Source organism: Pezoporus wallicus, unplaced genomic scaffold (assembly GCF_028554395.1).
Source record: "Pezoporus wallicus isolate ANWC-B61680 ecotype Strahan unplaced genomic scaffold, APGP_CSIRO_Pwel_v1 scaffold_2584, whole genome shotgun sequence".
In the NCBI taxonomy this organism is placed as follows: domain Eukaryota; kingdom Metazoa; phylum Chordata; class Aves; order Psittaciformes; family Psittacidae; genus Pezoporus; species Pezoporus wallicus.
Genome location: NW_026642851.1, coordinates 5,901,684 through 6,023,579, shown reverse-complemented (window position 1 = coordinate 6,023,579; position 121,896 = coordinate 5,901,684). Strand labels below are relative to the sequence as shown.

Sequence of the window (121,896 nt, the reverse complement as noted above, 5' to 3'; positions counted from 1 at the left end):
CCCCACACTGCAGCTGCCCTGCTGTTGACTTAGAGAATAGTGCATAGGGCGATCCGGTGACCCGTGATGTGTGTGAGGCCATCTGGTAACACGACCTTTGGCCTTGATCTCTAGACAGGAGCCGCAGTTAACCCAATTAAATTTGTACTTCAGAAAGATTTGTTTCACCAACAGAAAAAGCACGTTTCACTTAAAATGTTTCTGTACGCTTTTTGATATGTTAAATACTTGCTTCTGCAGAAGACAAAAGAGCACTATGAATGGAAGAGAAATGTGTAAGATTATTCTTTTTTTTTTTTTTAATCTAACAATAACTAATGCTTGGTGCATCTTTAGATGCCACAAATACTCCATACCTGTATCAATAACTTTATTTACAAATAGGTAAAATGCATAAAGTTCTTTAGAACAAACAGCAGAGAATTTGTGCACATGCAGACTGTTGAATGAAGCTGCTGGTACAAGGTTCAATTGATCTAGCCCAACCGACTCTTGCCAAAAATAGTCAAAGTCTAAAATTAGAGTAAATTATCAAACCCATTCTTTAAAAAAACAGAAACAAAGTAACCCACTGCAGTCCTCTAACATTTTGTATGAGGAACCACAACAGAAATACCACTGCAGAAGTATTAAAGTGGAGGTCCTCAGAGGACAGAGCTGATGCTAAGCCATGTTTCTGCCTTGGAAGGTAAGAAGTCATTTAAAACACTTGCTTTACAATGAATGCACAGCAGAAGCAAACAGGAACAACAGATAACTTAAGAATAATTATTCCATGAAACTTCTACATGTTTTTTGCAGTGTACAATTCAAAAGACAAAGCCTGTGTTTAATAATATTTATGGCTTCATCTCACAATATTGCTGTGAATATCTTTGCTTTTATGTCTGTGCACACTGCTGTCTATTTTATAAATCATGTCTTAGTAGTTGTGAATACTGCATGTCTGTACTATAATACTGGCATATATACAAAAAAACCTTCCCCTGCCAATGACAAAGCACAGATAACGAATGTGCATGTTTTCACTTCCTAGAGCCTGCATGTTTTTTACTTACATGTAAATAGTCTTCTACATGTTACTATACATATTTATTCTTATACGGAGGTATATTTTTGAGACAGTTATATATGAGTAATAAGGCTAGGACTGAAGAACAAGCTCTAAAAGGTCTGAAACAGTATTTTTTTCAATTGCCCTTCCCAGGGGCAGGACTATTCTTTATAAACAATAAATGAGAAGTAATACCACAACAAGACCATTGGGGTTATAGTTACTTGAAGCAAAGGAGAGAGAAGATATACACCTAAAATACTAGAAATCATAGTGCTGGTCAAATTAAAATGTTAGCTAATTTTAGTTGAATTTACAAAAGCAGTTTTGACTGAAAAACAGTTTTCACTCAACTCATAAAACAAAGAAGGAGCCGTCTTAGTTTCCCACAGTAACTCAAGGTAAGTGTCCTAGGCATCAGAATTAACATATTTAGTGTAACTATTTTTTGTCAGCTACCAAACTAAAACCACAGAATTCTTCTGCAGTCCTGATTAAAATGAAATCTAACAAAAACTCACAGCATTGACTACTGATAATAACAGCAGCAGCAACAATGCAGGATTACTAACAAATAAATGTTTATTTATTAGCTGATAATAAAAATAAAGGCTAAATTTTGCTTTTACAAGGCAAGGTCAATAAAACAAATACTATGTGACAGTTATCACACATAGCAACTGTAATGCTGTACACAACTGGTTCTGCAGATGCACACTGCTGTAGTATTGTTGTGATGGTACGCTAACCCCCCATTAATACTAACTATTATGACAGCTTTTCTTGGAGAGGAAAAAAGGAGGTATAAATAGAATAATAATGCAAAGCCTCATTTCCTTGGTTAGAAGAGCCACCTAGGACAGCCAGAGCAAGGGCAGCATCAGAGCTGCTCATCCCCTTGCTGTTCCCCAGCACAATGACTGAAGGCACATCCAGTTCTCGCTGCCTGGGTGGAGCAGGTTGAGGGGAACCCACACAGAGAGCAACTTATCTCTCCTCTTACCACCCCAAAGCAGCTACAGCTCTGCCACACCATCCTGGCCACGCATCCACCTCAGAGCCACCCATGTCAGCCTGCTGTCCCAAGGACAGAAGGCACATGCCCCCCTCTGGCAAAGAATTCAGGCATTTGCTCTACAGACATTTAAACAAAGTGACAAACTTAAGAACAAATCTGACAGATATCAGAGATGTTTTATAGCTGTTTCATAAGCAAAAAATCAGTAGCTGGAAGTACAGCGAAGTCTAAATTGGAAAAGCCTGTACTATGTATGAGCTGAAACACTGTACACGAGGGGAGAGCTTCACTGGGCAGTCCCCAAGCACAGGCTGACCAGCCTCTCTAGCTGGAGGTATAGAAGGTGCTAAGGATTATCCGGAGTCAAAGGGGTTGTGAGACAACTGGATGTACTGGGAAGAGCTGGAACACGGTAAGAGGGGAGATGGGGCTACTGCCATGGCACAGGCACTCTGCAGGAAATTACTCTTCAAGAGTATGACTGCTGATGGAGCAACCTGAAAGTTAAGCTTTCAAGACAGAGGAATAACGTGAACCTCAGACAGCATGGCATGTGTACTTCTTATCCATCCTCCTTCTCATATAATTGATATTTAGTGCTTCATGAGGAGCTGAGAAGCTTTAACAGGAAGGCTTGATAGCAACTCCTCTTTGCCAAATCCAGTGTGGATCTGACTAAGGTATTGATTAGTGCGTTGACTCAGATGAAGGGTTTGATAAAGCAGGAACCAAATTAGATCACACAGAATGTGGGAGTGATACATGAACTATTTACATATAATGAAATTAGGTACATGATAACAAACAAACAAAACCAAACAAAAACCCAAACAAACAAATCCTGACTAAAGGCTGTAATGGCAACACATTTATTAAGTGGGGAGTAGTTAAATACTTCTATGGTAGGGTTAGACTGTTGACACTTACAATGTAATAGGGTATTGTTTTTTATTACTGCATAAATGGGGCAGTCGGAAGCCAGGTGAGCTTCTCATTAGCCAAGAAGACACTGTTTCATGAGTATCTTGTCACAGTTAACGTGTGCTTTATCTGTTTGTTGGAATAAGCAAGTTAGGATCATATTTTATAGACAATAGATCTATAAAATAGAGCCTAAGCCTTTGCTACTAAATGAAGCCCGCAATCATTCATTCTTTGTGAAACAAGAACAGTACACATGCTAGCACCTAGGTCTCTAAGACAACTGACTACTGGCAATTAGGGCATTTTCTTAGACAGGAAAAGGGTTCGAATTAATGTTCCTGCAGACAAAGAGAAACTGTATGTCACTGTCTTGTACATCGGAGTGACCATGTGTTCTGCTGAGCAATCTAGATAAAAGGAAGTTCTTCCATCTGTGTTCTGGCAGCTTGTAACTTGAGGAAAGGACTCAAGGTAGTAAACACCACTTATCGATAAATGTGCTTCAATTCTGCAACTCAGAATTAAATCCCTACATTCCTTAAAAAGGAAAAGCTAAAGCTGCACCTCCAGCAGTATTTCTCATTTCCTGGTTTAGGTACCTTTACATTCATCATTGTGGTTTCTATGGTTATTATTCTCTTTAAGCTTGTAACACCATGCAGTGTTTAGGGAGCGCATATGCAAAAGTCAAGACTGAGGTTCTCAATGTGTAGTACGGCATTAGGCAATTTTATAGATTGCAATTAATTTCTCTGAGCTTGCATAGCTGTCAAATGACAGTAAATAGGAATTTCTTAACTTCCGTCAAAGAACTCACATGCCCTAATACATCATGGGCAGTAAGGCTGTAACTCCAGCATCATGGTGATAAGGTCAGTTAAAAGTACTGAACCTGAGCCCAGCCTTGTGAACAGTTTTGCGACTAAGCTGACTAGAAAATCCGTACCTGAAGAAATGGAAAACATTGATTCGATGAACTCAGATTTTGGGGGGATAATGTCTTTTGCCTTAGGGCAGCCTTTGCCAAACTTCAGTGCCCTCAAACCTTACTTGGTCATTCTGAGCTTTCCAGCTCTATGGCTTGGCAGCTTCTCCATTCTCCTGTTGCTGACCCGCTGGGCCATGAAGCTGCCCAGCCACCGTACGCACAGACCTGCTGGTTTCCAGACCTTGGCACGGGGAGCCGCTGCTGCTGCAGGTGCTTTGTGGGAGCTCCCCGAATGCGCATTTCTCCTCTGTGCAAAATGGTGCTTTGACCACAACCCACCTTCTTGGGTTAACACTTGCACAGCGCTTTTCACGTGCTACAGAAATGGAATTGGGTGTTAAAGCTGCATTTTGAAAAGCCAGGTGTGTAAGCATTCCAGGCTAGTAACGGGAAAGGACAGATCACCCTCACGCATGGCGCTAACCCGTTACCTAACCCCCAGACGCACACGCGCCCCTAGTGAGCACGGTGAGGAACTGCCGCCACCAGAGCGGCAGCATGAAGAGAGCACAGCTCCCTCTCCTAAGGTGCCGTACACAGCAGCTCCTCACACAGGCCCGCGCTGCCCTCCGAGGCAAGACTCCCTCAAACCTGGCAATGGCACTCAGCCCGCACAGCAGCAGCGCGGAACTCCCGAACACGACGAGGACTGCGGCCCCGGAAAGCAGGATCCGCCGAGCCGAGCCGAGCCGAGCCGAGCCGAGCCACCTACGGGGCGTGCTTATTGGCCTGCGAACCTTCCTCCAACCCCTCCAGCCAATTGTCAGCTGTCCTGCGCCGAGGAAGGCGCCCTGATTGGCCCGACGCCTTCTTAGCCGTGGGTGGAACCTCTTGGGCGGGCAGGGGCCCTGAGGAGGCGTGGGGAGTGCCTGCGCTTCCCGGGGCAGGGCCGCAGCACGCCTGCGCGGGGCTGGCGGTGGGATGAGGCTTGGTGAGGCGGGGCGGGCGTGTGCAGCTGCCGGGAACCGCCCTCGGGGCCGCTGACTGTCGTCCCGCCGCGTCCGGCTGCCAACCGGGGCAGCACCGCGCAGTGAGTTCCCATGGCCGCAGCGGCGGGCCCGTGCCTCCGCCCAGGGCCGGGAGTGTGGCCGGTATCCCGGTCAGGGGTCCGCTGGGCTGGGCTGGGGCGGGCGCGGCGGCACGGCACGGGACGGGACAGGGCGGGTGGAGTCGGGACGGGACGGGATCCCTGGGGCGGCTCAGAGCACATGAGCGGGCGGGCTCCCTGCTCTCGGCCCCCTCGGGACAGGACCCGTCCCCGCAGTGTCCCGGCGGCGCCCCGGCCGCCTCTTGCCTCACGGTGTCCGCTTTTGCCCTGCCCAGACCATGTCTAAGTCGCTGAAGAAGATCGTGGAGGAGAGCAGGGAGAAGAACCAGCCCGAGGTGGACATGTGCGACCGCGGCATCTCCAACATGCTGGATGTTCCCGGCCTCTGTAGGTACCGGAGGCGGCGGGCGGGGAGAGCGCGGAAACTTCCTTATTTGTCCCGGGACGATCCGGGGCGCGGGGGGGGTAGGGGGGTGAGGGTGGTGGTAGGACCTCCCCGCTGCCGGCGGCTGCCCTGGCCCCGCGGCGGCGGTGGGGCTGCCCAAGCCTTCTTTGAGTGTTCCGCGGTGTATGGGAGCTCTGGGCATCGGGGGCTCAGGGAGAGGTTCGTTCGCAGGGGGAAGCGCCCTGCTACCAGCGCCCCACAGCACCGTAACGAGTCGTGAGCGTGGTCACGATCAAACACTAAGCCGCTGCACCGGAGAGACCGGCGTGGGGAGCTGGGACCCCTACCCGTCTCTCCATCACCTGGAGCCTGCAGAGTGCCTCGTTTCTCAGTGCTCTCATTCTGGCACTTGAGTGGTGGGAGACTTTGCTTCCTGCCCGTCCTTGCCCCTCCCTGCTACTGAAGCAAAAACTACCAAGGAGCATCTGCACTCCACTTTTTCAAAGGGATAGGTCATACCAGCCTGGAGCTACACGTGGCTGGTCTCTGGGGGAGAATAAGGTAGTACTGTACTACAGATACAGTAGTAGCATCTCTGGGTATTACATGATTGCATGTGCTTCCAGAATTGTGACAGCGTGTTTCATGGTGTGTTTCATTTACTATAAATCAACTACAGCAGTTGCAACATACCAGTAGTTCCGTGCTGTCATGGTTCTGGAGAGCACTTACATGAAGTGCAGGGCAGGTAACTTCTTATTTTTGCTTTGGCTAGGAGTGTGTATAATGTTATGGTACAGCTGATACAGAGTGAATTAAAGCTGTGACTGGCTAGTGTGCAACAGGCGGAAATTTTCCTCTGTGATACAATGAGAAGAAAACAGAATGCAAACTAACCAACTTGAAACTGTACCCATATCCTGGCTTAGCTGTTTACTAAGCATCAGTCACATCAGGAAAAGATGAAGACTTAAGTACAGTTGTGCAGAACCTAGGTTCTGTATGCTTCAGAATTGCGTGTGGGCTTTCAGAAAGATTACATTGGAAAGCTTGTATATATGTATATAACTCATGTTAAACAGAAAGCTTCACTCTATTTTGATTGGATGAACAGTTGTTTGAGACAGAGTAGTCTTACAGACCTGCTTTCAGAACTATGCTTACCCCTTTCAGATAAACTAATGCATTCAGAGTATGGTGCAGCACCAGAGCAGTGTTGCTTTTAAGTAGACTAAAGCACATAATTAATTACCCAGCTTTAATCTTTCAGGTGGGGGAAGAAAGGTAGCAGTAAAGCACACTAGTAGCACTGAAGTAAGAAAAGCTGTTCTTGTGCGAAGACTGTTTTGGGTGAGTTGTGCAGACAGGGTCAGGGACCACAGTGTGCAACATTGTGGTCCACGGGCAGTCATAGAATAGTTTGAGTTTGAAAGGACCTTAAGATCACCCAGTTCCAACCCCCTGCTATGGGCAGGGACACCTCCCACTAGATCAGGTTGCTCAAGGCCCTGTCCCTGATGCCAGATGACTAATGGAGCATCTGAAGCTTGTTTTGCAGGGGGCTCCCTGCATGAGGTGTAGACTTGCGATACCCCAGTTAGGCTGCAGCAGAGAAGTCTGTATGCAGATACTCTTGGTGCACATTGTGTGACGTGATATAGCATGGGGATGTGTGGTCTTCTCCAATTTGAGATGGAAATTAGGGGAGGGGGCAGTGATGACTGCTTTTTGTTCAATTGTGATGTTGCTTTTTCAGTTACTATGCGCTCTGGCAGAGAAAGCTTTATAAGTTGGGGTTTTGGTGTTTGGTTTTGGTTATTTTTTTGTTTGGTTTTGGTTGGTTGGTTTTGTTTTGTTGTTTTGTATTTTTTTTTAATTGTCAAAGTATTTGCCACTTCCCATCTGGAGAAGGAATTACTTCCTCCAAATGCACATTAAAAAAAGTAATGACTTGATATTACCTGTGAATTTTACGGAATGGTTTGAGAAGATGTTAAACTTGACGGCTTTCTAACCGTGTCATCTGGCTCCTAGTGGATGATCTTTTCTGGTATAGATGGGGTGGTTTGGCTCTCTGGCTCTCAGAACTGGCAGGGAAGCTAAATGAGTGAGCTGGTGTGTTGGGTATCTTTCCAATTCAATGTGGTGTTAAAGCTTGCTTTTTCAGAAACTTTGTGGTTTTATTCAATGAAATAAAGGTCTTTGTTAAAAACAGCCATCATGATTCATACCCAATGGCTGTTCTTTTACAGCATCTTGTTATTAATGAAGGCCACTAGTAGATGTTTGGAGATAAGGATAACTTTATGACTGGAGGGAACATTTAGGTGGCATTTTCACTGGTTTTGGCCATTTGAGGTTTAAGGACTTAGTAGGTTGGAGGATACTCCTAAATTACTGTGTTCAATAGCCCCTGACAGGGATTTTATCTTATGTAATTATTTAATGGTTGTGAATGTCCCTCCCACAATAGTCAGTAACTCTTTAAAGTAGACTGCTCCCTGTAGTCTTCATTATCCTTCAAGAAAAGGACCAAGCCTTGTTCCACTGCATATGTGAGTACTTGCTGCAGAGTGGCTAGTGGACTCCTATGTAAGCTTTATTAATTTAATTTACATGACACAAGGATTTAGCAGCAGCACAATGTGTAGCATCTTGCTCAGTGTGCCAATCCTCTTCTTTTATGTGCAGACCTATTCTTGTCATGTGTGCTTAAAAGCAAACAAACTCAGAAAACAACCATAAGTGATCAGAGAAAACTGGTGTTACATGGGGGCAGAGAGGAGAAAAGAGAATGGGGAATATATGCCCTGACTTGGATAGGATTTTTTTCTGGCTTCTTTCCAGTCTAGTGAATGACTTGATACAATGCAGGGCAGCCACTCGTAGTTCTTTTGTCTTGACTTCTACCTTCTGGAGCAGGTGTGGGAGAGAAAAAAACAGACTAAACTTGCCTCTGTCAAGTACCAATGTCTTTTTCCAAATCAGGGTGGAATGGATGGAGATGAACACTTGGTATCTGAAACCGTCTTAACTTAGACTTACAAGCTTTGCAGCCTCTACATCTGTTCCCACTTTTGTGTTTAATAAAGGCAGAGTGGAGTTGTCAGCTTGTTTATAATGTGATGCTCAGGTATACAAAGAAAAGCCCACTAGTCCCTGAAATGCTGCTTGCTCAGGAGTTCATTAATGCCATTAGAAGTTGAGTTCTATTTTTGGAATATTCCTCGAATCCAGGCACTTCCGCATTTTCTCCTAATGTCTTAAAGGACAAACTAAAACTGTGCTACAGGCCTTCAGAGCATCAGAATTTTTGAGGCTTTCATAAATGTAATATGAGAAAGCTCTTCTAAAAGATGTTCTGTAGAGGAAAGATTTGAGACTATGAGTATTCCTTGATCTGGGTGTTCCATGCTTTAGTTTGTCATACTAATGTAAAGACCATGCAAAACAGTTTTAAACTTTAAAGGCTTTTCTCCCTCTTCTGGCATGCAATAAGATGAATGCACCAATTATGAGCACATCTGTACTATAGCTGTCATCCATACATGAAAAGTTTTAAAAATGCCTTGCCCTGTGGAAATGGTCTAATGGTTTGGGTTCTGTTTTTTTTTTTTCTTTAAGTATAATTGCATATTGTGAAATAAATAGATCTATTTGTTTACAAAGAACACAACACAGGCAGGTAATGTTAGCATAAACAGACATCCTGTAGGATGAACAATTGGGTTCAGCAACTAGGGCGTGATGCATCTTTTCCCTTACCCTGATGGCTAGGGCAATTATGGGTAGGACTTTAAACAGCCATCAACAGTGAGGGAATTGTTTTTGGAGCAGGGACCAGTCTCTGATCTCTCATTTATGTATCTTTAAGTGATCGATATAGGAAAGCTATGAGTTAAGGAATTATTTTGCCCAGATAACTTGAGACATCTGGTCCTCTGTAGTCTTACAGTCAGTAAAGGAATATTGGATGAAATGCTGTTTACTCTCTAAGTGTTAATATGCTCTTGTTATCATTCCATCTGCAAGCTATTCATATTTTACATAAAGTACATGGTGTGTGGTAGAAATTAACATGCCTAGAATTACTTATCAGAAAGTTAGTGTTTATGTAATTGCCTGCTCCTAAAATAACCAAAGCACAGAAGATGGAGGGGTACAATACTTGTAAGTCATTTTGTACAATACTGTTAATGCTCATCCTGCATTAACTTCCTCCAATGGGACAGACAATGGCTTATCTTGGTTCAACAAGATCTTCCTGTTTGGGGGTTGGTTTGTTTCCCCCTTTTTCTTTTTAAAAAATGTAGTTTTGTCGTCTAAATATTTTATGTAAAGTAAACTTACGTAAGTATATAAAAGGCTTGATACTAAGGCCAAAAGGGAACAGCTTTAATATTCTTCCATTGACCCAGTCTGTTTTGAAGCAATGGTGAGACTGAGACCATAATGAGAACTTCTTATTACTATGCAAATCAATTTCTCTGGTAGATGTTAGTATCCTGACCCTCAAACTTCTGTGTGGGTATCTGGTGCATTCTTGAAATCAAAATAACTTGCTGCCTGTGGACTCATTACTGTAATGTTAACAAGGCATCTGATCTGAGGGCTGCAGTCCTGAAAGAGCTGGTGTTTAACATCTAGGTGCTCCTCCAAGTGTCACCATAGACAGATTACAGTAATTCCCCCATAGGAACTGTGGTGCCGTTTGAATCCTAGGGGGCTGGCACTTGGGGTGAATACTGGATTACAGTTCACTCCATCACCTGTGGAGTGATGCTCAGCAAGTCCTGCCAGTTAGGCTTACCTGAGCTGCACGTCTGAAGCAAAATGGCTCCACCAGGACCCCTTCAGCCTTCTAGATGATACTTGGGGATGTTAATTAGTTGCTGAAGACAAATGTCTTTATCAGAAGTACTGATAGTTGAGTTGTCATGAAAAGCTGACTTTGTGTATAGGATAAGGAAAACCACAGCCAGCTGTTCCCGCTGCACAGTACTCCTCACAGGATTAGGTGAGTGCCAGTGTGATGAAAAAAATGGCATTTCCAGACTTGTTTCACACAAGGCCAGTTTCATGTAAGTGAGCAAATTCCCCTCCTTGTATGAGTGACCAAATGCTGCTTTATAACCAGGCTCCCTTTCTTAAATGCTTGCAAATCTGTCTCCAGACTGGTAGTAGCTTTGCACCTTTCAATATTGAAGATCTTTTTATCTAGATATGACTAAAGTGCTACTGGAAGAGCACAGATGCCTAAACCTTTGCTCTTTTCAAACTAACTGTGGAACGTTGCCTTTTTTATTCCTTTGGGAGATGTGAGCCTGCTTTGCAGGCCAAAGATGCAGTGGGGCTCTTTGTCACACATCGAGATTAACTGGGATAGTTTCAGACAAGGTGTCTAAGTTTCAGTCGCATTTGGGTAGTCGAGTCCAGATTGAAATGTCTTTGGTCTAGGAATCTTGGCCTTGAAATTTTTCATGTTGGGACTTTATTCTATTCTGCATAGACATGTGAGATGAAACCAGATTGAGAATAGACTTGTTGAAGAAGACAATGTGACAAATACGGAGAGGGAGTATTGAGAATAATGCTTGTAAGCTTGTGTTGTTAAAGGCCAGCAGTACACATGGCTTGATGGTTTAGTCCACAGGCTTACCTTTAAATATGCACAGAACATTTTATGATACTCAAATTCAGCAGGATGTTGATGTTCAGAAGACCTGAGTCTGCAGCCCCAAAGCTTAATTGCCCTTGAAAACGCATCCTCGCTTCTTGTGTATAGAAATGATAAAATCATGTCAGGAAAGGTTCATCATTTGTGTACACATGGATTAGAGCAAGGTCCGCCTTCAGTTCTCTATTAATAAAACATTTCTTACTCTTTCATTTTTTAGTTCAATTTGTAAGTGATCCAGAGCAAGTACTTGCATGTGTGCTGCTGTCTCACACTTAGTGCATTTCAGAGACTATACTTCTGTGGTGCAAATATGTTGGATACAAGTGGTGTCTCCTGATAAGCTGGCTTCTTGCAGGAGTTATAAATATGATTTATCATGGTTTTTATTTTAAATACTGGATTACATTCTGAGCACAGAAACAGACTAAAAGCAGCTTTTAGTATTTTCTGTGTGAGTTGTCATTCTGATTTGTGTGCTTTAAATGGATGTTTTGCTTTGTGGGGCACAATCAGGATTACCTCTTTACTGCTGCCTTAAAGAGCTTTATTTTGGTAGCCTTGGACATGTCTAGTCTTAGTCTTAACAAGTGATCCTTCATAGAAGTCAGATCCTGATCATAGAACAGGTGGCAGAAAAGAATTGATAAATGGCATTGTATTGGTGGATGTATGAGCTGAATTTGAGCCTTTCCTCATATAGTTTCTCAAGTTGGTCTAGCTGATTTATTAAAAGGCATATAATGGGGATTGCTGGCTTTAAAGTAATGAAGTTCATTATGGACTCCAGCAAGGAAAAGATTATCTGAATTTTGGATTCTGTGCTGAAGCTGGCAAAGCTCTGTGCAAAACTGAAAGCCCACAGAAGTGGGGTAACAGCCTTTGTCTTTGTTCTGCTGTAGTAAACCAGAGGAAGCATTGGCTTCAAAGGAAAAAAGAAATAGTGCAAAAGTTGTTAGAACTCGCTCTGTGCCTGGCTGCCCAATTTGACATTCCAGTCCCTGCACCTGCAGGGTGGTCGGTGCAGACCCTTGCCAGGAAGCATCTTCTGTAATTTTTTTTTTTGTAGGAATTGCATTCCTATGTTTAGCTCTATGTATAAGTAATCAATAGTATTAAATGGTTGCTTATGGTTCAGATGCTGATGTGCCTTTTGTGTTTTAGAGAGCTTTATGGTTTTAGAGCTCTTTGGGGAGAATGCTGTTCTTGCCTGCCTTTTAATGCTGATTTTTCCACAGTACTCTTACAGACTTTCTTTGGTCTTCTTTCTCTGTCCTTCTGTTTTGCTTTGAGAGGTGGCAGTGTAGGCAATACTTGTAGTGCTCATATTTTAAGAGAATGTAGGGTGGGTGCACTGTTTCGTCCTTCCTCCTTCCTGCCTGTCCTTCCTCCTTCCTGCCTGTCCTTCCTCCTTCCTGCCTGTCCTTCCTCCTTCCTGCCTGTCCTTCCTCCTTCCTGCCTGTCCTTCCTCCACAACCTGTGATTGCACTAGGAACTGCGGTGACTGCTTTCATTCTGCCAACAGGTTATATTTGCCTGTTTTAAGTCCTGAGCTTTCAAAGGTTAGCCGGCACATGATGCTGTATCAGTAAGTAAAAGCTTTTCAAGTTTTTTCCTCCAAATCGCAATTTAGTAAGTATTGGCTGGCATGGCCATCTTTCACATGTACTCACCAGGATATCTTCATTCCCTAAGGTAGCAAGATGCGCGTGGGCTGTCTCTGGGCTAATATTAGTGATGTCTGTTGCTTGAGGAAAGCTCTGAGGGATGAGAGACATGGCACTACAGCTGTCCTTCAGGCAGGAAATGTTCCCAGCTGCCTACGAGGGGCATAAAGGTATGTTCTAGAGCTGCTTTGGAGAGGCTACAATGGAAGCAAGGAAAAGGCATGGTGGAGGAAAACCTCTACATTTTTTCTAGTTCCAGTAAAATACAACAAACTTTTTACAAGTAGGGGGGATATGTTTGAGAATTCCTTCAAGGTGTGAGTTTCTCCTCTTGACTATTTAGCATGTTTTTCTGATCAGATACTGTTGTCAGCTGTGGGCTATCTATCTCCTAGGGAAAACAATGCTGGTGTGAAGGGCAGAAATAGGCAGGAAGAAATGTCAAGGATAAATGTAGGAGGAGTGCTGGTCTCTAGTTGTCTTGTGCCCCACGCATATTTGTTTAATAAAGTGGAATCTGAGGGGCTTTGATCAATCAGATCATTCAGTTAATTTTGAGTAAATATTGCATGCTGTCGTTTGATCATTCACCACACAACAACGCTAGTCTGCTACCATGCTTCATGGGTGTGAGGTTGTAAATGCAGCTATTGATACTTGGCACTTAAATCTGGCAGTGACTTGATAATGAATTTGGAATGTGTGAAAATGTAATTGCTGGTGTGTCATGTGTTCTGTTGGAATAAATGTTAAGAGTACCTATCAGTTTTAACTTGGGAAGTGTTGAAAGGGTGGGAATGAAAAAGGTGTTTGTGTGCCCAGAATTGGAGACACCAGTACTTATTACTCAAGTTGTGCTAGGTCACAGCATCACGGAATGTTTTGGGTTGGAAGGAACCTTGAAGGTCTTAAAGATCACCTAGTTCCAACCCCTCACCATGGGCAGGGATACCTTCCACTAGACCAGGTTGTTCAAGGCCCTGTACAGCCTGGCCTAAACATGAAGTAAAGGAGCAGAGGAGTGGCTGGACAAGTCCGTAAGTCTTGAGCTTGTCTTTTTTTATTGTGATAGTGCTTGTGAAACTGGAGTTACTGGAGTGGAGATAATAACTTTCCCCCTTTTTTTTTCTTTTTTTTTTTTTTCAGCTGAAACAGGTGCAAGCTTTCAGTTGCATTGTCCATAAACTAACTTCTTTCTCTCTTCATTTGCAGTTACATTGTCTCACATCACACAGCTGGTTCTGAGTCACAACAAGCTTACAAGTAAGTATACTCCTGGTTTTGGACTTCATTACAGTCAGTTGAGCAACAATGAAAATGGGGTATTGCTAGTCTGATTTATTTTAATACATCACAGTGTCACTGTTAAAGTGCTTCTTGATGAAGCACTTTATTAAAATCAAAGAGTTTGAGCTTGTGACTTAGCAGCAATGTTCAGCATGTCTTTCCAACTTCAGTAAAGCTCTGCCACATACTGGAAGATCTGTAATCCTCAGTTTTGTTGCCAGTTCAGCCCAAAATCTTTAACTGTATCAGAAATTATGCAGTTTGCATTTTAGTAGATGTGTGGTTAATTTGACTGAAGCAGGTGAAAATAAACTACAACTCGACTACATTAGATCTATAACCAAGCATGCGAGCAAGACCAACTGAATGCGAGCTTCAGATGTGAAAGTCAAGCAGTCTGCTTCTGTCAAAACAAAATCTTCTGAGTGTAAGTTGTCTTGCTTGTGCTGTGCACACCACCTACAGTTATTACCTTGGATCCTGCTTCTCATAGTAAAGAAGCCCTTAAGTGTGGCGCTGATGAATAACATGTCATGAGAACACAAATCTTTACAAATCGATATGAGTTTAAAAAACTCAACAAACCCCCAAACAAACCAACCAATAAAACCCAACCTACTGAACTCTACTTGCCACACAAGCAGTAAAGATAGTATGTGTAATTTAAAACATATGTATTAATGTGAAAATCTTGCTTAAGGTTCTGAGCATTTGCATAGGATTAAGCATGAGGGGGGGGAAAAGAATATTTTTAGATTTTAGCACATAAACACTTCTCTGGATGCAGTTTATTGGGTACTAATGTGTAGCTTAAATGGTTTGTAGTAGCAGTAGTAAGTGAATAAAAATATGCTTATTATGTGAGTGGCTGTGAGAAGTATGAATTAGTTATCCTAGGCCCTGCTTCTGATTATATAGTGTCCTATAGGCTGGCATCTTGCTATTCTGTTTTTATCCCTGTTGAAGTTTTTTCAAATAAATCTCTATCTATTTATAAATTTGACTAGCAATTTCCAGGCATCTAATGTGTACATGATGACTGAGCAAATCCAGGCAGGGAAATCTGTAAACATTGCTATCAAACACACAGCTCTACCCCTGGTTTAGAAGATAGTGAAGTTATAAATAGCTTGAAGCTGAGAGAATGTTTTGGGAGAGCATTATGTTAAACTTGCTTTGGGCATATTGCTGCCTGACATCTGTTGTCAGCCCCTGGTGGAGTTAGGCTATGGGGCCACCCAGCTGGTGGCTTTTGTGTTCCCCTAGGTCACTGCAGGGAGGGACCTTTCTCTGAACTTGAGCTGCTTCAGAGCTAGGCAGTTAGTTGTATGCAGCCACTTTAGCTTTCTGTGCAGCTTCTGAAGGGTTGCAGCTTGTTCTGCACACCTCCATCTAATGCCTGTCATCAGACAACTCATCCACAGATGGGTACCTGGTGCTGCAAGGCAGAACTTTGGTGCTGGTCATTTGCTCTGATATGTTCTGTCTGAATGGCTGCTTAGTTGGCACAAGGATGAAACAAGTTGTAAGCAATACTCTTGGTAAACTTGACTGTTTTTTCTCTTGGATCTGTAAAAATTCTACTACTTTTGAAAACTAACAGACTTACAAGGACTTAATCATCTTTTCTGCATGACACCTTACGAGTCTTATACATAGCTAAGAGTTCAGCTGAACACGTGACTGGCTGGGCAAATAGCAGGCATCTACCTTGCTTTGAGGAAGAGAAGAGAGGCTGAAACTCCCTCAAGACTTGAACTGTGGTGAATTTAGCTGTCTGAGAACTGAGCCTGGGGAGGGTGACATGCTTTAGCAGGAGCACCAGAATTAAAAGCTAAGTAACTAACCTGTGTCCTAGCTAAATAGCTAGTGTTCTAGCTATGAGTCTTAGCTGTAGACCTGACTGGGGAGGGGTAAAGATATGATCGTAAGAAGTGTCCCGGAAGAATGTGTTCAGGTTGTCTTTATTCAAGAAAAATCTAGAGTACACTCTTTGTTTAAAGCAGTTTCAGTTTTCAGAATACCAGTTTAAGGATTGCCATTACTGTAAGTTGGGTTACATTAAATCTTAACTTTTAATTCCTGCTTTCTTTTAAAGTAGTCCTTAGATCAGCAGGCTGCAAGTGTATCTGTTCTCTTAGCCACAGGATTCTGTCAGCCCTTCTAATTGCTATGTTTGGGTTTCTTTTATGGGAAGGTAAAACCCCTGCTTCTCCTGAGAAGTAACTCACCAAGTCTGAATCTTACTATTCTTTCACAAATTGATGTAGACATTTCAATAGACAACACACATTTTTAAAAGGCTAAATTTCAAGTTCATATTCTCGTATTTGACACTGTTGACCTAATCTTTTAAGCTATGTAATTAGTTGTCTTAGCAGATTGTTCTTAAAATGGCTAGGAAGCTGGTGGCAGTGACACTTGACATGCTACACTAAGGTCATATTAGCATCTTCTGCTAGTTTTCTGCCATTTAAATGAGTGTTCTGCTTGCTTTTTTCCCCCTGCTGTTTAGAGTAAATATGTCTATCTGAAAGAATAAATACATGTAACACTGGATATGCATATTTTCATGTAACTATAGTTCATTTTTTTGCCAGCAAACTCTAGTAAAAGTAAGTAAAGTTACATGAGTGAGTATAAGGACCACACTATTAACTCCATCATACTTTGAATATTTTTGTGGCACAGCTGTTGTTAACATTTTTAGTATGCTATTCATACTGCTGGTGCTTGTGCATTTACATGTTTAAATCATTCCTTATCAGAAATGCTCAATTCTGCATTGATTTTTCTGGTGAACTGGATGGATTTTTTTTCAGCTCTCTGGTGCTCTGCTAATGGAGGCGTCTTAAACTGGCTGCTTCTGCACTAAGTAACTTCTGAAACAGCTTGGTTTGTCTTCAGCTGCTCAGTGAGAATTTTTGCTGCAAAATCAGAAGCTAAACTCTAGGTGAAGCTAAATAGCTGTAATATGCAGTTTTCTGAGCCACTTGCTGTGATTCCATGTTGGGGTCTCTTGTGACAATACATTTGAAGTAGAGGGAGGAAGTGTGTATTTGGGTTTTTTCTTAATGTTGATACATGGGCCATTGTCCCCATATGTTGTACTGGGAGCTTTTTGTTCCACCATTTAGTGTCTTAAAGTGTTTTTATGCAATATACAGGTGAGAAGCAAACATAAGACAGTCATGCTTATGCTACTGGCCTGCATAGATTGTCTGGTCCTAACCTAGGTGTCTTTTGGACCTGTTGTCTAACATCAAAATAAATGAAGTCATGACAAATGTTCCTCAAATTTGTGGAAATTTCATGTCCTAGTATAGTCGTTACTAATGTCCTTACTGGGTATGCTGATGACATTTGATAATTAAAATCCATATTTGATAATTAAAATCATGAATAGGAAGTGTGCTTGAAGAGCATTCAGAAACTCAGGTTAGCTGTAATTCAGCCTGGGAGTGCACAGAAGGGAAGGTGTGACTGGAAGGCAGGCTGGGATGTCGAAAGTTACTTCAGCATTGACAGCAGGTACAAGTGCTGGTCATCAGAATGCGGACAACTTGATGTGGTTTATTTTCACTTATTTTGGGGGATAAGCGGTCAGTTTTTGATGACTTGTAACTTCTGTAACAGTTATTTGACTTACTTGCCTGAGATGATTAGTTGGTGTTGTAATGATCTGGGGATCCTATTTGGAGATTCTAGCTTTTGTGTCATTACCTGGTCATACCTGGAGTGTTTCTGTTGCCGGGGAAATACCGGTATTGTGTGCTTTGTCCATTAGAGGTCACTGTTTAAATATCTTTCGCAATTTCTTCCCTGAGAAGATGCCTATGCTCCTGGTAGCGAGCAATTCAGCCTGCCTGGGAGGAGCAGCATCGTTTTTGCGGTTCTCCTCCGTCTCCTTAACCTCAGGTGATCCTGTGGTCGCCAGCTTCACAATATTCTTGCCCTGCCTTGAAATGATCTCAAAAGTTGTCTGCTGTTCATAGCTCAGTGCTGATGATTTTTCTATCATTCTGCTCTCATGCTTGGATTCCTTGCCCAATATTAGCAAATGTCTGAATGATGAGAGATGAGGAACAATTTTATTTTTTTTTCTTAAGCCTCCTCTGTATTACCTGATCTTGTGTTCACTGTCTTCCTCTCCTTTGAGCTTCTGTCCTATACCGTCCTCTGCTCTCTTCATGGCTGCTTCCTTAATTCTCAAGTGTAAGCCTTTACTTCTTTAGTCCTTTCCTTTTTGTGAGATAAACCCTTAGGTTTCTTGCTGCTGCTTCCCATTTCCGTGCCTGATTTAGTTTGAGTTCACTTTCTTACCCTGTCAGAATAACTGTTTCTCATCGATCATGTTCTTTGACAGCCATGTTGTCACCCTTTATTATTCTTGTGCATTTGCCTTTTTCCAGTGGAGCAGTTCAAAAGTTTTCTCCCCTTTTCCTGCTCACACAGCTTACTGCTTCTTTGCTCTACCATTTCCTTCGAAATTGTCTTGCTCTCCATGTGACCAACACAGAAGCTTATCCCTTCATTGCTGTTAACCCTCCCGATTGTGTCCTTGATCTTACTTAACAGTAAATGCTGCTAAAATCCCTTGGTGTCATTTTTATATGAGGGCATGTCCCTTTTAAGACGCCTTTCTGTCTGCATAGTGTGTACCTAGATGTGTTGGAGGTAGTCCAAAGACAGGTAGCCACACTGCATGTGTCCTGAATTGCTTCCCAGTCTATCTGCTTTGTCTTCTTCAGACCGCTGAAATGTGTTATGGTAGCTCCCACTGGTATTGTCTGACACTTTGCATTTTGCCTGGTTATTTATATAGCAAACTTGCTGACTTCTGGAGGGAACTAGATGCCTGTGTACTTTTTACTCTTTATTGCTTCTTTTAGTCTCCTCTGCTTTGCTTCTGCCTCTGCTTCCTTCTGGTAGGTCATTCCATGCTGTTGTACTGACATGACAGACCCCAAAATGGTACAAGTAAACTACCAACGTGGTGAGGCTAGGGTTATGTCGTGCCTGACAATGGCCTCTCAACTGACCTTGGGAGTGGGGCTTTGAATTAACTGTAAGCCTTTCAATTTTGTTACATGTTCTGATTTGGTTTTAATTCCTATTTCTGCTGCAGGGATCTCTAAAGGGAAATATCTTTATGAATGCAGTGCACAGGGCAGTGTGAGAAGGAGGGGGGAGAGATCCTTATACATACACCTTAGTAAATCTGTGACATCCAAGCTCTGCACAGATGTTTAAATACCGTGTTAGCCTTTTTCTTCTCTCCTTAAAAAAAAAAACAACAGAAAAACCCCACAACAAAAACCCCAGACCTTTGATTCTTAGAAAATACAGATAATAGAGCATTTTAACATTAAGCAATATGAATTTTGGCTTTAAGAAGCTTTAGGAGAATGAAGCAGAATAATTTATTGAGGTTTGTGCTGTAGTGGCATAAGGAGTGCATGCTGGAACTACCCTAATTTATGCATAAATTAAATTGTTGAAGTTTGCTGTATGGCAGCAAAGTCAGTTTTGTATCATAAGTAAATATATGTACTAAATGCAGCACTAGGCACAAATCACTCTAATACAGTTCTTCAGAAGCTGTTTTAGAATCATAGGATCATAGAATAGTTGTGGTTGGAAATGACCGTAAGATCTTATTAAACCTTTTTTGTAAGTCTCAATGTTTTCTCACATGTTTTAGTGAAAATTTCTTGTGTCTTCATTTATCTCCCAGTGACTTAAAATAGCTGTAATATTTTTGTGGAAGACTGATACAAATGGTATTTCCCCATCTATATGTATAGGTTATAATGTAAAATTGTTGGAAAACCTCTTTCCAGCTATAGACTATTTTGAAGTGACATTTTCAAAGCTAGTGAATGTTGCACAAGTGAACCTGTGTCATTAAAAAGCTTTAATTTTGTATCATGTTAATGAATTTACTGTCTAACAAGCAGAGTAGATTTATTTATTTTTTTGTTGCCAGTATTGAAGGATGGAGGTGAGAAGGTAGATTTGGTCTAGATTTATGAGAAAATGGACTTAGTTCTGTATGCTTAATTTTGTACTCTATTTTCTATGCATTCTTTTGTTCTTCTATAATCATCAGGTGTGTTGGTTTGAAGTGGATGAGGACACAGCATTTCCCTTCCAACCACTCGCCATCTGGCCACTTAACTCTTTCCATTGGTGCCCTGTGTCAAAAACACTGTAGTATGAAATAACTCTTAGGGTGAAAAGTTTCATGATCTTTATCTAAGGATGGGAAACTTGTGGTAATGTGGTTTCTCTTGTCTAGAAGGAATATATTGCTGTAGCTGGAAATGAAATGAATGAAGCCTGGAATCAGCTAATGTAGAAGCACAGGGAGGACTCTGTACTGTGCTATACTTGGTATAGGAAGCCCAAACTAGGAGGGCATTTAATTCATTTGCAGCTTTGAGGGCTGGAACAAGAACCCTGTGGGTGAGAATGAGTGTTTTTTTTTTTTTTACTGCAGCCTCTTCCTGTGTGTGTGTTTAGAGGACAGGCTGGTGTCTCTGATAAACAGTGTCGGCATGGCAGTCTGTGATGCTGAATTGGGGGGAGAGTCAGTTGATCCAAGTCACAGTGAAAAACTAGTCCTAAGGGAGTTCTTAAAAACGCTTCAGTGGTATAAAAAGTGTAAACTACTAATACTGTTCAAGAAAATGAACTGAAGTTATGGACTATTTGTTAGATACACTGAAAGCAGGATTTTGTAAACAAGCACTGCTAAGCGCATGAGTAGATTGATATTCTTAAGAGTCTGAAGTGACCTTGACTTGTGAGAGGTAACCTGTAGTACCTGTTCAAGACCTGGTGTTCAGGGCTTCTTTGGTAGTTCCTCTTGTAGACTGAAGAAAACATGTTAAATAGGCTGAAGTAAAGAGAATATTGAGGGAGGAGAAGGTGAACATGCTGAACTTCAGCTGATTTAACTCAGCTGGTTTGATTTAACTAAAACTGGCTATTGTGCAGTAGTGTGAAACTCTGAAAAGATGCTTAAACAACTTAAACACCTGCAGGAGACTCACTGAGATTTAGTGAGACCATTTGCAATTGCAGTTGGTGGAAGCCCAATATAATGCTATCAGCTGAAGTTTTTCAGTCCTGCAGAAGTTACTTTTCTTAACCATTCCCTGCTGCTGAAAGATCAGCAGATACACATGATCTGACCCGTAACAAGGGAACATAGTCTGTGTTCTTCAGCCTTTTGCATGGCATACCACATGGGTTTGTTGTTTTTTTTTTCTTCCTAATGTAAAAGTAAAGTAGCAAAACATGTTGGCTGAACTGTGCGCTTCTAAAAACAATTACTGAAGCTGCTGTGCTCTGCTAAGGTACTTACATGTCAGACTAATTCCAAAATCTTGTCTAATACTCTGTTTTCTTCAAAATTATTTGTAGAAATGAAGAGGCATATTTACAGCCACATTGTTATACCCATCTTCACTTGAACAGCATGGTTCCTTTCTGCTGTAAAAAGGCTAACAAACGTCAGATTTTTGTGAGCTGTTTTGGTGTGGTTTCAGTTCTTTGCTGTTAGGTGATTTATTTTCAATTTAGTAAACCCACCTTAATCTCAGTCCCTGGTTTCTGGTGTTTCTTTCCAAACTCTGAAGTGCATTTTAAGCTTTCTTCTCAGAGAAGAGATTTGTCCTTTGTCTTCACTAGATGTCACTTGATTCCCAGTCTCTTCGTAGCCTTTCTTGTGCTCACTAGCACTTCTTATACTGTGGCTTCTAAATTAAAACTGATGACAAATTGCCTTGTAGCACAGTAGCACATCAGTGAGCTATAATGTAATTTAAACATGTTCATAAGAACATTTTCATAACTGCAGTTCTTCTGTGGATAATTGCAAAAAAAAAAAGAAAAGAACTCTGCTGGTTTCTGGAAAGAGCTGAAGATTAAGGCGCAAGTTTGGTTTTAATGTTTTCAGTATGAGGAGGGTGATGGAAGAAGATGGAGTGTTTTCCATCTTCGGAAGAAGGTGGAGGGAGGGCAAAAGGGTAAACTTGAACTACATAATGTGCAAATTAAGTACTGTATGCTTCATTTGGGACCAGGATTTTCTCCAGTTCACTGCCAAGTATGATATCAGCATGCCATAAATATTTAAAATGAAAACTGTTGTGTTCTCCCTCTGCTAATTCCTCTTTCATTTTGATGAAGCTGATTGCTTCTCTCTTGGTATAACAGAACCCTTGTCAAATTAATCTACACATTACTCCAGCTCTATAAGTACAGTTATATTGGCTGCTCAGAATGCATTATATATTTAGTATTCTAAATTCTTCCTCCCCCATGAAATGTGAGTAACATTTCATGTCTTTGTGACCTTTACTCTAAGGGATCCTTACTCATGAAAAGTTCCTGTTGACGCTAACTGGATTAGCAAGTCTGCAAAACTGGGTTTATTATATCATATAGCCCACAGGTTTTACTTTAGGTTTAAGGAGTAGGTTTTTGCTCTTGGCGAGAAAACCTCACCTGGGATCTGCAATGGACTGGTACCGCTCTCGAAAGTCATTATGGAGTCCTTTTTACTCTGTATGACTCTTGACCAGCTTTTAAGTGGAACAGTTTAATTAAAAACTGCTGTAATCTTACAAATCTGTTCTCTGGCAAGTTGTGCTATTTTAATAGTTCTTCTGGATAAACGATTAGAATCTGTTAGGGTTTGGAGTACTACTGAATATCACATTACTGGTACCGCAAAATAACTTCACTGACTGAAGAAGCATGAAAAAACAAAGATTCTACAGCTTAAAATTTCTAAAGATGTGAATGCCAAAGAAATGAATCATATTTTAGATAATTAAAATTCTTATTTCACTAGATGTCTTGATTCAAAACCATTGAATTCAATGGGAGGTTTTCTGTAGTCTTTGAATCATACTGAGGAGATGGTAAGCTTACTCATGCACAATTTTATGAACAGGCAGGTATTACAGACAGCATTTTGAAACAGCAGTGAGACAATGTTTATTTTTAATGTTCAGTGTTAAGGTATAAACGAACTGAAAAGTTTAACACTGTTTACATAGCAGGTATTCCTCTCATGGAGATATTTTTAGTGGATTATTTCACTTGTCCAAGTTTATTGACTTTTGTCAGATTTTTCATCTGAACTTCCTTGTCTAAAATGTTCTATATATTTTAGTTTTAATTTGCAAAGGAAATTTTGGTATGGGCCTCTTAAGTGTCTTCAGAAATGTTTGATTTAATATTAGTCCCTACTAAATACAAAAACAGACTAGATTTTATCTTTTATCTGAAAAGCAAATGGAGACTTAATCTTGCAAACACCTAAGTGTGTTTACTTTTAAAGTTGTGAGAATTTCTGTTGGTTTTCTAGTGCTTCACAGGAGCTTTAGAAGAAATAATCCTGAAGATCATTTGCAGAAATAGAGACTTTCTGAACCCTGTGCATTTTTAGCTGTATGAAGGGCCCTGCCACAACAAGAGGAATCCTTTTGAAACCTAGGCAAATGACTAAAGAGTGTCAGAGTGGAAGCAGAGGGGAAAAACTATGCACTTCTTTTTCTCTTCTGTTTTCTGTGTTCTTCCTCCTTTGTCAGAGGTTGAGTGTACAAAAGAAGCTGGATCTAGATGTCAGTGGAATGAGAACCGTTTGCCTTCCTGCTTTATGAAAAAGGGTTACATCTGGGACACTCAATTCAAAGCTGTTTTAACTGATTTAAATGTTCTTAGCATGTTGCTTTGCATGATGGCTGCCTTGGATAAAAGGTCAGTCTAACCCAGTATCTGTTCTCCAACAGAGGGCAACATCAGACCTCTAGTAAAGACCTCTGATCTAGTATTGGCTTCTGGTTCTTGAAGGTCCAGGCTAAGGTCCAGTCCAGGATACTGGTGTTATATAGGCACTTAATAGTAGCATTTAATCCTTCTTCTGTATGTTTTGGAAATCATATCAGAACTTTTGAACAGCTGTTGCTTTTGTAGGAATAAAATGTACCTTAAGTAAAAGGCTGCTCTGATGAGAATGTTTTAGTACCTAAAGAGTTGCCACTAACTTCATGGCTTTTTTTTTTTTTTTTAATGCTTTGAAGTATAGCAAGTTGCCAATACTCATTTTCAGCAGCATGCACAAAGTCCTTTTATTCCTTGGTGTGCAGCCTGTAGATCTTCTCTTTCCTTCTCAACCAAGCTCTTGACAGCTATAGACTTCACCTCGATTTCATAGTCAATCACTGTATGCAGTTTCCAGTATTGAACAAGGGAAAGGAAGCCTTTCCTGGTCTTGTGAAGTGAGGCTGAACATGAATGGGGCTTCATGATGTGACTGAAGCTTCACAGGAGAATGCAAAGCCATTGGGCTGCCAAATTTTACTAGCATTTGCTGAGGGGGAGTTTCGTTGTTAATGACACTGGGCAGCAGATGGTCTTAGAAGAGTTGTTAAGACACTGTGGATCGTACTGTAAATATGTGGGTGAATAGAACTGGGATGCTGACAGTTCACTCTCTCAGCTCATCATAAGAAGGTGACTCGAGTGGAATTCAGTAGTGCCAGAACTTAGATTTCTTGGTATTTGGCAGTCTGCTGTATAGCTGGAAAGAATTTTGCAACATAACAGTGGAATAGTAGTCAGGATGCGCTTAGCTGTGTAAAGTTCAGAACAGAGAACGTTATATGCCTGGTTAATCTTGTTTGACCACTACCCATCTTTAGACCTGAAGGTACTGAGCCTGTGCAGCTCAGCTACAAGACCACTACAGAAGTTAATTTCAGTCTTCTGTTTTTCTTTTGAATCCAAGAGAGAATTCTTTGTATTACAGATGAATCTGAATTGTTGAACCAGAAGATAAGCTGTTACAGGAGAAAGTCCTCACCCTGTCCACACCTTAAAACCTGCTCTTCTGCTTTTCCCTTCTCACAACGTATCTCCAGCCCTTCCATCCAAACCAAAACCCACAATTATGGATGGGGGCTTTTTATTTTGATTTAGCAGGGTGAGACTCAAAGTATTTCATCCAAATTCCTTGCTAAATTTTTAGCCTTTTTTCTCATTTCATCTAAAACCCATGCAGCTTTTAGTATGGCTTGAAGAACATAATGATAATTGTTATGTACGAATTAAGCATCTTAAGTGTGACAGCTATATCAGAAACTTAGTGGACAGTGTTCAAGGACACAGCCCCTGTTGTTCACTGAGGACACTTACAACTGCCCTGACAAAAGAAAACAAAATTAAAAACCTCTACTGAATTAGCCAGTGGAAGTTTAGTTTTTGCCTGTGTCTGCAAGTGGGATGAACAGATAGAACTTCAGATTTTTCAACTGTGTAGTAACCCACTGAAACCAGGATTCTCTTTGATGCTGTGATCTTTAGTGCAAATGTAATCTTCTTGAGTGTTCATCTTCTTCCTTGAAATGATTCTTCTTTTCTCCACAGCCTCCTAGCTTAAGTCAAAGTGAGATAAAAGGTTAAGAATTCATTTATTCTTAAAGTAGGAAACAAGCTTGTTGGACAGGTATTTGAAAGGGCACATCCGCTAAATCGGTGTCATTAATTCAAGGTAGCTCAGTAACTGGATCCAGCTTTTTGCTTTGTCTCTGTCAGGCTGCTTGCAGGGGACTTGTCCCTATCTTGTGGTCTGTTCACAGATGCAGAACAGCTCTGCTGTTACGCTGTGATACAAGAGTTAGTTAGGTAACTAAATCCACTGTGAATAGGACTGACTAAATTTAAGGTGCCCATTAACTAACGCTGATTCAGCCAAAATACACAGAAGGTATTGTTGGCTTTCCTTGCATGAGGGTAGCACTAACAAACTGTCTCTGTGGTCTGACAGTTTCTGTAGTCCAGCCTCACAGCAAGATGAAAAAACTGCAGAGGCTTCTTGTCTTTATAGTGATAGTGTTGTTCTTGCTGTAAGATGTACTTTTTTTAGTTGGCTTTGAGTAATTTCAACACCTTGGATAACAGCTTCTTAATTTAACAACTTGCAATGGTGCTCAACTGAAAATATGGAATTGACACACAGACAGCCAAACTGACTGTAGGTTTGGTAAGTCTGGCCTCCTGGATTTCAGGCTCTTGTTCAGAGTTCCCACAACAGAGCTCTACATTACTTTTAGCATAACTTGTGCTGTTAAGTTACACTGTTTGGGTTTTTTTTTCTAGGAGGGCTTTATCTTTTACACTGTCAAAAAAGCCAAAGCCTTCATACCAGATTTTTATTAGTTGTATCAACAGTGTAACTTCAGGAGAATTGTATTTGGTGTCCGTCTGTACTGTTTAGGCTTTGACTAAACTAAACCCTCTATTTGTTAGTACTTCTGATTCCCAGTCTTGCATAAACATAGTATCTGACTGAGAACAGAGACATGGTTTGCCAGTCCATTGCATCTCATCAAATTATAAAGTCTGATTTCTGAAAACATTTTAATAAGGGCAGTTACTGTTCTAGTGAAATATTGAAGCTGGAAACAGCTGAATTATGTCAATTAAAATCCTCAGTTAACTTCTGTTAGGGAATAATTTAAAACAACAATACTAGTAGTGCATTACCTGTTATTTTCTGAAGGCACATGATTCTTGCTATCGTTGAGTGACAGATACACATGGACCAGTTGGAAAATGCCACAAAGGGAGGGCTTTTAAATGTTCAGATTTGCCTTAATGACTTTATAAAAAAAAAAGCTGCTAAAAAAATCTCCTGCAATGAATATGACCCTTAATAGTAATATTTATGTAGTGTAATTGGAGTGTTTGTTAGGGATTCCGTTACTGTGCACAGTGTAATTAGACTTATAATCTAGTAAATGTGACATACTATAATGTTCTGCTTTGTAAACATTGACTCCATTTTAAGACTGAGATTGTCTCATGCCAAGAAATAAAAGAAAATCATGGCCTCATAAAATCTTCTCATTATTTAGATGTGCACTCTATGGGTTCCCAGTGCAGTCAAAGTTGAAACTGAGCCAGAGTGAACATTGAACACAGGTGCAAGCTTCAGTGCAAGTGATTTGCCAGCCTCCTTTTATGTAAACCTCATCTGTCTTCTTAAATCTCACAAAGTTTTAAGGGGGAGAAGATGCAGGTCTGCATAGTTTTTTAACCTTATTTGCACAGGCATATTCATATTGCCTTCTGCCTTACTTTTCATGTTTCTAAATAATAACCAGATTTTGATTTGTTGGAAATCAAAAGTAGCCACGTATGTGCATTGATCAGTTATTTACTCATGGGCGGTAACTGAAAATGGGCTTGGAAAATAATTCATCTTTTAGTGCTAAACTTAATTTTGCTGTATTATGTAAATGGACAAGAACTCAGATACTGGATGGCTTAAGCAGTAAGTAGAATGAGGTGTTGCTAAAATCTTTTATTTCACGTTTGCTGTTTAAGACCTTTAATAAAACTGTTGTCTTGGTGTAATTACATAATTTGTTTTTTTTTCAGCTTAATGAAATGATCCAAAACTCTTAGGCTCTGCTCTTTTGAGACCTGTGTGTACTATATGAACTTGGAGGATAGCCTGCTTCTCTTTATTAGTCTATGACAGTATTTATGAGTTGTCCTTGCCTCTCACTGAAATGGTCTGTGTTAGTCAAAATATCTTACAGTACTGGCAGTAATTTTCTGAAGAGCACAAAGTGACTGCTCTCAGCAATGAGAATGGATTCCAGATAGGAGGCTTTTTTGATACAAACTTTGCTTTTATTGCAGTAGCTGTTAGATGCAGTTTCTAATGTCAGCCACTGTACATACAGAGAAAAGGATAGGCGCTAGTGGTGTCTAAAGTCTGTTGAGGTAGCTTGTCTCATTGTGAAATCTTTCCCACAGCTGTGCCAGCAAACATTGCGGACCTGAGAAACATAGAAGTGCTCAACTTTTTCAACAACCAGATTGAGGAGCTGCCTACACAGATTAGCAGCCTTCAGAAGCTTAAACACCTTAATCTTGGGTGAGTATCGTAATGCAAAAATTTGCTGCGGTAGAGAGGTACTGTTAAATGTTGTCACCACTGAACTTGGAACTTCTTACTTTTTGCTATTGAAAGTTCTTGTTGGAAGTGTTTGTGAGGATAACTTGGCAATTACGGCTTCAGAGTGTTTATCTAGTGTCCTGGATAATTGGATGCTTATGTGATCAAGCACTGAAATGGTTACCAGTGTACCAGAGTTTAGGGCTACAACAGCTCACATTCATCTACTACTGAAGTAAAACTTAACAATTATTGAATTTTACTTCACTAGCAACTCTCTTTTAATTCTGTTGTGGCTGCTTCAGTGGAGCTGGTGATACTTTATAATTGCAGAAGGTTTTCTTGAATTAAGAAAATAAATGTGAAGCACAGAACCTTCTTTATTAACTGGGCATATTATAGTGCAACTACTTGAGAAAGCACTGGTAGAAGTAAGCTCTAGCTGTACAGCCTTATCATAGAAAAAATGTTTGTATTTTATAAATCCAAGCTTCTGAACACCTTAAACTGAGGATTTTTTACTACTTTAAATATCACAGGATTTTGGCTAAGCTCTCTCTATCCTGCTTTAGATACTTCTGTAAAGTGCTGATAATTGAATTGCATCTTGAACTGTTGAATGCCAATAAGTGTTTTCATGATGATCTGTTGTCTTTGGTCTTTATTTGGTTACTTTAGATCTCTAGCATGTCTCAGTATCTGCTTGAACCTGGAATTGCTTTTCGGAGCAAATACTATTTTATGATAGGGATACTATGTATCTTAGGGGTTGAATCCACTTTTTTGGAATTGCATGTAGATATGTTGCAGTATATGGAGGAAAGAAGTTGGGCTCTTTCCCTGGATTAAAGCAGTGACAAGCATTAGTGTAGTTCAAATACTGGTCTTCATTAATGGAAAAAAAGACAACATAAAAGTCCACTTGGTTAAGATCAGCAGACACTTATGTCTGGAACCACAGCTGCTACCTTCATGTAGCCCAGGATCTTGTAGCGCAAATGCTCTTCTTTTTTAATACTCTCCTTGCCCATAATCTTCAAGGTACAGGATTAACAGCCCAGCTTTAGCTCTGCAAAATAGGTTCCGATTCAGAGGTCGATGAAGTCAGTGAAGAAGAAACTGTTTCTGCCCCAGTAGTTTGCCAGGGGCAGCCCAGAAAACCTCTTGTTATCTGCAGTGCGTTGGACACACAGGGCATCAAAACAGCCCTCTGGGGCAGAGGAAAAGCTTGAATAAATGCTTAGATTATTCTGGGGAGGAGTTTGGTGCAGAAAGGTCAAATGGTGGGGTAGAAAGTGGGAAGGTGTACTGCTGCACTGAAAGATTAAAAGAAAAGTTAAAAATTTGGAAGGCAGATGTGGCCTGGTTGCTGTGGTACAAGCTCAGTGTTTGAACTTCTGCAGAGCTACATAGCATTGGGCAAGGCCTTTCAGCTGATTCTTTTTCCATGCCAAAGAATAGATACCATGCCACCTGTTGTCAACAGAGAGAATACTCTTTCTCCCTCTTTCTTGCTTACAGAATGGAAGGCTGTCAGGACCACTTACTCTTCTTGCTAGTGAAAGAGGAGCTGCTTTCTTTAGTCCTGTTTGATATAAAAACAGGACAATAAACAGTGACAAGTCTGCAGTAGTAGTAATGGAGAATGCCTTTCTGTATTTTAATAGCTACTACTACAGCAGTAATACTAGGTGAATATCCCTGGTGGGACGTCTTATACAGGATAAGGAGGAAGAAGTTTTCATCTAGAGTTTAGCTACAGAGGGTTGATCTCTACAGGATCTTGTTTTAGTAGGGCTGGCTTATGCAAAAGTGGGAGAGGAAAGGTGAGGTTAGTATGTGAGAGCTGCAAAATAAATGTTATTTTGATACAAACTGCTCACATGTAGTTGTCATACTTAGTCTGGAGCTGCAGCTGCTCTTGTGTTTAATTCAGTGTCTGAAGAACTTTTATAAAAGATGGGCTTATTTTTTTGTCCTACAGGTGTATTTCATACTATCACATAGTATAGCAAGTGTTGGCCAGGTCTACTTGGAGGGTGGTGGAGCTGTTGACAAGGGGGAGAGCTCCTTTAGTAGAAGCAAACTGATTGCAAATGCTCCATCCCTGGTCGTGTTCAAGGCCAGGTTGGACACAGTCTTGGGTGGTATGGTTTAGTGTGAGGTGTCCCTGTCCATGACAGGGGTGTTGGAACTGGATGATCTTAAGATCCTTTCCAGCCCTAACTATTCTATGATTCTATTCTATGAAGTGTTTGACAGACATTACATGGAGGGAGGGAAGTCTTTAGAAATCGGAGTTCTTTATTATTTTTGGGTACCTAACCTTGTCAATACTTTGTTTTCAGTGTTTAGTGTTGTATCATGCTTCATACGTTCACATTATATCTTCTCTTGACTCCAGTTTTGGCTATTGCAGTTTATCACTTCTACATCAGAAGGAGAGTCAAATTCAGAGTATGTTTAGAGATACATGAATGGCCATGACTGTTTCCAGTCATCACACAAGAATAAAAATCCAGTTCTTCAGAATACCTCCCAGTACATGCTCTTCCTGAAGATGCTAGTCTTCTGTTCCACTTTCAAACCCAGGTGACAACTGAAGCAAGATCCATACATGAAAGCTATATGTTTGGTGTACATGCAACAGGGATGGTATGAATAATAAGCTGCTAGTTCTTTTCTGTTTGTGTAAGCAGCCAGTGCTCTAGCTCATACACAAACAGTAAAGAGATTATATTCTATGAATATAGTCTCCAGCTCCTTGCCTTTCTTTGTCATGGCAGTAGCTCCAGTGATTATCTGGATCACCTTGTTTGAGTCCTTTGAAATCAGAGGGAAGTTAATGTTTTCTGTAGCTTGTCTGCTTCAGGTTATCAGAGAAACCTTTTCCGTCTGCTGGCTTTCCTTGTGTTCTTCCAGCTGCTGTTGTAAACTCACTAAGACTGGCTGAAAGAGCTCTATTTAGACTAAGCCTCATCAGTCAGAGGACTGACATTTCATGCTCCATATGCATCAGTAATTATCTAGTGATACAGATTTGCCATTCTTAGGAAGGGGTTTGAGTAGCAATTAGTAGTGAACATGAATACTGTGCGGTTGAGGTATTCCTCTGTATTTGGTACTGTGGTGAAAAACTGTGTGGTAGAATGGCGGATGGTCAAGACTATGTGCAAAAAGGTTATTTGTAGTTCAGCCCGAAGATAAGTCATCTACCAAGGACCAACTTGCTCTGTGGCAAGCTGTTTAAGCTGATCATAGTGTTGTGACACCTCTCTCCCTTGTGTTTTGTGTTTGAGGTGTGACTGTTGACTGACCTAACGGACAGGATCCCTTGTGAGTGGTTCAGTTTTGGGCATATTTATGGGAAAAGGTGATTAAAAAAATAATCTGCATTGTGAAAGTCTTGCTCAGTGTCCTCTAGCATCAAGCCTTTTCAAAATAAAAGTGAAGTTTGGTGTAGATTATATTTTTCAGAAATAAAGCTCTTGTTGCTTGTATTATTCCTGCTAGGTAAAGTTAATACTGATGTCGTGTTCCGTTTTCTTTTCCCTCTTTACCTACAGCATGAACAGATTAAACACCTTGCCCAGGGGATTTGGCTCTTTACCAGCTCTGGAGGTTCTTGACTTGACTTACAACAATTTAAATGAAAACTCTCTACCAGGAAACTTCTTCTATCTGAGTGAGAAACTTTTCTAAAAACTCTACAAATCTTCATGATATGATGCTTTGCTTTCTGCAGTTGAAATTTATTTGATGGAGACCAAACTCCAACAGAATTATTGTGATATTTATGTTTTTCTTTGAGTATCTCTTGAATATCTCTACATAGCTCAGCAATACTTATCTCTGATATGCAGTTACCTGACACTATTGGACATAAGAAAACTAGGTTAGTAATGGTAAATTAGTTTTCTTCTGAGTAATATTTCCTTGAGTCCAGAACTCGGTTAAAACTTCGTGGAAGCTTGCATGCCTCAGGGCAAAGTAAACTGTTTTGCAAGGCAACTGTTATGCGTTGACTCTGGAAACAACAGTGTTCCTGATGGTTCATTACTGAAATAGTTTTAGCAGCATGTGGAAGTTGAAGTGTCCAGTATGTTAAAAAATATGCTAAGGTTGCAAAGCTTGTCGCAGGAATGGTAGAGCTAAGCTGACCTTTGCACATGTTAAAAATACTCGGAGTTAAAATAAAGGTATTGCAATACATATGTGCAAAAGGGCTGCATTGTGGTTGCCTAAGCAACTTGAATTCTGGCACTTTCTGGGTTTCAGCTATTCTGCTACCTTACTGGTCTTTTCAGTGTGCTCGGCTGAAGTTGCTTCAGCATTTAGCAGCAAAAGTGACGGGCGAGGAGAGAGGAAGGAGTGCCGCTGCCTGAGCGATTTTGTGATTGTAACCTGTCAGATGGAAATTTTTAGTCAGCGTTATTAAAAATGGTCACATTTAACGAAGGGAAAAGAGGAGGAGGAGTAAACTGCGTAAGGCAAGTGGGACCTCCTCTGGTGGGGAGGAGAGGTTTTGCTGACCTGAGCACCTTCCTTCCCGCTGCGCCCAACAGTTCTTTGTGAGTCTCCATTTTAATTTTTGTTTTCCAAACTGTCATGTATGCTCGTTCTATAATAGCAAGCTACAAGGTTGTGCTGGGTCATCTCTTTTTCTCTGAATTTCGTAGAGACTAAGCATGGAGGTTACAAATTTTACAGCTTGAATCTTCTGTATTGCTCTCGTTTAAGCTCTTCCTAGCATTAGACTGTGCTTTTTATAGAGCTTGACATAGTTGTTTGTCAAAAAAACCTCAGATGACTGTTTTTAAATGTTTGTTTATGATGCCAATTGATTTAATAAATAAGAATCAGAGGCAGTAAAAAGTAATGACTGTATTCTGACAGCTAGGCATCAAGACTGTATGCCAGAACCTGCCAGAGTCTACTATTGTAGAAATTGTTAATTGTGCCATTCCTTTCAAATATAGATATTTTCCTGAACTCGCCAACAATACAATAAGCCAGTAAATCTGAGTTTGACCTGGTTGTTATTATTGTGAGCCCTGAGTATGTTAAAGGCTTTTCACCAAGTCAGGGTTATTAATCAAACCTGACTCTTTTTTATTGATTAGACCTCAAACGGTTGGGTTATATGCCACCCTGTTTATATATTGCTATTTAATTTGCAGCCACCCTGCGTGCACTCTATCTAAGTGACAACGATTTTGAAATCCTGCCGCCAGATATTGGGAAGCTCACAAAGTTGCAGATAGTAAGTAATTTATCTAAATTCTTGGAAAATCGATGCACTTTTGCAACACTTATAGGAATAGAATCCAGTCAGTTTAAGAAGTAGTAGGGTATGTTTGCAGGAATAGACCATTACACCTGGAACTATTTCTTGTTTACCAGTAGACACTTGTAAAAAATTGGAAGAATTGAGTGTCTAGGAGAAAGGGAGAGGCAGAGGGAGTGCAGTTCTGGTTTAGACTGCTTTATGGTAACTGATAATTGTTCTGACTGTTTTATATTCACTCTTAGCTGAGTCTTAGAGACAATGACCTGATATCGCTGCCCAAAGAAATTGGTGAGCTCACTCAGCTTAAGGAACTTCATATCCAGGGAAATCGCCTTACTGTGCTGCCCCCAGAACTAGGTAAGATTATGGATGATCATTTATTTACTTGAATAATAATAATGATAATGATACGGTGTGTTTCCTCTGAAATGAAACCAGTTGTTAAAGTCCAGGAGATGCTTATACTTAAGTTGTCATTGCTGCTAATACGAGGTTTCCCCTGAGGAACACTCACTTTTTTGCTGCTATTGGATATACAGAAGGATCCAGATGATGATGTATGCTTGGTTTTACAGTTTTTTACATGTTACATTTTCCTTGTCTATTAGTACACCTCATTGCCAGTTTGTACATAGCATCTTACTTTATATAACATATAATAAATATTGGGTTTGCAAAGCTATTCTTGTTTCTGGCTGGGTTTTGAGAACACTTTTTGGATTAGTCAAAATTAGATTAAGCAAAAATGACAGCAACATAAGTGGCTTTTTTTTGTGTCTGATCCTGTAAAAATGGAAGCTTGATCAGTAAAATACAGCTAAATGAGAGGAATTTTTCATTTTTCTGTTTCAGTAGCCTGCCTTTCTTAGTGAGGTGACAGCTCTTTCACTTAAAGCAGTGGAACTAGTTGATATATTTTGTGACACTGATCATTTAAATGTGATTACAAATGGCTTCTTTCCAACCTATGGACTTTTTCTTTGAAAGGTATCAATATGCTGAATTTACATTGCAGTATTCCACTTTATGTGAGGGGTGTTAACTTCAATAGAGGTTTTCCCTGTTTGTCCCAAGCCAGAATTTGGTCTTAAATCTCTTATGAAAATCTTTAAAAAATATTTTTATTCAGAATACTGTAGTTACATCAGTTACTTGTTGTTGAAACCCCTGTTACACAGGGTTGATTCCTTATTTCATGTTATTGTAGACTGTTACATAGGGAAGCTTCTTTGTTTCTACTATTACCTTCCAAGTAATAGTTCCCCAAAACTCAGAAAGATAACGACTGAAGTTAGGATCATAAAGCAAAACGATTTATTGTCATAAGAACTCGCTTCGACCCATTAGAGACTGTGTCAGCTGGGTGCATAAATGTGGCAGTCTGGAGTATGTGCTATTTTGTTTGTGTGCGAAGGAAAGTGCTTTTTCTGTGAGGTGGGGGAAGATGTTTGTTTTGATTCTTGTTTGCCCAACATGGGCTTTTTTTTGTCTTTATCAATCTACTGGACTATATGATGCTGAGTATTCTGCCTCACCCCCAGTAGATGATAGTTGCTCTTGTTTTCTTAATTCAGATGTTTATTCCCTGACACAAGTATACTTTCCTTAGCTTCTTATCGAAGTTGTATTTATTTATAAAGTCTCTTTCAACAGCAATAATATTCAGAAGCATGTAGTATATGTAAATTTGCTTTTTTGTACCTTCCTAAGTTATGGCTTTGTCTTTTTCTGGATAGTGGAAGTTCAGTGCTGCACTGAGTCGAACCACTCTCTGTGGCTAATTAAATGTTCTAAACATGCTGCTGCCTTAGAAGCATAACAGCAAATTCACTTTAAATGGTTTTACCATCATTGTCCAAAACAAATATAAATGTTTGAAACAAAATTCATGATGTTTATTTTGCACTGACCTTCAAAACTTGGGATGGCCAAGGGAAGCATTTCTTCTTTTAGTTAACATTTGTTTGCATTATAGAACAATATAAAAACCTTATAGAAAAAGGACTTGTAATTTTTTCCTCACCTGATCAGGATGAGCTGTATTGGCACAGCTTAAATACATGTCAGCTTTGTTCTTTATGACTCAAATGCTATTCTTTAAATGATACTTTAATGTATTAATTCACTGGGTTTTCATTTTATAGTCTTCCTCTTTCATTCATGATCAGTTGGCGTTATTTCTGTTGCTCTCTATGCCACGTGTAGTGCTAGAACTATCTCAGACAGTTAAAAACCTAGATTTGGTGGTGTATTTCCAGAAAACATTGCACTGAAGTCTGTAATCTATGCAATTTGCAAGCATATTTACTGTGCAAAGCAATGCTCTTGCTTGTTTATTAAACATCTAGGCAAACACTTAGGGAATGGATTTTAGTGAACAAAGCACAAGGCTGGGCTTTGGAGGGCTTGTTTGAGATCAGGTAGAAGCAGGCCACAGGCAAGCATGAAGCTCCTGAATGATTAGAAAAATGTACTTGCATCTCTGTAGTCTTGTTTCCCCTTCTGCAAACTAAGGCAATTTAGAGAAGCGCGCCTTTGCGGACAGTTTTAAGTCTGCCGGTGTAAAGGCTGTACGTGAATGTTGCACCCTAATACATGGACTGCTAATAGTTGCCATCTGAGAGAAAACCAATTTTATCTGTTGTCTGAGTTCTCCCTCCTAAATTTTTAAAATTGATTTATAATGTAAGAAGAGCTATGCAAATACTTTGTGCTGTGCATGCTGGATAAATAGCTTTTCAATGGGCAGCTCTTATTTGCATTAATTGGAGATACTGCAGTTCCAGTCAAAGTAAACAGTCTTTCCTCTCTCATTATCGCTTTCATAATTAAAGGCAGTGAGGGCTTTTGATTGGTACTGGTGGACAGCAATGAGTCATTAGAAGTTCATTTACCATGGATATGGGCACAATATAAAACACCAGAATAAAACAGTGTATTTGACTGAGGAGAAGGCGTTGGGGGAGAGTACATGAAGCTGGTTTTTAAAGGTAACGGAAATAAGTGCTGAAGAAAATATGGAGAGTCAGGTATGAGAAGAGAACACAGACAGGCTTTGGGATCCTAGTTTTGGAGTGGAGAAAGATGCCAGTAAATGAAACACTTCATCTGCTCTTAATTTCAATCAGTGAGATTTTTTGGGGGCTAATACCAGTAAGAGGGCTGGGGGGAAACCAGTATTCTCCTCCTCTTTGTTTATCAGAGAATACCTGTTGCTAATTTAAGAGAAATATTGCTTAGAAGGAAATGCAGGGACTAGGAGAGTACACTGGTGTTCTGGGTGAGGGTGCTTGTCTGTAAATACAGTACGTGTGAGTGATGAACACAGGAAGTGACCAGGAGTAGGTGGGTGGAATTTGCAGCTTGTTTTTATCATTTGTCTCTCAAAGCCCGTTCATGAGGAATGGTGGTGGGCAGTCATATATAAACTTTAAAGAGGCGCTGGCATTTTTTTCCTAGCATTTAAAAGGTTATGTGCCGCATTGCGAGACAAATAAATCATGATTCACTGCAACAACAGAGTTGCAGTCAGTTATATAAATTGCCAGGGAAGCACTAAATCTGTCACTTTGTGTATTCTGACCGTTTAACAATTGGAATAGTGCTTGGAAGGAAAGCTGAGTAGAAACATGAACCACATAAAATGGCAGATGCAATTAGTAAGATCAGTTACAGCATTTTAAGTTCATTGTATGGTCATCTGGATGTACCCATATGTGCCACGTAGAAGTTTTTCTTATCATAGTCAGGAATACTCAGAATATTCACAAAGTTGTAGCTAAATGTAAATAGCCACCCAGAAAATATAACTAGCGGGTTTGCTGTGAAAACAAATGGCGTGATTTTAAAAACCCAGATTCTAATGTTGACTGTGTTCTTTATCCTGCTGCCAACACACATGTGTGCACTCATACAGGGAGTTCACTCATATTTATGCTTATGGGAAGAACAGTAATTTCTAAGGATGCATTTTTAATTACCATCCTCTTTTTCCAAAACCAAATGTTGGCAACAGTAGCTTTTAAGCTAACTCTTCAATCCTCTTCTAGTTTATCAAATAATTTTCTCAGGTAAAGGGAGAAACTGTCAAAACTGTGAAGTTAGGTACTTACTTGAAAAGTGGAAAATTCAAGCTTTTTAAAAAAGGGGAAAAAAACCTTGATGGTGTAATAGTCATGTTCCTCCTCAAGGAGGGTGAAACATTTAATAAATTAAATCTGTATGGCAGAATGGCTAAGTAACTCTTTCATCATTTTTTAGTTTTGAACAGCTAAATTATCTTCTGTGGACAAAAGACGGGCTTTAAATGTGTGGTTCAAGAAATCATGCCAAGGTCTCCTTATTTCCTTCACAAGAAGGCCTTTTAAAGTTTAGGCTTTTGAAATTACTCTAGAATTTGTGAATGAATATTATATTACTTAAAGTAGTTGCTGCAGTTGTTTGTTCAAATTAATATTAATCGAAATCGGAGTTTACTTAGGTAATTATAACAGGCATGAGCAAACATCGGAATCACTTATTTCACAAAAGATATTTCTTTTCTAAATATACTTGACATAAGTGCCAAACTTCTCTTATTTCAGTAAACTGTCACTACACTCTACCTGTGTCACACCACCATGCTGCTCACCTAGAAATACAGGTCTGCTGTGCTTGTTGTAAGCCTGAGCATCCTGGGGCTCTTGAGACACCAGCTCTGAGCTGGAACAACTAATTGGTACCTTGCAATTTAAAAGAAAAAAAATGCCTGTTTCTACATTTGGAACTAAGGCAAAGGTGGTGTAAGAAAGAGCTTTGTAAAACTTCGCAGTGGATAAACAAAGTAACTTGTTTTCTAGGACTGCTGATGTAGCAGTTATTACTTAAGGAATAATAGAAAAATCTGTGTAACAAGGTAGGTCACAAGCAGATTATTTATAGAAGAAAACTGTCTCTGAACATTTGTGAGTATTCTAACTGTGGTTTTCATTTCAGGCTTATTCTAAGTTAAAAAACAAACACAAAAATACCACAACCAAAACCGAACACTTTTTATGTAGTTGGAGACCAGGCTGCTTCCCAAGTACTTGATGGGAGTTCAGGTGGTATGGGAAGAGATGACAACTCTGCAGTTTCATTATACACAGAAAGATGTTTTCTGTAGCCCATCACTTAGATATACACTACAGGAATTCATTTTCTTACACTGCTGCATTTCTTGCCAAAGATTCTTCCCAAGATTCAGATTTGATCTTAACATTAGTTTTTAAAATATGCAAGTCCTACTGTTGCTTCTCAGATGACTACTCTGTGTGTGTAGGCTCTCCTAATGTTGACTGTACTTACCCTGATTATAAGTACCATCAGCATAATAATGATGTCTCTGTCAGCAAATATTTCATCTGTTCTGTTGGAGCTGTGGTAGGTAAGGGAACCATAATTGGAGCCAATCTGAGCAAATGTTATATTTGTTGTTAAATTTGGTTCATTTTACATGTTTCATAGGACTCAAAAGTGGTTTTGGTTTTCTGAATACTTGGCAGCCTGTGTTTGGATGGAAGCTTCAAAGGTGTGGGGCAAAAGCAGTACAGTGCATCCTTGTTGAACTCTCATTTTTAAATTAACTAGATTTTGGACCCTTCAAAGACGTAATGCTCTGAGTTCCCATGTAATTGAGAATCCCAGGGGAGTTTCTGAGGTTGGAAAAAAATGTGCCATATATTTCAAAATAAATTGGGATGCTGATCTTCTAAGCCTGTAATATTTCCTGTGCCATTAAAATGTCTTTAATGTTAAACTATCTTGACATCATGTTAATTCCCTTTGTTCTAAAACCTGTCTGCTGCATGGTGTGTTTCTTTGGTTTCTTCACTGGGTGTACTTAGCAGTGACTGTCAGTTTAGCCCCTCGTGTTCCACGTCAGCGGCAGACATTTTTTACACAGAGCAGTGAGGGAAATAGTATTTCCAGCGCAACGTGTCACCTTTCAGAGAATGAAATCAGTGAAACTTACCACACTTACTTGTAGGTCTTCTAGTAAATGGTCTCACTCTTACATTAGGAATGTGGGAGAAATTAATTTGAGTTTTAATTTGAAATATTTTTAGAAAAATATAGGAAACATTTTGAAGTAATTTCTTGGATTTTTGTCAAAATGCTGTTTCTTCTGCCATTCCTGTTAGCTGCCCACATGACGGCATCAGCCGGGCTGGTTGCCTTGGTACCTGAAGGCTGTGTGGTGGAGTTTGGCTGTTGAAATGGTGCAATTTGTCATGTGGAAGTATGGGCCATTCGCAGAATGTTGTTTGCCTTATGTGCTGCACTGAATATAAGTTCCTGTTTTGAGGCTTTCATTTGTGAATGTTAGCATTACTTACTCTTTCTACTAGTTGTCCTGCTAAGATCAAGTTTGTTGAGTGGTTTGACGATAGAAATTGCTGGGGCTCTCCCCTTGTTCCCAGAGAGTCACCTGAATATGGAAATGTGAGCTTGCCCAGCCAGGTTAGGTCTATATTCTGCCTATACTTAAAATCTGAAATGTGGTTTAAGGGAGTTCAGCATTTCATCCATTCTGTTCTCTTTCCCAGGCTTCATCTTTTGTCTTGACACGTTCCTGAGTGGAAGTCTCCTCGTGCCAGACTCTTCCTTGCACTTTGGTATAATGATTCTGGCTGACCTTTGCTATGTTGCTGGAATTCCATATAGATATCCCAGGTCTAAGTTCACTTTGTTTTAAACTCTCTTCTATGAAAGGTTGAGTTGGAACAGTGCTGGAGAGTAAAATCCTATTCCCACAGAATTGTAGTAGTGGTAGCTGAGATAATACCAGTTCGCTCTGTATCACTTCACCTTTATGTTAAGGGTAAATAATTCAAGATTTAGTTGGTCTGTTTTTACTTTCGTATTTTCAGCAGCTGTGGTCCTTTTGCTAAGAGTTAAAGCAAGTAGAGTAGCTATTCTGGGATTGCACCAGCATCTTTATTTGACCTGTGGAAGGGAAGTGAGAGGGGACTTAGCTGCTGATCCTCACTAAGTCCATGAGAAGAAAGCACAGGTCACTTTTCTCCCTTATTGATGGGCAGAAGAAGCATCAATGCTTGAGAACTAAGCTCAGTTCAGCATGGAAATAAAAAATTCATTTTAACATTGCTGGACCATTTGAACAAGACACCATTGGCAGCGCCCGTATCTCCTGATGTTTTTCAGACTTATTTCACTTGAAATATCTTTGTGAAACTCCTCAGTTACTGAACTGAAAAGAGATTTACTGTTAGATGTATTCAAGTGATCATTCAAGCTGGGGTCTAATCTCTGACTTCATTATTGGAAATTCTCATTTACATCTAAGAAGTTGTTAGAATTATATGTGTTATTACAATATCTGCACTCCTGTCCCAGAAAATAATTGTAAAACTGATAGTGAGCCTAGGTGTCAGTGTTTGGCTTTCAGATTGCTTGTTCAGCCTTCCCCTTACCGTGGGACTTCCTGTCTAACCTTGCAGGTGAGGCTGCAGACGTTCCTGTCTGCATGGTCAGGAAGGCAGTCAGGGGAAGACTTGCAACCTGCTTCTTGTCTGATGGATGCTCTGGAGTATCTGTTTGTTTTATTTGTATGTACTGAAATTGACTTGTTATCTGAGACTTGAACCTTTTCCTGTTTCATAAAACTACCACAAAAGGTCTTTTGGTGTTCTCTGAAGTGCTGATGGCTCCATGTGATGCTGTTAAGAACTCTAGTACAAGAATGTAGAGGTGAGAGAGCAGAAGTGTTGCTGGGATTGATCTTTTGGAGGTGCTTCAGTCTAGGTTTGGGTTTACTACTTATTTTCTTTTAGTGCATAGAAACTCATCAATAAGCAAATGTATATTTTTGACATATGAAATGGAGCAGTAGATTTGTTTATCATACTGAATATTTTTGTGAATATTTCTTCTGGTTCCAAAAAGATTGAGTCACACTTCATTTATGTACAAGCAGTCTTTGCACTCTGTTGTCTTACTGCTAATTACTGTTTAGATCTGCTCTTCTGTTACTAATACTTCAAAAGTAATAGCGGTCTTCAAAGCAAGATGATCTTGTTTACAGGAGTGATACAAGTTACTAATACACAGCTTACAGGTGCTTAAGATGGTTGTAAAAATGATTTGATTTTGGTAACGCTTTGTGGTATAGTATGTATTTTCCATTTTTATCATTGATTTTAAGACATCATTCAAAATTACTTGCTTTGGCATCATTTTTATGACATAATAGTCATGATATTTCTTCTACTCCCATGCTTAAACCAGTCTCTGTATCGAGACAAAGCACATACCACAGAAGTAATAAAAATAATAAGCCCTGTAGTGTAAAACAAATCTAAAACAAGCCAGGACAGACGTAGTTTTACATATAACCTAAGTTTAAATTTAGTGTAGTGGATTGGACCCTTACTTAGCATTTAATAAAACAGGATTCAAAGGTATTTATATCTAAATAAAGAAATAGAACAAATTTCATTCCTCCTGTCCTTATGTATGACAGAGAGTAAGAACTTTGTGTTGTAAAGGCGAAGAACATTTAAATTGCAGTCTTAAGAAGAATTGCTAAAAGGGATGTGTTACAGCTGGAGGACTGTCCTTCAGACAGTGCAGTGGAGTATAGGCTGGAAGTCAGACTACCAATGAGACCCAGATGTGAAACTCAGCCATATACAGGCTAAAAATTATTTCCATTGATTTTAATGAAGCTGCACTAGGGATGAATTTAAACCATTACAAAGAATCGTTGATCTGGCATTTTACCGCTAGGATCATGTTTCTTATGCTGAATGCCAATGTTCAGTTCTCAAATGTCAGAGTTGTTTAATTACTTTATTTCACCTTCTAATTTTTGAAAGTATTTAAAGTGTTGCCAAAGGGCATTCAAGTGGAAAGGGCAAGTCAGGTTTATGTTCGTTCTGGTTTCTTTTGTTTGTATTGAAGTAATGCTTATGTACACTATTCATACCTTACTATACCTTAAGTATACATACATTGGGTAAATATTACATGTTCCATATATCATGCATCACAGGAGGATGAAGGGCTTATAGCTAGCTGTAAGAGGTACTTACCTCTTGTAAGAGGTGAGTATCAAATGGACAGAAGCCTGGGAAGTCTGAAGAGACACCCATGGTCAAAATGATAGGTAGCATTATCACTGGCTCTGACACTTTGTGCAAGCACGACTGCAGGAGGCAGCATTTTATTCACTTTTATGAGCTCCTTTTTGACCTTTACAGGCAGTTGAGCAAAATATGAATGTTCACACAAACCACTTTTTATTTTAACAGCACTGAAAGAAAATAACAAGAAACATAAACTATCATGCTTTAGCTCAAATGCAGGGAAGATTTACTGACAGAGGTGCAGTGAATCTCTAGCTGCCTTTTCCCTTTAACATCATGCAGGATGTGTGGACTGTCACACCAGGTGTCCCTTCTGTCCACCCATGGCTGTTCAAGCTCTGAATTTAAGGAGGAACAATTTGTTTTTAAGATGGGTTAAACACAGAAGGTCAGTCACACTGATCTGTCAGACTTAATGGTACAGGATCACCTTTAGAGACAATGGCTGCTGAGACAGGAACAAAAATGCCAAGACCAGGTATTTCTAGGACCACACAGCTGGCTCCGTTTAGGCTTTTGGTCATTCTATGCAGGCTGTCCACAGCAATCTGCTGTTACACCTTTATCTCTGCTCTTTTCCGGACTCTTCTCTTTTACGTGTCTGCTCACTGGTTGCAGCATATGTCCATTTTGCATTCTTCCTCCTTGAAAATCTGCTCAAGATAGAAAGCTTAAAAAAAACATACTCTTCAAGCTTAGAAATTAGAAGATTATTTAAGCATGTTAAACCTGGGTTCTGGGCTATGTAGTTCTTATTATTTATTTGTTTATTTATAAGAATAATTTTAGAAGCACCCAAAAATAATCTGAAAAACATTTCTGTGATCTAGGAAAGGGGCTGTGCTGATTAGTCTTAAATACAGCCTTCTCCTCCCCTCTTACCAGAGGCTTCCGATAGTTAATGCGTAAGAGGTAATCTCTTTCAGTTTGGCAAAATAGCAGGATCCTTAAATCTGTTATGAAGATATACAATTTTAGTCCACTAGTTATGCCAAATTTTAGAGATTATAAATTTTTTTTAATAGGCTGATGTGTATGGAAAGAATGAATCGGCAATGACCAATGCAATCTCCAACCCTAATATATTTTGTGATTGAATCTTCAGTACTGGATTTTTACTAGAGGCAATTTTATATTTTGCTTACTAAAAATATCCAAGGGATTTGATGTGATCTGTGTAGCAGAACAGTATATAAATTTCCTAAAGCCCTGAGGATAGTGTTCTGCTGATGTTGCTGTTAGACAATATGCATGAAGGCGCATCTGCCATGGCTTTTTCCCTGGCCCGTGGCTCCAGTGCTGCAGGGATGGAATAACAGAATGTCTTAGCGCAGTGCTGCCATAAAAAACATCTTAGGCCAGGAGGCAGTTGGAGGTGAGGAGGGACACATCTGTAAGGTGTCTGGATGTATAGCACTCCTGCGGTGAGCCTAGTACCAGCCATTGCTTCAGGCATGTTTGAGTATCTCTTCCATGCTGCTGGCATTGTCTTGGTGCACTGGGATAGAAGTGCTCATGCAGGGATCTGTGTTTGGTTACCCCAGCACATACTGTTTCTGAGATGTTACCAGGACTTGGGACTTCTGAATGTCCTACAGCCAGCCCCAATTCCCTCTGTAATTAGGTTAATTTTACTCTAAGGGCCTCTGCCTGCCTCTTCTCTCTAAAGGTAAAAAGTAATATCTGTACCTGTCTGCAGTATCCTTTGGGGAAAACCAGGAGATGAAGGGAAATGAAGTGATTACTTTAGCATAGGCACCTATGGTTCATTTTGCTTGAGAAGTCCTCTTTTTGCTGTACGATTTCTTTGGCAGTAATAGAATAGTATTTATTACAATTAATGATGTTTTAATGGGCCATGTGGAATGGAAGTGGGCACACCATGCTGTGGCAATGGAAACACAGCAGTGTTCCCTGGGTGGTACATTCTGGACACAGCTCAGGATGAGAGGATTCATCTGAGACCCTGACTATTGAGATTTTGGGAATTGTGACTTATTCCTGTAAACAGTATTAAATTTGACCCATGATGCGGCCCTGCTTGCCTCCGCAAATTTAACTGTTGTTGTTAGTTGTACACAGATTGATCAGTTTACCTTGACGCAGTATTTGCAGAGCTGTAATTACAAGTGAGTGCTTACAGCGTCAGTAGCTGTGGAAAGCAATGTATGTGGGGTTTTTGCAGGTAATAAAATGGAAAATCCAATTTGCAATTGCAAAGCAAGCCCCTGAGTGATACATGGTCTTCATAGCAGCACTGGTCAGGGGGTTATGGCTAATCACAGTGCCGGCTTGCTTCCCTGGTGGCCTGTGCCTGAAAACTGAATAGCGAGCAGTGTGAGCCTGCGCCTTGAGCCAGCGTAGATTTAGACACACCAGTTTCTAGCTTATTAGGTCCTCTTTGTCATAGTACTTAATCCTCCTTCCTGATCCTTGTTAGAACAGGGCTGCCAAGTCCCTTAATAAAGGAGATGGGTGCAAGGCTCCTAACGAGGCGCACTGAAGCATGAGGCAGCGAGGGCAATTGCTGTCTGACTGACAGAGGGGTGAAGTGCTCCCTGCCTGTTGTTATTTCAAAAGAACAGGCCCCAGACAGCTGACAGACGAGTGTGCTGAGGTAATGGTAACTTGTTGATAGGCCGATATGAGATGCATGACAACTTCTCACACGGTATAATGGTCTGTCTGTACACTAATTGTGTTAACCCTTTTTATGGAGAGCAGCACATCAAGAATTAGCTGTAATGTGGAACATGCAACTGAAATGGCCAGCAAGCACACAGCTTGCAGTAGCTCCCATAGCATGCGTGTTCATGCAGCTTACACAAGTGCCTTTAGTTTTTAAAAGCTAGCACAGCAGGTTGATTTCAGATTTCTCTGACAGCTTGACTCGGTCAGTCTTCAAAACCTTGCAATTTTGTCTTTTGTTTCCCATAGCTAAAGATTTATTTTTTGTTTCTTTAGAATGCTGGGGGGGGGGGGGGGAGGGTAGGCCTCTCTTCATCATAAAATTCACAAAAATAAATGTAAAATGTAGCACAGATTTCTTATTTTGATTGAAAGAGCTCAAGAAATTATGTCAATGGCTGGATGGTCCTGGAATTCAGCCTGTCATATCCATAGTCATGAGGAGTTTCAGCAGAGCATGTACAGTATTGTTTATGGGTGGTAAACATTTACAAAACGAACAAAAAAATCCCCAAGAAAACCCCTGATAGGTATCTTACCTATTCAGCTGGCAGGAGGACTTAAAACCAGCATGTTGCAAGAATGACACTTTTTGTTTGTTTTTCACAATATAGAGAACTATAACCACAGATGAGTGATGGGATCTCAGTGCAAACAACATGCTGGCTACTGGGAAGGCAAAAGGCATATTGGGCTTTGCTTGTTGACACGGTGCTTGGAACAGTGATCAACAAATGCTTTGAATGCTAAGCTTTGGCAGAGCAAGCTCCTGTCCCATTGTCATTCTCCTTTCACTCTTGCAAGTTGTGTGGAGGGCCCAAAACCTATGCACTGTTAAGCCCTGCTTAAAACTAATTTAACGGATAAATACTCTATGTACTGGGCTGAGTTCAATCCTGTTGAGCAATATGTGGTAGCACTGAAATTAGTAGGGCAGAATTGCATCCGTCATGGTGGGAAATGTTATGTCATCCTCTTCCTCTCCACCAAGACTGAAATATTTGCTTTTATTAAATATTTGCTTTTATTATGGTTGTACTCTGAAGCAAATGAAAAGTTTTCTATTCAAAGTAGGATATTTCTTTTAAATTTTCCATATTTCACACTTTCTTCATATGCTGTTTTGTTTAATCCCTTTCAGGTAATTTGGATTTGACTGGTCAAAAGCAAGTCTTCAAAGCAGAGAACAATCCTTGGGTTACCCCTATTGCTGACCAGTTCCAGCTGGGCGTATCTCATGTTTTTGAATACATACGTTCAGAAACATATAAATAGTAAGTATTCACTTATATACTGTGTCCGTGTTGTTGGGTTTTTTCCTGTAGTGTGTTTGACAAAGTGTTACCAGCTGTACCCTTCTTTCATAATTTGTGCAGTAGCTTGGTATTCAGGGTAAATATGCAAACCTGTCCATTTATATTAGGGAATTTTGCTGACAAGAATGTAAATAAAGATATAGACATGTTTGGAAAGCACAGAGACTATTTGATGTTGTCCTGCATTTGTTGTTCATTTCCAAGAGCTGTTAAGCAACATAAGAGATGTAAAAGAGCAATCATGATAAGCCTTTGACAAGTACTAATTTTAAGTTGAAATAGATATTTGTAAATGTTTCTGGATGCAGGTTGTTATGGATGTGTCCAGAATTCAAACCTCGTTCAGTCTGGGTGGGTTTACAGAAGTCTACAACCCCAGTAATTCGAAATAGGTACCAGTGTTTTCTTCAGCAATGTAACTGGAAAAAAATACCTCTCACAGTTGGACTTCTTTATTTTAATTCAAAATTCTATGTACAAGTGCTAAGCATTTATTTAGGAAATTATGTCTTTAATCATTGACTGACTGAACTGAAATATTTCTTTTTAGTAAAAATTTCCATGTTACCAGTCCACAATAAAACTTCAGATAGGAAGTTGCTTTTATGTATCTGGCAATAACCTTGATGCTGTCTTCCTAGAAGCAGTGCATGAAATTAAAAGATCCAGCAACGGCTTTTGTAGACTGTTCTTCATTTACAGAATTTGAGTGAAAAGGATCACAGATGGGAGGGTGGTTACAAGAATTATGTGTCTCAGAAGTGTCCTGATATTTTGCTGTAATATGTGTTCTCAAGATAGATTTATTCATAGATTTAAGTAGGTTGCAACACCCTTCTTCCAGTAGTACTAAGTACTACAGACATGGCGTAGGAAACCAGCTATCTCCTTAGACCATCCCTTCTCCACAGTTCATTCTGTAGCTGTGTCCAGGTCTCTTGATAGTTTGTAATATTTTTTGTCATCAATTTTGTTTGTTTGCTGAGCAGTGTAGTTTAGGAACCTTCATGCACTTCTCACCACTCTGGGCAGCCACCATGAGGACAGCCAAGTTTCAAGGATTGAAGTGCAGTTTTGTGAATTTGGCTCATGCTCAGTTTGGTTGAGTAGGGGCTGTTGTTATGTATCTGTAAGGGGGGGGGAATTATAACTATGAATATATTAAACTCCTCTGGCAACTTTCCTTGTGCAATCAAAATTGACATTAAAGATTCTGTAATTCATCACTTGCTCCACTATTGTTCTTTGGTTTAAATTAGCCATATTATGTTTGCTGTCTTGTTCTTTGCTGAGGTGTAACAGTGTTTTGTTGGCTAATGGGCTGATTTTCATTTTGTCCACAGTAAATATTTGAAGCCTTTGTAGTTAACAGTGTAAGCAAAATCAGACTGTAGACATTAATAGGGGAAAAAACAAAACTGAAGAATCTTTCCATAGCTCATTCATGGCCTCTACTTCAATTTTACAAGCTCATTCAGTTAAAATGGCATTATTTTCAAAGATCAGTGATGAAAACCAAATGCATGCAGATGTTAATAATTAGATGATAGGGTTTTTTTGTTTTGAGGTTTTTGTTTTTTTCCCTGATTTTCAGGATATAAATATTTTATATTTAAACAATAAATTTAAAATATTTGTATAATTCTGTTAGGATCCCAGTAGCAACTTCTTTTTGATTCTTGACTGTACTTGTTTCACATACTATAAATAAGAGTGTGGATTTCCTGCTGAAAAAAGACTGTCCTTTTTATTTCCAGTTTTCTTTAAATATGTGATCTGAGAATTACTTGGATGCCACCTGCTATATGCATTTTCCTGTTTGCATTTGATTTTAGGTGTTAAAACTCATAAGCAGTGGCATAATCTAAGTAACAGGTCTAGTAGCATTATTGTGCACAAAAGCTGTGAATACAGAAGAAATGAAAATTCCTTTTTGTGATGAAATCTTGATTTTATTTTTTTTTTTTTATTTCCCTGCTAACAGCTATAGACCTGCAACTTTCTTTTGCTTTCAGAGCCTACATCCAGGTAGTGTGTCTTTTTTCTCATTGGGCAAGTGACAAGGTTGAGATGTGAATGTAGTAATTTCATCTGTAGATATCTAACTAAAATTGATCTCTTGAGTTTTTTTGATCCATTCACACAAAAGAAAAATTTAAAAATTAATTTTTAACATTTGGTAGACCCACAGAGCTTAACTTCTACTCTGAGACAAAGCACTACAGTTAAATAGATGATTGGATAAATTGCTGATTAGATAACTTCACTTGCAACACTGAGAAGAGAGAACAGCTTGCATACGGTAGCAGCTGACAATCAGATCAGTAAGTTAACTTTCAGGTACTGGAAGATATGGACTTTTCATAAACCAGGAGCTGTGCATCTATATAGTAGATGGATTTTGAGCTCCAAAGATAGTAATTGTTTCCTTGTGCCCATTGCATTTGCTGGAATTACTGATTTTACTTTGTTTACGTGTCTAGTGTTGTCTGTACTAGCTAAGAGAGAGGGTATGCTCATACAATCACACATGCCAAGTTTCAGGGGCTTAGCAAGTTACATTTCACAAAATGGTTTATGCTAATACATTTTAATTTGTGTTTGCAATGACTAGAACATCATATTTACTCAGTTGCTGTTATCTTAGCCAGAAAGTGGTAACTCAGTAAGTCTTGGCAGTGTGCTCACTTGCAGTCATGTTACTAAACCTTCATGGTTCTACTGATGGCTGGCACAAGCTGTAACTATATGCAGCAGTCAATGTCAGAGATTTCCATTTGGATTCTGTGAGGTTGCCCTTGTGAAGCAACTACCAAACAGATCACAAACCTCTTCTTTCCTCTGTGAAATGTACTGGCTGTTTCAGTCATATATAGTGAAAAATTAGACTCCATTTTTAGCTTTGTCTTGGGATATTCATGCTCTAGTGATTAATTGACAAGTAGGGATGACACCTATAAGGGATGATTATATCTAAAGATAAAATGTCATTTGTCTCACATACTTCTACATTTTTACACTCCTCTTTTACTCATGCACCAAGAATATAACTGGAATTGCACTTTACTTAGAAGCGTGTTAGCCAACAGGAGCCTCAGATCAGCTCTTCTTACTTTGTAGTTTCTTTCATTTCCTTTAATTTCCTTACCTTTCATGAGAAATGATGCCAGGTGATTTTTTTCAACCCTCATTTTTCAAGGAAGACTTGTGCTGACAAAAAGATGGGCCATATATTGTGGCATAAAATGTGTGTGGAGGGGCTCTTAATTCTTAACAGGAAATTCAGCAGCTCTTGGCACTTTGCTGCTTTTGTTGGCTAAAATACACCCACTGCACATATCATCCTGTGACTGCATCATTTGGAAATAGGTCAGTTTGCCAAGTATATAACGATTCTTAATCTCTGACTGCTGTGCTAACTTTCTGAAAGTTAAGTTAGTAAGCTGAGTATTGGCTTTGATTCTATATATACTCAGGAGCTGCCATTAAACTCCCCGTGTGGTGTCACGATGGTGTTGAAAAGCAGTTGAAGAACTTACTCAAACAGTAAAGGGTAATGACAACATCATCTTCTCAAAGGGCTTGACTAAATGTTTTATATTTTATTCATGCCTTTAGTTAACTTTCAAGTGACCTTTATGTTGTAAACATATTCTCAAAAGATCTCTTCTAAGGTACTGATGAAGAGATGAGGTATTGTACGTTTTAGTGTTTACAGTGTACTTAGACAAGTGCAAACAGAATGTATGTTTGAAAGAAAATAGTGAGTAAGCTCCTATGAAGAAAGGAAATACTGTGATGCTCCTCAGGATCAGTGTAAGGTAATTAGGGATTTATTAAGATGAGATAAAGCTGAGAGGTGCAGTTGGTACCACCGAGTGGGTTTGGTTACTGGCATTTACAGTACAGTTAATCCAGAAAGTCTCTCTTTGGGTACATTTCTGGCATCAATCGCATGTTCCTGATCAATCTGCATGTAAAACTTGCCCTTTGCCTGGTGGTTCTTGTAACAAGAAAGTGTAGTGATTTTGCTTTTATCACAGCAGAGTCTTGCAGTCATCAACTGATAGTGTAATCTCAAATAAAACAAAATAATTTGCTGGGTCCTGAGTCCTTAAAATAGCATCTGGATTTCTAGCCTGTTTAAGCTGCTGTTAACGCTGCAATCACCTTTTAACACTTTATTTAATGATTGTTGTCTCCCTGCTTGACCTCCTTATTCCAGTGAGGCAGAATTATGATAGAACAGTCACTGTTTTTTAGGTTTTTAGAAAGCAGTTTTTCCCCATGAGGCAGTCAGTTTGGAGTCAAGAGTCTCAACAAGGTATTTTGTGAAAGGTAGTAAGTTGCACTTTTCACCTTTCCATCAGGAAAGGTGGTAGAAGAGCAAGCCATTTTAAAGACTGACACATTAACTCTTAGCAGAGGAAATGGTTTGACAAATGCTGTGCTGAGCATATATCGCTTGGCAGCATTGGAACATAGGTTTGCCCGGGCAGACTATTCTGTGCTAAGCATTGTAATTGAAAACCTCATTTTATCAGCAGTGACAGTCTGGAAAAATTAACTCTTGATTCAGTCCTCCATTTAAAGACAATCTTCCCGCCTTTCTTCTTGAAAATGAATTGTTGTACTGGACCCCCAAGATTACGTAGCAGCTGTTTCCAGGGCAGCAGATGCAGGTCATGAAGTAAGAGATTCTTCTTCTGGGTTCTATTAAGAAAGTGTCTTTCAGCATTTATTTTTAACAGCTAGAGGAGACTGGCAAGATATGTGGTCTAATGCACTAAAGTACAAACAGTATCCTTAAATAACTCCTGTTCTTATTCTACAGTTGTTAAACCTGTTTAATTTCAGCTGCATGAGTAGTGCTGTCCAGGTTGTGAAGATGATGATCAGTAAAACCACCTATCCCAGAGTGGAAAAAGAGGTCAAAGAGGGGAAAAAAATAAAAATCCATGTGTTGGTGGTTGGGAAGCATGCTGGGGAAGTGGGAATTACCAGCAGCTGAGATGGAGGCATCAGCAGATTGAGCCAATAGGAGAAAAGATTGTCCTGGAATGGTGTTACTTGTGCAGCACTGTCTTGGACCTGCAAGAACTTATTTACGTTAGCACAAAGAGCAGGAATACTTAGGTGACATTTGGTGTGATGACACAAACCTAGCAGCACAGAGGAGAATCAGCATGCCCCACAGGAAGAATTAACAGGTGAAAAGGAAGCCTTGAGTGTATTAGTTAGAGGTATTCTGTGAGCCACCAGTGGGATATGCTGGAGTGAGGGGAAGAGAAAGAGAAGCACAGTCTCCAGAGCTGGGTTAAGAGAGTGGAAATTTTCCAGTCCAGAAAAGGAAATATTACACAGTTCTGGTTGTGATGTTCACAAAAGATGAATTCAGGCAGGAACAGGCAAAGTGAGGTAGGATAATAGGATGATAAAAGGAATGAAGAGCAAAGAGGAAATTTAAAAGGTATTTGGTTTGTTCAAAGCAAAGGCTGACAACCAAGATCACTGGTCATTGCAAGGGAAATAGGGAGATTCCATTTAAGGCATTAAAAACAGGAGGACATAAGAACAAATATAAGCAAGTTGGTCAGGTATACATTTGAAGGAAGTTCTCTAATTATTAAGGGAGCAAAGTTATAGCCTTCTGATAGAAATAGCCTTCTGACAGAAAAAACGAAGGCCAAGAACTTGTTTGTTTCAAAGTGAGTGCTGATCAGTTTGAGCAGGAGGATATGACGTGACTACTTGTGGCAGAGAGCGGCATGTCTGTGATGCAGGCAGACCTTTGTACTCATCTTTGTATTCATCTTTGTATTTGTCTCTCATGACTTTTGAATGCAAAATTCAGATGACACTGCCCATATATATTAAGGTAACTGCACAGTGCAACTGACATTAAGCTAAGAGAGGCAAAGCTCTGTTGTTGGTTAATATAAATAAGGCAAAATATCATTTTGACTGTTCCTGTATTTGATAACTTGTTCAAATAAATATGTAAGGCAGTTCTGTGCAGTAGCTGAAAATGACTATTTTTTAATAACCCAGTAGTTACTTGTTATTATATATTTGTTAGGAAAAAATTATTCAGGGTTATAAAAATCTTCCTTTCTCTGCTTAGATACATAGAGAAAATGCTTCTTTTTGACTGTCTCCAAGTAAAATTAAGTAACTCCTTGTATTATCCAGTAATTATCTCATCTTGTAACAATACCAAAAAGAACAGAATTGAGTATGGTATGATCTCAGAAGTAATTTCTAATGGTGAGTATTCTGGATCCGGGAGGGAAATAAAGACCATAGAGAGGAACACATGCAAATTGCTTTAAACGTCTAATGTAGATCTGATTCAAAGGTGTGCGGTTGGATGCCTCAGCTGTTTGTATGATGCACAGAGGTCAGTGAAGGTTTAAAAGACTTGGATAGTGTGAGTCTGCCCTGCCTCTCTAGAAAAATGGGCCATAATAAATGCTATTTTCCTTTTTTCATTTATCTTTTCTTTTGTCACTAGTCTTATTTGGTAGTTCATGGAATAGAAGGCTTCATGCATTAATTTTCTGTTAGGCTCAGCTCTACAAATACTTACAATTCTAGAACAGGTTATTATCATTGTTCCTAGAGAGATTGCTCTTGTGCATGTGCGCATACTATGAACCTGTAGTAGGTGGTACTTTTACCTTCTCATTTTCACAGTGTGGTTGTCCTGGGCCCTCTACAAGACATAAGGCTTTGTATCCAACAGCCCATTGCTGGTGCTCACTTCTATATTTCAGTGACATTTTAGCCATTTTATGGCTAACTTTACCATTTGGCCCCTGATGCAGAGGCACTGTCTGTGCCAGCTGTGACCTCATGTACTTCAGCTTGCTTTCAAAGACTGGGTAAAGATAGTGAAAAAGAGATGACCTCAGTGATCTACCTTAGGTGAGAGTCTTTGAGATGTTGCATCTCCTGTGAAAATGAACTCACAGCAAATTAACCTTCGCTCAAAGGATGGCGGGAAGCAAGATCCATCATAGCTAAGAATAAGTCTTAACAATCCTGGTTCACTCATTTGGTCACATACCAGTAAAAAGTTTTAATTAACCAATAAAAATCTTTTGCCAACCTGATGTGGGGAAATATAAAAATGTCATTTACGTTTTTTTCTGTTTTATCAAAGGCATAGTACTGTGTATTTTATATGAAAATACCGATTTGTATTCCAACCAAATGTTGTATTTATTGGCTGTATTTTAAAAATTGATAAATATATTAGTGCATTATTTCCAACAGAGAAAATAGATGACTCAGAGTCCTGACATCTTTAGACAACATTTACATGCAAATCTGTAACTCTTCCTTAAAAAAGAGCAAACTGGAACCCATGTTGAAAAATAAACAGGAAAAACAGTATCTCTGTATATTTGTGTTCATATATTACTAAGATGGATATGTAATAAAAACAAAGCTATCGCTGATGTATCTGACAGATATAGATACTGCACATATAAATACTGGTCCAACTACTGATATTACTGTTCCCTCTGATGTGAACTTTCATATAAAGTTTAGAATGTTATGCAGTAATCCATTTACCATATCAAGGATGATAACCCAGGGCTTAAGTCACTGGGGCAGATGTCTAGGGCTGTGTTAGAAGTGAATTGGAATGAAGTGAACAAAGTGCAGAAGCTGAGGATTTGATGAAACCAAGGCAGGAAAGCAGTAACAGTAGGATACAGGATTTGAGTAGGGAAGCAAGGCAAAGTTGCATCTAACTATAGGGCAAGGCAAGACCAGTAGTTGAGTTAAAAATCTGTGGTAATTATGGTAAAAATCCCAAATGAGAAACAGATAGGGATGTGTCAAAGAAAACGGTAAGAAAGGGAATCAAGGACAGGTTAGGGTTCAGGCAAGTAAATTGTGAGATTTACAGCTGTGGGCAAGCATCACCCTCAGCAGGAAAATGGTAGGTGAGATTGACTAAAGTATGTGTAGTAGGAAAGAGGGGTGTCTTTTTAGGCTATCTGTGAGCCCTTTTCTGAACTATGATGGTCAGATTATTACTAATGATGAAGGGAGGAAAGTCAAGTTCTGTGTTTGGCACAGGCAGGATGATCTTTTAGGGAAGATAAGTTATTTCTCAGTTCATTAAGTAGGAGCCTGACCAACATTTTGTTGTGAGAAATGGTTTTAAACCTCCAGGCCTGTGAATGTGCACTCAGAAGGTTTAGGAGACTTGACTTACGGAGTCTGGACTCAGCATAGTTCAGTCTTTCAGTTGTGGCGTAGGGAAATGCCAGAAAGGGACAGAAGTGTTAGTATCCTTCTCACATCAGGGAAGGCAAATAGAGCAAACTGGGTGATTATGACCTAATTTACTCTGACATCAGTTTTGGGTTAAATAGTGAAAAGAAGACATGGGATTCTACTAGTGAAGATCTAAAGAATGTGACTGTAGTATGGATATAATTCATACAATTAAGACATGGGTATGATTTTGGGAACTGTTTCCTGAAGAAACATTATAAATTTGGTTGGTCAAAGCAGTTCTTTAATTACGTAGAATTTTGTGAACCATTCAGCTTGTAGAGCTGTACAATGTTCTCATTGGAAAATTAGCACTGTATAATTGCCATAAAACACTCAAGAATTAACAACTGTCTCATAGGTCTTGGGAGGTAGTTGCTAACAAGGACATTTCTGGTGAGGCCCACAGAGGTCTGACCTGGCACTGTTCAACATTCTCCTCAAGTATTTGGAAACAAATATGCAGTTATTTCTGATTAAAAATTATATTGGAGCTGGAAGTTGGTGAAAGACCACAGTGAAAATAGGGGCAGTCCTGGATCACTTAATGAACTGAGCCTGTGCTTGTTGTATTTTAGAACAGCTCAAAGAAGAGTTATATATCTGTGAATAAGGTGTGCAGGTTATACCACACATTGTGGTTATGACTACAGGAGGAAATAAAAAGGAGTGAATACTGCTTTCCAGAAAACAGTTGGCTCTGAAAAATGTTTTAAGAGATGTAATATAACTGAAGTGCGCTGTCAGTTCACAGTTCAATGCTATATCTGAAAGGCCTAAAAGAAGCCTTGGGTTGATGAGTACAGGAATAGTATCTTACTACGTTCAGCATCAGCTGATGCTGATACTGAATTCAGTTCTGGTATTAGTAGTCTTAAAGGGATGTTAAAAATGTGTTTAGCTACAGACACCTCAAAATTATTTAAGAGTGTACGTCAAGCAGATTAAGAAAAAGAAAGCAAGGTACAGCCTTGTAAAAGGATGCTTATTAGGGTGAGCTGCCAGGGAAAGCAGCAGATTCATTTTTCTGTCATTGCCCTCTGATTGCTTCAGGGTGCTTCCTGGGAAAATTTGTTTTAGAGCAACATCTTGGTATGAAAGCTATTGTATGAACCGTGATGCCTTTTCATATGTTATGCATAGTGTGCAAAGATGATGAACTGTTGCCTGATTTTTAGACTCTACCAGAACTGCCACTGTTTTAAGGCTTCATATCCAATAGTGTGCTTTTCTGCTGTAGCTCCTGTGAGCAGGTTGCGTCCAGCTCCTCATCTCCAATGGATTCAAGGGGTTTACTCAACATTTCTGAGTAGTGCTGCTAACGAAAGGCAGTATGTCCAATAAGAAACTTGACTGATGTTCTCTGAGGGTGCTTCACCTAATTTTCTTTTTTCTGTTGTTTTTTGGCAAGGATATTGCAGGGAATAAAATTTGGACTTTACAGTAGGTAACAAAAAGGATAGAACATTTTAAAGAAAATCCTTGAGACTGCAACAGGGAGAAGAATAAATAGAGCAGGCAACACTACTAATTGAGAGCTAATGTGGAAAACATGTAGCAACATGGGTTTTCTGGTAAACTTGTGTAGCTAACAGTAAGTAGCAGTAAGCCTGTTAACCCTTTGTATTCATCAAAATCCAGTTGATTTGCTTTCTTGTTTTCTTCAGTTTGATTCTTTACAACAAAACAAGAGTTACTGTGCACGTTTGCTGGGTTTATTTTGGGGATAAATTAAAAATTGGGACTTTTATAATCAAGCAGAGCTGTCTGCAATTTCTAACTCTATGCAGTCATATCTGTTTTATTACATACTGGCTTTTACTGAACTCCAGTTTCTTATTTCAGTCCTGCATTATTTGAGGGGTTTTTTTTGTGAGTGCTAGCAATTTCTTTACTCTCCTTGTGAAGGCTATCAGTTAGAGAAGTGTCCCTAATTTTATAATTGTCTTTATCAACTGTTCATCCAGTGGAAGGCTGAGGTAGGACTGATTCTGGTATAATTTGCTGGAGCCATTTGTATTGCAAGCTCTGATAAACTTTTTAACAGTCATGATTTTGATTCAGGAGGCATTATTGCCATCTGGTTTATATGTGTTTTTTTACAGCCCCTTATACCTGAAGTAGTCTTGAAAACAGTTATGATCAGATTTCGTTTTAAGTTCTTGCTATTAAAATTAACTTTTTCTTGAAAAGTATAACCTGAAAATCAGAAGCATCTACTGTATGTGACACAGGATTTCTCAGTTGTGCATTTCAGTGCTTTCTTCCATCCAGACTCTCAGTCTTGCATTTCAACATTTTATCCAAACAATAATTGTCTTTCTGTTAAAGCTGGGGATAGTCAGATTTAGGTCCTGTTTAGGCAAGTCCTTTTGACTGCAGCTTTGCAGTGGCTTTTTTCTATTCTGTGCCCAACTACATTAATAATTTGAAAATCTGGTGTACTGAAAATTAGTATCATATAACCCAGGAAAAAAATATCCTGTAGTGTTTCTCCTTTATTACACTTAGTTGGGAAACCGGGGAGAGAAATTACAGTCTAAAGTGAAGTATTCAGTAAGCAAAATGACTTGGGATACTGATCATTTCAATTGTTCCAGCTTCAGCAAATCAGTAATAATAAATGCAAGAATATTAGGCTTTTTCATAATTTTGCCAGATGTTTTAAGAAGCTGGCTCCAGTGCTAGATGCAAACAGCAGCATTTATTTCACTGAATGGGGAACAGTGATTCCCTGAATCCTTTCTGTTGTCTGTAAAGCCCACTTATAAATTTATAATCAGATAGGTTTTCAATCCTACAATCATATATCTTGCAACAAACTGTTGTCACATTATGGTAAATATATGCAGAAGTAAATGGAGCAAATCCTAAGCGCAGTGCTGTAAGTATTGTTCCTCTTGACAGGAAAAGGATAAATTTGATCACTGTTCATATATACCCAGATCCCTACCACTCTCTACTCTCCTGCTCCAGTGTCTAGTTTTGTGGGACTTTCTGCATGTTAAATGTTTTGGGGAGTTATCCAAGGGATGAAAGTTGGGACCACAGATTCTAGGACTCTTTAAAGATGCATTGCAAGAACCTGATACATGCAAAAGCCCCAGAAAAAAATGGGATTTAGGGACCTTTTTAAAAGAATGGGATTTAGGCACCAGTATATATTTGGTGGTTTTGACTCCTAAAATACAAGTGAGTTTTACTTACAAAAGCTGCAACTCTGAGAAGATGGGGTTTAGACACCTTTCAACTGGATGTAATTTCCAAGCTAAACTTTGAATGTTTTGATTATTGTTTGATATTCTGCCTCCCTTTCATTTCTTGGCTGTCCCAAATTTAGATTTACTCTTAATGTTGACTTTTAAAAAAGGGAAAGGTATGCAAGGACTGACAGTGATGATCCTGAATATAAGTTATATCAAGCAAATTGATGCAAGATAAAATTACCAAATCAACCTTTTTTATTTTATATTTTATGGAATATCTAATGTATGTTTGGCAGTAATTTACTCTTGCACATGAATTTCTGACAGTTTCGATTCTTTGGGCTTATTAATCAATGTAGTCAGCACCAGAGCAATTTTTATGAGACTCACTAGTCATCAAAAATTTATTATCAAATAAATCAAAGAAACAACTAGCATCTTAATAGGGTGAACAAAGTGACATGTAAGAGATCATTCAAGACTACATATTTTTGACACTTGTGTATTGCATTTACTGCTAGGGTCAGAGGTTTTGTTTGCACTTTCATTAACATACTCATCACTGTGACACTATTGCTTCCTTTTGTGCTAGACTTTTCTTCCTTCAATTTTTTATGTGTATGTATATTTCATGTTAGAACTATTCTGGTAAAGCATGAAACTTCTATGTAAAATATGGAATAGAGCTTTAATTAAAATCTGAAACTTTTATAGTGAGAGGCAGTAGATCATGGGCACTTCAGGAGCAGGGTGGGATGGAAGCAGCACTGGCATGCCCCAAATACGCTTCAGTCTCTGATCCCATTGCGTAAGGAGCTCTGATACTCCTAGTTAAACCTCTAGTGTCTTATTTGATAGTCTTTCTCCTTTCTGAAAAGATACATGCTTCTAGTTTGGTATTTTAAGAAAAAATATCTGGTCACACTTCTTGGGGCTGTTATAACAAGTAAAAGGAAGCTGAATACTTCCCAATCTAGCTATTTGCAGGTACATCTGCCACGTAGCAACAGAGGTTGGGGAGCTGATACAGCTGGAATCTAATTGTTTGGTTTGGCTTTTTTAGTCTGAATTACCTTCTTGAAGTCAATGCCTGGCAGCTAGCACTAGTCCAGAAGACAGCAGTGCGCAGCCGTAGAAGAGGTAGCCCACTGGGGTAAGCTTAAGTTGGAAGGGATGGTTACATGAACCCCTCAGCTGTGCACCTAGAGGCATGACAGGGAGACCCTGAGTCCTTACATGCATTTTTTTCACTTCATGCACCAAATTAAGCAAACCTCCTGTGCAGAGAACATAAGTGCTTTAAGAACTTGAAAATAAAACCTCCCCAACGTCAGTGAACTAATGGGAAACCTGGATTTGTCAATGTGCAGAAAATAGGGGGAGGGAGAAACTCCTGAGAGACTGTATTTCACATGAACCTGGTGATGCTAAAAATCTGCAAGTCTCATTAGTGGAGTTCTTGTAGCTAGGTTTCTTATGTTTTGCCTAATAAAAAAAAAAATTATTGAAGGGAGATTGAATTTATTCTGTGTTAATCACCGGAAGGGATGTTTCTGGATGGCTACCAAGCAATGCCAAACTGTGAACAAAAGAAACTGTACTGTTCCCTCTTCTACCCAATGCATGCTTTTACAGAAGAAACTTATTTAACTTAACCATGGGTTGTTTTTTTTTCTGTTTGTAGACCTAAGTATGACTGAAAATACAGCTGTCTGTGGGATGAGCGGCTTACAGAAACACTGTTGTCTTGTAGCTCTTAAAGTTTATCTCCCTGGTCTGATTCCAGTTCAAGTGAGTTATGGCTGAATGTGGTTGCTGTGGGCTGCTCACTTAGCGGTGTATGTAAGGTATAAGGGAATGAGATAAAGATCTCATAGATACATAGATATAGCTCTTACAGATCATATTTTAAAGTTGTGGTGGTTTCAAAACTAATTATAACATCCAGTTACCTGGATGTTGTTATAAGTTACTAGGTTAACATCTGTCTGCAGCTGTGCATTTCCTCTAACTCTTTACCGGCCTATCTGCAGTTTCATCTGTGTGAATCTTACTTCAGGAGTAGATTTTAATCTTTTTAATTTTGAGACAAATCTATGATGAGACAAAGCTGGTGTGTTTCTCATTAACCTATCAAAATAACCATCTCTACCTTTTGTATGGCTGTTGCTCAGCAGCATTTGCATTCAGAACAGAAAGGACTAATATTCTCTGGTCTTTATTTTAAGGCAGACTGGAGTTTGGACCACTCTGGGTTTAGGACAGCTTTCTGGTGGACTATGTAAAACCACATAGACTGTGGATTAAAGGCTGTGATTTAGACAATGGCTCAGGAGGCTTGCTTGAAATATGTGTGTATTTCAGAGTACTCCCAGAGCAAGCTTGGAAGAATCCAGTGGATGATAACAAAGTGGGAATTTGAGATCCAAGCCTTTCTATAAATTGGAGAGGTATCAGGAAACTGACAAGGCATAAGTTAGAATCCTAGTCGCAGATTCCATGTATACTTTAGTGACTTCTTCTCAAGGATCTCAAAGCAACCTAACTTTGGTTTAGGGCCATAGGCTTTTAAAGGTCATACCAGGCTACTGAATTCATATACAGCAAAGAAGAATGTATATCCATTTTACCATGGAGAATCTGCAGTTCAGGTGGCTGGTAGGAAATCAACCAGTCAACAGCAAGCTGGCATTAGAGCGCATTGTTTGCTCCATTCACTGGGAACTCTGTTCACTTCATTCCTATTGTAAAACCTGCATGGACAGACCTTCATTTTCCATAACTTGATGAAGGTTCTCAAGTGCCATAGATAGGAGAAACGCATAACAATTACCCTTTCATCAATACACAGAGTTCAAGTGGGGTTGGTTGCTGCTCTTGAGGTCCGAGATCCCACAGCTCCTTCTATAGCACCTACCACTGATGAAAAGGGTCGAGATCTGCTCTAATGAGTAGTACAGAGAACGTGAGGGACAGATGACTCTTTTTTACGAGGTGCCCTGTATTTCTGTTAGAAGATGGAAAGGATGAATTTTGTTCAGTGTATTTGGGTACTTACTGTACGTGGCCTCATGCATCTGAAGTGGTCTCTGGTGTGACACGATATAACTAAAAGAGATGATTCAAAAAACAGTTTTACATGGGTACATCCGATCATGCTATATTGTTCACAGATTTCTCCACCATCAAGACATTTTTATTTTTCTTTATCTTTTTTTTTCTTTAATTAGTAATATTGACTCCTTTTTCTTTGTTTGTTGATTGACTTTAATTTGCAATTTTACTCTGGGAATTGAAACAAAATAGTTTCTTTTTGAAGTTGGGTGAAATTTTGGGAAATTCAGTCGGGCATTTCACAATTTAGATTTTGATTAATTTGTTTACTCTTTGCTTCAGTTTTGAGAGTATTCTGTAGACACATGCCAAAAAAAAAATATTTTAATCTATTCTGGAAAAGTTGGTTTGTCCTGCTTTCCTCTAAAGTACGGTCCTATTTATATGATGAAATGCTACCAACTAGATAGCCCTAGAGATTCAGCAGTGCTTATGATGAAAAGCTGGCTGATAGCTGTTTATCAGTTCCAAGTGATTCACTGCATAGATTTGTAGCTTTGGAGATGTCAAGTACATGTCTGAGTGTTGCAATAATCTGCACATCCCATGTTGTTTTATGGAGGAGACTGCAGGTAAAGGTTCTTATGGACCAACTTGAAATCAACAGATGCATCGTATTAGACTAGTGAGAGTAACCTGAACGCTCACAAATATTTGACAGTTCAGTTTGCAAAGGTAAACACCTTCCTTTCTTATACTGGTGTTGTTTGCATTCCCACTGGATTATGGCAGCAGTGATGCTTGCTCCTTTTTCTGAAGATTTACTTTTATAAGTATTGAATTGCTTGATTATTGTTGTTTTCACTAGTATTTGCCTATGGGCATACAAATGCCTGGTATTCTGTGGTGTTACGAATGGTAGTTAAAACTTAATATTCCATCTGCTTGGCAACTTGTGTGTCCACTAACCTAGATAATTATTCATAAACTTAGTTTCATGCTTTATTATGCTTAATGTTTAGTTTTAATCATCTGAAACTTGGTTTACTAGAGCCACATTTGCCTACATTTACAAAGTAAGTACTGTGAGTTGCTTTCATTACTTCCTCACTGAAAAAAGTATTAACATTTATGTATAAGAAAATGAGACCCTCGTAAGAAGGGTGAAGGTTAGTCATTCTCTTCCCCTGTAAGGGATTGATTTGTGATATTAGATAATACTAGGACATACTTCACACAAGATCTTCCTTTCCACAGAAAAATTTCACAGGCAGTGAAGTTGGGAATCGGAAAGGCTGCTTTCACTACAGTATTCTTACTTTGGCAGGGCAATATATGCGTGAGCACTAACGAGTATACTGGAGAGGTGAGGAGCCTGGATTAAGATAAGCTAAAACACCTCCTGTGTTCCTGCTGGGAGAGAGGTGAATTTCTAACAAGTTGTGAGTTTATATGCTTGTGGTGTATGTGTCTGTGCACACACATCTATCCATAGATATTCTCTCACGTTCCTGTATATATTTAGTTTACTGCTGAAATCATGTATTGTTCAGTAGATGCAGCTATTAACTCAGTTCCATTTTATTATTTTCTGGGAAGAAGGATGGATTTGGAAAACAATGGACATTGCAGTGTAGAATTCTGTTAGCACGAAATAAAAATACAAATGGTGTTAAAAATAAATGTGTAAAAATAATGTTCAGAATACTGAAATGATCAAAATGAATCATGGGAGGAACTGATGCAAAATGCAGGTGTTGCAGAATCCAAATTATTATATTCATGGGGATCATAATTATTTAATTCTAGATATATACGCACTGTAGTGTATATAGCCTAAAATGTATTGCAGGTTTACAACTCACTAGCCGTTTTATGTGGCAGAATGTAGTCTTTGCATATTTATTAAAATTATTCGTAACTCGTGCTGCCTACATGAACTGCTCTATTCTTCTGTCTTGCTTCAGTACGTTATGTGAACCATTTTCTCATGACACAGTAATGGAAATTTGTCTAAATTCTAGAGTGATCTATGGGGCATTTTCCAAAACTCCCATCAGCGTCTCTTAAAAACATGTATTTGCAGTTTACATTTAACAATGCTTTCAAAGGGTTTAGTAGCAATAAATATTTTCTATATAGAATTGTGTGCTGCTTTTGTTAAAAAAAAAAAAAGGTTATGTTTAGGTGAGAAAGGGATCTACATTGAAAAAAGTTAGAATAGGCATTTAATTACATTTTCTGTGCTTATCCATTCTCCAGCTTCTTTTACAGATATCATAGAATGGCGAAACATGTTCACAATGTGGTTTTATACCCTTTCCCACAGATATCCCAGCAAAGTTATAAAAATCAATTATATACCTACTGAGTATGTGGTGTCTCACCTTTGTTCCCCTGGACTGGTCATGGAAACAAGACTTTTTCCAAGGGTGGCTGTGTGACAGGGGAAAGCAGGATGGGAAGGTTTTCAGGCTTTGTGCCACTCTGATATGCAGTTAGGGTGACTATAAAATAGTCACAGTTGCCTTATCTGGTGGCAGTTGTACACACAATTGGCTAATTTGTGTATACAGGTACGGCATCATTAATTCCAATGGAATTCAAACACAAGTCTGCCTGTACCAATATCCAGAAATAAGCTGAGATTGTACATCTTGTATATCTTATTTTGTCAACCATATTTGGGGGTTTTTTAGGTAATTTGGAAGAGCACAAGAAGAAAAAAGTTTAGTTTTCAGAAAGAAAAATTTAACTTAAAACATTTCCACATTAGGAGTGTAGAACAGTTATAAATTGTTTGGAGCTTGTTGTATAGAATCATAGAATGATTTGTGTTGGAAGGGACCTTAAAGATCACCCAGTTCCAACCCCCCTGCCATAGGCAGGGGCCCTTCCTACTAGACCAGCTTGCTCAAAGCTCTGTCCAACCTGGCCTTGAACACTGCCAGGATGGGACATAAAAAGAAAATGTAAAAAAAGTGTAAAGCTGAAGGAGCGTGATACTGTAGCTGGAATGTTTTGCTGTATGGTGGATGCCCTGGAAAGGGACTGCCATTTGCATGGTGGTGCAGCATCTGTAGTGAAATTCTGCACAAACTGTCAGATGGACACTTTCTATTTGATTAAATATGTCTTGGTGGAGAATAAAGGAAGAGTCCTTTTTTATGTATTATTATTTCATGTCTTGCTGGAATATACCCAGATTCCCATTTATAATTAAACGGAAAACAGTTAAAGAAAAACGTGTTAGCTCAAAAACTAACCATGACAAATTGCTTTGTGAGCACCACTGCCATGACCATGCTTTGTCCACAGAATGCCTGAGGTACAGCAGTTGCTTTACATTCAGACAGAAGACACAGTCTCAGCTGCGGGCTCCCTGCTCCCAGAGAAGGGCAGCATGAATCTGTTTATCAGAGGATTTTGCAAAGCATCAAAATTGTTTGTACTCCAAGGGGTGCAGGATATCCTCTTGCAAGATGAAGGTCTTCCACATAGGCATAGTGCTGCAAATAAAATGGGAAAAAATGAGAAATAAGGAAAGCTAGAAGAAAAAAAAATGCAAGTACGTATGTTTACCATATCTCTCTGGGGAGGTTTCTGTCTGGATTTGCTGGCCAAGTGGAAGTATCCATAAGGAGAAATCTGGGGTGGTTGTTTTTTTGTTTGTTTTTTTTTTTACCAGCCTATTTATCTACTTTCTGTCTGAGCTCACCCTTACAGAAACTAAATACAATACCTTTCTGTTGTGATATTTGTTGACTTAATTCCTGTGCTCAAATGTTTGGGACTGTTGTACTGAGGTTTTGGGGGCTGCCTTCTATTTTAACTTTTCAGCAGAATAACATGTGAGAAGTCTTCTTTCTCTGCAGAAAGTGAGACACTGCGGTTCAAGCCAGTAGGCTTACAGTGGAAGCGTGTTACTCAACTTCATTATGTCTTGGGCAGAACAAAAACTCTCACAAATGACTCCTGTGCCTCTTCCCAACCTAAGGGTGTTGTGTTGTAATGGTCTGTACATGTGGCTGTGCTTCTCTGAAGCAATGGGATAAGAGAAATCAATTCCCAGGTGGTGGTTGCTAGTAATTTTTGCTATAGCAGGTGAACAAGATAAATACCTGAAGTGACTGGATTCCAAAACCTTATACAGCCAGATAGCTGCCAGTGTCAAACTATGTACTGGTTTGAGGGGTGACCCAGACAGGCAACAGAGCAGTGCATGACAAAGTACCTCAAACCCTCTGTGACATTGTATTTTGCACTACAGTTAGCAAAACGGTTTTCCCTGTACGCAAGCGTAGGTTTTACACCTCTAGTTGGGCAGCAGCTTAAGTGAAACACACGGTTGTCTGAACAGCCTCACCTTTGTGTTCTGCCAGCACACGCCATGTAGATAAAAGATGCTTGATGGGCTTTTGGGGAGTTTTGTTATTGGAAGTAGTTTCTCTCTGGATATACAGCACAAAAAAAAAGAGGCAGACTGTCTGGAAGCTACTGAGAGACCAGGACAGGCTTGTACTTACAGGCTAAAAGTGAGCCAGTGGCATTAATTTCCTTGCTAAGTCTTGGCAAGCAGTGACACTTCCTACTACCTGTGGGTTTCAGACTCAAGGTTTACTGTCAGCACAATTGTTTTGGGGGTGAAAGATGGGCCACTTGGAAAGCTTAACCTTTCTTTTCTCCTTCAGAGAGGAGATAACCCTTTTTCCTCTCAGACCAACACATCAGTTCTACCAGGGGAGGCTGAAAGTTTTTCAGACTTTTTCCAACCAACATAATAGACAATTTGAGCCAAAAACTACCCTTGGTCAGCCCTTTTTTAACAGCAGCCAATGAGATACTGTCATCGGTTTTATTCTACCCTTTGCTTTCCTGTGAACCTGCTCCATTGAAGGAAAATGCTTAGTGCTATTGCTGTTAGAATTTCAGAAAGTTTTCAAGTCGGTAAAAAAATGCTAGCTCAAACTTTGGGCCTTGGTCCTGAAGTCTGCTTTAGTGTAATTGTTAATTATGGCATTACAGAGCAGTAAACAGCTGCTTGTGCCTGCTGGGGTTTTTTTTTGCTTTTGGTTTGTTGGGTGTTGTGGATTTTTTTCCACCTAATGATGCCAACAAAGGTGACCTGGTGTTTTTCCCTTAATTAAAATGGGCCTTTGTGAATTAGTGTGTGAAAATCACGGGATACAGCACTAATTGGAGTTTAGGCAACTGCTTCCCTAACCTTTCACAGTGAAACTTCTAAATGAAATGTTTCAGTTTTCATTTAGTAGCTTGAGAGTTTTTCATAGCTAGATACAGAATGACGTTTCTTGACCTTTTTGGACAAATACATTGGCTTTTTTTTCTGAATAAAACCTTTTTACTGCATCATTCATGGCTAGTCTTACCTGTGGTTTGACTGCTTGAGCTCCCAGTTCTACAATGTTCTACAGTGGATGTCTTAAGGATATAAGGAAAGATTTTCTGTGTCAGACCCAGTGAGTGCAGCAGCCTTACCCCAAGAGGCTGCAGGAGATACTGTTCAGGGAGAAGACACAGGACTGGCTGCTATCTGCAGTCCCTTCCCTTTGTTCTCTCCCAGCATCCAGTGCTGTGGTATTGGGGGCGATGGAGAGTACACCCCTGACTCTTCCTTTTATCACCTAGTTTTGGGCCTGTTGTCAGCAGATTTATCTCAATGTTTTTGAAGCTCCTGAGACTGTATGCCAGCACCTGCTGTGCCAACAAGTTCTGGAAGTTCACTAACTGCTAGGTCTTCTTTTCTGTTTGAACTGATCTTGCTTGATCGAGGGCCGAATGTGGAAATGGGACTTATTTTACTTAGAATCAAATTTTTCTGCTAAGACATAGATGGGGATAGTGCCAAAGAACCACCACTGTGGCTGGACCAACCATACCCTTTCAGATGAGATATTGTCATGCAGAAACGAACTGAGCACCACTGATACAAGCCGCTGTGTACCAAGTAATACACTGCACCTTATTCCTACAGGTGCTATACAGCAGTTTCAGGAGCATTGGTCTGGTGAGGTGGTTTGTGAGTTGGCAGGAGAGTCTTCAGGAAAAGGAATGATGAAATACTGGGAATGAGTTTAGGATCTTGTAGCATGAAGGCAGGTGCACAGTATACGGGACTGCAAGGGTGGTGCAGCACTAGGGAGCTGTATTGGGAACATAAGAAGGGTAATAATGCCACTGCAGTACTACAGTCAGGCAAGTCGGGATAACGCTAGTGCACTAAAGAATTTACTTCAAGAAGATGAATACTTACTTCACTGAAAAAATCCAGAGTAAGGTCACTGATAATGTTTACAGTTTCTTATGCCTTTAGGCTATGATTATATTCTGGAATTTCACAAGCCAGATGTTTGTCAAGGGTATATAGAAATAGCAGAGGATTTTGACAGTGTTAGTGGGGTTTAAGTATAAAATTCTAGGTGTTCTAATTGCACTAAATGCTGAAGGTTGCCATTTTGGAGGAAAGCACTCCTGCATAGATTTTGGACACCAATTATCAATCTATGCTGCAGTGGACTAGATCAAAATCGATATTTCTGCCTGGAATTCACACAGCCTCTTTGAGAGACGAGATTAATATGGTTACTGTTCGACTCTATGTTCTCAAATCAGTTAAGTATGTGCACTTGTCATTCATATTTTGTTTTTAGCTTGTTATTCTGACAGAAGAGTCTCTGAGGAATGAAGGGAGAGCCAGTTTGAAGACTAAAGTGATGTAACATTTACATATTTTCTCACTGTTGGGGAAGCTGGCTGTTAGACTTTGAACATTATTTATTCATTTGATGCTGCTATTTGTTACAGACCTCTGCAATATGTTACTGACAGTAACTAAACCATCCGTCTTGGTTTAGGGTTTCTACTGATTGCTAATTTTGTTGACTAAGCGGTGGAAGAAGTTCAAAATGTGTTATATGTAATAGGACAAGTTTCTATTAGGGGTTTTTCCCTAATACCATGCTCCCATACTGAGTTTCACAAGAGGGTTTTCTGATGCTGGCACATGTGCTGAATAAAGCCATCATGTTGTAGGCCTTGCAAATCATGCAGATCATTTCAGTTGGTGCTGGTGTATTCTAAAAATCATGCAAATGAGCTTTCCAATGTGGCTGTTTTCCAGTGATTGGAAATATAACTGTTGTATTCAGAGGGGATGAACCGACTAACTCTGAACACAATTACTGGCAACATTGATTTTTCCATTAGTTGGCTAAACCCTTTGGAACTTGAAATCTCTAAGGACAGCATCTGAAATGTGTTACTGCTTTTGTTGCTGTTATGATTGTTAAATTTTGGATGCTACCAAAATGTCCTGGGTGATACTCAAATGCAACACATGATCTCCTGATCTTGAGAACTAAGGAGTCAGAAAGACGGAACAATGTCAAAGGGAATAAACATTTCCCAAGTGCCTTATAATTTCATGGTATTTTTGATAACTGTTTAGATGATGTGCAATATAAATTAGACCTCACTGAAAATATTGAGTTATGAGGGGTAATTCCTTGCCATGTGTCATGGTTTAAAACCCAGTCAGCCACGCAGTCTCACTTGCTCACTCCCCCTCCCCCCCTTCTTCCCTCTCCCCCCACTCCTGGAGGGATGGGGAGGAGAATTGAAAGAATGCAACTCCCACAGGTTGAGGTAAGAACAGTCCAGTAACTAAGGTATAACACAAATCACTACTGCTACCACCAATAATAATAATAATAAGGGAAATAACAATGGGAGAGAATACAATACCTACCAACCGAGCCTGACCGAGCAGTGAGTGCCCTTCTGGGTAAGTCCTAGTTACATCCCGGGCATGACGTGCTGTGGTATGGAATACCTCCCCAGCCAGCCTGGGTCAGGTGTCCTGCCCCTGCTTCCTCCTGGCTTCCCCTCCTCCCTGGCAGAGCATGAGACTCACAAAGTCCATGGTCATTTGAGCAGTAACTAAAAACATTGGTGTTATCAGCACTGTTCCCAGGCTGAAAGTCAAAACCACAGTGCCACACCAGCTACTAAGAAGGAGAAAAAAATGACTGCTATTGCTGAACCCAGGACACCATGGCATAGCAGGAGAGATCTGTCCATACATGGGCTGGCGGCAGAACATTGGGATTTTACTATGTGGGAAATGGGGAAATGGGCAATAAAGCTAGTATCATTGATAGGGCAGAGGAAATGTGATTGATAGGGGAAAAAATATGGTCCTTTTGTATCAGTTGAAACAACTAAACCAGAACCAAGTAATGAGAAACAGAAAATTGAACACAATGCACTGAAGAAGGATAAATTTTTTGGTAACTTCTGCTATGGACTGGAAAGGAGTGATATATGCACAGGGAAATTATGTCCTTTACTGTTCAGGCAGTGGGGAATAGCCACATTTTGAGTGTTGTGAAGGAAACTACATCAGGATTCACATCTCAGTTGCTCCAAAATTTGTTTGATTTCTAATGGAATAATTTTCAAGGCTTTGCAACAGAACAGAATGACCATGAATGCTTGAAAAGATTTTTTTGAGTATTCATCCTTTGTCATGGAAGAATGTGAACAGAAAACTGTCAAACTTATTAATAAACAAAAATAAGTATTTAAAATAAGAAAGTGTGCCACAACATGCTTGCCATCTTAGGAGGTTGTTTTCTGCTCAAGTGTGGCTTTCAAAAGATTTTTCCTTTGGGGAATTTTGGAAACAGCAACAAAGCCTGAAAAATTGTCCTCTGTAGGTCAGATTTAAAAATTTCAGTGTAAAAAGATGAAATAAATAGAATTTAAGTGTTTCATCAGGCTTTTTTTTTTTTTTTTTGAGCTGAGAAGATGTTTAAGAGAAAGTAAAAAATAAAACTGATGCATCAAAGATACAAGTCTAAATTTGCTGTTCTTCATTAAGTATTTCCTTTTATTCATCCTGTGGTATACAGGTGGTGTATGGCCAATTATTGAAACATGTTACAACTCACCTTGGTCAGAACTCACACCTTGTGTGTCTGAATTGGTTTCCCCATTGAAATCAACAAGTGATTTGGAATTTTGTTTGAAATACCTATTGTTTTAGTCTTCAGAGCAATTACTGTGCATATTATAACTAACGGAAAAATATATTCCTGCAAGCTTGATGTACTAGATTTTCACATTGCAGTGAAAGAAGAAATTATGCAAAACAGAGGTTTTCAAGCACAGGGAGGGCTTTTTTTAGTTAGAATTGAATATGTGAGGAAAAAAATTGCTTGATGAAGAAGCTTTTAGGGAAAGAAAAAAAAAGGAAACGTCTTAAAAAGTTAAGTGTACCATCAGACTTGTTGGACTGTGCACAGTAGCCAGGTTAGGGTCACAGAACACTGCAATCATAGAATAGTTACACAACATGTTTATTTATGATCTCAACTTGGGTAAGATGATTTAGTCTTCCATAGTTCACTTCTGACACTCAGTAAATCACCCTTTCTTGTGCCAGTACTCTTTGCTAGGGGAGGGCAAACCCCCTCAGCTCCATCACACAGGGGATGCAGCCTATCCACAAACCTGCTGTAGGTCTTTTGTGAGATGAGGTCCAACACATTCTGGCTGCTTCAGCCTTTGTGCAAGTGTGGAGGTCAGGCAGATCATGTGCACTGGGAAGTACAGTAATGCCAGAACATCCCAAATACAAAGTGTTACAGGTCTTCTCAACATAGTTGAGTTCTGCCAGTCTCTGCCATGAAGTGGCATGTAAGCTTTGTTTCCTTATCCTTCATGCTCTGCCTTATAATATTATTAATTTACAGAATATACAACCAGCAATTCAGTATTTAATACCAGGAATGTTTTATGTATCTGTCTGTCTGTCTCTAAGCAGAAAGACTGCCATGGTCCCAGGGATCCTTATCATCTCAGATAACTATGTCGCTGTTGCACTAAAGGGCTTAATCTGATTCAGAGACCTGTGTGCTGAAATAGTATTTGATATGGTTATTGAGAGATAAATATAAACTTTTTGAATGTTGAAAAACATTAGTAGAAATCGCTACCCAACATTTTTGGTGGGGGAAGAGAGGGGCGTAAGGAAGGAGAAATAACTGATTTAGGGACCGAAGTTAAGTGAGAGACACCATGTCCTCAGGCCTAAGCACCACCTCAGTAAAGATGAGCAGTGGTATTTCACAGCAAAGCCCAGCAGTTCAAAGAGGTGTGTTTAAATATGCCATTTACTTTATTATTTTTGGGTTTTTTTGGTCTTTTTGCTTACTTAGACGTATGTTACCTGGATGTTCATTACCTGGGTGTTTGTGCATAAGCCAAATTTAAAATGGCTGTTTCAAGATCCATGAACTTGATGATGTTGGATGCACACAATGAAAGCAAGTGTTTACATCACTGTTACTTGTAGAATTATTTAAAGAACTAAGTGTTTTGTTTCCACTTTTCCTCTATTTACACCTCTTAGTTTTTTTGGTCTATGAGCAGAAAAAGCAAACTGTCACTATTTTGCTGTAAATTGAAGCTTTTAATAACTATGTCTGTTCTACAGCATTTGTCAGCTTTGAATATTCTGTCAGTAGAAAATAAAAATAGCAGGAAATCTCAGCAACAGTGACACTGAGAATTTATCTGCTTATGCTCAAAAAGGTGTAAAATACAGGCTTCAAGAATAAGCAGTTGTAGTTTTTCTTTCAGAAAAAAATAATCTGCATTTGCTGTGGCTAACAGTAAACTCTATAGATCACTGCCAAAAGAAATGACATGTAATGTAGTAATCTGCACAAAATACTCTTAAACCCATTAAGCAGTAAGAGAAGGCCAAATATGTATTATTTGTCAGACTTCAGCATTAGGTGCATTATTGGACACATAGATGAAGTTGTAGAAATGCTCTGAAGAGTGCTGCTCAGTAACAGGCATGTTTTACCATCTTGTAAAACTCAACTGTCATGTCAGGGTGTTTACAAGTAAAAAATAAAAAGACATTTCAGATGTAAATCATTCAAATAGCATTATTTTATTTAACCTGGAAAAATGCTTGGTAAAATGACGATATATAAAAATAATGAAATTTAAAGTTTATGTCTGTAGGCAAACTGGAATTTTGTTACTCTTATTTTTCAGTATTGCTGAGGGTGGTACACTTTTGGTAATTATCTTGTCACTGGGTTTTAATTTCAGGTTTTCTTTATTGCTCTGTATTATTTCTCCTTAAGTAAAAAAAAAGAGGGGGGCTTTATGAACTTTTCTTTAATGTTTTTATTTGTTAGTGAAGCATGACCAGAGTAACGGTACAAACTCTGAAGTACAACTGGTTTAAATTGTGGTAGATCTTTTGTTACAGAACACGAATATTTTGGGACAACCTTGGCAGGATTTCTGGTTGTTCGTAGCTGAAGTGTTTCACTTGCAATGGGACTAGTTCAGTTCTACAATCAGAAGTGTGTTCTATGCAGTCTAAAACACTGTTTCCCACCTAATGCCATTTCTCTTTCAGATTCACTTTTCTCTCATTTCATTTGTACAACTTCTAACAAGGTAGTGTTATGGTTTTAGTCTTAGGAAATATCTTGGCAATTACCCATGTCTCCTTCTGTTCAGTAGGGGATGGCTAATTTTTAATTGCGTTCCTTTTTCCTGACAGCCAGAAAGCTAGTAGATATCATTTTCCTTTCCAATAAACCATCTCATTCACAATCCTCCTTTGGAATTGTGAGGCTCATTTTGCCAAAAGATGAAACTGATTAGAAAGAGAAAAGCACTTTCTATTTTAGGAGAGGGTCTACAAAAATTTTATCTGGTCAGAAAGAAGTGTTACAAGATTGAATTCCTGTCCTCTGTAGATGTAATTTTTGTGTGACAGAGCCTTCAGTCTGCTGTCAGTGTCTTTCAAGAATAATATGGGAATGTAAAGAAGGGGGGGGAACTTACCTAGAGAAGGGTAAAATTACTCTTAGGATAAATACTTTTTGTGTGCTTATTTCACAGCAAAGGCTTGAGTCTGTTCCTGAAGTAAAGGTCAGCACAACCTAGAAGGGCCTAGCAGGGAAATTGTGACACAAAAGGATTTGTTTAATTTAGGAAAAAAGAAAAAAAAACGTAATTCTCTCTCATTTTTCCGTTGGATTTTGTTGGGCAGAAATTGTATTTTAGCTAGGGATCATGATAAAAATGGTTTTGTCTTAGAAGTCATTGGGCTAACTGAAGCCTGTAAACCAAATTCTCTAATTCAAAACTTTCAAAATACTTATTAAGTTAAGATTATGCATACTGTATCTAAAAGTGATTCATGTAGTATGCATCTCTAAAACTAGAACAAAATCTCTTCAGCCTGGAGTAACATAGAAAAGAATAGTGGAAAAATGAGTCCATTGTGTAACAAAACAAAATTTAGCATATCTGTAGATTTATAGCAGAAATAGTTGGAGGGTTGCAGATTCAGAGCTTGTAGGCTTTCAGTGTCTTTACCTAGTTAGGAAGGCAGCGCATTTAAATTAATTAAATTAATAGATAATTAATATTGGAAAACTGTATGTTCAGTGGAGAAATATAAGATAAGAAATACAAATGTGCAGAAATAGATTTGAACTCTCCACCTTGGAAAGGAAATAATCAACCAGGATGTATTACAGAGCTGCAAAACAGTAACTGGCATGATCCAGATGAATAAGGAACTTTACTCAGTATTTCTCATAATTTAGGAATTATGAGAAATAATCTGGGACATATGTAGAACAAACAGAGGGAAGGAATGAGGTGGTTTGGTTTTTGTGACGTCATTTGGTAGCAGGGACAGATAGTATAAACTTGTTCCAGAAGCAGTTAGACAGACTCATGGAAGAAAGTCCTGACAAATAAGATACATGAGGTGTGACCCCAGTTCAGGAATTTTCTGGAACTGCTGGAAGAGGATCTACCACTGGAATAAATGGTTATGCTGGGTCGAAAAAGGTTCATCCAGTCCTGTAGTTGGTAACACGCAATGCAGGTACAAAGGTACATGTATGAAGAAATTTTGTATGTGACGTTGTGTTCTCTTGCTTCTAGGGTCATTAAGAAATACATATATTAAGGGTGAACTCTTAGTGTGCAGCTAGTCAAACACTTGGCTCGTGAAGAATCTCCTTTGCTGCTTAAATTAAGGCAAGAGCACTCCCCTGCCTATCCCCTTCACCGTTATCCCCACAGAAAAGAAATTGTGGTGCAAAGACCAGGCGGGAACAGGCACATTGATTTGAATAATGCTGGGATGTCACATGTGTCTGCAGAGCAATTAATAGACAGCTTCTGTACTGACACAGAAATTTGCTGCATATGTAGGAACATTTGTCTGTAACACCCCCTGATCCAGATACTGCATCTGGCTACGCTATTACCCCTCAGGTACAATATTTGCCTTTGGGAAGGAGCTGCATTTCAGTCTCTTGGTCATTCCTTGCATGTAGTCAGAGTACCCGTGTTCTGGGTAAATGCATAATAATCGCATTATTGGAGATGGATCCACCTAAAGCTATGTGGGCAGAAAACCTTTTATTTGGTGGTATAGAGATGATGTGAGTTAGAAGGGGGCTGTGTAGAAGTCATTTGCGGGTGACAGGAGGGTGACACGTACATCGAAGAGTAGATGCACTGAGACTTGGGATTGAGAATACCCCTTTGTATGGATTTTTTTTTTCCCTCTCACCCATGCACCTACATGTTATGTCAGCCATCTGTTTGACATACTCTGCTGAAAAATATGTTGCAGAGGGCCACATATTTCAAGTGGCATTTAGCTGACGAGGAGCTAGCAGTTGTGCTGAGAGGTCCCAGAGAAGGAGCTTCTCCAGCACTAGCTGTTCCCTCTGCAGAGCATACTGCTGGTAAAAGGAGGTGCAGTGTTTTCTGTTACCTGTTGGGTTCTACTGGTTTGGAATGGATACATGCAGTCTGACTTGCCACTTGTGCAAGGTTGCTGACCCATGATCTGCAGAGAGAGTCTCTCTAACCACTGCATTGCCTGTGAGGCTACGATTAATTCAGGACCAGTTCAGCTTTCAAGGCTGGAAGCTATTTTTAAGATCTCAGCTGCTACAAGTGTTCTACCCTGCCCTTTCTTCAGTGCTGAGGCTTCAGATCAAGGGTCACACCACCTTCCAGCATACCATCTGCTCCCTGGGACCTGCCAAAATGCACCCTCGTGTCCTGATACAAAGGTGCTTTATCCCTACAGTAAAAGTCACCTGCCAGTTACTTCATGGCTGGAGGATGATGCGGGCAGCTCCTGCAGGAGCAGCTCATGACCTGGAAATTCATGGCCTGGCATACTGGTGGTGACTTGTCCATCAAATCGTGCAGTTGCTGGAACTGCAGTCTGCACCTTAAGGGGTCTTTGTCCCTCTTGCTTTTACATATGTTCAGCATGCATATGTTTTTAGGCAAGTTTTGAAATACCTAGAACTTAAATGTTTTTCTTGTACCCATAAAATCTCTCATCTCCATTTTGACAGAGTTATAGAAGCTTCAAAGCAACCATATAACGGTTTGAGATAGTTTTAACAACACCTAGTTTCTTGGATTTGTAACTCCAACAGCAGTATTTTTAAAAGTCAGATAAAGTGTTTTTATCTATCGGTTATATTTTTTGATGCTTTGGGAGACATGTTTAGTTTTTATGTTGGAAGCTGCCAGGCTATTTTAGAACCCGCTGAAAAACGTTGTCTGAGAAGGGGAGTAATCATATAGCAAGGCTTTGGGAAATCACAGGTATTCAAGCAGAGTTTCTAGTAAATATATTAGATCTGTTGAAAGCTTTAAAGACAGCACTTTTAAGGAGGGTGTGTTCTTGCAAAAATAACATTTGTCATTATGTCTTTCCTCCCAGGTAAGCACTCTTAATTCAGCACACTGCAAGCAGGGTTTGATGTGAGACAAACGCCTCACTGGTGCTTCTCCTCTCAGAGAGCTCTCCCCTGTGCTTGGAATTAATAGTCTAGCTGATTGCTCTGATGTTCTTAAGAAAGCTTTTTTGCCATTTTCTGTCCCCGTGCCTTGCACACTTCAAACTTTGAGTGCATATTTCTTCCTTTCAGTCCAATTGTACTGTGGGGGTGATGCTGGTTTAAATGGCTTTCCTGTGTGAATTGGTTCAGTAGCTCTGGTGGATCGGTTCAGTGACAAATGCCTTTCAAAGTTGTCCCTCAGACCGTCAGAATAGTCCTCTGGTGTGACAGGTAATTCTAGTGCCTTTAAAACAGGAACTCTCAATAAAATGAGTTATATTCTTTTACTCACACATGAGTGATGGTTATCATTTTTAACTTTCTTGACAGCCTGCATGTAAAAGAATGTGAGTGTGTGTGTGTGTGTGTGTGTGTGTGTGTGTGTGTGTGTGTGTGTGTGTGTAAAAGAATGTGTGTATGTGTGTAATTTAACGAATGGGTCTTTTGTCCTTTTCACCTCACTACTGTCGCAATCCTAAAAGCAAAAAGGAAAAAGAAAAAACTCACTTCTTAGAAAAATTTTGATTAATGCATTGCTTCAGAATTCTAGCATCAAGAAATGGAAGAAATGTATTTTGGGTAACTGGATTTTTCTGGAAGACCTGCTTTTAAAAGATGACACGTTAAAAGTGGCTTTATATCTTTGCCTGGGTTAAGTGATATAGCAAATGCTTTTGATATAATATTTGTGTTTCATCTGAAGGCTGTAAATATTTTTTCAGATCTGCCTCTGATATCCCTGTGTCTAGCAGAAATTCTCCCTCTAACTGAAGCATATCCATCATTCTTTAGGGAATCCATCATTGCACATCCAAATTCAATAAGAGATGATATCTCATTATCCTTCCAGTGAGTCACTGTGTTTATGGATTTAAGTGTTATTGTCCATATGTATCATCTTCAATTCAGCGTGTTCGGTACTGTGGGACTTACTCCCTGTACTCTGCAGACCATAGGTTGCTGTTGTGTGGTGCTGGGCCTTCCCAAGGCCTAGTTTCATCTGAGAGTGGTATCAACAGATAGCAGTTGAGTTCTGTCAGTGCAGAGTTTATATACTCAGCTTTGTTGAAATGGGAGGCTTTGATTTAGCTTATAATATCTAAGGAGTCTAATCTGATTTGATAGTTGGGTTTTCACATAGTGTCTTTTTCACAGCCATCACAGAGGATTGCATGTATATATTTACCCTTGTTTGGTTATTGAGTGTTATGTGAACTTTCAATAAGTATTTACCAATTCTACATAGATATTTCAGTTCTTTTAAGAATTAAAAAGCATAAGGTATGTTCAAATTGAAACTTCAAGGAATCTTAATTGTGATGGAGTATGTGACACTCGATGAAGATTTCACTTACAGAAATATACTTTTTAAAAGATGATGCTTCACATAGCTTGGCATGTCCTTCAGGCATGCCTGTTTTAACTGACTATGAATGGTTTGTTGAAAGTTGTTTTCTTTTCTGCTTGTAATTACACTGAGATACCCTGTGACCTTGTTACAATCTTCCTAAAAAAAGAAATCAAAACAGAAAGAACCAGGTGTACTTTTTTAATGATGAGAAATACAGTAAAGCTTTCACAGGGTTAGAGGTTAGTAACAGCATCTTTTCTTATTCATGCATTTTCATAAACAATTATAGAAAAGAACTGAGGAGATAGGCTTGCAAATAAAGCAGGAGACTCACGATCTGTGCTTCTGTGGCAGTAGTAGTTGCTGGTAATGCAGGAAGGGGAAGAAGTTAATTACAGGATCATAACAGTCTACAGATGTTTAAAAGATGAATACACTAGGCAGAGTATTTGTCATTATTTTTATTTTTTTTTAGCTTGTATTATAGGTGGGATATGGAGAGAGTTTGAGCTTGAATGCTACAGAAGACTTCCTTGTAGCAAGATACAAGTGAATTAACTCTTTAGATCATACTTTCCCCTGAAGTACTTTAAAGACATTGTAGCAATATTTAATAAGGGGGAAATCTCATTGCTCAGAGCATGGGCTGGGTTCTGTTTCTAGCTGCTCTGGTGCTTGAAGCACTTTTCTTGGGGCCATCCAATTACAGCAGTCTGTTAACCTCTTTGGAGGAGAAAACTGAAGCCCATGTCCAAGGAGATGAATGAGATGGACCTGAGGGCAGACAGCTCACAGAATAGGCTTTTGATTAAAATATTACCTCGTTCTTAAGTACTGATTGGGGAATTTCAGGGAAACAGATGAGAGAGATCCTGATATATAAAAATTCTTGCATTTCCTGCTGGAGAAGTGATTGTGCAAGCTGGAAGTGGCCTAAATAACCATTTTTAGAAAATCGCCTTTGCAGAAGAACGTTAATTTCACTATAGTTTTGAGGGGTAGTTGCTTGTTTCTTGAACAGGTGTTCCAGTTGTTCATTACATGCTGATAGCAGCCAAGCAAAGGAGAAAAGTAATTCGCAAGGAAGATCCTTATTTTCAAGCAGCAAAGTCATGATCCAGATAATTTAGAAGCCATGTTTTAGCCTCTAGAGTTCCTTCCCATAATGTTGTAGACTTGCCAAATTAGAAGAGGTGAGAACTTAAGAAATTATGAAAAGCATCAGACAAATGTCCCAAGTCAATTCTAGGAGAACACACACGCAGACAGAGGAGGGGAAACATGCTTCTTTGGAGTTACTAGGGTGTTCTCAGGAGTGGGCTGGCCGAGCAGTGGAGATGTGGTTTTTTAAAGCCCCCACAATTCAGTAAGCAGATGCAATGCAGAGGAGAACATCTCTTCACATTCTCCAGCACTCACAGGCCACTTTAATAGATGTTTTGGCACTCCAGCATACTATTTCATACTAGATAAGGTCTCAAAGGGACCCTTCCAGTGGCAAATCCTTTGACCCAGTGTGGCTTTCTGTATCCCACTTTTTTCCAGCTTACTGTTGGTGTATTCTTGTATTCTGGGAATGCATGGCTAATTAAAAAGCTGCCTAGCTGCATCACTGTGTGTCAGTGAGAGATTTAATAATCAGGGTCAGGTGTATCGTCTGAAGTCAGAGCTCGTTTGATCACAGTGTCTTACAAGACAAAGTTGCTAATTCTTTTTGAATAGAGACTTGGTAAAACTGAGTTCTCTGTTCATTTTATTTTATTATCCAAGCCTCCTCATGCTTTCCTTTCCTTAAAGCTGGAATGTCTTTTAAACTTTGCAAAACAGGCTTATTCTGTTCTGGTGGGATTTCTTCAGCTTCCATCAAGTTAAAAATTAGTAGTTCCCAGAGAAGAGTGAGAGCAATGGCGAAGAGTTGTTATCTACGTGTTATTTCCCTTGCAGATCCCCAGTGGTGGTCCTGGCCATTCAGCAGGTGCTCTTTGCTGGGCTGCTTGGCGTGACTTGTCTGCTGTGTCACTCTATTGTCTGTCTGGCTTGACAGGTTTCGTTGTATCACCATCCTAGCTTCATGCTTCTGGGTAAAATTTCTTGCAGACGTAGTGGTTCCTTCATCTGCCTGGCTGTTTTCCAATAGGCGTGAGGCTGTGGTGTTCGTTGTCAAGATTTTGATAGGGTTTCTCAGGTTTGGCACTCCCCAAACTATGCAGTACTCATCAGTGTTTCAGCCTTCCTAAGAGGCAGTGTATGTTGGTACCTTATTGAGTTTAAGAGTATTCTTGTCTGTCAAAGTTGCCACTGTCAGAACAGAAAGTGTTCCCTCACAAGGAAGTAAAAGGAATATAGAAATCATTATTAATACTTACACCTGTAAAGTATCCATGGCTTTTTTTTTTTTTCTTTCCTCAGCACTTTTCCACAGTGGAAAGGAGGGACCTTGAGGGTTTCTTCTAATTTTGTCAATTTTTGTTCTTGTCTGTCCATCTGAGTCTTGTAGCCCGTTAAATTTAAACCTCCTTGCAGTTGGTTTTAATTGAATCTGCTGGTGTCTTTGTACACTATACGTGTTTCCAATGTGTTTCAGTGATTCTGTGTGTAACATTTCTGAATCATCTGTGGACTCGTTTGTTTATAACTGTTTATTTATTTATTTGGCCAGTCCACCCATCAAATTCTTGAGTATTGTCTTGACAGTTGATGTCAAAGGCTAGATCTTTTATCTTGGAATGAAAGAAAAGAGTATAATGTAAAAATGTAAATTCATTGTGTCTTCTTAATATATAAATGCTGCATATAATTTTTATATATATATACGTTAATATATGTTATGTTATATAGAGATATTGTCCACTGATGTAAGATGTCAAAGCTCCATCATGCTGTTCCAGCTTACACCCAGCCACAATGAGCCCCCTGGCATGTAAACACAGCACACTTCAAACATTGTTTTTGTCTGTTTTTCAGAGGAAAGTCTGATCCTCAGTGTGCCAGAACGTGTTCGAGCTGGCTTTAACAAGTATGAAAAACAGTAGAGATACAACAACATAAGGTTCAGCAATCTTGTGCAGCTGAAACACGTAGCTTTGCTTCTTCAGTGCTTGCTGTTGTCTGTGCTATCTTGGCTGGGAATTGCTTATTCCCTTTCAGTACAGACTTGCGACTAAGGAAGGACTCATACCTTTCTTGCTCTGACATTGACCTCAGCAGAATTACTCCTTTTCTGTGTGTGAGCAAATGAGAGGAGAATTGAGCCTGTAATCCTGAGAAGAAGAATTGCTTAAATTTGATCTCATGAATAAGTACTGAGTCCTAATTTCATGCTATTTCTGGTGTTCAAATGGAGACAGAAATGTATTAGGGATTAAATAACAGTTTTGAAGCAGGATTGAAAATGCAGCATTTGCAGTTGCTTCGTTATGACCTAAACTGTGTAAGTGACCCTGGTGAGGAGACCAAACTGACTTTGTTCATTTCCTCCTGATGTTGACTGCTCTTGCCATCCAGCACTCTGGTTTTTTGCTTTCTTTTAAAACAAATCAATAGGGTAAATTATTATGAAGGGATTAGGTGCACTGAATGGCAACGTATATTCCTGTTCAGTTACTGTAAAGCTGCCTTGTTTTACAACTAAACTGATGCATTTTAGGTGAAACTAGCATTTGTGCCCTAGAGCTTGTTTAGGCAGTAAGTCTATATTAAGCAGCCATCTCTTCAAGATTCTGGGGTTCAGCTCCCAGAGCTGGAACAATGTTAGCATGGATTGATCAGGTATTAATGTCTTTCCTTTTAGAGAAAACAGGTTTGAAAGAGGCCGTGTCATTTTGGTGAAGCCGCGTTTTGGACTCAGGTGCATGCAGTGTTGTGGTTGGCATTTAAAGATGTTTTCACCTTCGTAATTCTGAGCTGCTAAAATGAAGATTGTAGAGAAACAGTTTCCAAAGTAGGATAGACTTTCCACTGTCCAAAATATAATACTTTCAAAATAAGAAATAATACCTTATTTCTATGGCCTGCATCTGTGTTTAAGGTAGCGATGAATAATTACCTCCTGAACTCCCTTTGGACTAACAGTAATTACTCTTGAGTATAGCAGGAGGATTAAACTTAACGGCTTAAAATAGAAGAGAAAAAGACCATATATATTGTTATTGGAATTTAGTGTCACAAGGTTAGATTGTAACAGTGAAGTGTTGAAAAACAAGAAAAAGAAATATCAAAACCCTTCTCTTCTGGCCCCTACACTCAAACACCTTCTTGTCTCAAATGAGGCAGTTGCTGTATGGGCTCTGTAAGAAATGGCTGAGTAACCAACAGTAATAGCTGAGCTGTCATTTCTTAGGTGTTTTCTTAGTTGCTGTTTGTTAACAGGTCTTCATCATCAAGCTTCATGTAGCTGCAGTTATGTTTAGGAGAGAGTAAAAAACAGCATGTTTTTATGGTAATGAGATGTCATGTGATTCCTTTACATTTGCAGTTTGTCAAAGGATGTTCAGGATGATACCTTAACTGCCTCCCACTGTCTCCTGTTTGTTAGGGGCAAAGACCAGATGGGATGAGACTCTTGCCAACAATTGCAGCCCAGTTGCAGCAAAGGACTTGCAACAAAACTAGATCATTCAGTCAGAATCCTCAACAACTGTGGGCAACACAAGGAAAAGCTGTGCTGCAGTGTGGTCTGTGAAGGGTCAGGGATGCATCCTTCCACGTCACTGAATCAGGGAACTTTGCAAACAGCTCCATGTCTCTCATTCCAGTAGTTCCTGGTAAAGCTGACTGGTTTGGATGCCATTTTGCAAAGTTACATTCCTTCCTGACCAGTGCTCTAGTAAGCGGGCCCTGAGGAAAGTTGTGCATTGATCTGACAGGGACGTTGAAAGATCATTACTGCTGAGCAAGCCAAGGTATTGTAAACCTGTCACGTTAATGCAGCAGTGTCTGGAACAAGCTGTATTCATACACTCTGGTAGAAAGGGAAAAGGCTTCCTCTTTCAGCTGTGAGGCAAGGGGTCCAGTCAACCTGTCCTCATGTTCTTCTTTTTCTGCAGTGTAAGAACTGCTACACTGCTGTCTGGATGATATTTATTTGAGTGCCATTTTTACTTTCAAGCTGCAGTAACCAGGAAGAGATCAACAAGCCATAGACCATAAAGCAGAGACCAGGGGGGAGATGTGAAGGTTTAAAAGTGATCTGCTTGGAAAAGGTCAGCAGTGTCAGGCTGAGGATGCCTGGCCCACAGGAGCCATTTCTGCCTTTCATAATGAGGACAAGTGAACAGGGCTCTGGCTGCTCCCCTCGCCAGTCACTGCAAAAGCAGCTTAATGCTGGGGACTTGTCCCTTGTAATAGGAGCACAGCTGTCATTTAGAAAGATGTGTAGATGGTCTCAGATGAGAGTGTTAGGCACATGGCTCTACTCACAGAGTAATTTAGCCAGTAAAAGACCCACCCACTTGTTTACTAACCTGTTCTCAGCGTAGGGAAGAACGTGATAGTTTTTTTTTAGTTCAGTTTTTATGAAAAACAGAACAAATGAAACAGCAGGTGTGAAGAACTGCAATTTTAAAGTCTCACGCCAAGTCATTCAGCCTTCATTCCTGCCAGAATTTCTCTAAAAACAAAGGGGGTGATTTGTCTGAGGTGGGACTTGATCAGTTTCAGGTAAGAGTAGGTGATAAACAGAAATATGTTTCATAAGAGTTAACTATTAAAATGTGTTTGTAGCTTAAAAAAAGGTAATGAAGTTAGTGGTAACCCCCTCAGAGCATATTTTGACATGTTATTTTTGCTAATATACATGTGGCATGATGTGGATTTTTTTAAAACCATAAATCTGTGTGTGTTTCTGAAAACCCGTATCAGGAAGATGGGAAGCAGTGGGAGGGTGAGTGGATCCTGTGGCAATAGGAATGGTGGAAATGGATGCGCAGTGATGGATGAAAGCTTTTTTATTTGCTAGTTGACTGCAGCTAGTATTAAGCGCTTGATCCCTTGTCCTTTATACTAGTTAGTGGAACAATGCCATTGGCAGATTGCTGAGGAAAAATGGCATCTCAGTACCTGGGGACACTTCTCTGGGAAAAGTATTATTCAGCTTAACACCCCCTTCACCCCCCACCCCCCGTTTTCAGGTGCAGAATTATCAATGAGGCTTAGAGGATTTAACCCTAAAATCCCAAGAACAAACTCTAACCCTCTTCAGTGCAAGGGACTGGAGTTTTACCGTTAGCTTCAATTGAGTTGAAATGGTAACACTCTTTGCTTCCCCCACTCCATCGCATACCAGGTAGTCTTGACCATCTTGTTTGGCCATTCATCTGTTTTCCCATGCTCATCTATGGACAAAAGAATTGTATGTACAATGTTATACATAAATCCTGATTGGGGCTACCTGTTTCTGGATTTATTAAGTTTAGCCCATCATGGATAGCACAGCTGAGCCATTGATAACACCAAATGACTATTACTCAGCTGAGAAAATTTTGTAGTAGGTCACTTTTGCTGCCATCACAGTAAAAACCTGTGAAACCTGGGAATTTCGTTCAACACGGGAAATAATTAGAAGCTTCAAGACAGTCAGCAGGTCTCAGATTCCTTAGCGATTTTGGGACCAGCAAGAGGATAAGAGTGTGGATGTATTAACTGATGGTGTCCTACTGGAGCCTTTCTTGCCTAACCTGGTGGTATAAAAGTTAGCAGCATTTTGTTAGATCTAGTCCCCTCAGCTGAAAAAAAAAAGAACGGTTTGTAGCCCTGGTCGATGTAAGATCAGCTGTTTATGTGAAAGTACAGGGGCTTGGTGTTAAACTCTGCCAAAAATATATTGGATTGTTTATATACAGGTAAATATTAAAAAAATAGAACTTGTGAGAATCTACTTTTTACATATTGTTGCAATGAAATGTGAACCACTTGCTCCCAGATCATAAACTGGACATCTGCATGAATTGCAGGGCTCCTGTAAATATTTCTCAACACGGAAAGGTAGATGCTATTGGAAAAACCAGAACAAATTCTTAAGTTGCCAATATTGTCACGAAGTCTCCCTGCAGAATGAAGTTGTTTGACAAAGTGTTTCCCTGGTGATTTGGCTGCAGATGAAAATGTCTTCAGCAATAAAATTCCGTGCTCGGGTCCCAGCTCTCAGTGCTCATCAATCAGCAAATGACATATCAAGGATCTTTTTTGCTGGATTAGTTAATATGGTGGGGAAAATATGCAAGACATTTGATACTCCTTTGAGTTTCTATACATAGCAGGTATTTTCCCCTCTTAAATACACGTTATTTTTTAAAATATATATCTATTGTTCCCTACAGCTTCTGACAGTAATCAATAGAGCTGCAGTAGAGCTAATGTAAAACTGGTTTTTATGTACACAGATTTTCTTGCCTGAGATAATGCCTCCTCAGAAAATCACTGTCAATCATATGAAAGGGAGAGCTGGGCGAAGGAGAGATGTACTTTTGGTGACAGCATTTCTACCCTCAGTGTGCTGGCCTTTGTGGCTTAATATATTAATGTTTTGCCAACAAATGGCATTTTGTGGATTTTTGTATCGTAAATGCAGTTTTGCTGGGGATAATCATGTTCCATATCTTCTGATCCTTTCATAAGCTATTGTTAATGGCTTTAGAAAGTTCAATTACATGGCTGCAAAGGAATAAATCACCTTATGGTTTAATTACCTCTAATATAACAGCAGCAAATATCTTCTGGGACGCTGCCTTCTGTGTTACTAAATGACTGTCAATGATGAAGCTTCTTTCTTTAAAGGATGCTCTATTAAGAAGATCATTTCACAGTGGTTTATGCTGCATCTGTTGTTGCCACTACTAAATTTTATAAACGAATTTAAAATATGACAGATGTCAGTAATAATTTTTATTTCATGCCTACTGTTTAAGGGGAAAATTGAACTTATTGCAATTCCCATGAAGATTTGTATGAAAAGTTTCATTAAATTCTTTCTAAATACTTTTAAAATATTTTTTGAATGATGATATGGGATCCAGTGAAATACCTTAAAACACACCGTAGCAGATCCCCTCTTTGTAGTGCGTGTCCATCAGCTAAGGAGAATCCTAAGAAGAGCCATTCGTTTTCCTACTTAAGTGTCTCAAAACAGCCACTCCTGTTCAGATCCAACCACCTGAGAAGCAAGAAGGGAATACATATGGAAAGATAAGTATCCTATATAATAAAAAAAAAAAAGTGATAAAATGATGAGAAATAAGGAAAGGAAGGAAGAAAGCATAAAAGTGGTACAGGAGGAAAACCAGGAAGAAGGCAAAAGCTGATGAGCTGGGAAGGGAAGAGAAATGGGAAAAGCTGAGTTTCTCAACCAGGAAAATAAATGAGGAGATCTGGCTGATTAGGGAAAGAGAAGATATAGGAGGAAGTGGAGCAATAGCAAAATAATGGAGAATTTAGTAAAAGCAGAAATCAAGGACACCAAATAAAGGATAGGATGAAAAAGGATATTTGCTGTCTTTTCCTCCCAGTACCAGTCAGTAGATGAAAGAGAGAAATGATGAAAAAATGTCAAAGGCACAGCCAGCTTGTATTTTCTTGCTTGTCCTCTTCTGAGGACTTGGATTTCCTTTGTGTGATTTGGTCCACCATGTTTGCTTTGGGTAGACCATACTTCCTGTGATACCACTGTATTGCTAAACTCTGTGACTACTTTGAATTATTTGAATGGTACTATTTGGGGATCATAGCTGAAACTAACAAGCTTTAAAATTACTCTGAGCAGTTTTGGATCATCTCTTGTCCTTGTGCTTCTAGAAGAGTGCAAGTCTCAGTATATCACCTCCCCTCTTTTAATCCAGTAACTAGCAAACACTTTGACTTGATAGCTCAAACATGTAAGGGATGTGCAGCCTTCAGTGTGTTAAGTATGGCAGTGTGTAATCTCAAGCATATCCCTGTCCATAAGGTGGTGGGGTGCCTCCAGAAGAGGTAGAGGATGTAGACACTGACCTAGATGCATGAGTGTGTGCAAGGATGCTGCACCCTTGGCCGTGCTGTGGCCCACCCTTTCATTTGACGGCTAGCAAAGGTTAGCCAGCATGGGAGGAGAAAAGGGCAAGGCTTTTTGAGTGGTAAAGCCCCTGGTATATTTTTGTTTTCCAGAAGAGAGTAACTCAAGGAGCATGCCCTGCACTTTTCTTTTGGCAATTTCCTTACAGCTTGGTTCATGCACTGTTAACACTTTACAGGCTAATGGGTAGGTCGTTAACTAATGGTTGTTTTCAGCCTCTAACTTGCAGGATATAACAATAAGGATACATTCTATTTCAAAGAGTGATTTTTTTTAAAGGTAAAAAGTATTTTTTCTGAATTCAGGAGGTGGGAGTTAGGCAGTACTTAATGTATTGAATGCAGTGAGAGAAAATTTGAGCATAAGGTACAGAGACATGTAGGTTGGGTTTGGATGAACACATTTGTGTGTGGAAAATTATATACTGCCTCAACAAAAATGACTTTTTCTTTCTGAAAGAAAATGCTGTTTTCTCCCATGTATTGAGCAGAGGTACAGATCTCCCATTGTAGCATGTGTAGTCTTTATCCCCATGCACGTAAACAGCAGTAGTATTAAACTAATTTTTGCAAAAATGATAGAAGGCTCCTCCAAAATTGTGTCTTTCTTCCTTCAAACTGTTTTTATTCTACGTGCTGATTATTTATCCTGAAGCTGTGAACCCCTGGCCTGTTCTTCATTGTTCTGGCAGAATTAAAAAGCACACCACAAGTGTATTCCCTTCCGATAATTTCCAAATAAACTAACAAATCTTCAGGGAGGCTGTGAGAATATCGGGTCTAAAGTTGCCAGTACTGAAATAGTATTTCCAAAATATAGGAAAAAATCAGTAAGAACAGAATCAACTTGAATTAAATCTTCTTGTTTCTCCCAGGCCAGGATTAAATTCAATACAGAATGGGTGTAATAACATACGGTCACAGCCCAATTAAAAAAAAAACAACAAACAGCAAGTAAGGAAGATGCGTCCTGGAAAAATCTGGATCAAAGTAGAGCCTTGCTTATTTGTCTTAGCCTCACTGTTTCTATTTTGGCTATCTACAGCTGATCTTCAGTGCCTCTGCTTAGCAGGGAAAAGCTGCTCACAAGAACCAGAATTTTCAAGAGAAGGTCCTCAGTCTGCCTCCAGTCCACTTAAAGATACCCACACAGTGTGCTCCTGTTTTGACTTTGATTTTGGCTTTTACCTAATCCTGAGCGGGACCATGTTTGGGGCAGCCATGGGTTCATGCCACGGGGCGGTGGAACTGTGCCAGAGATGGGGGGACATTGGCAAGGAGTAAAACCTGGGGTTTAGAAACATTGCACAGGCAGAAGAGGCGATTCTTAAAACAGCTCAGATGAATGAGCGCAGAGCAAGCCCCGAGTCAGCTGGTGCTGTTTGCTGGATGATGGGCGTTGCCATAGTGACTGAGAAAGGGGGAACAGAGGAGTTTGAAGAGAATATGAGCTGGGGCTTCAGTAATGCAAGCTTAGCGTGTGACGTCTGCCAAAGACCCACCAGGGAGATGGGTAGTTATGTAGTATGACTGCATGAGAGCACCCAGGTCACCTGGCATCAAGTCATGTCTCAGATGTATAGGGAGGTGTGGTAGAAATACTCATTGTGTGTTCACATATGCAGGTTATCTGTTGACACACTTCCTAACAGGGTAATTGCTTCTTCTTCATCTTCTGTTTCTGCAAATAGTGGGTTTAATTCTAACAGTGGCTGCTATAGGAATGATTGCCAGGTCCCAGGTGTCTTGAGAGCATCACCCTTTCCTCCCAGATGCTACGTGGGCTCTTCCACCCAGGATGCATATTTCTCTTGCTAAATCAAAAAGCTATGAAGAGTAGCCATGGGCTGACCTTTTCCTTGTGCTTCAGCAGTAGTTTTGTGCTCTCTGTGGGTTTCTTTCTTGATTTGTGGAGACACCTGTGGTTGGTGCATGTTAGGGGAATAGACTCGGAACGTGGGTTACCTGCATGAGTCTCTTCACTAGGGTACTGCATCTGCGCTGTTAGGACATAACATGTATCTTCAAGCCAGATGCTGAGCAATACTTGCAGGCAGCTCACTGGACCTAGTGCTTGTCCCTTGAGACTGGGGATCGACCTGCACTTTTCATGGAGCTGCAGATTTTCTCACAAAAGCATGAGACCAGCTTTTGAAGCCAGGTGACTTCTCTCTTAAAGCAGATAGCTTGAGCTGTGTTGTGCCTATACTTGACAGTAATTTGCTGTCCAGGATTTGCACTAAAAAACTCGTTTTTGCTTAAGAAATACTGTCTTCTTCTAAATACATTAAGCCTGTCAAGTGGGTACAGTACTAAAGATGTCGAATGAATGAATCATGTTCAGGAAGGAGAGTCAGGACAGAGTATGTCTCTACAATGTGGAATCAGGATCTAGACTAGGCTAAGAACTGCTCAAGGTCAAGATATATGACTGCTCTGATACAAAGTAAATAGCATTTTTAAAATTAATATCCATGGCATTGGCTATGTTAATACTTCCTTTTTTTAACATTTATTTTTTCATTAACAGAGGTAATGTGACTGAAAGATGGATGTGAAGTGACAAGCACCATATATGTTTAAACAGGGCAGGTCTGCTGCAGTCTCTGCTCATGGTGAACGTGCTTGGTCTTGGATTAATGGTACTGAAAAACATAGACTAAGAAGTTCTTACACATCGTTTGGGGGATAGGCTTTTGCATCATTCAAGAGTCCCCCATGTTCTTCTGTTCTGTACCGTAAGGGCTTCCTGATTTCACATGGTCTGCATGCTCATTCCTTCATTCCCTCTATGTTCCTTTTCTTTACTAAAGTGAGAGTTGCCTGTGTGTTTCTTACAATATACAAGTGTTGTACTCTTTCCCATGCCATGGCCAGTGATTTTCCATACCTGAAGCTTTGTGTGTTTCTTCATCTCTCTTTGGTCCTCATAGCTCTTCCTTCCTCTCTTCTGTCCTTTCCCTAGCTTGGTCTTCCTTCCTCTCCCTGGGACAATTTGTTCTGGATGTCAGCATTTCTAAACTGTACTGGGATCAAGTTCTGCAAGGATGTGGAGGAAGGGGGGGATCATTAACACTGACTCTTTGATCACCAGGTCACAGATCTAGATGGGTAAAACAGCTGCATCTGCTAACTAACTGCAAGATGTCACAAGCCCTGTGCATATGAGTACCTTTTCCATTGCATTTTCTTGTTCCCATAAAAATCTAATGCATCTTTGGCAAGAAACTGGGGCTGACCATTATTCTCCCATTGTGCTTGTTCCTCACAGCTCTTTACATCAACTTTTCATGGGGCTGGGGAATTTGGGTGACAGTGGAGTTTCCTTCACAGCACGTATGCATGTACCTCTGTGTAGTTACACCTTTTGATTCATACAGTCTGATTTGTGTGGAGTTTTTAGTTACAAAAATGGATTAATCTAGTTTCTTTTCTTTACCTATTTCCTCTGGCTAGGGTTTCTCATGCCTTCATCACATGAAATCTGGTAACCAGAAAGCTGTTTAGCCATGTTAACTTGCTGACATGAGGGAAAGCGTGCACCCCGAAAATAACCATTTTCTAACTACAGTGCTAGAAAGTGGTCTGAGCAAACCATACCATGAGCACTAGAAGAAGTGAAGTTAATGTACTTTTGGCTTTGGTTGTTGGTGCTTAGTTATGTTTATTTTGAATTGGCAGTGTTTTGGATTTGGTTTTCAGTTGTTTGGTTGGGTTTTTTTTTTATGAAGGGGTATATTTGTTTTTTCTTAGACAGGAAACTAATAAAATAGAAAAGGAGGAGTTTTAGAAATAGAAATAATAGACTGAACAGAAATATGAGTGGTTCTGGAATTTGTTTCTTTTAATTTTCAGTGTGAAGTATATCACAAAGACTTAGTTGGGAAATAGATGTAAAGCATTAGAAAAACAGTTAATTGAATGTAGTAGTATTCAACTTTTGAACTGGACATTTTTCATTAATGCGAAAATGTGTTATATATAGTTTGGTTTGAAGTTCAATCTTGATCCAGTTTACTTGGCTGTGATAAAAACTGCAGTCTGCTGAAGCCCCAGAGAAATTCATAGAGAGCAGTTGTTCACCATAGTATCATTTCTCAAAGATAAATTATGCAGCAGTAAAGACAAGTTCATAAACTTTATTGTATTGCTTTAGTAGCAGTGCTTTAGGTACTACCGGGAAGGCAAATTTAACACGAAGGCCTTCCCCAAGGTTTATTAAACTGTCTTAGAAGTTGCCAGTGTAATTTGTTTTTTTCCCTTTCTAGGATATTTTTCTAAGCCCAGTAGTGGGAGGGGGGAAGAAAAGGATGGCCTTTTTTTCTTGATCTTTGGTTAATCTTTCAAGCTTCCTACTTACACTAACATGTAAAAGAATCATACTATAAGAAAAAATTTATACTCTTTTTATACTTGATTGACTCAAACACATGTAGCTTTTTATAGGCTTGCCATTTTTCTTCAATAGCATGCATCTTTGTCATAGTTTAAAAACTATCTAGAAATAGTACAGTTACAGTTCTTAAAATTATGTGCAGCTATGAGCAATATGTACTATCCACATTTTCCATATGTTGAGACAATGTTCTAGTTTCATGTGTATAGTAAAAAATGATATCAGTGATAAGTAGTCAGTCGGGTGGAACTGTATTTTAATTGAATACTTAAAAAATCAGAATCAAAGTATTTACATTTGCTTTCAACAGAATTTTAGTACAAAATGTTCTTCTTACGTTACGTGGTAACCCTGAAATATTAGATCTTTGTGGTTTTTGCAAACTGCTGTGATGCAATATTGGCATCAGAGGATTTATGGCTGTTTGCCTTTAATTGATTCATTTGTTCTTACGAATTTCAGATCTTTAAGCAGCTATCACTTTCATTATTTATCTCTGGGTTTTATTTTAGGAAGAATGTAGGAATGTTGAGCTGTTGCTATTCTAGCCAATGTTTCAGTCTCTTCAGAGATTTGGTTCAAACTGCAACTTACAAGACTGAAAGACTTAAAGAAAGATAAGAGGCAGAGTTTATGTCTTCACTACCCATGAAGGTCTATTTTTTACCGCATAATAGATGTTCTCTTGTAAAATCCAATGCACTGATCTATTTATTTTTTTCCATAATATCTCTGGGTGAGTTGAGTCCTAGGAAACTGCATAACTACATCATGGTAAATACAGCTTTGTCACTGTGAAGGTGTTAAAGAGAGGGAGCAAACAAAAGCTACTTCTCTTGCAGTAAAATTCTCATCTTGACAGTAAAGCATAGTCAGGCAGAGAGCTGATACCTAGCCTTTGAGCCATATTTTAGCTCCCACTGCCTTTAGCTAGGACCCAACAGGTGAGTATCAAGAATTCAAGCATGATCTCAAGAATGCAAGCACAGTTGTTCCCAGTGGGACCAGATGTTTCCCCTGTACTGAAGCAGCCATGTGGATCGCAAACCTCTTGAATCCCCATTCTCAGCCCTGTTTTCTAGAGCATGTGCTAATCAAATGGGTAAGCTGTCTGGAAACACTGATAGAAAGCAACTTGTCCACAGTGCAGTTGTTCACCTGGGGATGCATCTATTCTGTATCTGAACACATGCTCTGAAAATACCTGTTGGCCAGCTTAGAGCACTGAGCAGTGAGCTGATGGTACCTGAGTGCTTCAGTGAAAATACAGCACCATCTCACCAGTGGGTGCCAGAAAATAATGTTACCCAAGACTGAAGGAAGCAAGCCATCTTCCCTGTAGGCCCTCACTTGGGCATCAAGCAGCTTTCTGACTTTGGAGACTCAAGTGTTTAATCTGTGTGAGCCCCTCTCTACTGATTCTGCTTATTTTGTTTGTCAGTAAACAGGAGAAAACAGCCAAAACCACAATATCACATTCTCCAGGGCCTGAGTATCTGCATACAACTGTTGTGTCTAGGCAAAGTTGGTATTTATAAGGGCTCTGGGGTGGTGAAATGAGGCATCCCATGTGAGAGAGGAGATGGTTTAGACCTTAAAGAGGGATTGATTTGTGGTTATTATTGCTGCCTTTGATCTGCCAACAGGGATCTGAAACTAATCCACCAGAGCAGCACAAGTCTGATATATAGTGCCAGATGGAGATGCCAGAATAGGTTACTCCTGCTGTCTTTGATGCTCCCTTATCATGAAGTGATAAAATAGGTAGTACAAAGCAAAGCAAGCAAGGGTTAGGAGCCTGTGCACCGCAGGAATACTGCTGGCTGTGCAAAGTGACTGCCAGTTGTTACAGCCACTGCAGGATCAATTCGCCATTCACAGCATCATCCTAACCCAATAAGAAGCTGAGGGACCCAGCCACACAGAGCAGTTTGTTGGTGTACAGAATTGAACATTGCTGGGTACTTCCATGCTAAATTGAGGGAGCAGAAAATGCAGACTCCCTGGATTTCAGAAGTAATCCTGTAAGCACAAATGGCCATAGAAGTGAAAAACAGTGCTTTGTATAAGGACTTTTATTCACTGTGAGTGCATACCCCATCTATAAAGTGTATAAAAAATGGGTCTCAATAAGTTTGTGCTGTAAGCAGTGAATATGGTCCAGCTGCTGGTGGGATTTTTCCATTTCTGGTTTCATTTTGCTCTAGAAATTAGAGCAATTTGAGCTTAGTACAGCTATTAGTGCTCTATAGATCTCATGATTGTTTGAGTCAGCAAGTTCATTGCACAAGAAAAGCTTTATTTAGATGTTGGATCAATTGACAGTGAGTTGTCAATAAATGTAACTCCTAGACACTGTGCAATTGACAGGCTAATGAAGTGCCTTCTGAGTGACAGAGAGCTGTTGACATCTTTTGCCACTTTGCTTTTCCCACTACTGCATTTCTGATAGATGTGTTTCATGCCACAAGCCTGGGCAATACTAGGGCAGTTTTATAAGGAGGGGGCTGCCTGTTTGCTACCTTGTGTGCATAGCCTAGGATTTGGCAAAAACATTAGTAGCCTGTGTGTTGAGGAACCACAAAGTAAGGAGGGTAGTCCAAGGACCATGTTTTCCCTCCCTGCCGTGTTTTCCAGCATATTTCTAGGAAGATGCAAAGCAGACTTCCTGCAGTTTTTTGTCCAACACTGCAACTTAGGGTTTGGCTCCTTGTTGCACTGTTTCTGCCTTCATTGCACGTAGACTGATTCAGTGCATGTGGTTTCAACTCCATTTTCCTTTTCCTCTTGCGAAGAAGCAGGTGGAACCACTGGTTTATTTTGCATCAGTCTTTTGCAAATGTCTAATGATGGGGTAAACTCGTTCTTGTCCTTTTATGAATAAGTTTGGTACTCGTTCCTCTAACTCATGAGCATACGTAAGCACCAGTGATTTAGAATTATTTAGGATGAGTGCTGCCTACCTACGGCAAAAAGATGTTCAGCAAAACCAGATCATATCAGTATGCATAATCCCACCTTCCTTGTAAGAGAAACTATTTTGGTTAATGCGTGCATTAAGAAGTTTACAGAGTGACTCACTGGCCCTAGCTATTACTAGCACTTGATTAGAAGGCATAATTTTCACTCCAGTGTTCATAGCCAGCCTAGATGTTCTTCATATGTTGTTGCATAGTTTGGGGCTTGTGAGCTATACTGCAAGTGCAGTTTGCATGTTTGCTTGCATAGATAACAAGGGCCATGTGTAGATGATTTAAATAACAAAGAACATGCTGTTTGATTGACATCATAGAGCCATGTTTATTTTGGCAGTTTCCAAGATATGCCTCAGTTGTTAACACTAACTACAACACAAATTTCTATGGAACTTCTGCTGTCTTAAGTAGCAATCTTTGTACTTCTCAGGTCACTCTGTTCAGGAGAGAGCTAAAGAATTACAGGTGATTTCTAAGAAGACCATGATGAGAACTATCTCACAGGGTAGCCCATGCTGCATGGTGTGCACTACTGGATTTTCAGTTGTCAGGAACGGATTGTATGGCATTAAAGGCCAAACCTTGCACCCACTGAAATCAGAAGAAAAACTTGTACTGATTTTGTTGAAATCAAAATCAGGCTGTGACCCTATGTTTTCATTTCATCTTGATGGGCATCAGGGGAGAACAAAGCCTCTCAAAAGGCTTTATGTTCTTCACACTGTGGGCCTTGAAAGACACGAAAAGCAGCTTGGGAGAAGTCATGTGGATTGGATGACACCGAAACTTACTGATGTCAGCGTAACTGCTGTTTTCCATAGGGTGGTCAGCTTCTTGCTTTGCAAGAGGGAAGGAAGCTAGTGTAAAGCTCTGCAATGGAGCAGGGACAAGGATTCACATAGCAAGTGAGGCTTCTTGTCTCACCCAGCTCATCCAGCACTGGAATACAAATCTATGAAAAACACTGCTGTCAGGAAAGCATGAATGTATGTATATATATATCAGTTTGTTTCTAGTAGACAAAAGGAAGTCCAACCATTCTCTCAAGAATGGAAAAATATTACATGATTTTCCTGTTGTCTCAGAACCGCCTCCAACTTGAGGCAAGTTTGTTTTTCAGAACAAAGAAGAGGACAAGCTAGAAGAGAAATGGTAAATATTCAGAAATGTTAGTGTCTTGTGTTAACTTAGGAGCTGGTTCAGTTCGCTGATGGCTCAGTTTCAGCGTGGTGTGAGTAATGAAGAGCTGACTAGTGAGCCTAATTTGGTGTAATTCCCTCAGTACTCTTGAAGCATAACAAACCCAGAAAGACTGTAATGAAAAATAATAGAAAGGTAGCTAGGGGTTTAACTTATGATCTCTGCTCATTACAGTAAGCGACATTTTCATTGCAGTGTTACCATAAAGATTATTGGCTGCCATACAACATGGGTCCCTCCTGAAAAGAGTCTGGAACAGCTTTGCTGGCACAGTAAAAGCCATGGGAAACCACAACAGATTTGCTTAAAACCCAGTAATTGTTTGCCAAATATTAATAGTGCAATGCTTTGTTCAAAACTGGCTGGAAAATGGGGTGAAAGTCTGTATCATTTTATTACATGGTATCTGTGTGACCATCTTTGGTCTTCCACAGTAGATGTCATCCAGAGAGACCTTGGCAGGCTCAAGAGGTGTGTCTGTGCAAACCTCATGAAGTTTATTCAGTAAGACCACGTGCCAGGTCCTTCACCCAGCCAGGGCAGTCCCAGGCACAAGCACAGGCTGCACAGAGAATGGATTAACAGCAGAGAAGAAGCAGGAGAAGAACTTGGGAGTGTTGTTTGATGAGAAGCTTGACATGGCCAGACAATGTGAGTTTACAGCCCAGAAAGCCAACCGTGTTCTGGGCTGCATCAGAAGGAGTGTGTCCAGCAGGTTGAGGGAGGTGATTTTTCACCTCTACTCTGCTCTCATGAGACCCCACCTGCAGTACTGCGTTCAGCTCTGGCACCCCCAACACAAGAAGGATGTGGATTTCTTGGAGTGAGGCCATAGAAAGGCCACAATGATCTGAGGGCTGAAGCACCTCTCCTGTGAAGACAGTTGGGCTTGTTCAGCCTGGAGAAGAGAAGGCTCCAGGGAGACCTTAGAGCAGCTCCCAGTGCCTAAAGGGGCTACAAAAAAATCTGGAGAGACTTTTTACAAGGGCTTTTTACAGGGATGAGGCAGACACAACTTCTCTGGGCAATCTGTGCCAGTGTCTCACCACCTTCACACTAAAGAACTTTTTTTCTAATATCTAATCTAAATCTCCCCTCTTTCAGTAAGTCCTGTGCCTCCTTTACACAGTGGTTCCCAGATCTTGCACTGCCTTTCTTGCGTTGATTCATGCAGGTGGGTTGTGCAGTGGGACCAGGGATTTAGTCCTTTGCCTTTGAGGGTCTCAGGAGTGAGGATTTAGGAGGACTAGGTTGAGTGCCTCCCTGTGTCACTGTATCCCCTGTCAGTGTTGGGTCTTTTTGTCTATTTAGAGGAGCTGTTAGGCAGCTGGCCCTGCAGCCAGTAGGGATGACAGAGGCAGACACCCTGGGAGAGGCATGTGAGCCAGCCCAACAGAGCAGGGCAGCTATATAAACCCTGTGCCTGGAGAGCTGTGGTCCCCTGAATGTTCTTCCTCCTACTGCCAGTGAAATCGGTCACCTCAGTGTGCAGCACAGCAGCCTCAGATTAACTCAGAGATTTCAGTTTTGCTTAAACAGAAAGAGAGAAAAAAAGAAGAAAAAAAAGAAAAGATTCTCTGTGTATCAGTATTTCCCCAGAGCCTCTTCTATACATTTTACTGGTACACTTTGTCTAGTTACTGGAAAAGAAATGCGTACCTGCCAGACGCAGAATAACTTAAAAGTTCCTTGGCTTGCACTTTGCTATTTTTACCCTGTGTTTTCAGTTTTTTAGTGATAATTAGGTGCACAGCAAAATGCATGTAGTAAATCAGTAACAAAGATTATGTAAGGGGATTTATCTGAGCAGCAAGCCCCTTAGTATAGTATTCAAAAGGGAAAATGAGCACTGTTTTACTTAATCCCAAAGGACTCGATGTAGACAACATCATTAAAGTAACATAAGAATGAAGAGGACTGTGTTTGGCTGATGCCAGGAAGGTGTGTGTGCTGCATTGCCAATTATGTTTTCTGCACCACGTTCCCTGACTGTCCAGGGTTAGTTTGAGAGCTAGGAAGTGGCCCTGAATATGGTCCCAGCAACATGGCTTGGTGAAATGGAGCAAACTGTTGATTTACCTACTGCATGCTCACAGAATTACGAATACGTAAAGATGAAGTTTGTGGTGATACAGATGACTTCAGTAAACAGAATATGCTTCTTTCTCACTTAAATATTCCTTCTCCTTCTTGCTGGTACATTTTTCTTTGAAGCCACCTGTGCTGGCTTCTGCCAAAGAAGCTGAGTCTGCTCATACAGATTCTGTGGCTCTATTACTTCTGATTCATTAGGTGGAGGATGTCATGTCTTCTGGTGAATACCTCAGCCCTCGGGGTTACAGCTGGTGCCTGTATCTGGACTAAAATGTTTTATTTCTGCTCATATGTAAGTGGGAAAGCACTGTTTGGTCTGTGAAAAGAAAACAAGGGGAAAAATATCCCACTTCAGTCTGTGGGAATTGTTAGTTGTGAGGACTTCAGCTTCTGGCCTGTGGAGTTTCTCCATGCCTGGGGTGGGTGCACAGACTGGTCTGCACATGCAGGCTGAACCACTCACCAGTCCATTTTAAATGGAACATGAGAAGGCAGATCAGCCCTCCTGGATGTGCTTGAAGATGCAAATCCCATGTGAGAAATTCTTCATAACTGAGATAGTCTGATAGGACCATCCAGGTGCAGGAACAATTCATCCCCTCCCTGGTCCTCTCAGGCTGCAGTCTCGTTATACTGGGCTAGGTGGGAGTTCTTGTCAGTGTAATAGATTCTGTAGATGAAATCTTGATTTGTGTTTGTTTTTAAAGAAGCCCTTATGACAGTCCCATGGGGGTCCCCCTTGTGTGTCTCTCTGGCTTTGTAGCACAGCTGAGATTTTCAGTGCTGGGCTCCCTGGGTATTGGGTAGGTCTGACTTTCAGAAAGCAGATGTTGGTATTCCGTGCACTTTCAAAATCCTCTCTGTCAAAAGCCACATTTCTTGTAAGGTTTTCAAGTGAGGTGTGTGAAGTCATTAGCCAGTTTTGCAGATCTTGGCCTATACATTTTCCTCTAAAAAAGACTTTGTTTTTTGCTAGGTTTCTATGAGCTTCCAGCTGTGCTGCCCTAACAAGCTTCACATTTAAAGTACTTGCTTCAAAAGGTTGCTAGCCTCAGAGAATATGAGGAGAAGGCTTTTTTTTATTACTGTATATTAATTAAAGGAATGCCTAACACCTACTTGAATTCCTGTCTGGAAAAAAAAAAAAAAAAAAAAAGAAATGAGTTCTCCTTAACTTGTAAGATGGTGAGTTCCAAGAAGCAGGGATTAAATTAACCACTTTTAAGAGTGGATGTGTCTGGCAGGATTAAAATTATCCAGCAATTGTTGTAAATCAGTTACCTCAGCTCAGATCTTCCCACACAGACATGTCTCCCCCAGGGTGTCTCCTTGTACATCCTATTGGATGGTATTTCTTTTTTACAACTGCTGTGTTTGGGCGGTTGAGTCGTGATGGCAGGACTGATGATGCTATTGTGAGGAGCATCACAAGGAGCTCCTGAGCTTAGGCCAGAGGTCCATCTGGTCAGGGTCCATCTCTGACAGTTACCTGTAGGGAAAGAGGATAGGAAGAATGGCCCGTAGAGGTTGAGTCTTTCTCTTCTTCAGGTGGCACAGCAGATGTAAAGGGAGGGATCTGGTGGAAGGGAACCCTGTGGCGAATTGAATGGTGAAGTGGCCATTGGGAAGCATACAGGCTGGGTGGGCTATTTTGGAGGATGCATGTTCTACAGAGTCGCTGAGACAGTGAGCTCCAGGACAGTTTTGGCAGAAAACTTTCTTTTGCTTACTGGCATTTGGAGTGTTTTTAGGCAGGAATTTGCAGTATGTCAGCATTGGACTGTATGACTCAGCAGTCTGTAATGTAAGGTAGCTAACAGCTTGTGCAAAGTGGGAACAGAAAGGGAGTGGTTGCTTTAGGTGGACTTCATCTAGCATTTTAAAACATCTAAACATGAGTGTCTGCATGTCAGCCATCTGCCCACTGTCTACTGTAGTTGGTGAAAATCTGTAAGAGAGTATAGCCATTAACCATCTCACAGCAGATTGTATTGCTTGTACTGGGTCACTCAAAAAGCTGTCTGCACTGCTATCTTCTTTGCTATCTCTTTGCCTCTCGACACTGGTAATAGTAGTACGGAAAGGTGGCTTCTTTACAAGGATGACTGTGTCTAACTCAGATCCTGTTCTCCCAACAGAAAAATGTTGTGCGAAGCTACCTACTTAGGAAATCTCTGTGAACTGGTGAAGTATTTTGAAGCAACCCTTGGTGGTTTGGGTACAGTAAATCAGTGAGCATTCTGAATTTTAACTGAATGTCTTCTGGTGGACTTGTCTCTCCTAGGAAATCCTGTTGAACACTTCATTATCAGGAAGGATTTCCTCAGTTTTAATATCTGCTGACAAAGGGAGGCAACGGTTTCTGAGCCGGTTTTAGGGAATGATCTCTTTAAAGATTAGTTTTGCTTTATTCTGTGTAATCCTTTAGATTCTGGGAAACCTATTAGCTCATTATCTGGTCACTGTTTACCACTACAGTATATTCTATAACACCATAGTATTTGACTTTTAAGAAACTTTTAAGCCAATCTCCACTGACTGCAACATGGGCTTGGATACCTAGCTCTCCAGCTGTAGCGAATCCTCTCCTTCTCATCTAATTCAGGCTCCAAAAAATGAAATTAGCTACAAAAAAAAGAGTTAAGCCAAGATGGGAAGAGGTGATCAGTTCCCCTGTGGTGTGCCTCTGGAGGTGAAAGCACTTGAGGCGGATTAGGGATTTCTGGTAATGCAGAAAGTCTCTTTGAAAGGTGAAGTGCAGGACTTAGTGGTTTAGGGAGGGTGATGGCAGGACAAACACTTCAGGAACTTTGGGTTATGAAGATTATCGGGGCAGGTGGAGGGAACAGAAAAACACGGTTTGTGACACTTCGAATTGTCTTGGGGGTGGGCTCTGGGATGTGGAGATCTGGGGCAGTCTGAAGTATTAGGCATACCAGAGTGTGAGTGGGCAATAGAGGAAGACAAACTGTTGCAGACCTAAAAATACTGGAGCCGTTTCACAACGCATGAAGAGCTGCAGGTTTAGTAGCCCAGAAGCTCTTGCAGCGAGGCAGGCACGCAGCACCACCAGCGCCTGCCCCCTTCAACCAGCCAGCATTGCCTCCAGTTCAGAGCATGAGGGGTGAGCTGCTGCATGAACAGGGGACAGGTCAAAGCTGAGTTTCCTGAAGAAATTTGCAGAGAGCTTCAGATGATAAACGTCTCTGACACTGCTGCCATCTGCTCTCAGCGCACTTGCAAACAAGGGGCAAAAAATTAGCTGAATAGAATGAGTCACTCGTGTCTGTTCTTCTTTATTAAGATCCTAAAACTGCAGCTTGCCATCCGAGTGTGCAAAGAAATCACATACTCATCTCACTTAATCTAAATCATTTTACTTGTGCCACAGAGATTTAAAAAAAAAAAAAAATTGGTAAATACCAAGATGATATGATACTTGCAAAGTAATTTGAACGACCACTATTTTCTTTCACTGGTATATTACTGATAAATTCAGTCCTACTCTCTGTCCCCTTCCTGGGACATGATGTGGTTTGAAGAGGTGACATGTTAGAGCTCCCTCAGGAAGAAAGGCCAGTCTCAGTCACTCAGAGGGGATACCAGAGCTGCAGTAATCTATGCAAAAACTACCAGGGCAAAAGCATCTTGCAGTAAGTGCTTGAGAATTGTGACTGATCCAGGCTAGCCAGCACATGTCAGTCTTGCAGGCACTTCTTTCAGTTTTGCCTCTGTAGTGGTACCACCACAGATTCAGCCTTTCCCCTCTCCTGCTTCAGCAGCTGGTACTGGGAGACAGTCCTGTTGAGATCAGTGTAAATGCCCACATCTGAAACCTGTGTCTGAGCATTAAATACGCACCTGAACCTGAGCTCAAGCTTTTGGAAAAGCAGCAGCACTGGAATGTTTCACCTTTGTTTCTTGGATTACAGTACATACTTGGAGGTAGCGTCTCTCCAGGATCATATTTAACTGTGCGTCCTTTTCATGCTGCATATGCACCCTGTAGGGCTATTACAGATGTAAAGTGAGAGCAGTGTCTTTTTTGTGGCTCATTCTTGAAATCCTCTTTCAAAATGCTTAATCTCAAGAAAATCAATGTGTTCATCAAATGCTTCAGTTCACTAGCTCACACAAGCTCACTCTTTTCATCTCTGGGACATGTAGCCTTCAGCTAGCAAGCGTTTTGTTGTACGAGAGAAAGATTGTAAGAGAGAAAAATTGGAGGCAATTGTGCTGAGGGTGGTTTTTGAAAGTGGCGCTTTTGAACTTTATTAATTCTAACTACAGCTCTCTTTTTGAATTCAAGATTCTGGTAGGAAGACTGTATGCTTTCAAGTTACAAGGTTCCATGCCTGATCTTATGCTGTAAATTGCAACATTTAGCAATTTGTAGTTTAATTTAGAAGGATCACCTACTTTCCTAAATGCTTAAGTAATGTGGCAGGCTGTGGTTATTGATTCTCTCTGAATTTATTACAAGAAAGCTGTATTCACTCTTTCCTCTTGGGAATGCCCCTTCTGAACTGCATGCTTGCAAGTGACAGCTTAGACCCCTGATACATAACCAAAGACCTTGCCTAATATCCTTGCAACTGCTTGGGGAATTTTTATTAAGTAAAAGCATCATTAAAGTAGACAGAATGATGAAGTTTAATGAGCATCTTTCTCACTTGATGTTGTTAGTTTTGCTGCAGCAGCCATAGTGCTCTCATTTGTTACTTCCAGTGGGGCAGATAGCGAATACAGGGAGATTTTGTCTGCATTTATATTTGCATACAAAGAAACATTTATGTTCATGAGAGATACTTGCTTTGAAAAATACATACAAGGAAAGAAGGCAGCTGGTAATCTCTATGAGAGGGCTTTCTGCATTTTCAGTGCTGCATTTAATCTCCCCTTTCACTTTAACATGATGAGAAGGCTGCATGCAATACTGTAGCTGTTAAGCCTACAGAGGTTCAGCAGTTTGTGAGCTGTGGCTATAATAACTAGCTTCTGACTGTTGCTGCAAAATGCATATGTCTCAAATATTTATTTGCACTGCAGATTTTTATTCTTCAGCTGAGGTTTTGGTTCACAAGCGATTTGTGGTGACCAGCCCCATGAACAGGTGATGTTCCAAAATATCAAATGTGAAGGTGTTCCCATTAATGTATTATCAGCACTTTTATCTCACAAATCTGCCTTGAAACAGAAGCCACAATCTACCTCAATATTCCTTTGTCTGTTTATGGAGACCATCTGCCTTCACTAAGGGTCTACTCATACAAACAGGTACATCAAAGTGCCATCTCCTCGTACATTGCCATCCATCAGCTGAGCTGTGTATCTTCTGCATGCAGGTCTTAACCTGACCTTCGCTGCTGAAGCCAGTGTGCAAGTGTCTCTGCCTTACATGTTTGACTCGCAGTGATGCAGAGCAAGAACGTGTACACAGTTAGTACAGCTTGGTTGACAGACGGTGACATGCAAGTTATGGTGTCTGTGTCCTTCCAGTAGGTATCAAAATCATTAAGGACTGTATATGTAAATTCCACATCTATTACAGCCAAAGGGTTGTAGATTCTCATGTAATTCAGGTAGTTGCTTCTCCATGTGGACCAGCTCCATTTGTTTTTTTCTTTACGCTTTTTTTCCCAGGGTTTTTTTTTTTTACCCTTGGGAGCTATAAAAGTGGTGCCTGTTGTTGTACCAGAAGTTCATTGAAAATTGTGAATTCAATTTTCCCTAAAGTAACAGAAGGCAAATTCTGTCCCAGTGGCATTATCACAGTCATTATTGTATTTAAATGTTGTTGTGACACCATATGTCTCCTCGTATTTGATGTGTGCAAACACAAGAGAGAGTTCCTGTCTGTGAAGGCTTGTATAGTCTAAATACGTCTGATCCTTGCTCTTTGCGTAGCAGACTACTGTGATAGACTATAAAGCACTTATCTTCAGTTGAGATGGCAATGTGCAGCTGAAACTTCCTTGAAATTTTGCCAGAGAAACCTAAGTAGGGATATTTGATTTGCTTGTTTCAAACCAAATAATTATTTTTCTGGAGGAAATTTAAGCGCACATTCCGATAGAAGTGGTTGGACACAAGAATAACTAAAAACAATGTAAAAGTGCTGCAGATGTCTGCAGCTCATGCACATCTACTGCTACTAACATAGTATTTTCATGGGGTGGAGGTAGTTCCTGGAGTACCAATAGCTCTAAGTACCATAAGGAGCAAGTATCAAGGGAAAACTGCTACCAAAAACACGTACAGGTCAATTGGGATTTTTACTGCTTAATGCATGCAGTGGCCACTGGACCTCATTTCGCAGTCAAAAGGCATTGCCCAAGGAGACTTCCTCAGAACTCGCTGAAGTTCATTGAAAATGTCAATATTCAGTTTCTGCACTTCAAACGCACCCATGTAGTCAGGAGACTTCCCACCACACCCTTTTACTTCAGGAGACGTTCACTAATCTGAGCGCAGAATGAATGCCAGAAGTGTCATCTGAGAGGGAAAGTCAGATTAAGTTTCCAAAGCAAAAAAGTGGAGCCTAAGCCAACATGAGCAAAAAAATGTATGTAACACCTAAAAGCCACTGAAGCTCTTACAGTCCTCTGGGTTGGCACTAACAGGGCAAAGGAGCTGTGGGGCAGCAGGAGGTGGGAGACAGGACAGTGACAGGGGCCTTCCTTTCCCATCTGCAAAGACTTCTTGTGCTCAGATACAGTGGATCAGTATATTCTCTGTTAATTCAGTGCTTAAAGTCCCAAACGGGATCTTTCTTATTGCATGAAAAAAAAACCCTCGTGTTCTATTCCAACATAGCATTATTTCTCTAGAGCCAAAAAACAACTTGAATGTTAATTTAGTATTTAACTGTTGGTGCTCACAGATTTGAGCATGCATTTCCACTTCTCTGTTGCTGACCTCTCAGAGTCAGAAAATTATTGCCGACAGTGGTTGAAATGCTGTACTGCATATCAGTGAGAACAAGGCTGACTTTTTCTCCCTTGGATCAGTTTCTGATGGGACAGCCATCTTGAATGACACTTCTGTGCTCTTCCACAGTGTCCTGGGTTCAGCTGTAACAGTTATTTTTCTCCTCCCGAATACCTGGTGCAGTGCTGTGTTTTGGCTTTAGTCTGCAAACAATGCTGAAAACACCAGTGTTTTAGTTATTGCTAAGTAATGTTTGCCCTGATCAAGGACTTTTCAGTCTCGTGCTCTGCCAGTGAGGAGACGCACAAGAAACCAAGAGGAAGCAGAGACAGGACACCTTACCCAAACTAGCCAAAGGGGAATTCCATACCACAGCGCGTCATGCCCAGTATATAAATGGGGGGGAGTTACCTGGAAGGCCCAGATCACTGCTCGGGTCGGGCTGGGTATCAGTCGTGGGTGGTTAGCGATTGTATTGTGCATCACTGCTGTTTATTGTTTATTTTTTCGTTTCCCTTTTTAGTGTTGTATTCTCTCCCCTTGTTATTTCCCTTGTCATTATTAGTAGTAGCAGGAATAGTAGTTTTATATTATACATCAGTTATTGGACTGTGCTTATCTCAACCTGGGAGATTTACATTCTTTCGATTCTCCTCCCCATCCAGCCTAAAGCGAGGAAAATGGCAAGGGGCTGAGCAAATGGCTGCATGGTCCTGAGTTACTTACTGGCTGAACTTGAGCCACAACACACAGTGATAGTATTTCCTGATATTAAAACATCTCCTTCCATATCTTCCCTCCTTCGACTTGCTTAATGCCATCCAAAGCAGGACAGTTATTTAGGATGGATATTTGATTACTATGCATACTGTGTACTTGGATAATATATAGCCTTGTGCTGTTGGGGCTGTATCTCTTATGGATAGAAAAATATGCATACTGTAGCTAACACTAAGCATGCAGTTATTGCGGAGAGTCAGGGATATCTGTATTCATCAGAAAATGGTATCCGATCCCTTGCTGACAGTAGGTGATGGCACACATAAATTTATAGTAAGGTGAAGTAATGTCGCAGTTTACAGTTTTTCCTTGAGGAAGTCTGTTCTGGATACAGTGTACCTTGACAGGAGCCTGCTTAGCAGCATGATGTAAAACTGCAGCTGCTTGAGGAGGTGAAAGTGCGGGATGCCTCTTCAACCATCCTACAAGAAGCTCTAATCCCATTCTGCAGTCCAGTAGCTCCAGGGTTGAGGTATCTTCCAGATACAGCAAAATAAATCTCAGAGCCATTGGTAGCTTTTTAACTTCCTCACACAGAATAAAATAGAATAAGAATACAAATAAAATAGAATTATAATACAAATATGAATTGAATGTTTCAGGAAGGGATCTACAATGATCATCTTGTCCAACCACTTGACCAATTCAGGGCTGACCAAGTTAAAGCACGTTGTTAAGGGATTGTACAAATGGCTCTCAAACACTGACAGGCCTGGGGCATTGACCACCTCTCTAGGGAGCCTGTTCCAGTGTTTGACCACCTTCTCAGTAAAGAAATGCTTCCTAATGCCCAGTGTAAACCTCCCTGGTGTAGTTTCGATCCATTCCCACATGTCCTATCACTGGATGCCACCGAGAAGAGCTCAGCACCTCCCTCTCCTCATCCCCTCCTCAGGAAGCTGTAGAAAGCAATGTATGTCTTAACTAAACTCTGTCTGTATCTGACATAAATAGCCCCTGTATGGCCATGCCTTATAGCACAGTAATTCAAGAGTATTTCTATCTGTTTGGAACCTTGTTCAGTGTCTCTTACATACAGTTGACTGCATAGTCCTCCAGGCCTTGTAGAAGAGGGAGGGCATATCCCCTCCTGAAATTAGTTTCAGCCTGCAGAGCACAAGTCATTGTAAAAAGAGTCGCTTTTATCTCCAAGATACCTGCTGAGGGTGTGTCCTGGGTTCAGCAGTAGCAGTCATGTTTTTTTTTTTTTTTCCATTGTGTTAACTGGTGCAGTGCTGTGTTTTGACTTCCAGCCTGAGAACAGTGTTGGTGAAGCCGATGTTTTCAGTTGTTGTTAAGTGATGTTTACCCTGACCAAGGACTTTGTGAGGCTCATGCTCTGCCAGGGAGGAGGGGGGGCCGGGAGGAAGCAGAGACAGGGCGCCTGACCCAGGCTGGCCGGGGAGGTATTCCATACCACAGCACGTCATGGCCGGGGTGGGGGGTGACTGGGAGTTACCCGGAAGGACAGGGGCTTCCGGGTGGAACTCGCTTTCTTGGCCGGTGGTATCGTATTCTCTTCCCTTGTTATTTTCCCTTATCATTGTTTTAGCTGATAGTAGCGGTGGTGATTTGTGTACATTGGTTGCTGGACTGTTCTTGTCTCAACCCGTGGGAGTTGCACTCTTTCGATCCTCCTCCCCGTTCCTCCGGGAGTGGGGGAGAACCGCTGGGGGGGGGAAACACGGACCTCGATTGTTGTCAGCTTGGCACCACTCACTGGGAGTGAGTGAACAAGTTACCTGACTGGGTTTAAACCACGACAGGGTGATACCCACTGTAGAAATGTATGTCAGGTCATGCTTTCTGGCTAAGCAACAGCAGATCATGAATAACTACGTCTGTCCCAGCGTGACTGAGTAAAAGTAGCAGAAGAATCTGTACGTGGTCCTAGTTTGCAGCAAGGGGCTGGACAAACATGCAAGCTACATACACGGACTCTGGTGGGAGACAGTGCATGTGAGGGTGTGTGATGGACCAGTGCAGCTTGCCTGTAACAGCTGGGACCTTCTACATGCCCCAGACACATGAAAATGTGGGTCCCAGCTTCTGTGGCAAGAGTGCTGACAGTTGCCCATCCAGATTTTGGCACATCAAAAGGCAGTTCTAGGAAGAGTCTGAGTTTCTCAACCCCAAGCCCCTGATCTGTCCTGATCCTTGACAAAGTCCCCCAGAAGGTAGAGGTGCAGCGACACAAGGAAGGCTGTTGTGGGAACTGGTGCCATTATCATCTTTGGCAGCAGAATTCCGATCAAATGTTTGAAGTTGTGTCCAACTCTGCTGGCAACAGCCTGGTACATTTCTAGTCAATATCCACCCTAGATAGGGGTAGACATTCACCAGCATCAGGCTGAAGCATTAGCAGGGGGACACCTTTCAGAGGAGTTTGAGTATCCGTGTCAATACAGCTGAATGAGTAGAAACAAAGCTTGTCTCTGTTCCCTTTTAGATACAGTGACACCCCCACGAAGTATGTCTTCAAAAAGCACTTTATGTCAATAAGGGAAGTTAAGTTTGAGCTGTGTTTATTTTGGGTAGGTTTTTAATTTAGTTTAATCAGGATTACTCATAAATTGTCTATTAATTACTATGTGATATTTAGCAAGATCCTTTCAGCCATGTAGTCTACTTAGCTTCTCTGTGAATGCTAGCCATCTTAATTGTAGGATACTTTGTCAACATTTAATCAGTGGTACTTACTAATGTGGCATTGATGTGTTGGTAGCTGTCCCAGTACTATCAATCATGTGCGAGCAGCAAAGGCAGCTGTGACACCATTGCTCTCTGTCACATTATCAAGCCCTTGGGTTTTCTGGTTAGGGATGATGCTCACTTTGCTCTAAGCAGGCACTCTATCTCTCCAGTTCAACCCAATTTTTGTCATTGTCAGCTTGAATACACATCCTTGCAGCCTTCTGAGCCTTAATCCCATAACTGCAGAATAAAGGTTGCTAGTTTCTGAAGCAAAACTGATTGCTCCTTCACTGCTCCAAAGGCCTGCTCTTCCCAAAGTTGCCCTCCTGATAAGTCACAAAAGCCCTAATATTATTGGTTGCGTCATCAGATCTAATAGAAAATTCAGTGTTGAGACAAAATAAGTATACTTACTTTCCTTTTTTTTTTTTCAATTTCTAGTTACAAGATGCATTGCTTAACATGCTGCAGAGCAAAAACTAGTGTTTAATGGTTATATCACAAATATTCTGTCTCATTTCCTTACAGTCTTTATGGTAGACACATGCAGGCGAATCCTGAACCTCCAAAGAAGAACAATGACAAGTCAAAGAAGATCAGCCGTAAGCCTCTGGCAGCCAAGAACAAATAAGTCTCTGGCTTCTGCCTCTGTTTTTATGTCTTTTACATTGCTTTTGCATGTGCCTGTAATATTCCTATGCATCTCCCGTTACTCATAAGAAAGCAGACAGTAGCAGTAAAAGCAATTTTCTATGTATACTGCTTTAGAAGATACTGCTGAACACAAAATTAAATATTCCTCTAATCATGGTCACATTTATGTAGCCATTTAATATATCACTGTCAAACGCATTTTAGCTTTTCTATTTATATGTATATTAATGTCCTCTCTTCACATGTATCACGTCCTGTTAATATCAGGGGGTTTGCACCTATATTATACAATATTGAATTTCATATAATATTCCAAGTGATTTTAATAAAGGTCTTTCTTTGTATTGTGTTTCGATTTCTTTGGTCGGACTTATGAATAGTGAATTTCTTGAGGAACGGGTATGTCCAGTTTCCTGCAATGTGTTAATTTCTTGTGTAGGAATATGTTAGCATTTTATCAGATACAAATTAGTCAAAATGTAAAGCATTCTGTTCCAGGAGTAAAAAATTTTAAGAGGTTTGTATTTCTTTTTTGCATTGCTATGTCCTGCTTTTTTGTCTTGAAGGTTATTTTGAAATCAAGGAGTAGGGGAAGGTAGAGAGGAAAGGAAAAAAATTGTCTTTGTAAAGAGCTGTCAATTGCCAGCCCCAATTTGAGTAAAGAGAACTTTGTCATTTGACAAAAATGGTATTTGTGCCATTTTTTTTAAGGGTTGGGTTTTTTTTTGTTAGACAGAAAACCCAAATAATGTATTTAATCTGTACTGAAAGTGCCTGTATTGAAGAGCTGTTCCAAATGGCTTTTGAAAATGCCACAGGTTCTATATTTATCTGTACAAAGCCAGCACCATAACTAAGCTCAGAAGCCACAAATTGTTTAACACCCCAAATAGCTTGAGGTCTTAACTGACACGGAAGAAAAACCTAAAATCTACAGACAGTGATTTCCAAACAGTTTTAGTCGTAGCAGAGGAGAAGCTAACCAGGAAACTCAAGGAACAAGAACAGTTATTCATACCTAGATTGCTCGTGCCAGGACCTTCCTGCCCTTGATTTCCAATTTTATGAATTTCATGCCTGAGCAACCCATCACCGAGTTTCGGCTGCCATCCGGACAGCAAGCCAGGAAATACACCCAGACTGCCAAAACAGGCCCGTGGTGTTCAGTGAGAGAAGAAAAGGTTTAAAATATCTCATGCTAGAAATTATATTTTCTAAAAAAGCCATTTTGTATCTCAAGTCTCTGTTATCAGCTCCAGCCTCTTGATCGCATTTAAGATTACCCCAGCATTTAAGTAATACATGACTGCCTTAGTCTGGGAATAAATGTATTGACATATATTTTGCAACAGATTTTTTAAATTGGCAAGCAGGAAGTTGGCATCAAGCTTTAGACACATTTTAAGTGGTCTTTGGTACTTGAGAAGAATGAGGCAGTCTTGATAGGCAGATGGAAATAAGTAAAAATGGTAGACTTGTCAGAAACAGTCAGTTCTATCTGTCACAAGCTCTGCAGAGGATTTTCCAGACCTCCTAAATTATCTGTCTAGGGGAACAGGTCCAACTGAAACAGGCCCTTGAAGGCACTAGGTTGGGTACATGTTAAGAATTCGCAACAAAAACTGGCCCCCGGCTGGAATGCACACAATTAAATCTAGTGCTGGCATTAACACGTGAGGGTACCTAATGACAGTAATAATCGTGCTTCAAAAAGCCCTGAAGAAATGCCAGTGAAATGTCAGAGGATCCCCAAACTACCATTGCAGATTCCTTTTGGAACAAAATAAATAGCAAGGGCACATCTATCCGGAAGAGGCTCTAGATCCTTCCCCCAGTATCCTCTGCTGGCACTGAATGCTATGGGCTGGCAATGCCCACAGGGCTGACCTGCTGCTCTTCTGACAGATTCTGGCAGCTGTGGATAGACCCCTAATTTCAGGCTTGAAGATGTTTTACATATGCTGGCTTCCAGCTAAACTGGATTCACCGCTCCTCTGAAATCTCCCTGGGTACCCTTGGACATGTTTTTCTGTGAGCAGTATGGCTCTCCTTTGATATAAACACAAATCCAGCCAGAGACAAAAGCATCTGGTGGTGTCCAAGACTGTGTCTGTCACCTGCTCTGTGTCTTGGTGTTTATAAAGAGAGGAGTCGCTGTGGGGCTACAGGGATTTCAAAGCATGGAGTAGAGTCTCTAATATAAAAATAAAAGCTTGTTGGGCAAGGCTTGTGGTGGTGGTGGGAAGCTACAGCACCACGTTAAAATAAGCTGCTGATTTTCAGGCATTAGTCAGACTGCCATTAACTGAAAGTGTTGAAGGACTCATGCAAGCTCTCCTCTGCAGGGTTTCCAAGTATTGAGAGGAGCATTCCTGGGTGTTCGTTCATAGCAAAAAAATCCACCCAACCTTCCCACTTCTTCCCCCCTGAAGGAGGAAGAAACACAGTTTTGACAAGCAAAAGCAGGATGAAGGGTCTGGGGAAGAACAAGTGAAAGGCATAAGATAATAAGGATAAAAGAAATCCTAATGGGAGAAGTATTGTACTGGAGATAGTGGCAGATGGGGAGAAAAGAAGTGTCTTGAAAAAAAAAAGATGAAAAATAGAAAGATAAGGATCTGAGAAGATGGAAAAAATGAAACGTATAAAGCTTTACAAACAGAAACAAAACGGGGGAAAGGGGTGCTCTTCAGAGGCTCAGGGCAGGGTAAAAGACATGGGGAAGAAAAGCAAACCAGCTGGGATGTAATATGCTAATGTTTTAGTGTTTTTAAAAAAGTACCAGCTTCCTAGAGCAAGCTACCCAACAGTTTGAACATGAGTGATGATTTTTAGGTATCTGTTCTCTAGAGCTGGTGCTTTTTTAATATTTAAAAATGATTCGTTTCGTGTTACTGGGACACGCTGATTTCCCCACTGTACTTGAAGGAAGGGGGCTGCTGTGTCCTACTGCAGGGAACCAGTTAATGAGCATCGCAGCTCGTGATGGTCCCTCTCATAGTCCCAATGGTCATTTCTCCAGTGGATCCATCAAACTGAGGCTCCTTCCAGTGATCACTTGGGTGCTGCCCCGAGGCAAGCAATTGTGTTGTGCACTGGAGCACAGAGCTCTGTAAAGGCAGCTCTCTGCTCCTCTGGTCAGTGCCATGTCACTGGCCTGGCTGACACTAAGATTTCCTGATCGCAGGATGCCTTGAGAGGACTATTTTGCCATCCCTTCATTCCCTGCCACTGTTCCAGGTTGCCTCTTTGGGCCAACCTCTCGCACAGCCAACACTGTGCCACTTCAAGGGGAGGAAATGATTCCTGTGAGAAGGAAAGTTGCTTTTTACAGCTTTCCAGCACCTGGGAGCTCGTTGAAAACAACAATGCAAGTAATTCTCTAGTTTAATTTTGCATACAGTGAGCTGGAAAGAGTTTGGTAATGTTTTTGCATACAGTGCACCATGACAAAGAAAACTTTTTGAAATTACGAATATGCTGTGCCATTGCAAAGAGTAGCCTGGGGAATTAATGCGCCTTGCTAAGGATAGGGCAAAATGAAGGCAGAAATCCCGCATGTGCAGGCACTATCCACGGTTTACTTGTACTTACAGTGCCTGTTAACCCTGTATTGCCTCCTGCACTCCTCCTAGTAGACAGGTAACAGTTTAAAAAAACCAAACACTCCACAACCAAAACCAATCTCAGCTCTGGGAACTTGGGCACTGCTGTTGTTTTTCTTCTTATCTGAAAAAAAATTGTGGGCAACAACACAGATTCCAAAGTTTTACCTTTTTATGATTGTTAGTCTGGAAATACGTTTCCCATTGAGTCACTGGTATTCAAGCATCTTTAGTTTGGATTTAAACAGGTCTTTCCTATTAAGGAAATGACACTGTAGCATCTGTTCATCAATTAGCTGCCAGCCTTAGAGCTGCAAATCACACCAGCAGCATGGGCACTTCTCCTGAGATGGCAGCTTGTTAGGAGGTGCGATCGGAGCCAGTGTGGCCCTCGCCTCTCCTTCCTCCAGCACCTTGTATCCATCCCCTCCATCCTCCTCCTCCAGGCTCTCCCCACCACACACAGGGCTGGGTGCTGGGCTCTACCTCTGGGGAAGAGGTAGAAACCTTCCTCCTGCTCTGCCAGAGGAGCAAAGTGAGGTCAGGAGGCATTTCCAGCCCCGGCAATGCTGGCGCATGGCTCAGTGCTGGTACGAAAGCCGAGAGGGTGAGTCTGTGCCGTCCCCACGTGTGCTGAGCAGCAGGAGCTCCGGAGATGGGTATAATATTTCCAGTTTGGAGCGGGTGGGAACTGTTAATATCCTCATGACAACCAGGAGGAGTGAGATTGTCATCGGTTATATTAGTTGTTAATTTAGTAAATATTAACAGTTTCTGGGGTTATGGCACAGGATGTCAGCTGTCAGCTTGCTTTGTTTTTCTCCTACCTCTTCTTGCAGTGACACATCTTTCATACTCCCGGATTCATGCCATGTGTTCGTTGCCTCGTGCTGACACCGGCGTTGGCAGATGTTCTGGGCTAAAGCCATGATAACCTCCCAAAAGCTAGATTTTCATCCCCTCCTGGGTACTTTGTTTCCTCTGATCTAAGAAGAAGTAATCTGCCTGTAAAGCACAGTGATTTATAATGCCTGTGGTTGGTTTCCATCCCGCCTCCCCTTCCAGCTCACCTGTGAGTGCCGCACTCAGGCACTCCTCAGAGCAGGGACTGAGTTACAGCCCGGCAGGAGCTGCTTCCCTATTGTGCAAAAGCCCTTATAATTGACATTTTTACAATACGCCTCAAGAGCAAAATTTTAACTGTATTTTTAGACCCAGGCGCACGGTAATGTGTGAGTGCCAGCCGCGGTAGTCACCCCTGCAGCTTGACAGACATGTTTGAAAGCAGCTTTAGCAACGAGTTGTGACTAGGGACAAAGCACCGAGGAAGGCAGCTTTGCCAGGGCACCTTGGCTCCCTTGCTGTGGGTGAGAGCCCCTCTGCCTGCTCTGCTCCACTCCTGTGCTGCCAGCATCCTTGAGTGCACAGCTGGTGTGCAGCCGAGCAGTGGTGAGCCCCAGCAGTGGTGAGCCCCAGGGCAAGTGTAGCTTTTCCTGACATCCCAGTTACTCAGGATAATGTTTCAGATGGCCAGGTGCTGGAGCAGCTGAGAGCACAAGTTGCTGGAAGCATAGCCCTGGCTGGATGGCTGCTCACAGCGGTATGAATCTGGCATTGAGCTGCACCCTCCAGCCTGGAGTGATTCTTTCCTCTGGATGGCAATATGCAAGCACCGGACAAAAATACCCCTGTGGTTTCAACACTCATTTAAATGGGGTGCCCTCTGCAAGGGCTGGCATCTCACAGGCCTTTGGGGAAATGTACAAAGGCTGTGATGTGTGCAGGAGCATAGGTGGGTGAGGCTCTCAGTGGGAGAATGGGTGGTGGTTTCCCTCCAGCTGTGTGGTTTAGGTTGTACATCACAGCATTGACATGCAGAACTGGTGGTCTTGTCAAGTGCCCCCTCAGAGGGGTTAGTTTAGAAACCCCTGTGTATTTTCATATTGTTGGTGGTTTGAGCACCCTTTAAACCACCTCTTCTTTGTTCTGATACCAATCCAGCTATACTTTATTTTAGGTAGCTACTCAACCATGCCTGGCATATGTGGTTTCCCAAGATCACACAGAAATGAGCATCTGTGTTTGGAGCATCAGAGAGCGCTGATTCAGAGGAATGAGGTGTACAGGCACTTACTGTGATGTGATTCTAGCAGTTACCATCCAGACCATACAAAGCAACTTCCCTGTTTTAATTTCTGGTCAATTTAAGCTACTCAAAGATTTCTGCTCCACCAGTGATATCCAGAGACACATCAAGCACCCTGTAGATCAGGAATTCAATACTAATCCATTCTGTGGGCAAACATAAAAATCAGAGCTTTGATTTAAATTCAGGTACCTTGTAGATATCGTGTGGGCTTGGGGCTTAATTGTCAGAAGCTCTCAGCTGCTTGTGCCAACGGGGATGACCAGCGGCATCCAGAAATGCAGTTTTCCGTCTTTGCCAGCAGTGGGTGCAAGAATGCAGTTAGAACGGCGAGGGAGGAAAACACAGGACCTGAGCAAAAAGTAAGGCTTGAGATCCTTCTAATTCCTCGTGTTGCTGAGACAGTCCACAGCCACTGTCACCCCCGGGCTTGGCAGAGTGTCCCCTGGAAGGCCGCTGGTGTTTCCTTTCCCCTCACTTTGCTTTACATCAACTCCTCCAATTAAGGAACCAGATAATTCAGAGGCAGCCAAGCGGCACTGAGTGCCCTCGCAAGGGCTAAACGTAGCCCCAGAACCTGGGGAGCCAGGTCTGCACCGAGCAGAGCCTGATGTGGTGTGTGGGAGAGGATCACAGCCACGGCTTGGCCTCATCTGGGGCAGACAGCCCCATGGCAGACCTGTGTCTGGCAGCTTCACAGTCACAGAAACATGGAATAAAACTGAACAGCCATTCCTTTTCTCCAGCAAGAAAACAGAAATGGACACTCCTCCCTTCCCAAGAAATAAAGATTGAAAAATAATCTCTCCAAAGCCCTTGAAATGAAAGAGGGGAGAAAAAAACCCTACAGGTTTGGGAGAAAAATGGAATTTCTTTTGAGTAAATAAGAAAGCAGGGAAGGCCGGGCCACTGGCAGAGCTTCACAGCAAGACTCACACTCCTGAGAGGTACGGGCAGTTATGAGAACTGAAATAGTGCATCCCGTTCTGCACAGAAGCTTTCTGTTCTTGTAAACCAAATGAAATTAATCATTACATTTATCTACAGGCTGTTCTATAAAATCAATCAGCTCTAGCACTGCCTAGCAATCAAAATACGACAAGGCACTTAAACTTTGCCAACTCAATCCCATTAATGATATCTTTGTTAGAAAACAGTCATTTTTATAGAGTCAGTTGACTCTTCAAGGACTATAATAAAGCTTGATACAAGCTCATTGATTTTTTACTTTATGATTTCCAGCTGAAAGCAAACAGAGATCACTCGCTTTATAAACTGGTGAAAATATGTGTATTTAGCATAACCAATGTTATTTATAAGCAGCAGCTAATATTTAAGTGCCTCTTGTACGCCTTGATAGAAGTGGTTCATGAATTCAGATGTTCAGAGGGTGTTCTTCCACATTATTGCTGTCGTCATTTGTCTTTCCTCTCTGACATGTGCAGTTTTTTATGCAGGAAAACTGTAGACAAGGCCCGTCAGCAAGGAGGAGGGCAGCCTGAATACCTATGAGGTGTCACTGGAAACCAAGCGCTTCCCAAAACCTGGCTCTCACAGCTTTTCGTGCAGCAGCCTGGGATCTGGCAATGCAAAAGGGTGACCAAAGAACCCTGAGGAAAGCGAGAGTGGGATAGCACTGCAGGTGTGGGGGGTTAGAGGTAGGGAAAAGCTTATTGGGTGGTAAGGACTTTTGGGGGTGAGAGGTAGAGAGAGAAAGGTTTGGTTTGGGATAGGTATTGGAGGCAGGAGACTCACCAGGTGCTCAGGAAGCTCACAGACCCCCTTGGGAAATGAAGCTAAAAGAAAAATCCTGCAAAAAAACATCCATCAGGAGTTGAGCATCACTGAACCCAGCCCCTCTCCAAACAGCACAGGTGGGGCAAGAGCATTTCTGTGCGGTGTGATGATGGCCAGTGCTGGATACACATTGGGTCTGGGGGGGGTGTCCCTGTGCCGTGTTGACCCTCAGCCACCCCCTGCATTGAGCCAAAGCCGGAGCCGAGCCTTGGTGCTCCCTGCAGGACTTCAACAGTGCAGATCAGAGCTGAAAACTGCAAGCCATGGGTAAAGTGCCCCAGTAAATGGCACTGGTGAGAGCTGGTGCTCAGTCCTGAGGCAGGATGATTGCCCCCCATGCATACAGGCCTGGGGGCTGGTTGGGCTCAGCTCCCTGCCTGGGTTTGCAGGAGGTTTGATTTCAATCCCCAGGAGCAGCCAGGCACTGAGAGGCCTGGATCCAATGGGATTTTAACCTTTTTGAGCTGATGGTCATGAGATTAACAAAAGACCACCCAGTTTATGCCATGGTTTCACTGGCAGAGGACACTATGTCCTGCCTTCAATAAATGCATAGGAGAAACCAATTTAACCAGCAGGAAGGTGCCACTGACTGGCCCATCCCTGGCAGTGTTCAAGGCTGCGTTGGACAGAGCCTTGTGTGACATGGTTTAGTGTGAGGTGTCCTTGACCAAGGCACAGGGGTTGGAACTTGATGATCTTAAGGTCCTTTCCAACCCAAACCACTCTATGATTCTATGATTTCCACAGCAGTTATTAGCAGTTACATGGTGCATTACTCCAGTCTCAGGAACACCTTGTATAGCCACGCACCAGGGTGTTGCTGGCACTGCTGGAGATTATCACTTGTCCACATGCTGATGGGGAGGGGATACAGGCACCCAGGACCGGGCATGGGGCCACATCTACAAGCGGGCGAGCCTTTTGCCACAGCAGGAGGGTTGCAAAGACCAGTGAGCAGCCAGAGGCAGCACCATCATGGGCACAGGTACGCAGGCACGGCTCAGCAGACCAGAGCACTTGGTGGCAGGAGCCATTTGTGGCTCAGTCCTGTGAGCTCCAGTGTTTGGGGAGGCAAGCTGTAACAATCACTGAGGAAAGCTGGGCCCGGTCCTCCAACTGCTTGCTCCCCCTTTGCCACGGCTTTTGGACTCTGGAAGCAGTATAATAGAGTGAATAACTGGGTGAGTCTCAAGGCAATTTTTTGATGGTCTTGAAATCAGCCGGGTTAATAGGAGTTCCTCAAAGCAGCAACAGGGGAAGGGGAGGAAAAAGCTGTGACAAGAGGAGACAATTACCTGTCTGCACTGGGGGAGCCCAGCCTGAGCCAAGGGAGCTGCTGCAGAGCAGGCACCTTCTCACAAACACGGAGGCCTGCCTGGGGCAGTCAGTTCATTTCTGGCCAGGATTAAGTGCAAGCATGCATAAAGGAGGCTTCGGTGTCCCTACACTTGACTGGTTGACCGGCGCTGGTCAACCCTGCAGAAGGACACAGCTGTAATTAGTTCGACAGCAAAGGAAGGAGAGGCTGGATGCAGTGGGTGGTGGTGGTGAGAGGAGATGGGAGCAACCCCTCTTTGTGCATCCCACCTATGCAAAGCTTGTCCTGGGGCTCAGATAAGCCCTGCTCCAAAATGTAGGAAGCCCAGGGCAGCAGGAGTGAGCTGTGGAGCTGGTGGCACATAAGAAGCGCTGCCCAGGGCTGTGGTGCTGTCCCTGCAGAGGGAGGCTGCCTATGCAAACACAGCAGCAAGAAATCCCTTACAGAAGTGAGTGACAGTAATTGGGAGTAATTGAAGCAATGCAGACATGAAGAAGGCTTTTTAGTAATTCACAGCTCCCTATAATATGAATAATCCCCCTCTAAAGTGATGGTTATGGCCACTCAGCCTTGTCATCTTTCCGAGTTTCACCTTAAACTGGTTGTAAACTGAGATGATCAGTTTCCATGGGATTATTAAGAAGATGGTACATCTATTATGCTTCTCAAATCAGCCACTTTTCCACATTGTCTTTATTTAATGTCTTTTTCCTTTTATTCACCCTTTAAAGGGAGATGGATGTCCTTTGTCACTTGGGCCTGCTCTCCTGCTTATGAGTGCCATGGCAGGCATTTCCTACCAGGAAGGCAGATAAAACTTGTGTTTGGAATAACCCTCGTTCAACGTTCTCTGTTTCAGCAGAGGAGGCTCAGCTGCCTTTCAGGCTGTACTCACCACACTGCTCGGAGCCCCGGAGCAATGGCTGGTTTTAGCCTGGCTTCTGGTAGTCAAGTTGTAGCACTCTTAAAGGAAAAGGTGTAGGAAATGGAGGGCAAAAGGTCAGACTTCGCAAGGGGGTGGATGAAGGCAAATACCCCAGCTGGGACTTACAAGACGTTCTGGAGAGGATGAACCTTCAGACCAGGACAGGGAGCCTGGTGCCGGGTGCAGGGACAGCCATGCCCTGCCTGCTCTCATCATTCACCCTGCTGCAGCGCCTGGGGGCTGAGGGCTTCTTGAGATAAATCTCCTCAGTACCCAGGGTCTGTAGCAAAAGGGAGCATTTCCACATTACTGAAAGCCAGGCCTCTTGCGTGGCTGTCTGAACAGGGCTAACGGCACCACAGTGGGAATCCTCTGCTGCTATTTCACAGAGCGTGTCCCTCGCCATTTCAAATAAGGCTGGTTTGCCGGAAAGCTGGTGGGGTTCTTGTGAACTTTCCTTCTGAACAAAGTGTGCTAAACTGCTTCTGAGTGGCGTGAAATGCTTTAATCTGACATTTGGTATGCTGGTACGCGTCTTGTATGCTTGTTTCCATCGATCGCAATTCCCCTTTCAGGCAGGCTGTGAAGTGACTTCCCTTTCTGCATGTGCAGTGGGCTATAGAAAATGCAAGCATGTTGTAAGCAAACTCGGATGTGACCCACCGTTACCTTTTAGGGTTACCATTCAGGTGCACGCAGTGAATGAGGTGGGCTGCGGTGGCCAGGTGCAGTTCAGAAAGAATATGAGTAGTTCTTCAGAGCAGATCTGGCACAGAGATTAGCATACAAACAAAGGGACAGAGGTCAGAGCAGCACAATTAGAGCATTTGAGCAAGGAAGGTTTGGATCTGGATTTGTTTAATTCTCTGCAGCTTGATCATTCTGTAGAAGTTTGGAAAAATATGGGCAAATATATTATAGGATCACAGAATGTTGGAAAGGACCTGAAGATCACCTAGTTCCAACCTCCCTTGCCATGGGCAGGGGTGCCTCACACTAGACCAAGTTGCTCAAAGTCCCATCCAGCCTGTCCTTGAACACTGCCAGGGATGGAGCATTTACCACTTCTTTGGACAACCCATTCCAGTGCCTCACCACCCTCACAGTAAAGAACTTCCTTATATCTAACCTGAACTTCCCTGTTTAAGTTTGAACCCATTACCCCTTGTCCTATCACTACAGTCCCTAATGAAGAGTCTCTCCCCAGCATCCCTATAGCCCCCCTTCTGATACTGAAAGGCTGCTATGAGGTCTCCACGCAGCTTCTGTTCTACAGGTCGAACAGCCCCAGCTTTCTCAGCCTGCAGCCCCAATTTTCTTAGCCTGTGAATGCATTACGAAGTATCACATATGGAGAATCTTTGTGCTCTCATGGCTGTTGAGCAGTGAAGTGTCAGCATTCAGGTCCAGAAGAAATTCCTACATTTTAATACCGTTAAGAAGCAGGCTTTCCTTCCTTCTGTAGCCATTCCCTAGCAGTGAGCAGAGAACCTTATGCATGGTGGGTTGTGGTGTCTCTTTTTCTCCCTCCTCCCCTTTAGAGCCAACCACAAGACTTGGGTGACTGTAAATGTTTGAAGTGCTCTGTTTCAGCATCTCCCCTCCAAAACATCCACCCTGAGCTTGCAGGGCAAATTTGACCCTCTGTAGAGTCCAGAAACTTGGCTCTAAAGAGAAATTCAGGCACTATCTCTAGAAATAATCCAGTCTGCTCCTAGTATCAGGACAAAGAACTTCTCAATGATGGATTAAAGAAAGGCAATTTCTGCCTAGCATGCTCAGATAACTTTGTATCTGTCATGCTGGAAATAGCTCCCAGATAGCAAAACTCACTCGTCGTACAGACTCTTCTATATCAGTATCTATTCCTTTTAATTACCCACTACAGAATGGCTTGTCTGCCATCACACAAACCTCCTCAACTCCACCAGTATAGATAGAATAGCATCCTCACGGGCACTTCTCAGAAATCCCACCAGTGCCAAGCTGGGTTTCAACATGTATGGGGCCTATCAGCACAAGCTTGTGGCTCTGTTCAATAGGTGCCAAAGCTGGGGGTTTGGGCACCCCCATCAGTCCTAAGATGCAGCTTCTGTAGTCATACCACTGCCTGCATGGTTTTGGCATCTTCACAGTGATGCAAATAAAGCTGCTAATTTCTGGGAGGAAAATGACAAAGCCTGTTTCACTACCAAGCTATCAAAAACAACTTCTTTGATTACTGAGTAAAGCAAGAAACTGAATCAGCTCCATTTCCTCGCAGCATTTTTGGTATTCTGTTGGTGTTTCTAAGATTTCTCATCTCCTAACACACTGAAACATTCATCTTCAGCTACAGTGAAAACCCACAGGTTTGCAGAAAAGTCAGAAATTTGTCCTCATCTGCTGCCTGTGATGCAGTCAAATGTTTCAAGCTGGCAGCTCCAGAATATCTCATCCCTTTGGCAGTGCTTGTTCAAGTATGTCCACTTCTCCCTAGTTCTTTGCTCCTCTTGTGGTGTTTCTCAGCTAATGGCTGTGTTTGAAGAGGGCTTCACTATGCACTTGCAGCAATACAAACATAAGAGAATTTGAGGTGCTCTGTCAAGAGGCTGTTAAGCCACAGTGCAGCTGTAGGAAAAAAAGTGGGAGCAGAAGCAATACCAGTAGGGTAGATGGAACGGGTACACCTCACAGACACACATCAACAAAAACACGAGGGGTAGGGGAGTATCAAGTTAAGCACAGAGACACAGGATAATGTCAGTGGGGAAAACAGAGACAAATACATTCTTCAGAGGGGGAAAAAAATAAGACAAGAAAAAAGGCATTGTAATTCTGTGTGAAAATGTGAAGCAGACTGTACCTTCTAGCTGTTGATTGGTTTTTCCTGAGCTGCTGAACAGAATAATTCTTACAGAAAAACACAGCAAAGATGTGAAGAAAACATATTAGGAAACCAGAATACATTTGTCAATCTAAATCACTGAGCTTTAAAAAAATTGCCCAATACAAATGGCACCAGGAGCGTAACCCACACCCGCAGAGGCATGCTGGATGACCAGCACCTTGGGGTGCCGCATGGACCTGCAGCTGGAAGCTGCCTCCTCCCTGGGTGAGAGCATCCCCCCAGCCCTGCTGAGCTCCTGCCTGGGTGCTTCAGTCCTGGCTTGGGAAGGAAAAAAACAAACCATGGCACGCTTGAGGGAGCAGGCCCCTCGTTCGGGGAAGGGTTTGCTCACTTCTGTGATCCCTGTGGCTGGAGAAGACCTCAATTAGCAGGATTTTTTCAGTCTGTCTGCGCAGGCACTTTGAACAATCAGTATCGAGCGCTCACAAATCAACAGTGTTTAGCTCAGGTGTCCTTTAGAGGCATTAGTTGTGTGCAGACACATTTATATTTCTATATTTAAAAGTTTCTATCACACACTCTGAGATTCCCAGGCTGCTCCTATGTGGCACAAACCCTATTTACACAAGGTTGGCCCTGGCAGGAAGAAGAAAATCAACCCCATTCAGCTGCAGTCACACAGTGCTCTTCCAAGACTGCAGTTCCAGTGAGTTTCCTTAATCTAAGAGGGACAAATACCACTCCTGAACAATGGCCTCTTGCCTACCTGAGTCTGACAGGTTTGTGACTGTATCGCAGACTGGCTCTGATGTGGACTGACAGGCACACTTTTTAGCTGTAAAAGAGAATACGTTTCATTCACGTAAGAAATGTGTAGCACCATGAGTAGGAAGCACATTGTGTATTCCTGAGAACAGGAAAGAAATGCAGGCGTTGCTGGCTCCCCCACGTCCTCCAGGTAATTAAAGATCTTTATAGACCCTATTGAGCAACAGATGTTCTGAATTAACTACATCAATTAGAACCAATTTCATGTCACTGGCACAGCCCCCTTGCCTGGACACTGCCAGCAGCCACAGTGCTGTTCTGGTTTAGCTGTAGTTGGGCACAAGACTGAACCAATTTAGTTCTGCAGTGAGGTGGCTGGAATAAACAAAGTGCTGGTGCTGTCTGCAACTGCACCCAGCACCATT

The 121,896-nt window shown here is 40.8% G+C and overlaps 1 protein-coding gene across 3 annotated transcripts; it reads left to right on the top strand.

Moving 5' to 3' along the window:
* Positions 1-296: 296 nt before the first annotated feature.
* On the top strand, positions 297-108,421 carry RSU1 (Ras suppressor protein 1). Of its 3 annotated transcripts, none has more exons than XM_057432742.1 (9): positions 297-688; positions 5,308-5,419; positions 13,974-14,024; positions 27,894-28,014; positions 31,602-31,720; positions 33,216-33,298; positions 33,568-33,682; positions 46,283-46,415; positions 107,954-108,421. In XM_057432742.1, exons 1-9 carry the CDS (start codon positions 671-673, stop codon positions 108,054-108,056), a joined length of 855 nt encoding a protein of 284 aa, XP_057288725.1. In that variant the 5' UTR covers positions 297-670; the 3' UTR covers positions 108,057-108,421. The 3 variants fall into 3 exon arrangements, with proteins under 3 accessions (XP_057288725.1, XP_057288727.1, XP_057288726.1); XM_057432743.1 differs by lacking the exon at positions 297-688 and adding an exon at positions 4,945-5,014; XM_057432744.1 differs by lacking the exon at positions 5,308-5,419.
* The last annotated feature ends 13,475 nt before the right edge of the window (positions 108,422-121,896 follow it).

Coding starts and splice junctions, on each gene's coding strand:
- RSU1 (XM_057432742.1), top strand. Junction 31,721..33,215: donor AGGAAACTTCTTCTATCTGA/GTGAGAAACTTT, acceptor TTTAATTTGCAG/CCACCCTGCGTGCACTCTAT. Junction 33,683..46,282: donor TGTGCTGCCCCCAGAACTAG/GTAAGATTATGG, acceptor AATCCCTTTCAG/GTAATTTGGATTTGACTGGT.